This window comes from Hemiscyllium ocellatum, chromosome 12, assembly GCF_020745735.1.
Source record: "Hemiscyllium ocellatum isolate sHemOce1 chromosome 12, sHemOce1.pat.X.cur, whole genome shotgun sequence".
NCBI lineage: Eukaryota > Metazoa > Chordata > Chondrichthyes > Orectolobiformes > Hemiscylliidae > Hemiscyllium > Hemiscyllium ocellatum.
The window spans coordinates 81,082,761-81,226,939 of record NC_083412.1 but is presented as its reverse complement, the minus strand read 5'-3'; the positions used below and the strand labels follow the sequence as shown (position 1 = coordinate 81,226,939).

Below are 144,179 nucleotides of genomic sequence, written 5' to 3'. Positions count from 1 at the left end.
AGTTTCATTAAGCCTGAAGTGGATGAGAATAGCCATGGAATCAGCTCTCTCAGTTATTTCCCGGAATTTAATTTCCTCTCAAACAAACATCTTGGTCTGAAGCTTTTTTTTTGCCAAAGTCCAGGTTGTGTTGAGTTTTCAGAAAGGATTTCTGCCATATGACTTAACGTGTTTTCTCATCTTATCTGTCCAAACTTGCAGCATTAACTATTGATCCTACCCCTTATAGTGTCTCATAGAATCATAGAATCCCTATAGGGTGGAATCAAGCCATTCTGCCCATTGAGTCCATGCTGACCCTCCAAAAAACATCCTACCCATCCCCTACTCTAATCCTGTAATCTTGCATTCCCCATGGCCAATGCACCTAATCTGTACATCTTGGGATTGTCTGTCACATTAAATTCCCGCCCCATCTTACTACATGCTAGTCCCAGAACATGATCGGATATCCTTTGAAAGATCGCCCAATTTTGCTGCTGTGCCATCTTTAGGACTGGCATTTCAAAGTTGCCCTTTTTACTCAAGTACAGTTTGTGAACATACTGAAAAAGGGGGAAATGACACGGTGATTCTTCGAGAAGGAGGTGGAGGCCATGGTCAAAGGCATAGTGTAAAGGAGACCTTTGGAGGGCCAACAGAGGATGTCATACCTCCAGACCATGACAGTCTGATCTGTGATTGCCATCCAAGTCAGTGCCCTATCCACAGTCTAGAGGAATGGCATGCAGTGTCAAAGGAAGTTCAGACCTTCCCTGCTGTGCCAGGGTAAGTGCCATCATTTTCTCTCTGCTATGTCACACTCACTCTATCTCTGCTACTGTGCTGACCTCCCACTAGGGCTCACACTCTGCCACACTCACTATTGCCTATAACATTGTTCCTCACCCACCCCAGGCCTGAGACCAATAACTCTGCATGCTCTCTGGCCTGCTTCTTCACCACCTTTCAACCACTTGCTCCAGTTCTAATAGGCACGCTTCCCATTTTCATCTTGCTCCTGTTCTCTCCTTCCAGGAGAAGATAGCCCAGAACAGGGCAGAGTGTGGCAATAAGGGATGCCCAATATTAAAGGTCCTACCAACGATGAGGATAGACTCACTGTAGGGAATCTAATCTCTAATCTAATCATACAAAACCCTGGCCTTGACAAGGGATCACTTCTGGGATGATGTGCAGAGATATCCATGTCCTGCCAACCGGGTAAGTACCATTGTCCATTCCATACATCTCTCACATTAGCCCCATTGTCAGTTTCATTCATTACACACCACCTCTAAACATGGGCCACAGCTTTGTATCTATCTTGTGTCTGGCATGTACCACCAGGATCACCACCACACCTCAGTGAAACAGGCAGCCCCCAGGTGACACTTCCTTGATCACTGGAGGAACAGTGTACAGAGACCTTAGAGGAACTATCAGTAAGGTTGCTTCCTGAACCCCCACCAGTTCAGATGTTGACAGTTCAGTGGGAATGCTAGGCCTGGGAAGTATGGGACTGCAGTCCAGTGAGCACCTCCCAGTTATCAGCTTCCCCATGGCAGGAACAGCCCAGGCCATTGGCACTTGGAGGACTCCCAAAGCTCAGGATCCTGCTCAGGCTCAGGAAGGAGAGAATCCTGTTGAGCTGATAACCAGGGACTTGGTCCACATGCACAGGGAGCTACAGGAACTGCAGACAGGGATGTGGCCACAATGACCCTCATTGCCCACAGATTTCAGTAATGTGACCATCCATCTGCTTTCCTGGGCAGGTTGGTGGTTGCCATGGAGAGTTAAGTCCCCCGTTCTCAGCTGGAGTGGTGCACACTAGCACCCCTGCCATTCAGCCTCAGGCCTGAAGGCAAAAAGATGGGGACAGAAATCCATGAGCACACACCAGGTGCCCCTTCCTTATAAGGTGCCAGAGTAGTGCCAGCTAGAGGAGGGACCACATGTAGCTCCTTCACAACTGTCCTATCAGTGCAATGCAAAGGTGGCTGAGCCCTCCATCTCCACCCTGCCCATCCGCCCCAACTCTTGGGAGTTCGCGACGAGGAGAGTCGAGACCTGCACATGTCTCTAGTGTCTGGACACAAACATGCCCTAGGGTCATTGCCCAAACTTCCAGGCCAATGAGCTTCACTGCTGAGCACACTACCTCCATCTGACTGTAGAACCAGTGAGAGGGAGTCCAAGGAGTAGACCTAAAAGGACAGTTTTGAGGCAGGGGTAACAGTGGATTTGTATCGATGTCATTGATTTCACTCTACATTTGCTAGTCTTCTCTGTCCTGCACTGGGTTACATTGTTATAACAGCTGGCATTAGCTAATGGTCACAGCTGGAATTCCATAGATGGAGGTCTGTGCTGAGAGCCAGCATTTGTATGCGGCATTGAATCACGTTGGCATCTTCTACCATCCTCATACAACATCCATATTCTTTTGTGGCCTCTGTATCCAAAAGGTGTAGCTCTCAACAGGCTCTTCAGCAATACCTGCAGCAGTGAGATGCCAGGTGCTGAGGGAGACAATGCTTTCAGATATCGAGGGAGCAGGGACCCTGCAGGTCAGTGTCCTGTTCAGTATGGATTATGCATGGTTTTTTGCTGCATGGTTTTCCATTAAAAAACAGAATATTGACTGCTGCAGGCCCCCTCCCTCACAGGCTCAGTCACTGACCCTGCCCATCTAATCCTCACTGCACATTTTCAATTTGCAGTTCCTATCAGCCCTTCCTGTATCCCCCACTAGAGAGGTTCAGATCCCCACCCAATCTGTTCACATGAGGCTGAACCTGCCTAACTTCCAGAAATAAAAACATAAATTGCTGGAAAAGCTCAGCAAGTCTGGTAGCATCGGGGAGAGAAATCAGAGTTAACATCTTGGATAAAGTGACCCTTCCTCAGAACTGCCTAACTTCCCTCTGTCCCTGGCAAATAAGATGACCATGACAAATGTAGTCATATACTGTCCTACTTGAAGCCAGTACTCATCATAGATAAAGCTTCCCCCTCCTCTACGACCCATATCCCAGTTAAACATTGTCGTGTCTCATTCCTCTGGCATTACCAACTTTACAACCTCCCTCCATATCCCCAAACTCCCTTTCCTCTTAGTTTCTGTGGATGGAGGTGACTGTAGCCCATCTCCTTGAGTACCTCAAATGGACAGCTCCGATTAAGAATTGTTCAGACCCCTGATTGGTGGTTGTACATTTTTCTGTCCAGGTTAACCCTAGCCACCAGACTGGCTGTTATAGAGCCACAGAACTGACTGAAACCCACTCTCAGACTGCCGAGGCATGGACCCCTGAACAGATTCACCCCTGGTGGATGCCTGACCATGGCCCGTCTCCTGCACTGATATCAGAAGCTGCCATGACTTACTGTGCTGGGAGCCCCTGACTGACAGGTGTCTCCGTGGACTACAGGGTGGACTACTCCTGTTAGAGTTGGAGACACGACATTTGTTTGAAGCACATGGCATCAGTGTGAGATTGGCATAGCATGGTGCTGTATTGGAAGCCCCCTTGACTAGGAACTGCAGATCAATAAGACAAGTTGCCTGACTGTGTGACTGTTTTAACTGGTACAGCAGTGATCCCAACACTGAAATGGACCTCACTGCACTTCTCATCCAATCCTGCGTCAAATCTTACCATAGTCCATGTCACTCAGATCCATTTATAAGATTGCACCCATTGTTTTGGCTCTGAGGTTTGACTTGCCTTGTGATCCACACTGCTTCTTCAAGAATCACATTCTCTTCGGTTTATAAAAAATCATCTGAAACTCTGACCATGGTTCTGTCCTGAAATAGTTCTTCCATCCTCATCTGCCCAATATTTTGCTGGAGATCACTTATGACTGAGTCCAGGCTTTCCCCAGGCCTCTTTTACTCTAATTAAACTTTGCACAATCTACCATTAAATTTCTTCTGAAGTGTGATCCAGGAATGTGCTCAATATGTCTTTATATATTGCAGTATTTTGATCAATGCCCTTTTGTGCAGTTTTGTTGTTCACATTGGTCCTGCCATATACAATCAAGCACTAGCATGGTCCTTTTGCCCTTTCTTGACCAAGTCTGATGCTATCCCTTGCCTATATTTTGTTGAAAACTTTCTCCCATTCCCACTGCCTCTCGGAATGGTAGTTCCATACCTGTTTCTGAACCTTCTGCTGTGCTTTTAATGTTCCCTGGTGTCTTGGATGAGTCTTTAAAAAGATTTTTTTGACCTGAATGCTCACTTCAACAGCTGCATTCAATTTTTCTGGTTTATTTTTCTCTGCTTTTTCTGATATTACTGTGCTTTACTATATGAATAGGATCTATCTTCAATTAGTGTCCCAAATAGTGCTTCTTGAGTTCTTGCTACTTTCCATTAAAGCTCTCTATTTGCAGAATACTGGCTACAGTAAGACTTGAGTAGAGTTTCTCCTCTCCTACAGTTCTCACCACACAATTATGTCACATTATCATTACACCATTATACATTCTACTCAGATCCCATTCATCCATATCACCAGTCTTCACAAGGTAACTCGATGTAACAGCAGGTGGTGATGGGCACTGAGTTGGGCAGCTGCACCAATTGAATGGACTCTCCCTGGGAGCCAATCCATTTTGGGGGAAAGGAGGACTCACGAGTAGAAGGAATAGAAAGACAACGGTCTTCCTTAACCAGATATAAACCACAGTCTTAATTCGATCTACACGCTGTGTCTTCCATGTTCAACCTTAATTTCCTTCACTGTTTGTAATGACCTGATGCTAATGGAATAAGAATCACAGCTTCATGATCTTTGTGTGTTCAAATCTCATGTTACATATGAATGGGTAATAGGGGCTAACAATACGCACAGCCCATGAATGAATACAAACAAACAAATAACACCTTTTGGTGCCTTTTTTAATTTCAGGACTTTAATGTGTTCTTTTTTTAATTGAATATATCTAATTGGTAAAAGATTAAATAAATACTTGTTGTCAGCCTAGAAAAGCTAAGAAATGATGCAGAGAAACATATGAAATATACAGAAATGCATCGAATCTTGAAAGAACTAATTGGTTTAACAATCATGTCCTCCTTATTGTCTTCAATCACATGGGGTAATGCGTTCTTCTCTCTATCATCTATTTAAAATGTAGACAGCAGCGAACAATTTCTCCCCTGTACGTTGTGCACTGATCCAAAGATAATTCATAATGTGCAAATGACAGCGATACCCAGCCAACCACCAGTTACTGCGTGACAGGAGAATATTCTAAATCAAGTTGTAGCACAATGACTGTTTGGCATTTGTAGTTCAGAACAAGTAGAGTGGAAAAAATATTGCTATTGTACATACTTTTATTCATTTCGATTGACCCTTATGCCTTTCGGGCAGCTTAAAATTGTGAGTAACTGCTGCTGTTGACAAAGCAATCTTTTCATAGTCGGTTAGTCCATACTTTATATCTGGTGTAATAATTAGCCAGCTCCCTGTAGCAGACCACAGTTTTTAATGTAAATAAAGGTAAGTGGAGGTTGTTGCTTTGAATGCTGTGTCATAATTAGATATATGTAAGAAAGGCAAATTTTCTGTCAATGTTGCTCTGATGCTAAATAATTAGTCAACTTTTGTGACTTTAAAGCTCTAAAATGTTTTCAATTTGGGATTTTAATTTCTCCAGTATTTTAAATATGATTGACAGGTCAATTGCTTCAACCTGTGGTTGTGGCTACAGAGGTTACATCCAGCAAGTAGTTGTGGAACTGAGTTTATTCTGGAAGTGAGGTGGACCTGAAAACTCTGGAGAAGCAAGCTTTGCATTGATTGCAAATCGTTCCATCTCAGATAATTCTGCCTTGGTTTGCGGTTTTCATTCAAAAGAAAAGAGCATCATGAAGTAATGTGATCTCCAAAGTTCCAGCAAAAATCACAAGATCCAATGTAATAAAAATCGAATCTGACAAGTGTGAAATCTGAGCGTGAAGTCTTTCCCAAGAAGGCGACGTGCTTCAGATTTTGTGCATAAGCCTAGTTTCTCAATGTTGTCCCAGTTGGTAAGGCTCACTGTGTGCTTGTATTAAGTGACTCCTGTTCAGACACTATAATCTAGTGGAGTTAGGTAGTGCAATATAATCACCAAAATTTCCAAATCCTAAGTAATACAAACTGACTTATTTGATGTTCAGCACTGGTATTGCCAGTCAGCCGGGTGAAATTCGAGAGCTGGGTGGATAAAGTGGGGAACTGGAAAAAGTGCATCACAGGAGAAAGGGACTCGATGTCTCAGATTGGCACCTTTCATCAGGAGTGGGGGAGGAGAGGGAGGGGATGGTGCTGGGCAAAACTGGGTGGTAGAGCGATAGGTGGATGCAGGTCGGAGGTGGCTGTGATTGGTCAGTAGGAGGGGTGGAGCAGTTAGGTGGGAAGGAAGATGGACGGGTAGGATCAGGTAATTGGGGGGTCGGGTGGAGAGGGAGGCCTGGGCCTGGAATGAGCTGGGGGTGTTGGGGAGATTTGGAATTCATTGAGTTCTATGTTAAGGCCATATGGTTGTAAACTTCTGAGGTGGAAGATGAGGTGTTCTTCTTCTAGCTTGTGTGAGATAGAAAACTTGCTTATTCAGGTGTGGTCATGGAACTGAACAGCCAATCAAAGTGGTGTGTGCGACATGTGAATTTCAACCAGCACAAGACAGAACATGTAGCTCACACACACAGTCTACTGCATTGGCTGTTCACAATGTGGTCTCCTCGGCATTGAGGAAATTAAGCATAGACTGGGAAACCGTTTCGCAGGACACCATTTCGCAGTGCATTCTGCCCGCAAAAAAGATCCCAACTTTCCAGCTGCCTGCCACTTCCATACACCGACCTGTTCCCTGGCCAGGTTGTCTGTCTCTGTCTCAGGCTTGCTGTAGTGCTCCAGTGAAGGTCAGCTCGAGCTGGAAAAACAACACCTCATTTTCCGCTGGGGAACTTCACAGCCTTTGGACCCCATATCGAATTCAACAACTTTAGGGCTTGTGCTTTTCCCATTTCCTCACCCTAATCCCCACACACCAGGCCTTGTCATCACATAGTCCGCTATTACACACAACCCATTGTTAACCAATAACAGTCCCCATTAATAGCTATTCAAGCTCCTAGGCTGACCGTTATCCACTCCTTTGTTTAGATCAGAGTAGTGCTGGAAAAGCACAGCAGATCAGGCAGCATCCGAGGAGCAGGAAAATCAACGTTTCGGGCAAAAGCCTTTCATCATTAGGGCTTTTGCCTGAAACGTTGATTTTCCTGCTCCTCGGATGCTGCCTGACCTGCTGTGCTTTTCCAGCAGCACTCTGATCTAAACTCTGGTTTCCAGCATTTACAGTCCTCACTTTTGCCTGTTATCCACTCTTTTGTCTGTCCAACTGTTCTTCTCTCTCTACCTATCGTTGACTCTTTAAACCCTCCCCCACTCTATTTTCTGCATAAAAACCAACATTTTTCTAGCTGCCATCAATTTTGAGGAAGGGTCACTGGACTCAAAACGTTAACTCTGATTTCTCTCAACAGATGCTGCTAGACCTGCTGAGTTTTTCCAGCAATTTCTGTTTCTGATTTCCAACATCAGCAGTTCTTTAAGTTTTTACAGAACATTGAATGGATGCCACACCTGAAGGTCAGGTTTGTGTGAGAGTAGCACCACTTAATGTTCTGCTATTTGACTTAAAGTTGGATGGCATCAGCGTGATCACATTCTGGATACAGCAGTGGCTGAAATTCCTTGGGCATAGCATTCCCTCTAAGCTACATGGCTGCGAGTCCCCATTGTGGCAAGGACATTTGATCCCAGAGTATCCTGTCATGTATGGGCCTCAGATGCCTGTGTAGTCGGTCAGAAAATGAGAGGGAATGCTGATGTTGGACAGCATTTGAAGATCTTCAAGAAGCATATAAAGTGAGGCAATAGTTAGGAGAGGGCGTCTGCAGGTTTCCAGGTTCTTGAATTGCTGGAACAGGAGGTCCTCTTCCCTTAGGGCCAGAAAGCTCTACAGACTCAAGCACAGAACATGAGAGGGCTCAGAAAAGGTTTGCAAGGATGTTACCAGGACGGGAGGATTTGAAATATAGGGAGAGACATTATTTTTTCCCTGGAGCATCAGAGGCTGACCTTGTAGAGGTTTTTAAAATCATAAGGAGCATGGATACAGTGAACAGTTCAGGTCTTTTTCTGAGAAAGAAGGAGTCAAAAACTAGAGAGCATAGGTGAGAAGGGAAAGATTTTAAAAGGACCTGAAGAGCAAATTTTTAATGGAGTTCTACAGCATTGAGACAGGGTGTTTGGTCTAAACTAGCCCATGCCGACCAAAATGTCTGCCCACACTAACCCCATTTCCCTATACTGGGCCCATATCCTTCTAATCCTTTCCTATCCATGTATTTTAATGCCTTTGAAATGTTATTAATGTACCAGCTTCAGCCACTTCCACTGGCAGCTCATTCCATATCCCTATCAAACTCTGTGTAAAAATCTTGTCCCTCAGGTTCTTTTTTATTCTTTCCCATCCAATCTTAAGTTGATGCCCTGTAGTCCTTGATTCCCCAATCCTGGAAAAAAGACTGAGTGCCTTCACTCTATCCATGATCTTATGCACCTCTATATACCTGTATAAGAATGAGGAAGTGGTAGAGGTAGGTCCAATTTCAACATTTAAAAGGCCTATGAATAGAAAGGATTAAGAGGGATATGAGCCAAATGTTGGCAAATGGGACTAGGTTGGGACATCTGGTCAGCGTGGCCAAGGTGGATCAAAGGGTCTGTTTTGTGCTGTATAACTGTGACTCTAAGGTATGTGATAGCAGATGCATATGGCTGCCAATGCCACTTGTTTGATACCAAGGTCATCGATACAGTCCCACAAAGAACTTAATGCCCTCACATGGATGGTCAAGTTCAGTGATGCGTCCTTCTATTCCATAGGCTGTCAATTCGATCACTAACCTCATTTGCTGCTTCAATCTCCACACTCCATTCCTCCATTAACCAACAATGGATATCAAACACATCCTATGCTTCTTGTTTATATGCTTCACTTTATTACTTAACACACTTGCTAGTTATGCACTCATATCTCACAGCAAAGTTCAACAGCAAGGTGTTAATACCTAATGCTTGAAAGCCAATCTTCTTTGATTCTAGTCCCCATTCACAGACAGACAGACTGTCACAGTTAAGGGATAAATTAGAGTAGAGGCGATGTAACTGACCAGTTAAGCTGCTTCCAGAATGCACAGTAACCTCGGGCAAATGGGATAGTTCCTTATGTCTTGCTTGATTTCTGAAGACACTGGTCAATGCAAATAGTTTCTGTCAGCTCCAAGGAGTATTCATTTAATTCTTATAACTGAGATTCTATACTCTGAACTTTCAATAAGTTGAGGAAACCAAGGAGCTATCAAATTTCTGTCCCGCAGTTTCTGCAGCCACAATCCTTCTGACAAAACATACAGTTTAATTCAAGTTCAAACTTCCTGTGATGTTCAACCTTTGCTTTGTTAGATTAGTTAGCATCAGCCATTTTGGGATGGCCCCTATTATCATTTAAACATTTGCCAACACTTGAGCACACGACACCACAAAACAGAAACATCTACAGTGTTAGAGTCATAGAGTCATAGAGATGTACAGCATAGAAACAGACCCTTCGGTCCAACCTGTCCATGCCGATCAGATATCCCAATGCAATCTAGTCCCACCTGCCAGCACCTGGCCCATATCACTCCAAACCCTTCCTATTCATATACCCATCCAAATGCCTCTTAAATGTTGCAATTGTACCAGCCTCCACCACTTCCTCTGGCAGCTCATTCCATACATGTACCACCCTCTGCGTGAAAAAGTTGCCCCTCCGGTCTCTTTTATATCTTTCCCCTCTCACCCTAAATCTATGACCTCTAGTTCTGGACTCCCCAACGCCAGGGAAAAGACTTTGCTTATTTACCATATCCATGCCCCTCATAATTTTGTAAACCTCTCTAAGATCACCCCTCAACCTCCGACGCTCCAGAAAAAACAGCCCCAGCCTATTCAGCCTCACCCTATAGCTTAAATCCTCCAACCCTGGCAACATCCTTGTAAATCTTTTCTGAACCCTTTCATAACATCTTTCTTATAGGAAGATCAGAATTGCACACAATATTCCAACAGTGGCCTAACCAATGTCCTATACAGCTGCAACATGACCTCCCAACCCCTGTACTCAATACTCTGACCAATAAAAGAAAGCATACTAAATGCCTTCTTCACTATCCTATCTACCTGCGACTCCACTTTCAAGGAGCTATGAACCTGCACTCCAAGGTCTCTTTGTTCAGCAACACTCCCTTGGACCTTACCATTGTGTTCTTTGAACTAGAACCAACCCACAATTAACTTCCAGGCCGTGGCAAAGAGAAGATGGCCTTTTAAATGTTACAGCTGGAGCTGTTTAAAAAATCTTTAAAAACCAGTTCTTGAGGCTGTAATGTTAATGTGCTAAGGTGTCCACATTTGATGTTGATGATTTTGTAGAGCAAGATGAGGGTGACTTATGAAAATTTAAAGTTACCAACTTTAGAAGAATTAAATGGTGCAGTTAAGAACTTGGGGTGCATTTCTGCTCAAAAGCCAGGAAAACAGAGATTGCAAATTAGCACTAGAATATCTAGAGGTGAAAAGTGAAGCAGATAGGTTAAAATTGGAGCCGTTGGGACTAGAACTAGAACTCCAACATAAAAAAAATGGGAAGAGAATTCCAGGAATTGGAAAAAGCAAGTGGCAGAAATGTAAAGAAGAGAAAAAGTTCCAGAAATGGGAAAGAGAAAGGGAGTTTTAATTAAAACAGCTCAAACTGAAAGGGGGGATCCAATATAACCATTGAATGCACCTCTGATGAGGGAACTATATCTAATTCAAATCTAGCAGTTAATTTCTTGCATTTAATCCTAAAAGTTGATGAAGAAAAGGTGAATGCCTGTTTGAACAATTACAATCAGGATTAAAGTGACCAATCCAATGATGGACAGTGCTGTTGCAGAGTAGGCTGATTGGGAAAGCTCCAAACTTTATTCCCTTTTGCCTAAGAAGTGAGGAACCAGTTAAGAGGCAGTGAAAGAGCTTATTTTGATTACATGCTAGTTAGTGCCAGAGGCTTATGGTACAAAGTCCATACCTCCAGGAAATGGCTTGACCACACTTACCTGAAAAGGCTTAAGAGCTTGCTTTAGATCACTGTGTGGGCACTAAAAGTTGAGGTCACTTATGAAAACCTTTGTGAGCGTACTCTGCTCAAGGTATTCAAAGATTCCATGCTTTCTAAATCCAGACCCATCTCGATGAGCAGAGGGCATCGTGGCCTAGACAACCATTCTGCCTTAACAACTAAAACAAATGAACTTTCAGTGGTTAGTTCTGCTGCTTCACAGAGCCAGGGACTCAAGTTTGATTCCACCCTTAGGTGTGGAGTTTGCGTGTTCTCCCCATGTCTGCATGGGTTTCCTCCAGTTGCTCTGACATCTTCCTACTGTCCAATGATATACAGGTTCATTGAAATTGACCAGGCTAACTGCCCCACAGTGTGCAGGCTAGGTGCATCACCTATGGTAAATGCAGTGTTATGGTGATAGTATGGGAGGCTGCACCTGGGTGGGATGCTCTTCAGCAGATGAATACAGACTCAATGGGCTGAATGGCCTCCTTCTGCGCTGTAGGGATTCTATGATTCTAACTATCAGATAGCCGGCACAGACTTGGCTAGACTGGATGTGAAAAATTCCACAGACTGGAAAGAGTTAGAGGAGAAGTAAATTCGCCTGAGTCAAGCTCGAGAGAAAAGCAGAGAGAGCAGAGCTGTTCCCTATTGTTTAAAGAAGAGGCCTAAACGGGGGAAAGATGTAATACTGCCCCAAGTCAAATTTAGCAAGAATAGCTTTGACTCTTGATTCCAAGTTATTTATAGGAATAATAAATAGTTAAAGCCCAAGCACTGATCCCTGTAGGACATCACTTGTTACATCTTGTAACTTGAAAAAAAAATCCATGTATGCTCTTTGGTTCCAGTTAGCCAACCAATCTCTGACCATGCTAATGGCTACTTACCACAAAATAAACTTTTATTTTCTGGGATGATCTTTGATGTGGGACTTCATTGATTGTCTTTTGGAAATCTAAGTACAATGCATCTATCTGTTCCCCTTTATTCTCAACACTTGTTAACTCCTCAAAGAACTTGTATAAATTGGTTAAAAAGGATATCCCTTCCATAAGAGGATTTAAACCTTGATGGGATTTCTCACCTATTGGAGATGGAACTTTGCCCACAAACTAACAAGCCTTACAAGACATAACTTCTGACAATAACAAGCTTTGTATTTCAAGAAGTTGCTAATGGCAAAGGAGGAGAGATGGATTTTTGCAGAATTGGAACCAGATGGATGAAGTCTTCTCTTAGCGTCTCAAGAAGGAAAAATGCCCAGTGACAATACTGATTAAAACGAAACACCAGAACACAAAGAACTCAAAGGAAAATGAAATATTCACTACTTTGGATGATTTAAGACATAACCATGATCTCAGAGACATGCACGCAAGGGGACCCTCTGAACTTTAAACTGCATAGTCCATGAATCTTTTTGTACTAGATGTGTGTGTGTGTGTGTGTTTATTTGTTCTCATTCTCGATCCCTGAGCACACTGACCATACATGGCCTTAACGTCATTGCATTCCAATAGAGAATCTTTGCAATAGTAACTTACAGAATACCACAAATTTCTTTCTGAAAAATTGGATTGCTAAAGACATTGAACAACGCGTTTATCAATAGTCTTTAAAATGTGTAGATGTGTAGGTTGTTATAAAAATGTTGGAACCTTGTATTACTAAGGCCAGTGAATTAAGCAGGAAATGGAGCGGGGAAGCAGTGTGATCAGCAGAGCAACATGGGAGAAGCAAATGGAGTGGCGAGTAGGTTGGCAGAGGGTCTGGAGAACAGGGTGGCAAGATAGAGGCAGCATTTCTTCCAGTTCTAATTCCAACTTCCAGTACCATTATGGAGTGTATGCACAATGATGGTGTCAGTGACACCAATTTCACATGCATAGGCAGGAAGTACACCGAGTATGCATGTCTGATGTTGTGAATGTATTGTTTTTTCTCAGGGATAACAGAAGACAAAATTATTGTTTCACTCAAGAAAACCTTATAATCCTTACTGAAACCATAGAATTTGTTGAACGACATTTTAATTGGAGAAAGTTATAATCTTTTGCTCATAGATCCTAAAACTGTGTTGTGACCAACCAGGGAGTTAAAAAGGGAGGAGTCAATTCACTCTGCTCACTTGGTCATAGCAACACTAAGATCTAAAATCAACATGAGGTAAATCTGAATTAACAAACAATGCCTAACTTAGTTTTGAACATCAACATAAGGCGAACATGAAGTAATCAGCAAAATGTGGTTAAGCTCAATATCTTGCACATGAAACAACAGGTACAGCCCAGACAGGTCCCATGAATTTGTTAGCAATTCCCACCACCCCTCTCCCCGACAAACGTCATGATTACTGTCAGTCACAAAGGGTCTGGCTAATGCATTCTGCAGAGGAATTCCGTTCTTCAATCCTGAAAATCCTACATCTTAATGCCACTTTGACTGCAATGCTCGAACATTTTCTCACCTTTTGGTCATTTCCACCCAGAGATTTCTTCTTTAGACCAGATTCCTGTTAATCTTCAGTTTCTTACTTTGTCTGATGTCTCTGCTACTTTTTCCAAAATTCTGATATTCCGTCAACTGCCTTGAACCGCCTTCCATGTTTTTCTCCACTCTGGTTTCTGTAGGCTCTCCTTTTCATTGGGCCCAGATTCGGTTTTGTGACTCTTAGTTTTCCTGAAAGATTGGTGCACTTGCAGTGACCCAGATTGCAGGGCCCTGTGAATATTTAAAATGACTGAAAAGAGGCTCTGAACAGAACACATGTGGCCCAAAGAGTGGCTACACATGGACTCATAGGTCTATTGAAACTGGAATCACAAATGGGAATGCAAAATGTTATGCAAAAATAAAACAAAGAACTGCGGATGCTGGAAATCTGCAACAAAAACAGAAACTGCTAATACAACTCAGCAGGTCGAGCAGCATCTGTAGAGAGAAAGCAGAATTAAAGTTTCGAGGCTAGTGACACTTATTCAGAACTGGACCCGAAATGTTAACTCTTTTCCCTCCACAGATGCTGCCAGACCTGCTGAGTTTCTCCAGCACTTCCTGTTTTTGTTTCACATTTTATAAAAAGAGGTCCAAAACACAAGAGGTAGAGGAAAAGCATCGTTATAGCTCACAATTGTATCATCATGATGCCTTAAGCAACAGGTTTACTATATTTCTATCAGATGGTAAGAATGAAAGTAAAATGTATTTCTATGAAATGAACTGGTTCATTATTAACAATTAATTATTGAAAAAGATAATTAGTGAATTCATCCCAATTACAAAGGAACCTCTTTATTCTGTTACCATGTTGTCTATATTTTAACAGCTGCTGGTTGCTATCGGTTACAGACAAAAAGAACTGCAGACACTGGAATCTAAAGTAGACAGGCAGGAGGCAGGAAGAACACTGCTGGATCCAAATCTTTTTGTCATTTATATAAATGATTTGGATGTGAGCATAAGAAGTATAGTTAGTAAGTTTGCAGATGACATCAAAATTGGAGGTGTAGTGGACAACGAAGAAGGTTACCTCAGATTACAGGCTCTTGATGGAGTGGCAGATCGAATTTAATTCAGGTAAATGCGAGGTGCTGCATTTTGGGAAAGCAAATCTTCACAGGACTTATACACTTAATTGGTAAGGTCCTAGGGAGTGTTGCTGAACAAACTTGGAGTGCAGGTTCATAGCTCCTTGAAAGTGGAGTTTTATGTAGATACGATAGTAAAGAATGTGTTTGGTATGCTTTCCTTTATTGGTCAGAGTATTGAATCCAGGGGTTGGGAGGTCATGTTGCGGCTGTACAGGACATTGGTTAGGCCACTGTTGGAATATTGCGTGCAATTCTGCTCTCCTTCCTATCAGAAAGATGTTATGAAACTTGAAAGAGTTCAGAAAAACTTTACAAGGATGTTGTCAGGGTTGGAGGATATGAGCTATAGGGTGAGGCTGAATAGGCTGGGGCTGTTTTCTCTGGAGTGTCGGAGGCTGAGGGGTGACCTTAGAGAGGGTTACAAAATTGTGAGGAACATGGATACGGTAAATAAGCAAAGTCTTTTCTCTGGGGTTGGGGAGTTCAGAACTAAAGGGGATAGGGTTAGGATGAGAGGGGAAAGATATAAAAGAGACCTAAGGGGCAACTTTTTCACGCAGAGGGTGGTGCATGTATGGCATGAGCTGCCAGAGGAAGTGGTGGAGGCTGGTACAATTGCAACATTTAAAAGGCATTTGGATGGGTATATGAATAGGAAGGGTTTGGAGGGATATGGGCTGGGTGCTGGCAGGTGGGACCAAATTGGGTTGGGATATCTGGTCAGTATGGACAAATTGGACTGAAGGGTCTGTTTCTATGCTGTACATCTCTATGACTCTCTGACTCTATAACACAGCAAACAAGGCAGTTAAACAAAAGTCTTCTTGCAAATCAAGAAAATTTCCTTTTGTCAGTTACCCATGTTTTTTCTGAAACAAAATGTAATGCTGTTCTGCTGGAGCATCAACAACTGCTGATAGTTTATTCCAATACATTGGATTTCACTTCCGTTCCAGAGTGAGACAGAGACCTTGATGATCAGGCACTAATATGTTAGCAGTTCTGAAGAGTATGATTAGATTCCCTACAGTGTGGAAACAGGCCCTTCGGCCCAACAAGTCCACACCGACCCGCCGAAGCGCAACCCACCCATACCCCTACATATACCCCTTACCTAACACTATGGGCAATTTAGCATGGCCAATTCACCTGACCCGCACATCTTTGGACTGTGGGAGGAAACCGGAGCACCCGGAGGAAACCCACGCACACACGGGGAGAACGTGCAAACTCCACACAGTCAGTCGCCTGAGGCGGGAATTGAACCCAGGTCTCTGGCGCTGTGAGGCAGCAGTGCTAACCACTGTGCCACCGTGCCGCCCCGTATGAGGCATTGTAAGTGACCTTATTATAACATGGTCTTTCGTATGAAACTCTCATGTGTATTTGAGCTCCATGCTGAGTTTTGATGTGAAAACAAAACTAATTCTTTCCTTAGTTGCCCTTCTTGCACATTTACTCCACATTTATGAATAGTCAGTGGACCTTTCCTTCTCCGTGCTGTTATATTGACTTACCTCCTTGTTTCACCTTCCCATTCAATTCTAGAAAATTCACTAGCTCTCACACCTCTTTCAACATGAGTCCCATTGTCCAATCACACTGCTGTTTCTTTTCACCATCAGCTGGGGAGATATTGCGTGACTTTATGAACACAACTAACGTGTCCTTTAATATTGCTCAATCTATTTCTGTTTTCCTCATGTTTGCTCTCTCTCTTCTTGCCTATTCAAACTAAAGCATTTGATTCAGTAAACCATCACACTCTGTGGATTGTTCTCCAGAGATTTAAATGAGCAAGAAACTTCAGTACAGTCTTGCAATAAAGTCATGATACTATGACTGCAAATATCTAGAGTGGGATCAGAAACTAATGTAATTAAAATCTGCATTATTGTAAAACAAGGCCATGTGATAGCCCAATACTTTAAAAATGAGTGGTTATTCATATCCCCAAAGATCACTGCCCAAGGTGTGAGTATTAAACACCATCCAAATAGAAATTTATTTCCCCTGAGTTGCTGCCGTAGCAAAGCTCAATTGACCCCCACAGACATAAATGACCATAAATATGTGGATACCTTGCTCTAGATTTGCAACCCCACCCCCACTTCAATCTCATCAATTCTGCATGCACAACACTTGGCCCATCCTTGAACATTGCCCAATCAAAACCTATATGTCAACCCAATTCAGACAGATATTCCACCTCCAATGTATATTGAAGAAAAGCCTATGGAATATGTATTGTAGAAGACTTCCATATCTTGTCAATTCTCTCAACGGGTCACTGTTGATGAGAAAATACAACACCAAATCAGCTGTGTCAGTTCCATCTTTCTCCAATTACAGTAGTGAATGTCAACAACAAAGATCCCAATGAGCCACCAGGAATTATCAGCACACTCTGCAATGCAACAAGGCCTGGAGCGACAAGTAAGAGTGTTAAGGAAATGCCATCACCAATGCCTCCACTGCATTGTTCACATTCAATGCTTGGATCATCAAACCAACACTTGGGGCCTTCTTGAAGACAGCTCTACAAATACTCAGGCAAACCTCCTGTGAAACCCACTGGACCCTGGATATCTCTCCACCGTGTCCTACCTTCTCAACTCTCAAATAGCCAGTATTGCAGTGGAGGAGAAAGAAACAAACCTACAAAGACACTCTGAGGCTGGATTTAGAGTGTGATTGCATTAATATTAATGAGTAGGTGGAGCTTGCAATTAATTATGCAAAATGGTCACAACTTGTCCATCAGGTTTTTAGTCCAAATGCCTTCGTGATGAGACAGAACAACTGCAGAGAAGGAAGGAAATAGAAGCAATTCTGCACTCTGAGTCCAATTTCTTTATCTAACATTCTGCCCATGTGCCCAAAGATCTGTGGGACAAGAATCACTCTCCTCAGTCACAGGAAGTCCCAGAGCGAAATCCCTTAATGCTGAGTAGACATCATTCTCAAATTGAGGGATAGATCGTGACCACTCTCCTGTTGGCATTAAGAAAGATCAGAAGCATAGCAGAATAGTAGTCTGTCTGTCAAACAGCTCAAATATTCAGTGTGCTGTCTGCTGAAGATTTTTTGTCATTGTGCAAGTTTCCACCCGAAGTAACAATTTGAGAAGTGATCCTTGCATTTTCATGCAATCCTATGACTATATACATCACCAATAAATATTAATAGGAGATGCTGTAAAGAACAGCCAGGCTCATGTTTCCAGTGTAGATACTTATTCTGGCCATTGGTCTGGGCCTGAACGCCTTTTTTTTACATTCATTCACAGGAAGTCTTTGTCACTGAAAAGGCCAATGCAATTATTACTGCTTAGTAATTGCCCATGAGGAGGTGGTGGTGAGCTGCTTTCTTGAAACATTGCAGTCCAAGTGATGTAGTCAATGTAAATTTGGTCAAAATCCTGTAACTCCTTCCTAACAGTATTGTGGGTCAATCTACAGCAGTTGAACTGCAACAGTTCAAGAAGGCAGCTCGCCACCATCTTCTTGAGAGCAACTAGAAATGGGCAACAATTGCTGGCAACCAGCCATACCCATATCCCACGAATGAATAAAAAATACAGGTATATCCATAGTCCAGTTAGAAATGTTCCATTCAGGGTTTTGACCTCGAAACAATGAAGGAACAACAAAATAGTTCCAAGTCATGGAGGAGGATTTGCAAGTAGTGATGTTTCCATACATCTGCAGCCCTTGCCCATCTAGCGATTTAGAGATTATGTGGTTTGAAGATGCTATCGAAAGAGTCTTGGTGAATAACTACAGGCTTTTTGATGTTAGACCCTACTCCCACTCAGTGTTTGTTGGTGAAGGGAGTGAATGGTGTGGGTGGTGATTAGAGTGCCAATCAATTGGGCTGCTTTGTCCTGGATGGTATTACGTTTCTCAAGTGGTGGTGAAGCTGTGGTCAGCCAAGTGAATATTATAATGTGAACAACTTCCAATCTGTAGGAGTCATTCTGGAATCTGTAGAATCTTTAAAGTGGTTGAAGAGGTTACCTCAGTACGACCTTCTCAAGGGCAACTAGGGATGGCCAATAAATGTCGAGCCAGCCAGCACACCCAGATCCATAAGCGAATAATAAATAAATACATTAATAAATATGATTAACAATGCACCTACTATTTCTGTAGCCATCTCCTTTAATGTTGGGATAGGGACCATCAAGTCATGTAGGTGTATATACATTCAGCCCCATTAATTTCTTCATTACAATCTCCTTACTAACACTAACTTTCTTCATCTGCCGACCAGATATCCCAACCCATTCTAGTCCCACCTGCCAGTACCTGGCCCATATCCCTCCAAACCCTTCCTATTCATATACCCATCCAGATGCCTCTTAAATGCTGCAATTGTACCAGCCTCCACCACATCCTCTGGCAGCTCATTCCATTCACGTACCACCCTCTGCGTGAAAATTTCCCTTTTGATCTCTTTTATATCTTTCCCCTCTCACCCTAAACCTATGTCCTCTAGTTCTGGACTCCCCAACCCCAGGGAAAAGACTTTGTCTATTTATTCTATCCATGCCCCTCATAATTTTGTAAACCTCTATAATGTCACCCCTCAGCCTCCGACGCTCCAGGGAAAACAGCCCCAGCCTGTTCAGCCTCTCCCTGTAGGTCAGATCCTCCATCCCTGGCAACATCCTTGTAAATCTTTTCTGAATCCTTTCAAGTTTCACAACATTTTTCCGATAGGAAGGAAACCAGAATTGCATGCCATATTCCAACAGTGGCCTAACCAATGTCCTGTACAGCCGCAACATGACCTCCCAACTCTTGTACTCAATACTCTGACCAATAAAGGAAAGCATACCAAACACCTTCTTCACTATGCTATCTACCTGCGACTCCACTTTCAAGGAGCTATGAACCTGCACTCTAAGGTCTCTTTGTTCAGCAACACACCCTTGGACCTTACCATTAAGTGTATAAGTTCTGTTAAGATTTGCTTTCCCATAATGCATCTAAATTAAACTCCATCTGCCACTTCTCAGCCCATTGGCCCATCTGGTCCAGATCCTGTTGTAATCTGAGATAACCCTCTTCGCTGTGCACTACACCTGCATTTTGGTGTCATCTGCAAACTTACTGACTGTACCTTGGTTGGTAAGTCTTTTTTAATTGAGGCTGAACCAGCAGTTCCAGAGATTAGTGAGTTGACACAATCAGCCCAACTCTGAAGCTGAAACTAATGGAGTTCCAGAGGGTTATTATACACACTCACAGAGCTGCAGATGATAAATAAACAGTTGTTTGTCCTTTAATAGAAGCACCCATGTATCATACAGAGATATTGTGGTTCTCATATAAAATTCCCATGGCAGGATATGCAGGAATATGAAAAACTCGAGTATTCAAAAATACACATTTTTCCTGGCCAAGGCTTCATCAGGATGTAGTGCAGTCCTGTATAATATGCCATACATGTCAGACAATGGGAAAAGCTCAGCATGAAATTAAACATTTGCCATTAATGCCCATACCAGTTTTTGAACGACCATTCTGTAAAATGTGAGTAAACTGTGTAAGGTTATTGCTGATAGTGCAACATTGAAAAGTACGTCTTTACAATTATGGATATGACAACACAATTTCCATAAGGTATTTCTTTGAGAACAATTACAGCTAAAGTAAAGATGGATAAATTAACTTCATGTTTTACTAATTATAGATTACAAATAGGAATAGTCAGACTGAAGTTCCAGTGTTACGTCTAGAAGTTTTCAAGATATCATGAGTAACTTGGGTATTAAACAGCTGAAGTCAAAAACACAGGGAGCTTTAAAAAGATTCCATCTGAGTCTGAAGACAATGATGAAAGCATATTGTCATGAATATCTTCAGGATTGGGATAAAAGTTTGGATTTCCCATTATTTATCAGCAGAGAGCTGCTGGATTTAGTCCATCGGTAATTATATATGGTTGCCATGTAAGAAGAGTTTCATTAGAACTGGTCAAGGCAATATTTTTCAAGCAGAAATCTGAATCCTCAATATTGAATTGCTTGTCTCTAGAGAGACCCCAGGGGCATGCAGATGGCACAGGAACATTTAAAGAATCGGCAGAGATGCTGAAAGTCAAATACTTCGAACAGAAGGGGAAGTGTTACTGCTATTGCTCCACCCACCAGAGTCACAATAGCAAATATTCTAGTTGTCCCTAATCATTCCTTCATTATCAACTTCAGCTCTACTTATAATATATAAAAGTTCATAAGTTACAGTTGGAAAGGAAGAAGATCATTCAACCTATTGAGTTTGCTCCATCTTTCAATGAGATCATGGTTATTCCGATAATCCTCAACTCTGCTTTCCTGCCTTTTCCCCATATCCTTGATTCCCTTACTGATTGAAAACCTGTTGATCTCAGCCTTAAAAATACTTAATAAGCCAGTCTCTGCAGTACAGTGAGGAACTCCACAGAATCACTACTCTTTGAGAAAAAAGGTGGTGGCACACTCACTGTTCCTCTCTGTCTTAAATGTGTAACCCCTGATTCTGAGATAATATTCTCTCATCCTGGTCTCTCTCGCAAGGAAAAAAAAGAATCTTTCTGTATTGGACAGTTTCCTGTCTAGTCCCTTAGGTATCTTATATGTTTCAATGAGGTCACCTCCCATTCTTTAAACTCTGATGAGTACAGATCCAACCTACTCAACCTCTCCTCATAAGACAGTGCCTCTGTACTGGGTTTAAAGCTAGACTGGCAGGATGCTGGGAGAACACAGCACGCCAGGCTGCCTGGTGCTGTGGCTGAGTGGTCTAAGCCGTTGGATTCAGGTTGCTGACTCCACAGAGGCGTGGGTTCCACTCCCACACCTGCCTAACGCTCCTGTTACTGTGCTGTGTGTTAAAACTGAATGTTAAGCACTGTTGTTACAGTGGGTGGCGTGGTGGCTCAGTGGTTAGCACTGCTGCCTCACAGCACCAGGGACCCGGATTTGATTCCAGCCTCGGACAACTGCCTGCGTGGAATTTGCATGTTCTCCCTGTGTCTGTGTGGGTTTGCTCCGGTTTCCTCCCACAGTCCAAAGATGTGCAGATTAGGTGAATTGGTCATGCTAAATTGCCCGTAGTGTTAGGTGCATTAGTCAGAGGGAAATGGGTCTGGGTGGGTTACTCTTTGGAGAATCGGTGTGGACTTGTTGGGCCGGAGAGCCTGTTTCCACACTGTAGGGAATCTAATCGATACAGGAGGTGGAGAAGTCGATGTTTCAGTCCTAAAGAAGGGTTACCCCGAAATGTTGCTTTACATACCTGGCTGATGCTACTTGGCTTGCTGTGTCCTTCCAGCCTCCTGCCTGTCTACCTTGGATTCCAGCATCTGTAGTTTCTTTTTGTCTCTGTACTGGGAATCAGCCTAGTGAGCCTTCTGTGGACTGCCTCCAATGCCAACATATCTTTCCTTCAATAAAGTTTTTCTTTAAAGCTTGGCAATGTCTGTTCTATCTGGCTTCACTCTTCACCAAGCTATGTCAAAAAAAGATAATCAATACATTGATTGGTATTCTGTCAGCCCTTTGTAGCTGGTATGCACTGGAATAAAACAATGCAGATCCTGATAATTTGGTGATGCCTTTCTGTCTGTGAACAAGGCATAAAAGCTACAGCCATGTTTACAGCCATTAATAGGTCCTCAGCAGCACTTCCTTCATCGTTAATATTCAGAATAGTAAATAAAGTGAAGATTAAAACATTAATTTACCTCTGAGTGTTAAAAATCTGGAACAAAAGCAGTTTTGGAATGATAGAGTCATACAGCTTGGTAATGGGCCGATCTTTCCACATAATCAAGCAGTTCTGACTGTTCAACATTTTATTTTGAATCAAAATTAAAACCTGAAAAAATTAATTAGCACTCAAAAGAGCAGTAATAACTGACCAAAGCTCTAAACTAAAAGCTGCCATCCTTCCCTAGTCTGGTCTACACATGACTTCAGACCCATAGCAATGTGGTTGTGGGCCAAGGCGAATTATATCAAAATTAGGCAGGAGCTGGGAAATGTGGATTGGACACAGCTATTTGAAGGGAAGTCGACATTTGATATGTGGAAGGCTTTCAAAGATAAGTTAAAGATAGTGCAGGATAGGCATGTCCCGTTGAAGGCAAAGGATAGGAAAGGCAAGATTTGTGAACCGTGGATGACAGGAGAAATTGTACGACTAGCTAAGAGGAAGAGGGAAGCGTACATAAGGTCCAGGCAGCTAAGAACAGAACGGGCCCTGGAGGAATATCGGAAGAGTAGGACAAGCGAGGAATCAAGCCGGCTAAAAGGGGTCATGAAATAGATTTAGCAAGAAGAACTAAGGAGAATCCCAAAGCAGTTTATTCTTATATAAGAAACAAGTGGGTAACTAGAATAAGGATTGGTCCATTAAAGGATAATGAAGGAAGTCTGTCTGTCAAACCTGAGAGAATGGGTGGGACTCTGAATGATTACGGTGCATCAGAGCTCACTGAGGAGAGGAACACCTTGAGATTAGAGATAGAAGTTTGGTTAGTCTGGATCACGTTGACATAAGTAGGGAAAATATGTTGGGTAGGCTAGAGGTTATTAAGGTGGACAAGTCCCCAGGAGCAGATGGGATCTATCCCAGGTTGCTGGGGGAGGTGAGAGAGAAAATAGCTGGGACCCTCACAGATATCTTTGTGGCATCCTTAAATACAGGTGAGGTGCTGGAGGACTGGAGGGTTGCTTATGTTGACCCCCTGTACAAGAAGGGAAGTAAGGATATTCTGGGTAACTACAGACCAATGAGCCTGACGTCAGTGGTGAGAAAGTTGCTGGAGAAAGTATTGAGGGATAGGATCTATTTATATTTAGAAAAGAATGGGCTTATCAGGCAGCATGGTTTTGTGCGGGGGAGATCGTGTCTTACTAATCTAACAGAGTTCTTCGAGGAAGTGACCAAGTTGATAGATGAAGGAAGGGCTGATGATGTCCTACATATAGACTTGAGTAAAGCGCTTGGTAAGGTTCCCCGTGGAGAAGGTGAAGTCATATGGTGTGCAGGGTGTTCTAGCTCGGTGGATAAAGAACTGGTTGAGCAACAGGAGACAGAGAGTAGTAGTTGAAGGGTGCTTCTCGAAATGGAGAAAGGTGACCAGTGGTGTTCCACAGGGGTCAGTGTTGGGGTCACTGTTTTTTGTGATTTACATAAATGATCTGGAAGATCTTGGTATGATCAGCAAGTTTGCAGATTGCACGAAGATTGGTGGAGTAGCAGAAAGCATAGGGGACTGTCAAAAGAATACAGGAGAATATAGATAGACTGGAGAGTTGGGTGGAAAAGTGGCAGATGGATTTCAATCCAGACAAATGTGAGGTGATGTATTTAGACAAGACTAATTCAAGAGCGAATTATACAATGAACGGAAGAGCCTTGGGAAAAGTTGATGGGCAGAGAGATCTGGGAGTGCAGGTCCATTGTACCCTGAAGTTACTGCACAGGTGGATAGAGTGGTCAAGAAGGCATACAGTATGCTTGCTGTCATTGGACAGGATATTGTGTATAAGAGCTGGCAAGTCATGTTAAAATTGCACAAGACATTGGTTCGCCTGCATTTAGATTATTGTGTACAGTTCTGGTCACCACATTAGCAAAAAGATGTGGACGTTTTGGAGAGGGTGCAGAGAAGGTTTACAAGGATGTTGCCCGGTATGGAAGGTGCTAGCTCTGAAGAGAGTTTGAGTAGGTTAGGTTTATTTTCACGAGAAAAAAGAAGATTGAGGGGGGACCTGATTGAGATTTACAAAATCATGAAGGGTATAGATAGGGTAGATAGAGATAAGTTTTTTCCTCAGGGTGAAGTATTCAATAACAAGAGGTCACACTTTCAAGGTGAGAGGTGGAAAGTTTAAGAGGGATACATGTGGCAAGTACTTCACACAGAGAGTGGTGGGCGTCTGGAACGCATTGCTAACAGAGGTGGTAGAGGCAAGCACGGTAGATTCATTTAAGATGCGTCTGGATAGTTGCATGAGTAGGTGGGGAGCAGAGGGATACAGATTCTTAGGAATTGGGTGACAGGTTTAGACAGTAGATTTGGATCAGCTCAGGCTTGAAGGGCCGAAGGGCCTGTTCCTGGGCTGTAAATGTTCTTTGTTCTTTGTTCTTTGATTTCGAACTGTCCTCCGAAATGACCAAGCACTTGATTTTTTTTTGTAACAACACAAAATCAGAACTTGCTGCACAAACTCAGCAAGTCTGGTAGCATCTCTGGAGAGAAAACAAATTCAATATTTCAAATTCAATGAATTAGTCATCAGACTTCAAGACACCAAGAGTACAGAAATTGATCAAGACCGGTAGTCTGTAAGTGCTGGTTTTAAATTGCTCACAATATATAAATAGCTCATGTAGTTCTGTCTAAAAATAAATTGCAATGAGTACTAACACACATTAAGCAGCTCCTAGGTTCAGTTCTTATGGATAATGTACTGCGACAAAGGTATGTCTTTTACACACTTTTGCTCTCTGCTTTGATCTGCAACTAACCTTAAATTGTAACCTTGCTCTGATTCCAAAGCACAGTGACGAGACTTCCTAGGAATCTGTGACAGAACCATCCTAAAACTGCCCCTGCTAATTTGTTACAACATGCTCGCAGTGTCTTCATCAGTCTTTCCTGGTAAGGGAGCTTACGACTTGGGAACAAACCTTAAAATCACCCCAGGAGAGGTGTTCGGAAACATTTCACACAAAGGGTGGTCAAAATGCCACACTGTCTCTGGCATAAAGCTCATCTGATCACTTTAACTGTGAGATCAGTAGATTTGTGCTGCCCAAGGGAATTGAGCCATGATAGGTGGGTGGAGTTGAGGTAGAGCTCTGCCACAATCTCACTGGAAGTCAGCAGCGTTCGATGAGCTGAATGGTCTGCTCTTGTACCTATGCTAACTTATTCATTTGTTTACTGCCACTGGGTGGAATAAGAGAGTATAATTCTGGTGCAGTTGTAAAGTTCGCTGCTAATTCAAGTGCTGTAAGTTTATTACTCAGTAATTGTAGTAAAGGAGTATAGCTACACAGGGAGAAGTTTAGTGATCTCACTGGGGTGGCCAAATCAAATCAAGGCTGTGGTGCTAATCTATACCACCAACCGTATTCACCATTTGCCTCATTCATTTTGTTTCCTAGCAACAGTGTCAAGGAAACTCATTTCCACAAGGAGCAGCGTGTTCAAGCACTATAGCTTTGTTACTCAAAATAACTCTCACAGCTCACTGATCTTGAGGATTCTGTTGGTTTACAAAGGTGTTTGATTTAAAGAGACCATAAACATTCACCCCTCATCCTCATGGCTTGGCTAGCCTCAAACAGGGCATTTCTCCATCATTGAAAAACATGATGCTGGAAAAACACAGCAGGCCAGGCAGCATCCGAGAAGCAAGAGAATCGACGTTTCGGGCATAGGCCCATCTTCAGGGCTTATGTCTTCATAATCCCCACTGGCCTATAATATAATCTTCTCTGCCTGAGGGACACCTCAGTGTCAAAAAAGGATCACCATGAAACTTCAGAGTCTGCAGGATGTGTAGATGTAAGATTCAATAGGCAGACAGACAAAAGAGCTTGTTAAGGAAATTGGTTACTCAAACTAGTAAAATAAACCTGGTAAAGGCTGAACAAGATTCATTAGATGCAGCTTCTTGTCCCTTCTTAAAACATTACAATGAATTGACAGTCATTTTCCTATTCTTCAGAAACAAATAATATTGCGTTCACAGCTAAATAACCTCTTCTATCATTGGACAGATTCTTTTTTTATTTGACTATGTCTGAGTTGCGTTGAGTATGTTAGAAGGATTTTGGCCACGGTGTTTCTTGCCATACCTTACCATACTCACTTTATTAACCACCTACCTTTGATGTCAGCCATGTCAGATTTCAGCCCTGTTTTATTATGTGCCATTGCTGTAACATTCATTGCTCATAGGTATCTGCAGAAAGACTGGCATCCTTTGTAAAGTGTCATCTTTGAAATGGCCACCTTGTGCCTGGACAAGCATTGACAGTATTGCATTTATCCTCACTAGCTGCCTCATGGTAAAGCAGCCATGATGTCACACTGCCCATGGCATAAAGCTGACATGGCTGACACTCCCCGGGGCATATAATCTCTTACCCTCATCACTGTTTCCCCACCAGACACAATGTTTGCTTCTTCTGTGCTACATCCTGTCAAACCCCACTAAGCCAGCTCCATACTGTCCCAATGCCAACTGTAGGCCCTCAACTTGTCATTTAAAAGTTGGGAAATACCACATACAGGCAAACAATTGTGGTTCACATGTGGAATGAACTTCCTGAGGAAGTGGTGGATGTAGGTGCAATTGCAACATTTAAAAGATATTTGGATGGATACATGAAAGGAAAGTTTGGAGGGATATGGGCCAGGAGTAGTAGGTAGGACTAGCTTAGTTTGGGATTATGGTTGGCATGGTTTGGTTGGACCAAAGGGTTTGTTTCCATTTGGCATGACTTTATGACTCTCTGACCTTCAGCTTTTATGTACAGACCAGAATAAAGAACAAAAGCAAAACCAACAGAAATTGAGGTTCACTTAATAATGCAAGCCAGATTTCAGCATCATGAGCAAAGACCATATTACAGTCAACAATGCACTCAGTCCTCTTCTTGAGGAAGCAGGTATCAATGAGGTTTATTCTGACTTGTAACATCCAAAACAGCTGAGCTTTTTCATGGACAACTACAGCTTCCTTAACCTCAGTGTCATCAGTCTCCTCCTCAGGACACTGCTCCTATTCCCCATATCTTCAGCATCCAGTATGTTGCCTCAGTCCAAGTAGCAGAACCACATCTCCAACATCTCTATATTCTGCTCCACAATGGTCTTGGTCAAGGCATGTAGCATTACATCTGAGTCCCACATTAGACAGAGGGTTGTATAGTGATGCCATGCACCATAGTTGCAGTGGTTATGCTCATAGTTTTGTATCTGTCAGACTACAGTCCAGGGATAGTAATGGTTTGTCCTGTAGAGTCAGGGAATCATGTATTGTCAACCAGGGAGCTGCAAAGGTATCTGCTCCATCATGTCTAGTGGCTGCTCACTGATGTTGGTCAGAGTTCTTGGCAAATACATACTCCATCATTCAATGGGGTGTAAGGGAGGGCTATAGGGATAGCAGGGGTGATCAGTGCCAAAGGGTGTCAGGGTTATGAGGGAGGAAACAGGCATTTGCAGAGTACAAGGGGACAATGGGGAGTATGCGGAACAGCAAGGGAGGCCATAGGAGGATATGGTAATGGTGGTGAGCATCACCATGTGCTCCACTGAATGAGCATGGAAGGACAAGGTGGGGATCATTAGGGCAAGATGCAATGTTCATTATGGTGGGTCTCCACCTGGGGGACAGATGGAAATAGCCTGTCAAGATAGGGCAAGGTAAAAGAGGGCTGGGGGAGAGTATTTGTTGGCCAGGAGGGGTCTGGTGCTAATAGTGCCTACTGCAGGCTGTGTTCCCCACCATCATTTTCCATTCTCTGCATGTGAAAGTGGTGGGGACACCATTTGGGTGGGTGGGGTCAGTGCCAGTTTGCCGGGTGAAATGCAGGATCCATGTTTGCTGGATACACTGAAGGAACAAATAAATGAAGCAGTTGCTTGCAAACTCCAGCATCATTTAATCTTTTCATCTTCACTTTGCTATGTGTGCAGAGTGAAGGTGCCTCGGGGTCAGTTGCTGGTTAAAAGTGATAGCTCACTAATTGAACATGAACGTCTTAATGATATTGACAGCAATGATGTTTAAAAAAAGATCAGTATTAGCCAAAGGTGAACCATTACTCATGCAACATCTAAGAGTGCCATGGGAACTGCATGTCACCTGTCATGTTGCTGAGACAGTGATTAGCACTGACTGTGGGGTGAGTTTGAGTTTTTCACATGGATCTGGAATAGGAGGGTGCTGGAGCAATAGGGGCACTCCATTCTTGATGTCACGTAGTGTCATTCACCAAGTTCCTGCACAAGCTGATTGTAAGTGGAGAATGGAAACATGTCCCTCATTTTCAGGGTGCAGCAGGTCACACTCAATTCCAGTGAGGAAAGAATCTTGGACCTTGCAGGAGAAGACCAGGACTATCCTGTGGGGAAACTGAGACATCTGTGTCCTGCCAACCAAGGAATTTCCATTTTTCATTCCATTACAACTCTCCCCTTAATGACACTGTCAGAGCCATTCATCGCATACATCTTTAAACCATGTTGCCTTCTCACTCCTTTCCTTGTAGGTTCTAGTGGAAGTCCACTGTCATCACTGTCAAGAGAGCAGGCCTGTTAAGAAGGCCCTTCACTTCCTCTGAGGAGGAGAGTTCCATGGCCTCAGAGGATGACCCAGTATGAAGAGCAGCCCCCTGCCGCATGCACCAATTCAAAATACTGAAACTTTGGTGGGAATGTTAGCAAGACTAGAGACAATCTGGGGAGGACATCACTGCAACATCTCCACAGCTGATGGAGAAAGAAATGCCGCAGGTCAGTTGCACTCTGAGAAATGCTAGAAATCAGGTACCTGCTGAGCCCCTTGCAGGAGAGAACCATGTAGGCATTTTATATACATGCACAAGCAGACACAGGAGCCAAGGGCAGGAATGTGGGAGGCAATGGTCCCCATTGTGCAGAGGCTACTGGGCTGCAGCTACAGTGTGGGGGTGCAGTTGTCTTGCTGCCTCCATGGACAAGTTGGCCATTGCCATGTTGTTGATAATGATTTGATTTACTGTCACGTGTACCTAAGTACAGTGAAAAGCTTTGTTTGTGAGCAGTCTAGGCAGATCATAGTAAACAATGACATACAGATCATAGGGTGAGAATACTTGGAGAGAGTGAGACTTAGAGGTGACACTGTGCAATACAAGAAAAACATTAACAAGATCAACATTATTTGAAGTTAGAGAGTCCATTCATCAGTCTAATAACAGCAGGGATGAAGCTGTTCTTGAACCTGCTGGTGCATGTGTTCGGGCTTCAGTATCTTCTGCCTGATGGAAGAGGTAGTAGGAGAGCATTGCCGGGTGAGATTGGGCTTTGCTGATGTTGACAGCCTTTCCATGGCAACAAGAGGAGTAAATGGAATCCTTGGATAGGAGGTTGGCTTCTACGATAGTCTGGACTGTGCACACCACCTTCTGTAGTTTCTTATAGTCCTGTGCAGAGCTGTTACCATACCAGGCTGATATGCACCTCCCAATAGTGTATCTGTAAAAGTTGGTGATAGTCATTATGGACGTGCTGAATTTCCTGAGCTGCCTGAGGAAGAAGAGGTGCTGTTGTGCCTTCTTGACAGTCGCATCTATGTGGGAAGTCCAGGACAGGCTGGTGGTTATCATCACTCCGAGGAACTTGACACTCTTGATCCTCTCACCTCCACCCTGTTGATATAGATGGGGGTATGTCCGCCTCCTTTCTTTCTGAAGTCAGTGATCAGTTCTTTAGTTTTGCCGACATTGAGCGAGAGGTTGTTATCATTGGACAACATCATTAAGCCCACTATCACCTTTCTATGTTCTGACTCAGCATTGTTTGCAATCCATCCCACCACAGTGGTGTCAAGTGCAAACTTGTAGATGCCATCTGTTTAGAATTAGGCAACACAGTTGTGGGTATACAGGGAGTACAGTAGGGGGCTGAGGAAGCATCCTTGAGGGGCTCCAGTGTTAACTGTCATTGTGGAGGAGGTGTAGTTGTCTATCTTCACTGATTGCTGTCTGTGGGTCAGGAAGCTGAGGGCTCAGTTGCAGAGGTACCAAACCAAGTCCTAGGTCTTGGAGTTTTGAGATCAGCCGAGAGGGGATTATGGTGCTGAAGGCAGAGCAGTAGTCGATGAGCAGGAGCATGGAGAGCCACAACCAGCAATCTCCAGGTCATAGATATGCCCTTCATTGCCCTTGACATTGGTCCTCAGCAGGAGTGGGCAGGCCACCTTGACCTCATATCAGAGGCCCTTTCCTCACAAGCAGACACCAGAGGGAGGAGGAACCTTACACAGCCCCTCAGAAATCACCTCTCGGAAGGCCGCTGAGGTAGCAGGGCCTTCACCCTACCTGTGACTCTCGAGGCTGTGGGAGTTAAGCAGAGAAGGGTACTGTTGCCTCACACAAGAATGCACTCATCATGTCTGGGCCTCTAGATACAAAAAGCAGAGTCCAGTTTTAAGGCAGGCTCCCTCCACTGCACCTGGGACAACACTTACACACAGTGGGAAGGAAAGATTCTCAAAAAATCCTTGAGGGTATGTTGGCGATACTGGTGATGTCTCACTGTGAATAAAGCCTCGCGTTTATTGAAATGTGCTCACAATGCCACGAAATCTGTTTGCTCATGTCTCTGTGTAGCCTTTGCTCTAACTGTTACACTCTGAGGTCAGACAACAGTTCATGTGCATGATAGTCCCTGGAGCAATGCCTGACCTGAGAGATTTTGCTGCACCGGGTGCAGACGCTATGAACGTTACGTTTGGAAGGAACTCAGGCAGCTGGCTACCATTGCACGAAGCGCGCAGAAGTTGCTTTGGCACCACTGGCCTCAGTGCATAAAATGGTCAGCAGGTTTTGTAGCACACAGTGAGACTTGGTGTTAGGATCATCATGGAATTGAGAGGTGTGTGTCCTCTGTAATGAATGGGTCTATCTGTAGGGCCTCGCATTGCTGGGGTTTACAGCTCTCTCCCTGCAGTGCGATACACTTTGCTCATACACTCCAGATGTAGTGAAGGCTATTTCCTTTGTCATTGCACAGTTGTAGTTTCTAGGACGATGGAAGGCGACAGCACCTCGAGTGCACCTCGACAATAACTTCCAGGTTATCCTGTTATGTATGAGGACCCCAGTCATTTACATCCCTTTTCTGGCAGTCTCCATGTCAACCCCATAGATGTCTCAGGTAGCTACCCAACTTATCTACATGAGCATGCACTCACTGTCACATTCACCACCCTTTCCCGGGCATAATGAGGTGACCATGCCAAGTGTAACCATACACTGTATTAACCTGGAAGCCTGTCCTGAACATGTTCAACTTCTGTTGCCCTCTGGGAAAGCAAATTCCAAAGTGTCACACCCTCTGAGTCAAGAAATTCCCTTTCAGTTTGCTCTTAAATGTATTTTAAATGATTTTGAAATTACATCCTTGTTCTCAATTCACTAGCCAGGCAAAACATCTTAGCCACATCCACTCTGTCATTCCCTGTACAAATTTTGTACATTTTAATGAGATCATCTTTCATTCTTTGAAACTTTAAGGAATACATACAGCAGCAAAATGTCTCTAATTTACAGAAACAACATAAAGCATCTTATTGTACATCTATATGAGTGTTATAAAATAAGTTATGGCACTAGGGCACATAATGAGATATTAGTTTAGATGATCAAGTGCTTGGTTAAGAAAACAAGATGGGTTTAAAGGCATCTCTCAAAGGAGAAAAGATAATTAGAAAGACAGGGGAGATCTAGGGAGAATAGTCCACAGCTAAGCCGCTAAAGGTACAGCCATCAATAATGGGGCAGTTAAAATCGGGAATCTTTAAGAAGTCAGAATTCAAACAGCACATGTACCTTAGGGTGTTGTGGAACTGGAGGAGGATGTAGGGATAGGACAGGCAGAGTTCACCATGGGATTAAAAATGAAGATGGCAAAAGTGAGGATTGCAGATGCTGGAAATCAGAGTCTAGATTAGAGTGACAGCAGGTCAGGCAGCATCCAAGGAGCAAAAGGAACACAGTACAGGCATGGCCATACTGGAAAGTTTTGAAAGTGGATTAAACGGAAAACAGTTAACTTTTGATGTGCAATTTACTACTGTTCACAAAGCCACTGTCAACAAATTGTTCCTAAAACAATGCGTGATTTCAGATGTAATGTTTCCTTGCTGACCAACTTACAAATTATTAAGCAATTAAGCAATTTGCACTTGCATAAATCTTGATAGGCTACATTTGGTAACTTATACTATTTCATTATTGTTAATAGGTTTTGCTTATACGAAAACAAAAGTACATTCTCGGGAAAGCTGGTGTTGCTGCTCTATCTAATAACTATAGCCAAAGAAGCAAGAGGCAAAATGGCTCACATGGGAATTCAGATCATTGGGTTTTCTCTTGGCCTTCTTGGCCTATTTGGAACATTGATCACCACTATCCTACCACATTGGCACAGAAGAGCACATTTGGGTGCAGATATCATCACGGCGATTGAGTTCATGAAGGGATTGTGGATGGAGTGTGTCTGGCAAAGTACTGGCATCTACCAATGTCAAGTCCATCGTTCACAGCTGGCATTGCCTCCAGACCTGCAGGCAGCTCGTGCCATGATGGTAATTTCCTGTTTGCTTTCTGTTTTAGCCACTTGCATTTCTGTCATGGGTATGAAATGCACCATGTGCTTCAAGGAATCTTCATTCAAAAATAACATTGCCATAGCTGGAGGAATATGTTATATCCTTGCTGGCATCATGTGTCTTATTCCAGTGTCATGGTCAACAAATGACTTAATTCGAGAATTCTACGACCCAATGATACCACCCGCAATCAAGTATGAAATGGGAGAGGCTTTATACATTGGCTTTGTGTCAATGAGCATGACACTCATTGGAGGGGCTCTCTTTTGTCTGTCCTGTCCTCAGCAAAGGCATAGTAGACCCTATGAACCACAGGCTTCATCTGAACAGAGTGCGCCTGAGTATAGGCTACCGTTCGCTTATAAGGGCAACCCAACTTCACAAACATCAGCCTCACATGGCAATTACCGCTTACACAATTATGTCTGATTGTAGCAAAGAGGGACCTGAATTTAAAACACATACAGGAGGATTCTCACTCAATAAAAGAACCAAGTCACTCAGCAGTGAGTTTTGTGAAGAATTTATTCTGTGTTAAAAAATACACATTTCGGTATATCCATGTCGTTACTATATGCAATAAATTACTATGTTTGTGGACAATGTGCTCATTTGGATCTTTGCATTTAAAAGCTCAAAATGGACTCTAAATTAGAGGGAATGATGTCTTAGTTATTCCAGGCTACTGGGAAATGTGATTCGTTTTCAAAATCTGTATGTAAAAGTAAGTAAATGCTAATATGTAATTAATTATTAACTTGAGGTTTTAGAGTCCCTGTATTTGTTATTAATGTAAAAATAAGCTTTGTGTACAATCTGTCAACAGTCTCTAATAGATGTTAAAAGTGCAACCCTTGGTGTTTAGTTTTTAAAAATCAGATTTGGAAGATAATATTTTAAATACAATTTTTTATGAAACTGGACTGGTATTAAAAAGTTATATAATGGCCTTAGGGTGTTAATTTTGTCAGGTAGCTTTTCATAGGTTACAATTTCTGATCTTGCTTTTATGGTATTTAACTTTCCAAGCAAGTCGTCTAGAACTGCAATAGTTTTTGTCAATAATTTCATTTAACAATTAATAATAATACTTTGTGAATTTGCCAATATTTATATTTCATTTCTCTGGATTCACAAACACATGCGAGCATCCAAGCAAGAACCAAGTTAACTGTGACTTTTTGAGCTGAGGATTAAGAGAGGTTTTGTGGCTGATTTAAAGGGAAAATTCAAATAAATGTGAAACAATTTGTGTTTAGTTTCCGTCAAGATCACTAAATTGATATCAGGGAGGCCTTTCAATCCATCGCTTAACCATCTAGTAAGACCCTATAATCACAAAACAGCTTCAACGGGTTTTTTCAATGACTCCAGAATTTTTCTCAAACTACATTACATAGAATTTCATCACTTGCCATAGTAGGATTTGAACTCAAGTCCCCATAACATAAGTCAAGTGTTTTGTATTACTGGTCTCTCTAGTCCAGTAACCTCACCATTGGACTACTGCTTCCTACTAAGAAGAGGGGAAATCAGATGTCCTTAAGATTATTAACATGGAAGAGATTGTGCACAAATGGTGCATGAATCCTTTGGAACTGTACAAATCATCAAGATATGTCAAGATCTGACAACATACATCAAAATTTGTTTTTATGAATGAGAGTCCTTATCCCAATAGAATAATCTGTCATTCAGAATTTTAAGTAACATCACTTTATTTTTTCTCCTGTGTGCATTAGTGTACGTGGATATTAGGTGAGTTGGCATGGTAGGTAAAAGGGAGAAACAAGGGAGAAAGGTGGGTCAAAGTAGATTGAAAGTTGATAAAGGCAGATGAGGGGTCATGGGGACTGGGTGAAGATACTTTGGTGGCATAGGTTGGAATTGATGGGGATAGGTGGAGGTGAGGGGGAATGAGCGAAGGATGATGAAATGTGAAGGAAGGATGAGGTGAAGTGAGGAAAGCGTGAGGGCAGGAGGATTGGTTTTACTGTTATTATTTAATTTTTGGCAACAATGCTGAAGCACACAGGTAGGCTTTCAACCAAATCTTCCTCAGAAACTGGAAACCTCCTCATCTCTTCCCGAGTTACCTCTACATTGATCCTTGAAACCCAACCGCATTCCTCATTCCCAGTGTTGTCAAGGTGTTAACTTGTTGTGTCAAGTCTTGTCAAGGATCATTTCTCAAGTTATTCTGAAAGTTTCAGTAAACATCAGGTGAAATGCACTGTCTTCCCTCTCTGCGGCCCTTATTTTTGTATCTGGAAATTTAAGATTGAAAAATGAAATACGGCAGTTTGTTTCGCTGTGGACTAAGTTTGCATTTGACATCGTTGTTACATTTTGGGTTTAACCTTGTCAAATTTAAAAGCTAAGAAAAGTATTAAGTCACCATGAACCACAATGGGGCACACCAGCTCCTGCATCGAGCAGGCGTAATACACTGTGGCCCTGCATCTCTATTTAATTTTCTTGTTTCTTAAAGAAATTTTTTAGTTTGTAACCTGTAACTTTTTTCCCTGTTTCTCTTCAATCTGAAAGTAACCAGAAGGTATTTGATTCAGTGCCACATGGCAGGTTGGTTAGCTCATTAGAAATGTTTGAGATTGATGGGTCCTTAGCAGCATGAATTAGAAATTGGACAAAGGATCAGAAATAGAGCATAGGTACAGATGGGCATTTCTCAGATTGGAGATGAGTTCAAAGTACTTTTCCCCAGGCTTTGGGACCTTTGCATTCTCTGTTTTATATAAATGATTTGGAGATGGGTGTTGAGAGTAAAATCTCTACATTTGCAGATGATATTAAGCAAGGGAGAGTAGTGATTTGTGAGGATGATGCTAAGTGACTTCAAAGGGACATTGACAAGTTGGCCAAATGGACAGACACCTTGTAGATGAATTTCAATGCAGAGAAATATGAGTTAATGCATTTTGTAGGAGAAACATGGGAGACAATACAGACTCAATGGTACAACTTTGAAGGAAATACAGGAACAAAGGGATCTCGGGGTTCACATACATTATTCTCTGAAGGTGGCCAGACAAGTTGAAACAGTTGTTGAGAAAGCTTATAGAATCCTTGGGTTATAAACAGAGGCATAGAGTATAAAAGCAAGGAAGTGATGCTACACCTCTACAAATCATTGCTAAGACCACAGTTGCAGTATTCTGTTTAGTTCTGGCGACCTTATTTAAGGAAGGATGCTAAAAGGTTGGATAGAGTTTAAAGGACATTTACTAGACTGATACCAGGAATGAAGGCTTTTAGATGCAAGGAATGATTAGAGAGATTAGACTTGTTCTCAGAACAGAGATGATTAAGAGATGGCCTGACTGAGGTGTTCAAAATTATTCATAATTTTGACAGGGTAAAGTAGGATATTTTATTTTCACAAGTTGGTTTGTCTGTAACTGGGGGTCACAATTTCAAGATTGCCAGCAAATGAACTATGAGTGAAGTGAGAAAAAACTTCTTTACTCAGAGATTTGGCATGTGCTGTCTGGGAGAATGGTGGAAGTGGATTTCATAGGGGGTTTCAAAGAGAGCTGAAAGTGATGAAGTTAGAGGACTACGGAGATGAGGCTGGAGAGTGGGACTAGCTGGATAGCTCTTTGGTAGCCAGTACAGACACAATCGGTCAAATGGCCTCCTTCTGTACTGAAAAATTCGATGAATGGATAGTCAACTTAGTAACTATCACAACCAAGGAACTTAGTTTGCCTGTGATGTCACTCATTTGAGCTCAGCCCTTGTCCATGGCTTTAAGTTATTCTGTTTTAAATAAAAACTTGATGAATTTAGAGCCAGAAGAAAGCAAGCAGAAAACACCTGAATTGGCACGTTGCCTCCAAATTCCCTGAGTGATATACTCACTCAGGCTGTGTCTTAGTTCAGTTGTGATCTCCGTGTATTCTCTATTTCAAAATTATAACTGGTAACTACAATTGAGTTCCAGAGTCCTGAGGTCATATTGCAGTTATATAAGACTCTGGTGTGGCCGCATCTGGAGTATTGTGTGCAGTTTTGGTCGCCATACTATAGGAAGGATGTGGAGGCACTGGAACGGGTGCAGAGGAGGTTTACCAGGATGTTGCCTAGTATGGTAGGAAGATTGTATGAGGAAAGGCTGAGGCACTTGGGGCTGTTTTCATTGGAGAAAGAAGGTTTAGGGGTGACTTGATAGAAGTGTATAAGATGATTAGGGGTTTAGATAGGGTTGACCGTGAGAACCTTTTTCCACGTCTGGAGTCAGCTATTATGAGGGGGCATAGCTTTAAATTAAGGGGTGGTAGGTATAGGACAGATGTTAGGGGTAGATTCTTTACTCAGCGAGTCATGAGTTCATGGAATGCCCTGCCAGTAGCAGTGGTGAACTCTCCCTCTTTATGGGCATTTAAACAGGCATTGGATAGGTATATGGAGGATAGTGGGCTAGTGTAGGTTAGGTGGGCTTGGATCAGCGCAACATCGAAGGCCAAAGGGCCTGTACTACGCTGTATTTTTCTATGTTCTATGTTCTATGAGGGAGGGTTTCAGGAGGGACTGGGGGAGGTTGGACCTGTGCAAGTTGAAGAAGTTACATCTGAACAGAAACAGCATCACTATTGTCACAGGGAGGTTTACGAATTCTGTTGTAATGGATTTAAACTGGATTGGTTGGTGGTTGGGATCATAACAAATAGTTCAGAGGGAAGAGAGGCCAAGATGGAAATGCAAACATAAGAGTCTGGGATGTAGTGGAAACATAGGCTAGATAAAAAAGATGAGCATTTAGCATGGCCCAATAGTAGGGAATCTTAACTACCCAAATTATAACTGGAATAGTTTTAGTGTGCAAGGTACAATATTCTTGAATTGCACCCAGGAGAAACTTAATAAGTGAGTAAGTAGAAAATCTAACAAAGGCGTGTGCAAATTTGGATCTAATATTTGAAAATAAGTCCAGGTAATTGGGAGGCATATTGGTAGGAAAGCATTTTGGAGGTAGTGATCACAACACAGCTAGACTTAGGATGGTTATGGAAACAGATAAGGATGGGCTAGAAATGAAAGTTCTAAACTGGGGAAAAGCTAATTTTACTAAAATGACACATGATTTGGCACTAATGGAATAGGAGCAGTTTCTTGCAGTTAAACCTGTCTCAAACTATGGGGAAACAGTCATGGCAAAAGTAGTGAGAGTACTGGGTGAATATGCTCCTGTAAAGACAAGGCATGGGAGCAGGACTGGAGAATCCTGGGGACATAAACTTTAGGATTAGGAAAAGAAAGATGTTTATGGCAGATACTGAAGGCTCAATATGGCAGAGTGCCCAGAGGAAAATTAAAACATGAGAGGGTCAACTTAAAAAACAAAGAGAGTGTATGAGAAAACATTGGCAGATAAAATAAAGGAATAAAATGTCTTTTTTAATGTATATAAAGAGCAAGAAAATAACTAGGGAAAGAATAGGGCCCATTAGGGACCATAGAGATAAATCTGCATGTGGACATGCAAGACATGGGCATATATAGGGTGGATAGGAAGACACTGCTTTCATTCATAGTGGGATAAATAACCTGTAGGAATGGATTTAAGGTTATAAAAAGAGGCTAAGAGGAGAGTTGAGAATATTTTACACTCAGAGGGTGGGGATGTCTGCAATTCACTGCCTGAAAGGATGACAAAATCAAAATCACACATAACATTTAAGCAGTATTTAGATATTCATTTCTGTTGCCATAGTATCCATAGCTAAGGGCTAAAAGATGGAAAATGAGATTATTGTCGTCAGAAAATTATTGACTGACACAGACATCATGTGCCAAATGGCCTCCTTCTGGGTTATTGACATTCCTGATTCGATAAAGTTATCGGATTCTTAAGATGGAGATTTGAAGCCAGAATTAAATTAAGCACATCAAGATGACAGTGAAGGAGATTCTCTCTGGCGTGAGTTATGGAAACAGGTTATCTTGGGATCCAAAAAGGAGTGTTTTGGGGTTCATAGAATTATATTTTTACCATTCAAAATCTTTAAACTTATGTTATATGTAAATAGTTCAGTTTATTCCACTTTATCTTAATTTTCTTTGTACCATAAACTGTTAAAACAAAATTTGCAGCACTGTGTGCTTATGTTTCAATGAAAGACCACCTTATTAAAACTAAAAAGAATCCATCAAACCAGATTTCAGTCTGAATTTGATTTATCCAGTAATAACATCAGCTGGGATCATAATGACATACATACACAATTTACAATCACAGGCACTTACTTCAGTATCTGGGCTAATGTTAAGCTATTCAGTTACAAACAGTAGCAGGCTCCCATCATCATGGCATGCTTGAAGTGACCCCAGTTAAGATGGAATCTGAGACCTTTATACCATCAGGTCACATGCTATGATACAGTATGATACATATCATGAGCCTGTCTCTTAAAAGGTATATTGTATTCTAGCTGTGAGACATGTAACAACACAATGCCAGTCTAATCTATAGTTGTCCATTTTACAAAAGAAATGTTGTCAGCAACAAAAAGTTGCCCCTCCAAACACTGGAACCAAGCTCTCAGGAAATCAAGAAGAACAATTACAACAATAGAGGACTTAACAATTGTTTATTCAAATTTGACCCATTTGCATTGCCTTTGGATGTTTTTTCAATAGAACAGTCCCAAACCTCTGTTTAGGACTGAACTGCACAATATGTCAGCTGTACTATCACCTGCCCAATACATTCTGCAGTTTTTTCAAGGAAGTTGTTTTTATAAATTGAATAATATTGAATACTAGATGGAACGGTTGATTTATTTATAGATTTGTATAGAAAGGTAAACTTACATATAATAATAATGGAAGATAATAGAAAATTGCATTGCATCTAAGCTTAGTCTGGATGTAGTACTGGATAGAAATGTAGGTGCGTGCTTTATTTCACACAAGGTTGAAGAGTAGATAGTTACATAAAACTGGATTAAACAGTGGACATATTAATTGTAATGATCAATAGTATTCAGCAATGTGCTCTGAACTTTATTTCAACTTCACTACTCTAAAAGAGATTAGCGGAATTGATTGCAAAGTATTTCAGATTAACCGATCAGTATGTTGAGAGCAATAATAAAGCACTCAGAAATTAAAATGCTCTTCAGTTCAAATCGTGACAAGCAATGTTGTTAGCAGCTACTAATCAATACCAGCACTTAACTACAATTAAAAAAGAATAAATTGACTGCATTTTTTAAATCAATTGTGCATATTTTGTAAAAATATTGCAAATAAATGAAATTGACTAAAACTGTGCAATAGGCAAAGTTGTCATCCTTGCAAGCATGAATAAGGATCATTTCAGGTCATAATTTGTTAGCTATCTTGGTATCGCTACACATTCCTCTTCACAAGTTCTTTTCTCTGCCTTGTGTTCATACTGGATATTTTAGGATATTTGTTGAAATCTGCAGTTGCCTATAACCATAGTTGAATAGGGCGTTTCCATGTTGCTAGGGTAATCACTAATGATAGAACAAGTAGCAATGTTGAATTTTAAGGAAAGCATCTGAATATTTTGGCAATTAGTTGCTTGTTGGCAGATGTGACATTATTTGAGATTATTTAATGTGACACAATAACTATAAGCTGCTGAATATTGAACCAGACAGATTCTGTCATGAGGATGGAGAAAAAATTGATATATTCAGTGTATGTTCTGAAGCATCATAAAATGACTTTTCTGGATATAGGTTTGCTTGTTGAGCTGGAAGGTTCATTTTCAAATGTTTCGTCACCACACTAGGTAACATCTTCAGTGAGCCTCCGGGCAAAGCACTGCTGGTGTTTCCTGCTTTCTATTTAAATGTATATTTATATTTGTACCCAAGGAAACCCAAACATATAAATAGAAAGAAGGAAACACCAGCAGTCCTTCGTCCGGAGGCTCACTGAGGACGTTACCCCATAACGGTGACAAAACATCTGAAAATTAAGCTTCCAGCTCAGCAGGCAACCCTACATCCAGAACCTCAACATGATTTTTCTCTTCTGGTATCTGATTGACTTGTGTCTTTCCAGAGTTTGCTCTTCTTTCAAATTTACAGCAATTTCAGTTTTTCCTTTAAAATCGTACATGTGGCAGGAGCATTTTTTGGGGATGCATTTTCTTTTCTGCGTGAGGTAATATGTGGTTGTTTCCTTGTCTGCATGTAACTCTTGCAGCTTTTTCAGACATGAGCACCAGTAAGTCAATAAGTGACTTAAAGATCATGTAACACCACGAGAATGCATGATGCGTGACCATAAGTTGTGAAACATTTTCACAATAACCTGACGGCAAAATTGCCCTTGTGCACTTGTTGCTTGTTTTGTCATTCTGGGATATTTTGCAAACTCCGTGCATGTCAGCAATGCATTTTCGGCAATCAGTACAACTTCAGCTCTAGACTGATTCAGGATTTGAGCAAAGTGTCTCTTTCTGTCTCTTTATTAAACCACCCACCTCAATGGCTCCCTAAACATAAGAATTTCTACAACCAAAGTTTGTAATCTTCAAGCCATGGGTACTGAATGAATCTCTGTCTCTTCATCCACATAGACACACATCAGGGAATGAGGTTGAAACATACCCTTCGTGTTCAAGGTTAGAGACATACGCATTTTAACTTAAATTTCTTGCAGAAACAGTCCACAACTATAGCTAAAATTAAGTTGAGGACTTTTTGCCAGTGTGGCTCTGCCATCGTATTAACCGCTAACTCATGTCGGACATATTATTTCAACAGGGTCAGGAGCCTCATCAATCAATGTTAATCAAAGTCCTATGATCAAATAAGTCAGCGTCTATTAATATGAACCTAAAGCAAACTACCCATCTTTACTTCAATATGGCGTAGTGATAGACTGCACAAACATCAGCATGGCAATCACAGACAGCAATAGCCTGAATAAATGCCTGGGCAAAATCCATCCCCGGTAGTTTTTGACTGCCTGAATAACAACTCCAGAAACACAGAGGAATCTCAGGACTACAGTATATACTGTAAATAAAAATCATTATGCTGATTCCAGATACTGAAAAAGATTAGGTTTAAAATTCAATGCAAGAGTCAAATGACTGAGCAACAACGTGATTTTAGATACCAGTGGATGAGTTAGAAGACATTGAAACTGCAGGTAGTGCCATAAAACTATAAAGAGTGTTTTGCAGAAGATTATGGCTGTGAAGGATGCATTTTTGTTATGGCAAGTATTTAAAATTTTATTTATCTTTTTGTTTGAAGTATCTCTTGTATATTTAATTTGCGTAGGTTTTGATTCATGCAAAATTAAAGATTTCAAAAAAGTTGGTAATTTCTTCAATGTGGGGTTGTTTGATAAATCATTATATATTATTGCCAATTTTGCTTTCTGGATTGCAACAACAGCTATAAATAGAAATTTGTAAAACAAAGAATGATTTTACATTATAGAATAACTTAATATAAATAATATAAAATATAAAATAAAATATATAATATAATACAAAATCAGATTACACAACCAAATGCTGATTTCGTCAACAGTGGGGTTTTTTTATGTCTGTGCATTGATGAATGACAACATTCTGTGAAGCTTCCAATGTAAACTAGTCACGTGCACTGGCAATTAAATAAAATTGAGCATGTTTAACATATGACACTTTTAGATCTGAATCTCATAGGTTCTATTTGCTCGATTTAGAGACAGACATACATCAAGACATTGATATCTTATGAACACCAGTTTCAAATTTTGGTTTTCATGTCAATTGATATCTAAATCTGAAGGTTGACATTGTTTGACCTAATTTTTGACCTGAATTTTCTGGTTCAAATACTGCTATTCAATCAACTTCATCTGACAATGCAGCATTTATCATTTAAAACTAAAACATTTAAGTGCTGGAAGTACACAGCGTGGGTGATGGTTTCCGTGGAGGAAGAAAAAGAGTTAATATTTCAGATCAGATTTCCTCAGAATTTGCCAAAGATAGAGATGTAACAGTTTGTAAGTTCAGAAGCATGCAGTGCATAACAAAACGTTGAGGTGTTATTCCTTGTGCTTATGTTGAGCTTTATTGAGCAAGATAGAAAACTGCGCAGAAAGGTCAAAGTGGGAATCACAAGGGAATTAAAATGATATCTGGCCCGAAGCTCCAGGTCACATTTTCAAGCTAAATAAAGGGGCTGTGCAACACTGTCACCCAAATGACATTTGAACACCTCAGTTTAGAGCTGATTACATTGTCAGCAGTAGATACAGTCGACTAAATTGAAAGAAGTACAAATAGATCTTTGCTTCATTTCAAACGATCCAGGCCAGAATGGCAGGTCCTTTCCTGTATGACATTAGTGAACCTGTTGAGTTTTATTTAGAACAGTCCAGGAGCTATCATGATTGTGTTTGCATTTGGCTGTCCCCCAAGTTAGCAGACTTCACCAGGGCGCTGTTCCACATCAAATATCAAGTTTTTGTATAAGGCAGCTCCTATTCCAAGGTACCTGACCAACCAACCATATCTGAAGTATACATGAGAATTAGATATTCATATGCCCAGATTTGCAGTGAAGTTATAACTGAGTTGAGTCACTTGTTGCAGAAGGGAATCATATGGTAAGTCAGCCATATTGCAACTGTAGTGACAATGAAGGTGATAGCTGTAGAGTCTTTGCAGAGACCAACAAGGATATTGATAGCATCAGGCATTCTGCAGGACATTCAACAACAATGCAATCTGCATGCCCACGCCATTAACAGCATCATTACTGACAGCAATAGATTTTTGATGAATAGTTTAAGGATATCAATCGAAGAGGCAAAGGGTTTGGTGGATACAGCACTTTTGTCATCTGAAACAAGCATTTAACAAATTTTAGCAGGAGGTGCCTTCTGTTTAATAGCCCCCATACCAACTCCTACGCGCATCTATCCCTTTGCCCCTGACAGATGCCATCTTCTCTAACTACAAAGTGAAATGGTCTTCTTAGTGTGCACATGTTGAACATAAAGCTAACTGAGGGGAATACTATCAGATGGTCAGCGATTGAGTTTCTGTGATTCTCAAGTTCAGGATTCAGATGGTTTTTGATTTCCTTACGAATGGAGTACAACAACATACATCCTTTACCACCATAAGAATCTGCATCACTCTCTACAATTGTCTAGTGTCGGTTTCAAGGCTTTCTAACTCATCCACTAGCGCATAGAACCTTTCACTTTCTTACTCAACTGATTCAATTCTTGCCTTAGCCTAATTTGTATCGGCTGTGACAGTCTAGCCCTGGCCACTTGCTGACATGTAGGAAGTCACTAGAAATGGAACTTGGAATATTGTAGATGTGGTGCCACTGTGAATGTTCATGAGGATGCAGAGTGCCATCACCTCTGACACTGATCACATGCAGGGTTTACTGGCCATTCGCATGGATGTGGGGGAGCTGCTGGCAGTAGTTTTTATCCTTGTTGGCACTGGGCACCAATGCAACTATGTCTGCAACCAATCCTGATCATCAGACAAAACGTCTCACCAGCATCTTCATTTTGGAGACCCCATGGGAGGCCCCAGTGGGGTACAGCCATTGTCTGGCAGCGATCTTTGCTCAGGACAATCATTCTTGCTCCCTAGAACAATGAAGATGGCACACCAGGGACTTGGGTTCAATTCCACTTTCAGGTGACTGTCTTTGTGGAGTTTGCACGCTCTCCCTGTGCCTGCATGAGTTTCTTCTGGATGCTCCGGTTTCCTCACACAGCCCAAAGATGTGCAGGTTGGATGGATTGGTCATGGGAAGTGTAGTGCCACAAGGATAAGGGAATGGGTCTGGGGGGGACACTATTTGGAGGGTCGTGTGGACTTGATGGGCTGAATGGCCTGTTTCCACATTGTAGGAATTCAATGATGAAGGGTGTGGCAGGTGGGGCAACTGCCAGTGGTTGTAAAGTAGGGTTTACAAGCTTATCTAGAAGGTATCTTATAATCTCAGGGCCCCAAATTTGGGAAAGGGTGATTTACTCAATAAGTAATTGTGAATGTACAAGGAAAAAGTTGAGTGGGGGTGGGGGCAGATGGGGTTGGGTCTCAGTGGGATGCTCTTTGAAGGGTTGGTGTGGACTAGATGGGTCAAATGGCCTGCTTCCACACTGGCCTTCTATGATTAAGCAGGTGCCACTGGCAGTGCTATTTCTTTCCACAGTGGATGCAGAGTATTAATGCCATACTGGCAAATCCCATACTTGTTAGTATGTGGGTTCTCTATCACAAGGTGAAAGGTCATGGAAAATGTTTCAATGACTGGAGCAAATTTTTTTGCCCTGAGAACACTCTGTTTTGACTCTGGAGTCATGATTGTTGCTCTCATCAGCTGAGAGTGGATGTGATTGGCGCCTCCAACAGTTTTTGCTGCTGCTTTTGTTCACCCTCCATTTGCACCTGCCATATGCTTCACACACTCAAATTGCTAAACTGTCCAAAGTGAAGCTATGCAGCTTACTCAGGTGACAGACTGAGTGGCGAAGTGAGATGTCATGTGTCTGTGTAACACTAAGCTCTAGCTCTGGTTCTTCTCCTACACAAGACAGTCCTTCCAGGTGCACAACACACATATGCAAATTATGTAGGTGGAGTCAGGTGATTGGGGTGTTCAAAAATACCATATGTCAGATGCTGTAGTAATCAAGAAGCAATCCTCTTGAGGCCCTGTGGTTACACTGAAATGGAACCAAATGTGATCTATGCAACTCACAGTAGCAATGAGACATAACACCCTCAGTTGCTCCCTAGCTTCCCAAAGTCAGCTGGAAATGTAAAACAAGTTCATCAAAGAAAGCTGCATCAATGTATTAACAATGGCCCTTAATCAGAATTTACTCCAATGTCAAAGGATTTCATTGTAGTTCAACAACCAATCCTGTAATTATTCATTATTAACATTGAGAATACAATTACAGGATCGAAAATGTCACCTTCTTGTTTAGGAGTTAAAGTTTGTCCATACTGAAGTTATGTTCATGGGATTGAGTTGATAAAAGTGGTTTTCAGTTATCTGAAGTAGTGGAGGGTCCTGGTACTGAAGGTGTAATACGGAGTGTGTCACTGATAAAAGAGTGGGATTAGTTAAATAATCATTGTCCGGTGATTGTGACTATTTTGAAAAAGTGCAAGGTTAATTAGTAATTGCACGGTTTAAATAGCTGACTGTGTTTCAAGTCACACTAACGTAAAATGACAGCTACAGTCATAAGGTTACACAAGTTCACAGCTCTGGCAATTAGAAGGTCCAAATTCATTGAGCAAAACTTAGGGCACGTCTGCATGGTCTCTGACTGCAAGACAGAAATTCACTAGGGGCCAAGTTGTCAGTCTATCAGCTTATGGTTCAAGTTAGCAAGCTTTCAATCAGACCTCTATGAAGTTTTATTACAACATTTTACACCGAAGCATGCCTGCAACCACTTTGAGTCCAGAGAGCACCGAATGATGTTAATTGAACACTGATGACATTGGTATGCAGCAAACAAGGTCATTCCTTCTCACAGCCTCTGAAAGCTGGATTCTACTACTTTATTTCTCACTTCTGTCAAAAATTTCTTGTTCTTATTTTCACATGATTAAATAACTCATGAACACATTTAAATAACAATGCAAAACAGTTCACTTTTAGAAAAAGCATATCCAAGAACGCTTCTATTTTCCTTTTAATCTTGATTAAAATGCAAATGCTCCTTCTTGTAAGGCACTGGACAGAGATCATGTCATGAGACTATTTGCACATTAATGCTATTTCAGTCTATTACTGGAAATTTCCTAGTGGAATTGCTTTACTCTATTTACTAAATTGTTCCATTAAGCAAACGTATTCAAGTAGCCGAAAGTAGTAATAAAAACATGTTACATAAGTGAAAATAATAATATGTTGGCTTTACAATTTGCAGAGAAATAACTAGTTAGAGAAATACTATCAGTTGTTCTGTATATTTTGGGGTCATTTAATACATATTTTGGTGAATACTTATATGGAAAATTTGACATGGAATTATGAAACGTGCATCTGGACTATGTGTTTACAAAGTTACGTTCTTCCAGCACTAACCATCAGTTCTTTGTTCATTCACTTTAGATGATAGCAAATGTAGGTATTGTAATCTCTTGGCAGAATGAGACCATTGGATGATCGAATTTTAGGGGAAGTGAGGCCTAGTCGAATTTCACTATAATATTATCTGAGCAATTACATAATGCCAACTTTAAGGTGCAAATACCTGTATCTCTGCATCTGTAAGATTTTTTCAATTTGCAGATAAATCATATAATAATTGTGACAAATGTAAAATTTATAGTTGCTTTTTCTAATTGCTGTTCATGACCTTTTATTTTATTCATTCATGAGATGCTGACTAAATCAGCATTTATTGCCTGTCCCTAATTGCCTAGAGGGCAGTTAAGATTTAACCACATTGCTGTGGGTCTGGAGTCAGATGTAGGGGAGACCAGGCAAGGATGGCAGTTTCCTTTCCAAAGGGGCATTGGTGAACCAGATGGATTTTTTCCGACAATCAACAATAGCTCCAATGTCATTATGAAATTCTTAATTCCCAATTTTTATTAAATTCAAATTTTGCCGTGGTAGGATTCAAACAGAGGCTCTCAGGACGTTACCTGAATCTCTGGATTAACAATCTAGCAATAAGATCAATGGCCATTGCCTCCCCACATTTCTCTAGCGACTACTTTCTTGGATTTGATACACCAAGGCCTGACTTCTTCTATTCTCTGTGAAGTGACAGTCAGAATGTGCAGGCCATTGGTTTGGGCCTGCAGACATTCAGTAACCTGTCACTCCATTCAGCAGCTCACTCTTTCAATGGCGGTGGATGTCACCACAAGTACCTGGGTCATCATAACTCTCCCACAAGAGATGTACTCCTCAATCAATCTCCAAGACTGCGCCATGTCTTTGGAACCTCTGATTAGATTAGATGACTTTGATTAGATGTGTTAGAACCTCACACATTTCTTGTTGATGCTCCACAAAGTTTCTTTTCAAGGATGGCCCTTGAGGTTCAGTGTCTGTATCCAGCTGTGTTTGGGACTGTCCTGCACCTTTTGATGGGGGAGCTGTCCATTACTATCCAGTAAATATTCCAATCTGGCTGCATCAATGTAGAACCCACTGAGTTGTGAATTGTTCAAAGTGCCTAGGACTGGTTTGGATGGATTGTCTTTTTGCACCTTTCTTCCAGAATCTAACTGTTTGAATTCTTCCCTTAAGATTGAGGGCCTTCACTGGCATATTCACCGGCTGCTGCTCTGGTGGAATTCAAACTCCGGGCCTCTGGATTATTAAATTCAATAACATGACCACTACACCGCTGTCTCTGCAAATAAATTGTCATAGCCCTCTACCAAATTTGCAATCTATAGAACCCAGCCCAGTTGTTGTGCAGATTTTAATCAGTAAGCCACAAATTAGCCCCCAGAGAAATTGAAAAGCCAACACTGAAGTCACCTGGCAATTTCTCAGACTGAAATAATTGAACTGTTTTTATACATAATATATTGTACTCTAGAGTATTAAATATTACATTTATTTTAGAGGACATTTGGGAGTGATTAATTTACATTTAACCTGTAGTTTCCTGAGAAATATTTGAGTTTTGATACCAATTCTTAAACAAACGTCCTCTTAAATAGAAGGCAAATTATGTACTTAAAAAGAATGATTACATCTAATAATGTTAATTACTGAAAATAAATATAAAGTTTTAAAAGTTTCAAAACCTCACTGATTTATTGCGCAACTATGTTGGGACTATAAAACTGAACTATAAATGACTGGTGAGCAACAATACATTTCAGAAGGATGCAAAGTAAGCTTATGCTAATTTGCAAAAAAAAGAACAAGTATTGAAGATCATAAGGAAAGTGTTAATGCATTTGAAGTTTGCCATATCTTCGATAATGGACTGGAGAGAGAACAGCAAGGAAATGTAATGCTGTTTGGATTTCAGAACTTAATTGACAATAAAAGAATATTAGCATGACATTATCATTTAATATATAACCTGTAGAGATTTTTTCTCAGTCACATTAATATAATTTTATATTAAATTTGAGTGATTCACTTATTATTGTTCAGAGAGCATTTCAATTCATTCAGACTGAGAATCTTTAGCTTATCATTCACAGGATGAAAAATATGGATTTGAAATTTATTGCAATTAGTATTAGAGAGCCTTATAACAAAATCAGAAACTTGCAACATTCAACAGGTCAGCCAGCATCTATGGAGAGAAAAACAGAATGAACAATTAACCTCATATCAGGACTGGGACATGATAGCAATGCAATAAATTCTATACAACTGAAAAGGGGAGATTGGAAAAAGAGAGAAGTTTTGATGGAAGACAGGATTAACTAGCAATATGTTTCATGTTGCAAGGCCAAAATGAATGATGATAGAAAAGGCAAGGGAACAGAAGACCTGCTCAATAGAGTCATGGCTCATAGAATGATGAAAAATTGTTAAGTACAAGTAAAAAACAAGGGGAAAAATGAGACAAAAGGGAATTTAATGGATAGTCTGTCACCAGGATATAATCACATCCTTAGACATGGAAAATATGAGTTGTACCCTCATGTACCCTCGCTCAGAAGAAGTTTTTGTGGAATGAGAAGATCTCTTGACTGTTGACGTTGATGGACTCTCACATGCCAATCGCTTGTCTTTTGCTGTGCCATATGATGTATGTGTATATAGTCAATCGTATATCTATGTAAATTTGTAGAAGAATCATTTGTTTGCCCTTGAAAATTGCAATCCTACAGAGTCCTAATTCATCTTTGAATGACTAGAAAAACCATACTTGCTCAGGTACCTGTTGAATGATCAGGACATTGTTAGATGCTGAATCGTTGAATCAATTCTGCAACACGTTGTATCAGTTTCCTGATACCTTGTGTAAGATGGATAAAGGGATATGATTTGCAGGTGCAATAATCTCAATCCTGGCATGTAGCACATGTTGTTCATTCCTTTTGCGATATATTACTAGGATGGAGGAGTTTTAATGGTCATTATGATGTGTCAAGCTGAATACATGCACTTCTGACTGGGATCTGTAAGCTGTCACACTGCCATTTCATCTTTGAGTTCATTGATTACCTGCCAGAGATGGCAGTTTGGAAGTGGCTTTGATATTCATCCTTGGTTTGATCTTTTTTACGTGCTGCTGTACAGAGCTATGTTGCACTTTGGGACTGTCTATGCACTGAGATGTTTTTGTGCAATTTAGCCCTCTGAACATTTCTTGCACATCACAAAATGCTGAGGACTATTTTGGTGAATGAGACCATCTATATCTCAAATATAACTTAGATGTTTTGATGTTCTTGTTGATGGCTACAAAACTAGTCCTGAGGTGGAGAAGTCTGTGTTGGACTGGGGTGTACAAAGTTAAAAATGACACAACACCAGGTTATAGTCCAACAGATTTATTTGGAAGCTTTTGAAGGGCTCCTCCTTCATCAAGTAGTGGTGAAGCAGGACTATAAGACACAGAATTTATAGCAAAAGATTTTGGAAGCACTAGCTTGCAATCATAGTGGGCGAAAGTGAAGCCTGCAGATGCTGGAGATTAGAGTCAAGATTAGAGTGCTGCTGGAAATGCAGAGCAGGTCAGGCAGCATCCAAGGAGCAGGAAAATCGACGTTTCAGGCAGGAGCCTTTCATCATGAATAATAGTGGCAGAGTCAAGCACCTGTGGATGATGCTGTCCCACAATTGCCTTAAACTTATAACTTTCTTCCAGCAGTGTGTTAATGTTGTAGTCATCCATTTTTTTTGATAGATGTAGATAATCAGATTCATCAGCGATTCAGCTAAATTACCTTCAACAAAATTACTTTTGTGTTTTCATCTGCCTGTGAATTGTTCCATATTTTCTGCTGGCTGTTGCTGATATGACATGAGTTCCTGTCAACGAATCTTGAAATTAACTCTGATCATAAGTCAATCTTCAAAGATTTGTCAAATCTTGCCAAGAGTTTTGCAGTCACCACTCTTGCAGAATACATGGAGAGTAAGATGGAGACCTCTTAAAGCAGCATACCACTTTTCACGATATAATGAAACTAACTTTAGGAAGAAGAGTTACTGGACCCAAAAAGTGTTTCTCTCTCCACAGATGCTGCCATACCTGCTGAGTTTCTCCAACAACTTCTGTTTTACTTTCAGATTTTGAGTATCTGCAGTTGTTTTTTGTTTACCTTTAGGTTAATTGCTTTGCTGAGATCTGTGCAATCATAGAACAATGCCTACAGGCTAGACCCATCTCTGTGCTAGTAACTCACTGTTCTAACTCATATCTGTAGGTGTCCAGCCCTGTTTCCCTGCAGCATCGCCCATCCCGTGCTCATATTCCTTACAAATATGTCTGCTTACTTCTCCTAAGCATACCGTCAATAGACTGGTTTTCATCTTGGAGTTGGGAATTGCAGATGAGACTAACCTCAGCATATTGCCTGCCTCCATTCATTGGGTAAATGGGATCTTCCAGGAGTCCAGATCTTCACTAGTCTGATGTTCAGGTCAGGAATAGATGTGGACTAAGTTCAGAGCTGGAAGTTGAAAGCCTACATTTGATCACAAATAAATCCTCAAGACAGTTCTAAATTCCAATCAGAATCTTATCTATATATGGGAAAACTGTCTAAACACTTTAAACCTATCTCCTCCATAATCCTCACCCCTCTCCACGCCTTACCATCATCAGCTCATATGCCTCACTCTCACTTGTTCATTCTCATTTCTTACCTTCAGCCAACATCATCATTCCCATTCACAGTTATTCTCCACATCCTCACTCCTCGATCTCTACTCTATTTGTGAAAAATACCCACAAATCCTTTAATAAAAGTCAGAAACTACAGACTTTAGAACTGTTAACTCAATAAATGTCTAGACTGAATATTGAAGGCAATGGGAAAAGACTAAAAATGTACACTTCATCAATATTATTTTATTCACTCTCTAGAGTTGGGGGTCAATGGCTGGCCTAGCTCTTATTGTCCATCTTAAGTTGCCATTGAGAAGGTGCTATGAGCTACCTTCTTGAAGTGAAGCAGTTTATTTGGTGTAGGTAGTTACACAATGTTGTTTTGGAGGGAGTTACAGGATTTTACCGCAATGAAGTCTGGGTGGTGAGTGTCTTCAAGGTGAACTTGGAGGTATTTTAGGTTACCATTCAATAGAGTGAAATGTACTCTAACTTTTATAAATTCAGTAGACTTTTAAATGCACATGAAGACTTTTCTAATATTTTTCAATGTTGTTAGTTCACATTGACAGCCATCCAATTGGCAGAAGGAACAATCCTTGGGGTAGTTACATCTTACATTCACACCAGTACTGTCATAACCTACCTCACTGAACACAGGAACATGCATTGCTTCCCATCACCAATCTACTGTTTCCCACTCCTCATAGCTGGTATAACATACTGGCTGACTTGTCCAGTATACCTCAAAGTGGAGCTCCAGTTCGACTAGTGCACTCAGTTCTATGTATTACTGCTTTCTTATTAATTTCTTCCTTTTGATCGTCAGATTTTTTTTGTCTGGTGGAATTTCCATTTGCTCCCGATTGGGGACCAGAAAATCCAACTTAAGGCTTCTTAAGAAAAGAGTTTTGTTTTTGCTAATCAATCTGTTCAGAAATGTTATTACACACGTGGAAGCAGGTGGGACTTGAACCTGGGCTTCTTGATCCAGAGGTAGGGAGACCACCACTGAGCCACAAGACAGCCCCATACTGAAAAGTTCTATCAACATAGCACGTAAACAGGCAAGCATATTAGTAAAAGAATGAATAAATTCAATATCTCCAGCATTCATTTAAGTCTAATGAATCACTGAGATGCTTTAATATCAAAGTAACACTGACAATGAAAGTTACTGAAAACACTGATTGGAACCAGCAAGAGAATATGCATTAGGTTCCACACTTCTGGAAATTTCTTGAAATAGACATTCCCGGGCATGAAATGGTAAAATGCTTGCTCCATATGGGAAATTTTGAGGCTAACTCAAAATAAAGCCTTGCAGCCCACTGTATGTTTGGAATGAATTCGGGTTAGGGTTAGGTCTAGCTTACCGATCACCACTTGAAGATCGTGAGCCTTCTGTGGAGCTGGGAGAAAGAGTCTACCTCCACCTCCTGAGGCTGAATCGAATTTACAAGATGAACTTATCCTCTGTGATCACACTTGGGAGGAGCTGAGCAAAGTAGGTCTGATAAGTAGCCCTGCACTGTGTCACAAAAGGCTCAGGTAATAAACTTATTGTTTCTGAGCCGAAAGGTTTGGGGTTCAAGTCGGACTCAGGCTGACGCTCCTGTGCAGCATTGCGTACAGAGTGTTACATTGTCATAGATGCCATTTTCTGCTGAGGCATTAAACTGAGGCCATGTCTGTCCAGCTGAATGCATGGAGACGGTTCTACAGTGCTTATTTTTGAAGAAGGGCAAGAGAGTTCTGTCCCACTGACTGACCAACATTTATATCTCTATCAACATTACAACCACAGATTATCTGGTCATTCTCACATTGCTCTTAGTGGGCGTTTGCTGTGAGTTTGCTATATTGGATCAGCAAAAATAATTCAACAAGTAATTAATTGGCAGGGAATTAGTTTGAGGTGTCTGTTGGTCTTGCAAAGTGCTGTAGAAGTTCAATTTTTTTTCTACACATGCAGGCTTTTCAATGCTTGTGCCATGCAACAGCCCCAGACACTACTTATTTAGCTGTCTTAGGGTGCAGGACATTGTTCCTTGAAACTGACACTAGCCACTTTTCAATCAAGAAATGTGGGAAGGTTTAGCAAAGAAGATTATGCCTGCAGCAAAAAGCAGTACCCGAAGTCTTTCAGAATAAAGCTTTTAGCAAGATTGCCATCAAGTGGCTAGTTATAAGTAAAATGTTCAGCATTGCTTTCAAAAAGATTGCTTACTTCATTTTACTTCATAGTGAGGTCCAAAAAGGCACATCATTAAAAATTTGAAACTGTCCTTCTCTGTTTGTAATGTTAAATAACTACAAAATTAAACAAAGACTGATAATCTCTCGTCTAAAGTAACGAGAAAGAAAAATATGCATGCTCTATTGTCTGCTGATATTGTGACTTCAAACAAATGCAGAGTGTAAATATCAGTTCTAAATTAATAGAATTATATCAAATATTGTACAGAAGACCAGAAACTAATGAGGAATAGGGAAAAAGATGTCAAGATTTAAAGAAAGCTCATAAATATGTGCTGACAACTTTACCCATGTGAGATAGAAGACTTGTATTTTGGCCTTCAGTGCAACTATATCAAAAGGGTGTCTTTGAAGACATATCAGCAACAAAGAGAAAATGGGGAGCTACAGCTGTATAGAATTACAGAACCATGCAGCCTATGAGGGAAAACCATGTATTTGGAGATCGAAACAGATGCTCTCCTGACTTTCATAAATTCTATTTGCACCCCTAATTTAAAAAATACATAGATCCATTTCTGGGTCACCTTCCCTACATTCTTCCACAATAAACACCATCTGCAAACTGAAAGGAAAAGCAGACAGACCCCCCCATCTCAATTAGCGTCCACCTTTTTCAGAACTTTATGCATAAATCTCTCCTATCAGCTTTCCATCCTTGCTACAATGCCAAAATGGCTTTCATCAATGTAAGCAATGACATCCTGGGTAACTGTGATAAATTTTCCTTCCTTGTGCTCTCAACACATCAGCAGCTTTAATGTGATCTGGTTGACTGCACCCTTCTCCTGTAATGTCTCTCCACTATTGTGCAGATCGGGTAGACTACTCTTGTCTGTTTCCATTGTTGCCTATCTGAGTGTAGTGAAAGTACTACTCGCAATGGCTTTTCTTACATCTAATGTCTCTCCCATGGTTCTATCTTCGGTGCTCCCTTGTTTCTCATCTACATGCTGCCCCTTGACAACATCATTCAAAATTATAAATTCAGTTTCCACGTGCATTTTGACAACCAATTCTAACACAACCATCTAAACTGCTTCACTGTTGCTAAATTATAAGGCTGCCTTATCAGTCCTGGATGAACAGAAACTGTTTCCAATAAATATAGTTGTCTGATCCATTCTTAGCTACCAACTCTATCCCTCTCCCTGGGCTGTGAGCAGTTCATTCATTGTTTTGGTGTCAAATCTGATCTGAGCTTCATACCACTTATTCATGTCATCACTGAAATCATTACGTTTAATTTTGCCTGACTTCATCTTTGCCTCCTCCCATCTGCTGCTGAAGCCCTTTTCTTACCTTTGTTAACCCTAGACTTGATATTTCAATTGCAATGCTAGTTGGAGTCCCACATTCTACTGCCCATGAATTTGAGATCATCCAATATTCTGCCTGAACTTGCAACAGATACCATTCATTCCTGTATTCACTGACCTACACTGGCTTCCATTTAGGCAATACCTTGACTTTAAAATCCTTGCTTTTGAATCTCTCCATGGTTTTACTCCTCGCCATCTTTTGTCATCTGCATCCATGTAAACATTATCTGATTCTGCTCTCTTGAGTTTTCCCGATTTGAATTGCTCTAACATTAATGGCCATGCCTTCTATTGTCAAGGCCATCAGTTGTGGAATTCCATCCTTAGACCTCTTCATATCACTGAGGAGAAAGTGAGGACTGCAGATGGTGGAGATCAGAGCTGAAAATGTGTTGCTGGAAAAGCGCAGCAGTCAGGCAGCATCCAAAGTGCAGGAGAATCGACATTTCGGGCATGATTCCTGAAGAAGGGCTCATGCATGAAACATCGATTCTCCTGCTCTTTGGATGCTGCCTGACCTGCTGCGATTTTCCATCAACACATTTTCAGCTCTTCATATCACTGCCTTGCTTTTCTCTTTTAAATTATTCCTTAAATTCTCTCTTTGACCAAGCTTTTCTCCTACATTCTCCATTAATAGCTCTGTGATGTATTGTGTTTTATCATGTTCCTGGGAAGAATCCTGCAATAGTGTGTTTACATTAAAGGCATTCATGAATGTAAATTGTTTGTAGTAGCTGTTTCTGCCAGGATTGTTCTCAAATAGAGTCTACAAGATGTGCCAGAAGTGATCCGTTTCACTCTAGAAAGTCACTTACCAGCAACTTTATGAGGCATGAATTAGTTCAAGTAATCTTGTTGTGAATGATTGGTGTAAATCAAATTCTATCCCTTCATAATATCCCAGTTAACTGTATTTTTATGGCAGTAGTCCTTTACAATACCATAATGAAATAAAATGAAGTAAAACATTTTAAAAAGTGAAATATGTTTTCTTTTGCACCAAAGTTCCAAAGTGAAAAACTGCAATTGAAATGAAAGATTGTCAGTTTTGTTTTTAAATACATAAACTAGAGGACAGTTAAACTAGGGTTGCCAGCTGTTTAGAATGCTTGATCTCTGCTTACCACATTGCAACAGCTGCTTACAACTCTTAAAATTGCATGTCAGGGGATTCTCCAGACTTCAGGTTTGATACTGACCTTATGTTCCTCCAGGGCACTTTGGATGTCGGCACACATGTGCCAGATCTTTCAGATAACCCCTAAGGACGAACTAACATGAACTGAGATCAGGTGATTAAGAAACCAATATGTGCTTTACACTTCAAGAGAGTAATGGTGGTATTCCCCGGGGAGATTTTCTGGAATCCACCCAAGCAGTAAGCACAACATTGTTGATGTGGACTACAGTCCCATCATCTTGACAGACAATAGTGTCAAAACGTAGCTCCTCCCAACTTCCTTTGAAACAGCATAAGGTATAGTTTATAGCTTTCAACACTCATCATGGTTTGAGGCAACCGGTGAATATGATGCAGGTTTTCTTCCCTTCATATGGAATTTAGATAAGTACTTTGGCCTTGGTGACCATGTCTGTTCCTTCCCAAGTGCTGTACTTAATTGTCAAAAGTGTGAATAATATACTTCTATGGCACGCACACCTCTCAGCCAGAAATCTATGAGTTTAAGTGTTTCTCAAAAGATTTAAACACTAGGCTAATGCTGAGGGAGTGCAGTGTTGTCAGAGGTCCTGACCTGTAATTGAGAAGTATACCGAAGGCCATGCCTGCCTATTTAGGTGATTATTAAAGATTCCAACAACAACTTTCATCAACATAGCACCTCGAACATAACAAAATATCTTAAGATATTATCCCACTGTATAGCTCCAAAGCATTATTCAGAAAATAACATGGACTTTGCTCATTGGTTGGCTAACATTCCTGCTATAACTTCCCTTTGACTATCCATGATAATTTTGCATCCAGGTTGTAGAGAATTACTGACTCTCCTTTAAAACAGTACCTCCTTCTTCAGCTTTTATTATTACAATTCAGTATGATTTTTTCTCTTTTCTGATAGTCGCTCTTTTTCTTTTCAGTCGCTGGGCTAGCTAAAGTTTGAAAGGCTTATTTTTCAATTTAATGTTGAAGGCTAGATTTGAAACCAAGCATCTCCTACTGAAATTTGGAAATTTAGGTATCAATTTGAAGAGGATATGCCTTTTCAGATGGAATATTATTTCAACATAACTTGAAATGAATCATAAGTTCTTGAACAATACCTTTTAAATATTAATGTGCTAATGAGTACAAATGGCCAGATACGAAAGTAACTTCTACCAATTTAACTTGAAGTGAAAATCGAAGTGCATGCTTATTGTAAATCAGAAGGCAAGTAAGTTGTTTTACAAATTGTTTTACAAAAACGATGCTATAATTTTTATTATTTCGGTAAAAGGGAGCTGGTTTATAATTCGAGGTTATTCATTTGCCTACAGAGATGGCAAAATCATTCCCCGTGGATCATCCAGTGTGAAAATTCTCTCTTACAAGTAGAACTGGAATTCACCAGGATTTTTCCCTGTCTGAGCTACTAAACTCCTCATCCATAACTATGCCATCTCCAGCTTCAGCTATTCCAATGCTCTTTTGCTCTGTCTCTTATTTCCCATCCTCTGTAAACTTGTAGCTTGTCCAAAGATCTGCTTTCATACCCTATCCTACATCAAGCTCATTTTTAATCTATTTCCTCATTGATCCAAATTTACTTCCAATCCCGAATAACTAATTCAAGATTATTATCTTCACATTTAATTCCTTTTGTGTCCTTGTGGAACCCAATAACGTTTTTCAGCCTTAATTTCTGTTCTTCTGAGTTCCCTTTTCCACAACTTCACTTCCCTTACAGTTGACCTTCAGACTTCTATAATTCAAAAAATGAAACGGCCCAGCCATATAAATACTATGTAAGAAAGCACCATCTTTTTTTCTTTTCGGTTATAAACTGGAAAATGGAAGTTGGAATGCTATCCAGCTAAAAAGTACTGTGAGAGCTTTTTGTTCTGCAACTAGGAGGTGTGATATAGACTTCAGTTAGACAAGACTGTTACAATTCAGAGCAGTGTCTTGGTACTTTATGAGATGACATGACATCAGTAGTCTTTGATATCAGGAAACATTACCTCACAACAGACTTTCAATGCCATCACACCCTTTTATACATAGTCCAAGATTGCTCACAATATTCCAAATGCAGTCTGACCATAGCCTTATATAGCCTCAGTATTACATTTCTGCTCTTGCATTCTAGCCCTCATGAAATGAATGCTAACATGACACTTGTGTTCATAACTGCCAACTGAACCTGCATGTCAACCTTAAGAGATCCCTGAACTAGACCTCCAAGTCTTTTTGTGCTTCAGATTTCCAAAGCCTTTCCCCATTTATAAAGTTAAAAATCACACACCAGGTTATAGTCCAGCAGGTTTAGTCGGAGGCACTATTTTTCGAAGTGCTGCTTCTTCACCAGGTGGTTGTGGAGCAGAATCATACAACACAGAATATCTAGCAACAGATTTCGGTGTCAAGGAATGTAATATTAAACAAATTTAGCTTGAATCTTACATCTTTTAGAATGATCATATTAGTTTTGGTTTCTTCATATGTAAATCCCAGAATATTTTAAAAGTTACATTCTCAAGATAGCTTTTAACAATAGGTGCCATCTCAGCTCAGATAATGCATTGAAGGTGCAAAGTTAAAGTCAGTCTGTGTCCCAATGTTAGATCAGATGGATTTTGTTACAAAAGTGGGATTTACAGAATTTTACATGGATGTATGCAGTTTTTGAGCAAAATAAAACGTAATTCTGCAAGTATAAATTCACCCCAGAAACTTATATGTGTGTGTTTTTGTGCAGGGGAGACCGGGCGAGTATGTGCATGTGGGTATGTGTGTGGGGGTGTGAGTGTCTGTGAGAGAGCATATGTGAGTGTAATGGAGTATAATCCTGTGAGAGGGTACATGTGTGGGTGTGAGTGTGGGGGGTGTATGTGTGAGAATATGAGAGAGAGCTTGTGTATGAGAGGGGCTCTGTGTGGGTATGTTGGTCTGAAGGAGTTTGTGTGTGGGTGTGTGAGAGCATATAGTGCACTGGGGTTACCTGTAGTGCGACATGAATCCAAGATCCCATTGAAACCATCCATGGGTTTCAAACTTGGCTATCAGCTTATGCTCGGTCACTTTGCATTGTTGCCTGTCCCAAAGTCCACTTTGGAGGATGGTTACCTGAAGGTCCAAGGCTGAATGCCCTGGAGTGCTGAAGTATTCCCCGACTGAGAGGGGACACTCCTGCCTGGTGAGTGTTATGCAGTGTCCATTCATCTGTTGTCGTAGCATCTGCTCGATCTTGCCAACATTGCCTGCAGCGTATGAGATAGACAACATTGCCTGAGCCACATGAGTACCTGCTGCATACATAGTGGGTGGTGTTCCCATGTGTAACGGCGGTACCCGTGTTGACACTCTGGCACGCCTTGCAGCGTCTGCCATGACAAGGTTGTATGGTGTTGTCCTGAAAGCTGGGCAGTTCACTGCAAACAATTATTTTGGTGGTTTGAGGCTTGGTGGTTGTTTAAAGGCAAGAAGTGGAGGCATGGGGAAAGTTTTTGTGAGGTGCTCATCCTCATCAACAATGTTTTGCAGGCAGCGAAGAACAATGCATAGTTTTTCAGCTCCTGGAAGGCAGCTCACATCTGTCTCCTGAGGAGGTCATTACGGTTTCTTGCTGAGGCACATCAGAACTGGTGGTTGATGAGTTGAGCAATGTACTCCATTCTTATGAGGGCATCCTTGAATAAGTCCAAGTATCTGTCATGTTCCTCCTCATCTGAACATATCCTGTGTATGCGTAGGGCTTGTCCGTAGGGGATGGATGTGTTAATATGTTTAGGGTGGAAGCTAGAAAAGTATAACATCGTGAGGCTATCTGTGTAGAAAATAGTTATACCTCTACTCTTCTTACCAAAGTGCATTACCTCACACTTCCTCCACATTGTATTCCATCTGCTACTTCTTTGCCCAACTCTCCTAACCTGTCCAAGTCATTCTGCAGCCTTCCTGTTTCCTCATCACTACCTGTCTCTCCACCTATCTTTGTTTCATCTGTAAATTTAACAACAATACCCTCTGTCCCTTCATCAAGATCATTAATGGTTAATATGAATAGCTGTAGTCCCAATACTGACCGCTATGGAGCTCCACTAGCCACAGGCTGCCATCCTGAAAAAGACCGCTTGAGCCCTACTCTCTGCCTTCTGCCAGTCAGCCAATCTTCTACCCATGCCACTTGGCAATAGCTTAATGATATTATTACTAGTCTATTAATCCAGAAATACTGTTAATAGTCTGGGTGCTTCGGTTTGAATCTCACTCTGCAGATGGTGGAATTTGGATTCAATTCAAAATCTGGAATTAAGAGTCTAATGATGGCTATGAGACCAGTGTCGATTATCAGGAAAAACTCATCTGGTTCACTAATGTCCTTTAGGGAAGGAAATCTGCCATCCAATTCTGGTCTGGCCTACACCTGACTCCAGACCCATAGCAATGTGGTTGACTCTTAGCTACCCTCTGGAGAAATAAATGCTGACCTAGACAGTGACAGCCATCTCCTGTGGATGATTTTTTTTTACAAAAAGGACCTTGCCACCAATGTCATGGCTTTTTGTCTCATTTGGCAGCCTCCTGTGTGCACTTTGTCATAGGCCATCTAAAAATCCAAATGGATCATGTTCCTTGAAAATGGGGTCACAAGTAGATAGGATAGTGAAGAAGGTGTTTGGTATAGTTTCCTTCATTCGTCAGAGTATTGAGTACAGAAGTTGGGAGGTTTTGTTGTGGCTGTACAGGACACTGGTTAGGCCACTGTTGGAATATTGCACGCAATTCTGGTCTCCTTCCTATTGGAAAGATGTTATGAAACTTGAAAGAGTTCGGAAAAGATTTACAAGGATGTTGCCAGGGATAGAGGATTTGAGCTATGGGGAGAGGTTGAATAGGCTGGGGCTGTTTCCCCTGGAGTGTCGGAGGCTGAGGGGTGACCTTACAGAGGTTTACAAAATTATGAGAGGCATGGATAAGGTAAATAGGCAATGTATTTTCCCTGGGGTCAGGGAGTCCAGAACTAGAGGGCATAGGTTTAGGGTGAGAGGGGAAAGATATAAAAGAGACCTAAGGGGCAACTTTTTCACACAGAGAGAAATGTGAATGGAATAAGCTGCCAGAGGATGTGGTGGAGGCTGGTACAATTGCAACATTTAAAAGGCATCTGGATGGGTATATGAATAGGAAGGCTTTGGAGGGATATGGGCCGGGTGCTGGCAGGTGGGACTAGATTGGGTTGGGATATCTGGTCGACATGGACAAGTTGGCCCGAGGGGTCTGTTTCTGTGCTGTACCTCCACTGGCTCTCCTTTGTCTAACTTTCTCATTACATCCTCATGACCTCCTCTGACAAAGCCGTTTTGCCTCAGCGCTATTTTATCATGCACCTTCAAGTACCTCACAATCTCATCATTATAAATGGACTCAAAAACCTTACCAACAACAGAGGTCAGGCCAACCAGCCTCTGACTTCCCATTTTCTGCCTCCCTCCCTTCTTAAACATTCATGTTAGGTTGGCCATTTTCCTGTCCTCCCTGACTCTAGTGATTCCTGAAAGATTGTCTCCATACTCCCCTCAGCTATTTCCTTCAGAACTCTAGGATGTTGTCTGTTTGATCTGGGTGATTTATCAACCTTCACACTTTTCGGCTTCCCAGCAACTTTTCCTTAGTGATGGCAATGACACTCACCTCTGCCCCCTGACTCTCTTCAAGTTCTGATATGCTACTGGTGTGTTCCACTAAGAAGTAGCCATTTAATCCCTCTGCCATTTCTTTACTCCCCCTTACTACTTCTTCATCCTCATTTTCCAGCAGTCCAATATCTACTCTTCTGTCTTACTTTTTATATATTGGAAAAAAACTCTTGAAATCTGTTATATTACTAACAAGATTACTCATTTCATCTTCTCCCACTTATTATTTATTTTAGTTATCCTCTGCTGGCTTTTGAAGGCTTCTAACTTTCCCTCACCAGATTGTATGCTTTTCCTTTTGCTCTTATGTTTTCCCTGGTCAGCCACGGTTGCCTCATCCTCTCCTTAGTATGTTTCTTCCTTCCTGAGATGAATTTCTGCCGTGCCTCCCAAATTATCCCCAGAAACACCTGCATTGCTGCTCCATCGTCTTCCATGCTAGACTTCTCTTCCAATCAACTCCAGCCAGCTCCAACCTCATGTCTTTGTAGTTACCTCTACTCAATTGTAACACTGTTATATCTGATTTCAGCTTCTCCCTCTCAAATTGTAGGATGAATTCTATCATATTATGGTCACTGGCCCCAAGGGGTTCCTTCATCTTAAGCTCTCTAATCAAGTCTACCACATTACACATCACCAAATCCAGAATTGCCTGTTCCAAAGTGGGCTCTGCCACAAGCTATTGCAAAAGAAAACATTCATACATCCCACAGATTTTTTTACTTGAGGTCTGCTGCCAACCTGACCTTCCTGTTCTATCTGCATATTGAAGCCTGCCATGATGATTGTAATAGTGTCTTTCTTACATGCCTTTTCTTTCTCCTGATTTATTTTCTGCCCTACATTGTAACTTCTGCTAGGAGGGCCTGAACGTAATTCTCATCAGGGTCTTTCTCTTTGTTAATTCCTCAATTCTACCCACACAAAATCCACACCTTCCATCTCCATATGACTTTTGCTATTGATTTAATTTCATTTCTTACTAGCAAGGTAATCCTTCCCCCCTGGCCTGTCTTTTTGATTGGAGACATATCCCTGAACATTTAGTTCCCAGCTGTCTTTGTGAAACCCAATCATACCTGACAATTTCAATCTATACTACAAACTCATTTACCTTGTTTCACATACAGTGTGCATTTAAATACTACACCCTCACTCCTATGTTGATTGCTCCCCTCATCATAACTGTCCCCTTACCTGCTGTGCTTGAATATAGATGCCTAAGTATTTCTATGTCCTACAGCCAGTTTTTTTGGTAATGCAGTTGAGTTATTGTGCAAACCCACATTAAAGAAAAATCACGCTTTAGAAACAGTGCTTAAAACATTGAACTATAATTGCATTACAGCCAACATGTTTTAAAAGTTCACGCTTTAGAAACTGCGTCCCCAATTCAATAATCACATGACAGTGAATTAGTATCGACGAACCATGCGTTATAACCAAACAATCTGCATTGCTTGTTCTGGCAAGTTGAATAACCTCTGCTGAGCCCTCTGCCTCCTTAAGTTTTTCCATAAATTTTCCAATAACTGGACCTCCACCCTCACTGCACCCCTCCGCGCCCCCCCCCCCAAATAAAATCCCAGCATGACTCAGTTGGTATCCATCACATCAAAACTGCTCCTTCCTTCCCCAGTACTGGCATCAATGTCCCATGAATTTGAATCCATTTCTCCGACACCAATCTTTGAGTCACACATTTACCTCGTTACAACACAGGGTAAACTCTCCTGCTCAATTTAAACCGACAACACAGAAAAGATTTATCCCATGCAGTAATCTGTGAAAATTTGAGTCCAAGATCCAGTTCAAGTGAAAGTAATAACAATATTTCTTAATATAACAGAGATTAATTAACTATTTACAACTCCTTCCTCTAATTTTCCCTTCTGTAACACCATTCTGATAAACGCTCCAATTAAGATTTCCCAAAATTCAACTTTTCAAAAACCAGCCAGATGTCGAATCTTCTTTTCTTCTTAGAGATTTCTGCTTCACAGGTTACTGATTGATAAAGGTACCTTTAAGAGAGCTATTCTCTGGGCAGTCTGCAAATGTCATTTGCTGAGCAGTTCTCCTTCCAACTGTTCAATTTTCCCTGATCTTTTCCCCTAGAGCTTCGGATTATGTCATTGCCTTTTAAGATTGTCAATATGTTCAATTCAAACTTGATCAGAGTTTGGTATTTTTCAGTGTATAATTTAAACTTATTGGCCTAATTCAAATGCGTTTCATGGGTCTCCAGGCAATCAGCTAATCGATTTGTTCGACCAAATGTTACATTATACCTTTTTCAGAACACTTGCTGCGGGGTCATGTAGTTCTGCCAGCTTTTAACTCCCTAAGGTACAGAATACCTTCATCTTCATAACACACTAATCTCATTGATCCTGTGCCAGTTGGCGAGTAGCTCAAGTTGTATTCCAAAGATTACTACCTTTTTGGTTCTGCTAATTAAATTTAGCTCCTAGCTGTCATATTCCCTCAGCAGAACATCTTTCTACCTGTATCGTTGACACTCGTGGACCACAGCAACTGGATCATTCCCCTCCAACTCCAAGTTTTTTTGCAATCCAAATGAGATATCCTGAATGTGGGCACTAGGTGAGCAACACACAGTCTTTGGGATTCTCAATTCTGGCCTTGGCCAAAAGTGTCCAATGTCTCAAATTTACTATCCCTGATTACATTTCTCTTTTCTTCCCCTGTAACACAGTGCTATGGACAACTTGCTCATCCTTTCCTACCACCCCACTCTCATTCACACAGGGAACAAGAATTTCATACCTGTTAGACAAGCTCAAGGGCTGAGGCTCCTTCAGCACTATTTCCTGGATCCCTTTACTGGCCTCACTTAGAAGCGCACTCTCCTCTCCATGACCACTGACCAAAGTAGAGGTAATTAATCTATGGCAAAGTAGGGCCCTCCAAAAACAGTTTTGCTCCCGCCCTGGTGTCACAGTGATCAAAAGTCAGGTTCAGCTCATCAACTCTGAGCCGGAGTTCCTCAAGCAACCAACACTTGCTACAGATGCAATCACTATGAACCACAAATGGGGTCCACTAACTACCACAACATGTAAGTACAATATATTGCCTGGCCCTGCATCTCTACTTTATTTACTTACTGCTTAATTTGATTTTTAAATTGCAAATTGTCACATATTGCAACGTTGTCAAAAATAAAAATTGATAAAATGGAAACTAAGTTCAGCATGCATTGCAAATACAGAGCATAGGTTTAGGGTGACAGGGGAAAGATAAGAGAGACCTCAGGGGCAACTTTTTCACACAGAGGGTGGTACATGTATGGAACGAGCTGCCAGAGGAAGTGGTGGAGGCTAGTACAATTGCGACATTTAAAAGACATCTGGATGGATATATGAATATGGTTAGAAGGGATATGGGCTGGTTGCTGGCAGGTGGGATTAGATTGGATTGGATATCTGGTTGGCATGGATACGTTGGACCAAAGGTCTGTTTCCTTCCAGTACATCTCTATGACTCTGCAACCAAAAAAGTGTATTATATTTAAACATCCACAAATACAACTATTTACAGGCCTTGCAAGCAATACTCATGAAATATTACTCACAATATGACACAAAGCCTCAAAACCTCGTTTAGGAGTTACAAACAAGCTTTTCTTTAATTGAATAATAAAGCAGCAAATTTATCACATTGAAAAGTTCACAAATCATATTTTAATAGTGCTGTTAGCATTTAACTCATTGCTTAACATTTATGTATAAAGGAAATATGATAACCTTTTGTGTTTGGATATTAAACAAAAATGTTCATGGTACATGCATAGCCTACCTTATAATTTTTGCAGCAACTGATTAAAGCTTATGCAATAAGTTACAGAAATAAAGTATTCAGGAAGTTGTATGCAGATAAGAATTAAACAATGGCTGTGGTGCCACAAAAAACATACTTAGCTATTTATCCAGTGGGCAATTTCTATTGTAAGATCTCATGCCAACAATGACCTAGCTGCAGTGTTGGACTGGGGTGGACAAAGTTAAAAATCACACACCAAATTATAGCCCAACAGGTTTATTTATCTAGGAAGCACTAGCTTTCTAGGTGCTGCCTCTTCATTAGGTGGTTGTGGAACATGACCATACGACACAATTTATAGCAAAAGGGTTAGTGTCATAGAGTTATAATGATATATTAAACAACTTTTAATATATTTAATGACACTATGACACTGTAACCCTTTTGCTATAAATTGTGTCATATGGTCATGTTCCACAACCACCTGAAGAGGCAGTGCCTCGAAAGGTAGTGCTTCCAAACAAACCTGTTGGACTATAACCTAGCTGCAATAAACATACAAAATCAGAAAGGGCAAAGGATTCAATAGTACTGGATTTTTCAGTGCAGTACCTTAATTAACATATAGTATTAATTTGGAAGTCAGTCGTTTGAGTTTGAGAAATGAACACAAGGTATATGTATTAAAAAAAAGAGGGTGGTCACTGAGACTCAACTTACAGCTGGACTAGAACCAGAGACAGATTACGTCATGTAAATGTTTATTGGCTCTGTACATGTGACATGAAAGGAGCAAAGTGAACAACTAAACAAGGATCATCTTCTATCCTGAAACTTAAGTTCACAAATAAGTCAAAATATATTGTTAAAATATGGCAACTTTCACTTCACTAAAACTGTAGCCACAGAAATCATGCAGATATTAAATCTTACTTTATTTTTGTGGATACCTTCACATTATGGTTGTATTTACAATGTGCTTTATTCTACAGAGCAAATGTAAAGCAAAACTATAAAATTTACATCCTGTTTTAATCTTATTACAGCTATTATATAATTGCTTAAGTATACCAGAGATGTAGTGGAAGAAAAAATAAATTCCTACATGTTTTAATGAAAAGCAGCATACAGCATTTTCAACAGTGCGCGCAACAGGCACATACAGCGTTATATATACCTTTATTAAAAATGGTGAAAATCACATACATAAATCTGTGAAACATACATAGTAACAAGTACCTTATTAGATCAAAAGGTTTCATTACTTAAAAATCTATTTTGATTCTACCTGCCAGAAGTTAAATTACAAAATAGTAAAATAAAAACCATCTCATTCATCTTTCATTGGGGTTTTCAAATCTATATTCTAAAAACCTCAACTCCGTAAAACTCCCTATGTACAAAATTTTAGGTGCTAATGTTGATACAAAATTTACATTCTTAGAAAGTTTAAAATATTTGGAATGGGAACCAAATTCAATCTCCAACAGTAAATATTTAACAGTTCAAGGGAGGGCATTTTTCCCCTAAGGAAATATAGTTGCATATCTCTACATATGAGAATAATGAACTCATTACTTTTGGAAAAACATCTGTAAAAAGCAAGTAGTGTGCACAATGAACCACACTAGTTACATGAAGAACATTTATAATATAAATTGTGGCTTAAGTTTAAGTAGTTTAGTTTAGTATATAAAGCCCTGTGACAGAATATACTGAACCTGAGACTAAAGGAGAAAAAAAACATGATAAACTGAGGATTATCATGTTAAAAAGCATGTCAAATTGTTCAGCAATTGTGCTTTACGTATTCGGGTATCTTTCCCTTCAAATAAAATTTTGCCTAAATCATCATTAAACAAAATTATAAGCAACAAATTACACATCAGTAGGGTTTAAATATACTAACTCTTGCCACAAATTTTTTTTTTGCTCAATTAACTGGCAAATTAGATTTAAAACTTAAAAACCATCATATCCTCTTGAACAGTCTACACAGTTACTAAAAGCTTGCCAAAGTAACACATTTCATTATAAGCGAATTATAGGGACATAAAGCAATTTTGATATAACTTCAACAGTGGCAATTTTTAAACAGACGGTTAATACAATTTCAATTGATACAAGACTCGTCACTTCCACGTTCATAAAACTGCACGTTGCATAAATAAAGGAAAACAGATTGAGACTTTAGAGGGGGTCCAATTTGAAACTCGACCAATTCACACAGTGAATGGTTCAAAAGAATATAACTAATCGGAAACTAGACCATTAGACAGCAACGGTGTAATGACTTTAGTACAAATGCAAAATACTGCAGGAAGTGGAAATATAAAATAAAAACAAAAACACTTGAAAAGTCTCAGCAAGTCAGCCAGCATCTGTAGAAACAGTTGGCATTTAATGTCATGATGACATCAGAGTTCAAGAGCTGAAATGTCAATTCTGTTTCTCTCTAAAGATGTTGCTTGATCTGCTGAGAATTTTCAGCATCTAGTTATTATATGGTACAAGACTTTACTTAGAATTCCATAGTAAAAATGGCTCAAGTTTCCTAGCTCATTTTAAAGTTAAGATGACACTGAGATGAAAGAATTGTTCCAGTCTTTTCAGACAAGCAATGATTATTAAACAATTAAAATATTAAAAATTGCAAGAAACTTAAAATTTAGTAAGTAGAACAAAAATGTTATCTTGCATGTTGTTTCTCTCTAAAACCCATCCAGCTGAACAAAACCTGAGTGGATGAGAAGGTGGGTGGGAGTGTGCACACATGTGCATAGATGCAGAGTGCTGGTAACATACTTTCAAAATACTTAAATTAGAATATCATTAGACTGGCTAGATTGGACAAAAAAAACTTCCTGAAACATGAACTGGCCTTTTCTGTTTAAAATGTCTCTTCAAGGCTTAAAACAGTAAGCACCCTTTTGCAAAAATTCAAAAAGTCTGCTTCTTAAAAATAGTTGGTACACTTCTATTTGAGATAAAACATGCTACAGTTTCACATACATTTAAGAACATGTCTTAAAAATATTCAAGTAGTGAAAACTACAGTTATACATTTAGATTCATAAATATAAATTTATAGCATGAATGAAATAAGATTGTTCACTAGTAAGGAACTAAGTGTAGACAGTTGATTGGGTAACCACGTTCTTTTAAATATAGACCGAACATACATTTTTCTGTAATATTTACAACAGTAATTATCTCCAGTTATCTACAAAACATTACAGTGTTTTGCACAATTGCTTCATAATAGCAGTAATGGTCACATCAGCAAGTACATGACTGTAACCACAGATCAACACCAAATAAAATTTCTAACTATCAAGTTACAAGTTTCCAAGCTCCAGTGCATAGGTATCATTTATGCTTTTGTTTTATGCCCACTGAGGGGCTTTAGTAACCACCATATCTTTATATTGTACACAATTCATTTCAAAGGCACAGTTTTTATTCATCCCAGATTATTTTTACCCTGCAGTCTAGTTACAGTGTTTGCAGTTAAGGTATTCGGTCAATCAAATGAGATTTCTATTTTGGGACAAAAATCGGTAATGCTAATTTCAAAAGATACCACTTTTTTTTAAAAGAGTTGGGTACATAATTTTAAAATGGCTTGAATTTTTCTAGGGATGGGTGTATTTAGCTTCACATTGAGAAATGATTAAGTTGATAAGAGATTCAACAGATGGAATTGTAAGCACCAGAGTACATAAGAATTTTAGCCCATCCTCTCATAATTCCTGTTTTCTCAAATTTTGGAATGAACTCAATTGAGTACATGCAAATGCAGCAGTCTCTAGCTCTCAAATTTCACCATTTCGTCCTCATACAGTGGTCCAATAATTCTCAGCGCCTGGAAGAAATAGGAAACAAATTACACTTAGTACATTGCAGTTATACACATATTTGATTTCAGTTTAACCAGTGCACGATTTTTCCAGGTGCAACTTACACCTGGAAAATAGTTTTATATGATCACAATTCCATGCTTATTCAACTTCTAATAAATACTGCACACTTTTCACTGCACTCATTGTAAATTATCAAAGCACTGATTGACAGAAAATGTATTAGCCCATTATTCTCATGTATTAAAATTATTTTCTTCCTTACTCCTTGATGCTAATCAATTTTAACTGAAACAAACCCCTTTCATGAAACACTTTAAAATATCCTTGGAAAACAAGATTTCAGATTTCCACAGTGCTTAAATCATTTAATTTGGAGGAAATTAGTTGAGGGCACAATGAATTTTTGAAATGATAGCACCATCTACCAGTGATACTTGGAAATACAAAGTTTCCTTGGCACTTTTCCAGTCATAATGTAAATGGAGCAATTTATTTAACATGAAAATACAATTCTTCATCACCAGTTAATCGTGATATCAGCAATTAGTTTCTTGATAACAGGATGAAGTAATCAAATGATCCATCCTCACATTTTCTAACTTTCAAAGTAGAGGAACATCAGTCTCATATAACCAGGTAACCTAGTTGATAGTGAGAAGTCATATTTTGCTCACTAAATAAAAGTAAAGTCACTATAGTCTTACCAGACCATAGAGCTGCTTTCTCAGGAGTGCATTAGGACATGGGGTAAATGCTCCTAAATTTAAAATCAGCAACACAGAAAAGATTTATCCCATGCAAGAATCTGTAAAGATTCGAGTGGCCAAGAAGTATGTAAAGTAAAAATTAACAACTTTATTTCTTAAATGTAACAGAGAATAATTAACTAATCACTATTTACAATTTCTTCCTCTAACCTATCTTTTACCTTCCATTCTATAATACTAATCCGATAAAACTCCCAATTAAGATTTACAAAACCACCCTTATCTCAAAACTAGGCAGCTTTCGTTCTTCTATTTGGATCTTCCTGTGTTGTCTTTTTTTCTTAGGAATTTCTGCATTACAGGTTACTAATTGCAAAGGTACCTTTTTAAGAGAGCTATTTTTCAGGCAGTCTGTTTACATGCTGGGCTTGTCAGTTCTCCTCTCAACTGTACATCCCTATGGCTCTATGTTCAAGTTTCCCCAGTCTTATACCTCCAAAGCATCGGATTGGGTCATTGACTTTTAAGATTGTCAATATACACAATTCAAATTGGATTGGAGTTTGATATAAGTTAAACTGATTGGCTGAATTCGAATTTGTGTTTATGTCTCATAACAACTCAGTGAATGCTATTTGTTCTGAATCAAATGTTACTTTGTAAATTCTCCAGCACTCTGTGTACTTGCTAAGTCCTTCACTCTCTTGAAGGTACAGAACATTTCTACACCTTCATAACACTTCCCCCTTAAGAAAAAAATGAAATATCGTAATGAAAAGATGGCTTCATTTTTTCAAACATTTTAACACATTACTCTAACATACAGATAAGTTTCATAAAAGTTCACCTTGTGGGCAGCACGGTGACACAGTGGTTAGCACTGCTGCCTCACAGCGCCAGAGACCTGGGTTCAATTCTGTGTGGAGTTTGCACGTTCTCCCTGTGTCTACGTGGGTTTCCTCCGGGTGCTCCAGTTTCCTCCCACAGTCCAAAGATGTGCGGGTCAGGTGAATTGGCCGTGCTAAATTGCCCGTAGTGTGAGGTAAATGTAGGGGTATGGGTGGGTTGCGCTTCGGCAGGTCGTGTGGACTTATTGGGCCTAAGGGCCTGTTTTCACATTGTAAGTAATCTAATCTAAACTTCTTTCCATATACCTATACATAACAATATATTCCATATATAACAAATCTCATCTAAACGGAGTTAAATCTGCTATAACACATCTATAACACATTCTTCCGACCTGCAACAAGTATGATTTTTAAATTAAAGCCTGTAACATAAGACTCCTAACGAAATAGTCTCATGTTTGTATCTTTAAAATGTTCTAAGAATGTAAGCGGATTGTGGTCAGCGTACACAACTGCCTCAGACACATTGTTCTTGACATACACGTTAAAATGCTGTAAAGCCAGTACCAAACTCAATAGTTTCTTTTCATTTGTGGAGTATTTCCTCTGGTAGATGTTGATCTTCTTTGAAAAGTAGCCAACTAGCAATTCAATCCTATCCTCATCTTCCTGTTGCAGTATAGCTCCAACTCCAATATCATTAGCGTCAATGATGACTTTAAAAGGTTTTGAAAGGTTTGGTGTAGTTAAAACTGGTTTGGTGGTTAATATCGATTTCAAATGGTCTAATGCCTCCTGGCATGGTTCTATCCACTGTGGTGTTCTTCAGCAAATCAGTTAATGGTGCCACTATATTGCTCAAGTTTGGGACAGACCTCTGATAGAATCCGCTTAGACCTAAGAATTGAAGCACCTCTTCCTTCAAGGTTGGTCCTGGAAATTCCTCGATGGCCTTCGTCTTTGTGTTCCATGGGGTCAACCTTCCATGACCAATGTTATGTCCCAAGAACGTCACCTCTGCTTTCATGAATTCCATTTTAAGTTTACCACCAGTTTTGCATCTTGTAGTTGTTCAAAGAGCTCTTTTAACTGTACCATGTGATATTTCCAGGACTTACTAAATATCACTACATTGCCCAAATAGATTGCAGTTTGTTAACCCAGTCACAACTCTGTTCATGAGTCTTTGGAATGTGGGAGGCATGTTCTTCATTCCAAAGGGCATCATTTCCAACTGATATAGCCCATTTTGGGTTACAAACACAGAAATTTCATTCACCACCTCTGATAAAGGTGCCTGCCAGTAACCAAGCATTAAGTCCACCTTGGTAACTGACTGACTTTCTCAGTACAGAATACAAAATCTAGCAATTGGATAAGAATCAGATTTTGTGATGGTGTTGACCTTCCAATAATCCTCAGAGAATCACTGAGTCCTGTCCGGTTTGGGAACAAAGATGATTGGTGAACTCTACTCACTCTGGCTTGGTTCGATGATGTTCTCATCGAGCACAGTTTTCACCTCTATCTGCACCTGTCTGGCTTTGAAAGGATTAAGCCGATGGGGGCGATATTTTATCGGAGCAGTATTCCCTTCGTCTACTTCCTGTGCAATTGTATTCGTCCGCCCCATCTGATTCTTACATATGTCTTGTAAAGTAGTAAACAACCTTTCAACTCTATTCTATGCTCCTGAGACAAATAGCTTATTAATCTATCCCATCCCTCAAGGGTGACTTCATTTTTTAATCTATTTTGAGGCACCTCAAAATCCATAACACCTGGATTTGATTCCTCACCCTGCGAGGCAGTCACTAACACCTGTTTCCCCAGTTCTTTCTCCCTAGTATAATGTGGTTTCACCAAGTTCACATGCCATACTCAATAAATTTTTCCTATCTGGCATCTTTACTAAATAGTTCACTCGACTCAACTTTTTCTCAAATTTGATACGGGCCACTAAACCTAGTTACTTATCATTAGTAACAGTACCAACACGTTATCCCCTTGGGAAAATGTCCGAGCCTCAGCTTTTATACGCCACCTGCTTCATTCTACACAGTGTAGAAAGTGAGGACTGCAGATGCTGGAGATCAGAGCTCAAAAATGTGTTGCTGGAAAAGCGCAGCAGGTCAGGCAGCATCAAAGGAACAGGAGAGTCGATGTTTCGAGCATAAGCCCTTCTTCATTCTACACAGTGCCCTTTTTAGGTGCTGTTTAGCTAACTCACCTACGTGACTTAATCTCTTCCCCCATCTCTGATAAATAATTGAAGTGTGAGATCTCCGACTTTGGACCTGTCAATTTTTCTTTAATTAATTTCAAAGGGTCTCTCACTTCATGGCCAAATATTAACTCAAAGGGAGCGAACTGAGGAGATTCATTTGGGACATCTCTAATGGTAAACAATATGAATGGGATACCTTTATCCAAATCATTTGGGTAATCCAGTCAGTATGCTCCCAACATGGTATTCAAGGTCTGATGCCACCTTTCTGAAGCTCCCTGGGATTCAGGATGATATGCACTGGAATTAAAGTGCTGTATACCTGAACTATCCATAACCTCCTTAAACAGCCTAGCAGTAAAATTTAACCCTTGGTCCGACTGAATCTCTCTGCGTAGCCCATATTGTGTGAAGAAAGCTACTAACTCCTCTACTAGCCTTTGTGTCTTGATATTTCGTAATGGAATTGCCTCCGGAAATCTGGTAGACACATCCATTATCGTTAACAAGTACTGGTTTGCACTTTTCGTTCTCGGGAGGGGACCTGCACAATCAATTATAATCTCCATGAAAGGTTCTTCAAATGCAGGACTTGGCAACAAAGATTATATTATAGTAGATCAGATTAGATTAGATTCCCTACAGTGTGGAAACAGGCCCTTCAGCCCAACTAGTCCACACCGAACCTCCGAAGAGTAACCCACCCAGACCCATTTCCCTCTGACTAATGCACCTAACACTATGGGCAATTTAGCATGGCCAATTCACCTGATCTGCACATCTTTGGACTGTGGGAGGAAACCGGAGCGCCTGGAGGAAACCCACGCAGACACGGGGATGCTGGTTTTATTACCACCTGAGGCCTACAGACCATTTAACCACATCCTTGTGCATTCCAGGCCAATAAAAATGCTTTTGGACCTTAGCCTGAGTCTTTTGTATCCCGAGGTGACCTCCTACAGGTAGTTCATGTGCAACACGTAACACCTCCTGTCTGTCTGCTACTGGCCATACAATATAGTGTACTTCAGTCTATTTCTCCTCTGCACTAACCTGCCGTGGTCTCCACTGCCATCTGACGGTTCTATCTTTCAGATAATAATGCTCCGGAATGTGCTCTGCCTCCTTTTCACAGTATGCATCCACATATATCTTTTATTGTCTTGTCTTGCTGTTGCAAGTCTCTTAGCCTTTCAGGACTAAACACCTCATGACCCTTGTCTGTTCAAGTTTTTCCTGCAGCATTACGTCAAACAGGGTATCCGCAAATTGAACCTCAACTCTTTCATCTTTCTCTTCACTTTGTGCTGTGATTTATGATAGTGGAATCTGGTTATCCCTGGGAAAATACTAGGATATTTCTGTTTTAACTCCTCAGTTTCTTGGACTTCCTTGGGCTTCTCCATAACAAGGGGTATCACTCCCACCTTGGATCCTGCCAGGTCATTCCCAAGAAGAAACCATATTCCTGAAACTGACACACCGTCAATCACTTCAACTGTAACTTGCTCAGTCTTAAGCTGGCACTCCAACCTGATATTACAGTGGGGAACGCTAAATTTCTGTCCAGTTATCCCACAAACTCTCAGGTAACAGATCAGAAAGGGTGCGTATTTGCTCATCCCTTACTATCAGTGACTGGTTAGATCCTGTACCTCAAAATTATAACTTATCCTTCCCCCCTGTTCTTTCTGAATAAACTTTACCTATAGAGGTGAGTGCTTTATAGAGGTCAGGTACTAACTCCATACCCAGCCCCTGCCTAGGCCGTGCACTCTCCTACAGCTCCTCAGTTCTTCTTGGGGTCTCCTTTACTACCTTCAGTAATGTCACTGGCTTAGCTTCTTTTACCACATCTTTTCCCACAGTGCCTTTCTTTAACGACCAGCATGGAGTCTTTACGTGTCCCACCTTCTGAAACAAGCAGCACTAATTTTCCATGTCCTATTCCATTACAGTGAAAATACATAGAACAGCCCTTGATGTTGCGCCGCCCTGTCATACTAATCTGAAGCCCATCCCACCTACACTATTCCACGTACGTCCATATGCCTGTCCAATGATTACTTAAATGCACTTAAACTTAGCGAATCTACTACCGTTGCAGGCAAAGCATTCCATACCCTTACTACACTGAGTAAAGAAACTACCTCTGACATCTGTTTTATGCCTACCTCCCCTCACTTTAAAGTTATGTCCCCTCGTGTTTGCCGTTCCCATACTTGGAAAAAGGGCTCTCCTGGTCCACCCTATCTAACCCTCTGATTGTCTTGTATGTCTCTATTAAGTCACCTTACAACCTTCTTCTCTCTAACGAGAACAGCCTCAAGGCCCTCAGGCTTTCCTTGTAAGACATTCCTTCCATACCAGGCAACACCCTAGTACATCTCCTCTGCACCCTTTCCAAAGCTTCCATATCCTTCTTATAATGCGGTGACCAGAGCTGCACACAATACTCCAGTGTGCCCGTACCTGAGCTTTGTACAGCTGCAGCATAACCTCCTGGTTCCAGAACTCAATCCCTCCATTAATAAAGGCCAAAACACTGTATGCCTTCTTAACAACCCTGTCAATCTGGGTGGCAACTTTCACCTGAGGCCTTTCACCTCCTGGGCTTCTTTTTTATCATGTGCTAACTTCTTACCAGTGCTCTCTACCAATGGTTTTGTAGCCTAGGATCTCCCCTTCTCCCAACTTCTCCCCGTCACAGGAAGAAATTCTGGCCGGAAGCTTGTCTTATGCACCAACATGCTCTCATTTGCTAATTCTACTGTCCTTCTCACTTCCTGAACTTTCTGTCCCTCCGTGTGAATTCTTAGCATCTCTGGAAGTGAGTTTTTAAACTGCTCCAGAGCCTCAAATGTTTTATGTCTTTTCAAAGCATAGAACATAGAACAATACAGCACAGAACAGGACCTTCGGCCCTCGATGTTGTGCCTACCTATGAACTATTCTCAGCTTTCCCCCCTACACTATCCCAAAGTCATCCATGTGCTTATCTAAGGATTGTTTAAATCTCCCTAATGTGGCTGAGTTGACTATATTAGCAGGTAGGGCATTCCACGCCCTTACCACTCTCTGCGTAAAGAACTCGCCTCTGACATCAGGCTTAAATCTATTACCCCTCAATTTGTAGTTATGGACCCATCCATCAAAATGACTATGTTTATTTCTTTTGAACTATCAGAGAAATTTGCCCAATAGGTTAGAGATCACAAAACACAGCTCGAAGTGAAATTGACACAGTTTATTGCAAGCGATATTGCTGGAAGAGAAATTGACTAGATTGACAGAACTGACAGGAGCTAAGGATGAGACCAGGTTTATAATAATGCTGCACAATGACACTGATTAAGAAATGGGAAACATTTCTGGAAATGGAGTAATTTAGTTGCAAGGATGCTAATTGGAAAACAGTTTATCGGAGGAGTGTCCTGTTCCTTCACACAATGCAACATCCTGACAGTATCATGGTTCCATTCATCTTCCCAGGTAGGTCTCTTCTGAAGTGGTGAGGTGCTTTCATTGTCCTGTCTGTCTGTCCTGCTGTGTGGCTTGGGTATTGCTGGGTTGTGAAACTGCCCTTAGAACTTTGAGATATCTGTGGTGCTCTGTCATGTCCATGGGAGCTTAAAGAGTATTGCCTTATACTGCTGGGGAATTCTGGGTGTTTTGGTACAGTTGGGCCAATATTGCTTTTGTTGGCCTATCATGGATTAGCAAATCTTTTCCCACACAAACTCAACATAGGTCGGACCTGATTCCTCCTTTGTGTTTCTGAACCGCTGTCTATGCACTTCTGGTACCAATTCATAAGCACTTAAAATAGTCTGTTTAACCTCTTAATAATCCCTTGACACCTGATCTGACAGTGCTGCAAATACCTCACTAGCTCTACCTACCAGTTTGGTCTGAACTAGCATTATCCATGAATCCTCCGACCACTCCATTTGCCTAGCCAATTTTTCAAATGAAATAAAGCAAGCTTCAACACCTTTCTCATCAATATGTGGCAGTTTTGATTTATATATATCACTACCTTCTCTTTTAATCTCCATCGTGTTAACTTGATTTTGCTGACTAAGTTGCAACTCAAGCTCAAATTCTCTTTCTTCTCTCTCTTTGCTCTGTCAAGAACCTTCTCTCTCTCTCTCCCTTTGTTTATCTTCTAACTCCATTTTCCTCAATTGTAATTTAAGTTTTTCTACCTCTACTGCACTTGTCTGTTTCTCTGACACACTTAAGCGTTTGAGTTATTCCCTTACAATTTCAGCTTTACTTTTGTCCTTGGTTAAACCCAAATGTAACTCGTTTGCTAATTCTAAAAGTATGGCCTTTTTCTTTCTTTCTAAACTTTCTTGCAAATTTGAGAATCGTCTTCAAATCCCAGAACCTCTTTAGCAATTTTAAGAGCCATTTCTCTCTTCTTAATTTAATCAATCAAGTTACCGAAATTAAACAAATGATCTCATCCACGCTTTATTTAGAGATCTAGGACACTAACCTGATAGTGTGTAAATCTGCTGGGACTCTTTGTACCCCCAAATCTATTCAAATCAGTCTAAACCAGTACAAATCACTGACCCCAGCCCCCAAACTGTTACAACACGGGGTAAACCCTGCTGCTAAATTTAAAACCAGCAACACAGAAATGATTTACCCATGCAGTAAAATCTATACATATTCGAGTGGCCAAGAACTATTTAAAGTAAAAATTAACAACTTTATTTCTTAAAGTATAAGACAGAATAAGTAACTAACCACTATTTACAATTTTTTTCCCCTAACCTATCTTTTACCTTCCCTTCTATAATACTAGTCCGATAAAACTCCCAATTAAGATTTACAAAACCACACTTCCTATCTCAAAACTAGGCAGCTTTCATTCTTCTAGTCTGATTTTCCTGTGTCTTCTTTTCTTCTTCTTAGGAGTTTCTGTGTCACAGGTTACTGTTCAAGAAGGTACCTTTTTGAGAGAGTTATTTTTCAGGCAATCTGTTCACATGCTGGGCTTGTTAGTTCTTCTCTTAACTGTTCAAATTTCCCCAGACTTATATCCCCAAAGCATCGGTGTCACTGGCTTTTAAGATTGTCAATATTCTCAATTCAACTTGATTAGAATTTGGTATTTTCGGGGTATAATTTAAACTGATTGGCAGAATTCAAATTTATGTTTTTGTCTCATAGCAACTCAGCAAGTGCCGTTTGTTCTGAATCAAATATTACTTGTAAATTCTCCAGCACTTGCCACGTCATTCACTCTCTTAAAGGTACAGTACATTTCTACATTGCCATAACATTAGACAGAGACAACTAGTAGTAGTTTAACTTTAGGATCACCACACCTCAGGTCGTGAGAGGGGCCATGGTAACAGCCAGTGCGGGAATTGAATCCACTCTGTTGAGATCAATTTGCATCACAAACCAGCCATCAAGACAACTACACTAACCAACTTCAAACACTAAGTAGAAGTTGCGTAGACAATGGATTAGGTAACCACACTCTTAAATGTAGACCAAGTGTTAATTTTGCAATAATCATCACCAAATCTTTACAAAACATTAGCATGTTGTACATTTGGTTCATTATAGCAGTAAAGATTAAATTAGCAAGTATATGCCTGAAATCACTGAAAACCACTCAATAATGTTATTTCAACAAATTTCTAGTTTTCAAACTCCAGTGCAGAATCCAGTTGTACTTACACAAAGTTTTGTGTTGGATGTGGATGCAATTGTGAATCAGGTGAGGAGGGCAAGATTGTGTTTGGCATCAGAAAAGACAAATAGAAAGAAAGAATTTCTAACTGTAGATGATTGTATAAATATTTGAGGGGATGGGGCAGAACAGATAGAAGCAGGCTGACGGAATAGAGGAAGAGAAGCAGAGTGTCAGAAGTCAGGGTAATGTGTAGCTTGGGGGTTTATGAGCTATGTATGGGGTCAGTTGAATAGTTATTTAGGAGTCAGAATATGTATATTGTTTAATTAAAACCCTCTAAATTCTCAGATTTAATTTTTGTTTTGAGGGTGCCAAGTGTAGAGGATTTGCCCAGCAGAACAACTACCCAGTCTATTTCTTTGGCATCTAAGATTGGGATAATGCAGAGTCACCATGCATAACTCACATCTAGGTTCTGGATTAGTGATGCTGGAAGAGCACAGCAGTTCAGGCAGCATCCAAAGTGCAGCGAAATCGACGTTTCAGGCAACAGCTACACTAGAATGATGACTGTTTGGCCATCAGAGAATACACCCTGAGTTTTTTTACAACTTGAGAATTAACACTTTTTTTTTGGAAACAAAAGGTGCATGCAGCTATGATTTACACATTACTGCACTTAACACACTGCCACGACACCTGTGCTTCCAAGTCCAAATGTAAGAAAAATGTATAATTTCTTAACTCTAAGTTCAAAAAGAAGTTAAGAGTTTGAATCCATTGCAAAAAAATCAATTATAACTTTCTTGAATAAGAAACACTTTTTATCCATTTATTCTGGCAAGCTGTAAACATAATCAACAGGAAGAAAATTAACAAAGAAGCCATGTGGTGGAAAACACAATGGAAAGCTGTAGCCAAAGAATAGTACAAACAGAGGAGCTGGATAGTGAGAAGTCAACTATCAGAAAGAAGTCACTCTGAGGAAGCTGTCAGCATTCCAGCTGTGCAGAAAAGGGAAAAACAACTGTTGGATCTACAGTGCGAGCTGGATATTTTCCCCAAAGGTGGCCAAACCATGAGCTACTTGAAAAGGAATACGCTGAAAAACAACATTGGAAAGCCACACAGATAAGATTGTTGTGACCAGACAGGAATCTGAGAATGTGCCTTGCTGAATATAATCATAATCACAAAACTCATAAGGTAAAACCATTGTTGGGTGGACTCTTGACCTACTGTCTGTGAATAAAGAACAGTGTATTGTGGAACTGTGTAGTTACACAAGGGCGACATTTCTGTTGGAAGTGATGAGAATACTGATGGGTTGGATAAGATGTAACTCACCTCCAGATCCCCATCTGTCTACCACCTACAATGCACAAGTTAGGAAAGTGATGGAATATTCCTGGATGATTGCAGATCCAACAACACTCAAGCAGCTCAACTCCATTCTGCTTGACTGGCACTCCTTACAGCACCTTCAACATTCACTTCCTCCATCAGCAGTGTGTCATCTGTAAGATACACTGCTAAAACTCAACATAGCTTTCTCAAAAACATCTTCTAAACCAAGACTTTAATCATACAGAAGGACAAGGACAGCAGATATTTGAGAACGCCATAGCCTGCAAGTTCCTTCTGATCTAACAAGGAGATTAGACCAGGGAAACCCACTGGATATCGTCTGTCTAGACTTCCAAAAGGCCTTTGATAAGGTGCCACACGGGAGGCTGCTGAGTAAGGTGAGGGCCCATGGTGTTCGAGGTGAGCTACTGGTATGGATTGAAGATTGGCTGTCTGACAGAAGGCAGAGTGTTAGGATAAAAGGTTCTTTTTCAGAATGGCAGCCGGTGACAAGCAGTGTCCCGCAGAGTTCAGTGTTGGGGCCGCAGCTGTTTACGTTATATATTAATGATCTGGATGAAGGGACTGGAGGCATTCTAGCGAAGTTTGCCAATGATACGAAGTTAGATGGACAGGCAGGTAGTACTGAGGAAGTGGGGAGGCTATAGAAGGATCTAGACAGTTTGGGAGAGTGGTCCAGGAAATGGCTGATGGAATTCAATGTGAGCAAATGCGAGGTCTTGCACTTTGGAAAAAAGAATAAAGCATGGACTACTTTCTAAACGGTGAGAAAATTCGTAAAGCCAAAGTACAAAGGGATCTGGGAGTGCTAGTCAAAGATTCTCTAAAGGTAAACATGCAGGTTGAGTTTGTGATTAAGAAAGCAAATGTAATGTTGTCATTTATCTCAAGAGGGTTGGAATATAAAAGCACCGTTGTGCTACTGAGACTTTATAAAGCTCTGGTTAGGCCCCATTTGGAGTACTGTGTCCAGTTTTGGTCCCCACACCTCAGGAAGAACATACTGGCACTGGAGCGTGTCCAGCGGAGATTCACATGGATGATCCCTGGAGTGGTAGGTCTAACATACAAGGATCGGCTGAGGATCCTGGGATTGTATTCATTGGAGTTTAGAAGATTAAGGGGAGATCTAATAGAAACTTACAAGATAATACATGGCTTGCAAAGGGTGGACGCTAGGAAATTGTTTCCGTTAGGTGAGGAGACCAGGACCCGTGGACCATCCTTAGAATTAGAGGGGGTAAATTCAGAACAGAAATGCAGAGACATTTCTTCAGCCAGAGAGTGGTGGACCAGTGGAATTCATTGCCGCAGAGTGCAGTGGAGACCGGGACGCTAAATGTCTTCAAAGCAGATATTGATAAATTCTTGATGTCACAAGGAATTAAGGGCTACAGGGAGAAATGCGGGTAAGTGGAGTTGAAATGCCCATCAGCCATGATTGAATGGCAGAGTGGACTCGATGGGCCGAATGGCCTTACTTCCACTCCTATGTTTTATGGTCTTATGATCATCTACCATCTTCAGCATAGTAATTCCTTCACTTTTGCCAGATTAAAATTCTGAAACCAATTTTTGACTAGCAGAATGGGTGTATGAATCCAGCCTGGACTGAAGTGTTTTGAAGTGGCAATACATCACTATCTCACAGGCGATAAACACTGGCCTAACTAGTAACAGTCACACTTCATGAATGAACAAAAAAAACACAGCTTTGTTATACTGACTATTTAAAGTGAAATTTACCTCTTATTCATGTTAATTCATGAATTCATTTTGATTCATGTTAGAGTTGAAACGACAGGAAGTGAAATCATGTTTGCTATTTTTTCAAGTGGAAATCTTAAAACAGCTCTAATTACCATGCACATGTAAACATAGTTAACTAACTTTATTGAGTTTTATTGGATGAAGTAACAGCAAGGGGTGTGAGGTGTAGTGCAACAGATACAGAAAATATGGACTTTATAATGACCTTTGATATAATGCCATATAAGAGACACCAGCAAGTCTAAGCCCATAGAATAAAAGAAAAATTGGCAGCACAGATACAACCAGTGGTTGGAAGAAGAGAGTAATGATCTGGATTTAGGTGGAGTTCCTTAGGGATTAATACTAGAAGCATTGCTTTTCTTAGCATACAATCAACATATAATCGCAGATGTGGCACAAATTCAAAATTTGGCCCAGAGACATACAACATGGAAACAGAACCTTCGGTCCAACCAGTCCATGCCGAACATAATCCCAAACTAAACTATTTCCACCTGCCTGCTTCTGGCCCATATCCCTCCAAACCTTTCCTATTCATGTAATTATCCAAATATCTTAAATGCTGCAATTGTATCCATATCCACCGCCTTCTCAGGACGCTCATTCCACACATGAATGACACGGTGGAAAGCACAAGAGGTCAGGCAGCATCTGGGAAGCAGGATCTTTCAGGCATAAGCCCTTCATCAGGAATGAGGCTTGTGTGTCGGGGCTGGAAGATAAATGGGAGGGAGGCGGGGTTGAGGGAAGGTAGCTAGGAGCGCGATAGGTAGATAAAGGCGAGGGAGGTGATAATAGGTCAGAGGGGGCAGTGATGGATGGGTCTGGAGGGCAGTGTAGAGTTGGAGGCTTGGGACTGGGTTAATGTGGGGGGAGAGGAAATGAGGAAGCTGTTGAAATCCACATTTATCCCGTGTGGCTGCAGAGTTCCAAGGCAGAATATGAGGTGTTCCTCCTCCAGGCATTGGTTGGTAACAGTTTCCCGGTGGAGGCGGCCCAGGAACTGCATGTCCTTGACGGAGTGGGAGGGGGGAGTTGAAGTGTTCAGCCACGGGGCAGTGGGATTGGTGGATGCGGGAGTCCCAGAGATCTTTGAAACGATCCACAAGAATGCGTCCTGTCTCCCTGATGTAGAGGAGACCACACCGGTTGAAACGGATGCAGTAGACCTGCTCTTCACTGCCCCTCAGACCTATCTCCTTCTCCCTCGCCTTTGCGCACCAATCACTTTCCCAGCTACCGCACCCCCCAACCCTACCTCCCTCCCATTTATCTCTCAACCCCTACCCACAAACCTCATTCCTGATGAGAGGTTTATGCCCGAAACATCAATTTTCCTGCTCCTCGGATGCTGCTTGACCTGCTGTGCTTTTCCAACACCACATTCTCAACTCTGATCACCAGCATCTGCAGTCCTCACCTTCTTCTATCTCTTAGTATGTCCAGTACCACTTGTAGAACAGACTGAGCAGAGATGGCAGCACATTGATCCCAGGAGGGAAGGCATACCCAGGCAGTCCTCAACATTGACTCCAGACCCCACAGTCCCATAGCATAAAGGACAGATGTCTGCAAGGAAACCTCCTGCTGATTACCATCAATGTGTTGCTCAGTACATGTATCAGTACTCTCCATGCTGACGAACTTTGGAGGAAATATGAAGGGTGGAAAAAGATCAGAATGTTTGGATGGTTGGGGACCTTAAGATTCTTTACCACAAGTGGCTCGACAGCTGAAGGTAACGGAGCCTAGAAAACTGCCATAACCAACTTCAGCAGTGATCAGCTTGGACTGAAAATTTGACCATCAATAATCATAATCATTTTCCTTTGCGCTAGGTTTGACTCCAGCTAGCAGAGATTATTTCCCTTATTCCCAATGAGTTAAATTTTGCTAGTGTTCCATGATGCCAAGAACAATCACTCACAACCCATCTCTGAAATTCAGTTATTGCATCCATGTTTGGATCTACGTGGTAATGAATTCAGTGGCTTGGGAGAATTCAAACTGAGCATCAGTGAGCAGGTTACTGTGGAAGTACTGCTCAATTGCACTATTACTTACCTCTTTCATCGCTGCTAATAATCAAGAGAAGGTTGACTGAGCAGTAATTTGCTTGACTGGATTCGTCCTATATTTTGGGGAGGACTTATTTGGGCAATTATCCACATTGACAGCTAGATACCCATATATAGCTATGCTAGAACAACTTGACTAGGGTTGCAACTAGTTCCAAAGCACTATTACTAGGGCTTTATGAGGAACCATACCATTTATAGTATTTGGTGCCTTCAGCTATATCTTGATATCATGCAGAATAAACTGAAGTGGCTGGAAACAAGCATCATTGATTCTGGGGACTTCAGAAGATCAAGATGGATCAGCTACTCTTCTCTTCTGTCTGAATATGGTAACAAATCAACCTTGTTTTTTTGCACTGATGTGCTAGGCTTCCCCTCAACTGTGGGCAGGTTTATTTGTAAGTTCTTTCCCTCCTGTTGGTTGTTAATTGTCCATCATTCACAAATGTGCTCAAACTGGTTGTGGCATCACTTACCTTTGTCTATCGCACACTGCAAGCCCTCCTGTTACTCCTATATGAACTAGTCTGCGTTTGGAAGTAGTAGATTTTGACAAATTACTCCATTAGTAGAAAAATCGAGTACTAGGAGATTGAAGATCATTAGTGGGTGAACCAATAGTGACATGAGAAAGAACTGTTTTATGCAGTAGCAGTTCGGATTTGGAGTGTAGTCCCCGAGTATGTAGTGGAGGCAGAAGTCCACTGTCATTTTTAAAAGGCAACTTCACAAGCATAAGAAAGTTTGCAAGGAAAGGGCAGAGAAGTTGAACAGGCTCATTTGAGTCTGGCATGTATATAGAGTTAAATTGACTTTTGTGCTGCAAGCATTTTATGATTCTAATTTTTTTGTTAACTGGAATTAATGCAAATTATTCAGCTTCATTTCACTGATAAGCAGAGAACTTGGAATGCTCTGACAATTATTCAAATAAAGGTGGAGATGTTTTGGGGGTTGTTTATTACAGGAAGCTAAAAGAAAATACAGTGTCTAACATGTTAGTAAAAGATTAGTTAGAAAACCTTGTAACTTATCAAGTTACATCTTTGTATTACATATTATTCACTAGCACTGTCCTTTTGTGGATAAACTTCGTTGTGACTTAATCTGACATAATGCAACTGTAGTCAGGAAAATGGTGAGAAATACTAATGAGAGCACTTACTTGGCCTGAAATGACTTTGATTTCTTTGAATCTGTCATACATTGTCTACATCTGTACAGCTTCTCATTATGACAGCGAAGATGAATTTGGACATTCTTCTGGCGAAAGAACGATTTATCACATAACTAAAAACAAACATTTTCCACATGTTACCATTTCAGAAATTGTAGGAGTAATTGACAAAACAAGACTTATGCTCCGATGTGATTTAAGATAATCAGGGCTGCTGGTCGACAGTAAGTGATAAAGCCCAAGTCTATTATAAAGGTATCTATGTTATAACAGAGAGCAATAACATATAATTTGATCAGCCCATGGAAAACAGCATGACAGAACCATATCAATTTGAATGATCTAGGTATTCATCTGATTGGAAAAATTAGTGACACTTGTTCAGGATAAGAGCTGAAGGCAAAATAAGTTCTAAAGAAACAAGAAAACGAGGATACGACTGCATATTTAAAAATGGACAATTTTTTTTAAATAAACGTGTTTAAAATAAAATACTATTTATCATGGTTTTAATACTTTAATTATCAGCTTAAAATTACAAAGCCATCCCATTGTTATGTAAAGTAGCACTTTTTAAAACATTGTGCGCATTCACTCATATTAATGCCCCTTCCTCATTTCCAAAACCTCCAAACTTTTGAACAGCTTCTTTACTATTTTTAAATTATACTGGGAATAACATTGAAATTGAGTCCTGCAAGTTGAGTTTCCCTTGAGTCATAGAGTCCTTCAGCACGGAGACAGACCCTTTGGTGCAAAATGGCCCATGATGACCAAAATATCCACCCTGCTAACCCCATGTCCCTACACTTGGCCCATATCCTTCTAATCCTTTCCGATCCATGTATTTGCCCAAACAGAGTCATAGATGCCTTTAAATGTTGTTAATGTACTTGCCTCAACCACTTCCACTGGTAGCTTATTCCATATGTGTACCACCCACTGTGTAAAAAAAGTTGCCCCTCAGGTTCCATTTTATTCTTTCCCCTTTAACCTTAAAGTGATGCCCTCTAGTCCTTGATTCCCCAACTCGAGGAAAAAGAGCGAACACATTCACCTTATCTGTGCCTCTCATGACCTTATACACCTCTGTAAAGGTCGCCCCTCAGTCTTCTACTCTCTAAAGAAAAAAATCCTAGCTTGTCCAACCTCTCCCTGTAACTCAGACCTTGAGTCCTTTCAGACGTCCTGAACAACCACAACAGAACTTGCCCAAATTCTATACTCAATACCTTGACTGATGAAGGCCAGTGTGCCAAAACCTTTCTTCACTGCCCTACCTGTGACTCCACTTTTAGAGAACTGTGAACCTGAACTCCAAGGTCCCTCTGTTCCACTACACTCCTTAATGCCCTATCATTCACCATGAATCTCCCACCTTGATTTGACTTTCCAAAATGCAAGATGTCACACTTATCTAAATTAAGCTCCATTTGCCATTTCTCAGCCCACTTCCCCAGCTGATCAAGGTCCTGCTGCAATTTCTGATAATCTTCCTCACTGTCCATGATATCACCTATTTTAGTGTCATCTGCAAAGTTATTAACCGCACTTTGTACATTTTCAACCAAATCATTGATATAGATAACAAATAGTAATGGGCCCAACACCAACCCAAGGCACTTCACAGGCTGATAAGCATCCTTCCACTATTATCCTCTGCTTCTTACCATCAAACCAAGTTTGTATCCAACTTGCCAGCCTGCCTCAGATCAGTGCGATCTAACCTTTCAGAGCAGCCTACCATGTGGAACCTTATTAAAGGCCTTACTGAGATCCGTATAGACTACATCTATTGTCATGCTCTCATCAACCTTTCTGGTCATCTCAAAGAACTAAAACTTGCGAGGCATGATCTCCCACTCTCAAAGCCATGCTGACTACTCCTAGTGAAACCGTTTTTCCAAATGTATGTATATCTTATCTCTCAGAATCTTCTTAAGCAACTTATCCACCACAAATGTTAAGCTTACTGGTCTATAGTTCCCAGGTTTTTCTTTGAAGCCCTTCTTGAATAATGGTACAACATTTGCTACCCTCCAGTCTTCCAGGACTTCAGCCATGGCTAATGATGATGCAAATCTATCAGCTCGGGCCCCGTACAATTTCTTCCCTAGCTTCTTGCAGTGTTCTTGGATATATCTGGTCAGGACCAAGAGATTTATCCACCTTCATACATTCTAATGCATCCAACACCACCTCTACTGTGATATAGACTATCTCCACGATATGACCACTAACTTCCCCAAGTTCTCAAGTATTTCTCCATGGTAAACACAGAGGAGAAATATTTATTGAGAACCTCACCTATCTCCTGCAGTTCTACACATACATGTCCACTTTGGTCCTTGAGGGGCCCTTCTTCATTGGCTGCTCTAGATGTGAGAATATTTCTATGTCACACCAAAGTGAATTGTAATAATAGAGTAAGGTGGAATTTTAACACTTTGTGGATAAGTGCGAGTTCCATTGAGTTTTTTGGAGGGACTCAGGTCCAACTAGATTTATTCTCCTGATTTTATCAACATGAACAGCCTATCCCATTTGTTATCCCCAATTCTCTATTTTACCACATGCCATTCCCTGAACAATTGGCTCCTCAGCAAATATCAGTGGAAAGACCAGCATCCCTTGTGCCCAGATCATTTTTAAAATCCCGTTATGCAGCCAGACAAGCACCGTCAACTGTTAGCTGCCCTGCACAGTTCCTAACATTTGCCTGACATGGTAGGCAGGTGTCCAGCTTTGTAGGCTGGGACCTGGGCAGATTACAAACCAGCAGTGGAGGCCACAGCACCAGACTATGCCAGCTTGATCTAATGTTGCCATCCAGGTTAGAGCAGTCTTAGCCACCTGGAGGAAGGCCCAGCGCTGTAGGGAAGCTCAATGTCCTTCATCATTCTGCCAGCATAAATGTTGCCAGCTTCTTGCCAATACCTTACTTTTTATTAATTCACAGAATGTAGCCAATACTAGCATCTACTGACTATCCCTTACTGCCCTTGAAAAGATGGTAGTGAGCTATCTTCTTGAACCACTGCAATCCATTCAGCATAGGTAAATCCACAATGCCATTAGGAAGTGATATATTTCAGAGTCTGGATGTTGAGTGTCTTGGAGGGTACTTGCAGGTGGTGGTGTTCCCATACATACCTTCACCTTCTGAATGGTAGTAGTTATGGATTTGGAAGGTCATGTCTTAGCAGCCTTGGTGAGTTTCTGCAGTTAATCTTTCAAATGATGCACATTGCCGTTCCTGAGTGTCAGTGGTGGAAGCATGGGATCATGGTATCAATTAAGTTGGCTGCTCTGTTATAGATGGTATCAAGTTTGTTGGACCCACACACAGCCTGGCATGTGGGGTGTGTGATGACACTTGTCCTTTAACAAGATCATGTTGTCCTTGTTTTTTTTCCAGAGTGGTCGTAAATACAAAAGATTCCAAAATGTCTGGGTTTATCTTCTTGAAGAAGCTTTTAAACAAACATTTGTACAATGAAAGAGGAGTGGCCATTTCTCCCAGCTCAGCTTTTGTTTGGTTTGGTTTTAGCAAGCAGTCGGTTTTTTGAGGCTGCTGGTCAAAGAAACAGTTCCGTGGAAGTGTGTGTTCCAGGCTGAATCCTCTGGCATCTCCCTCTCTTGTAAGACCATGTTGGATTTTAACTTTTTTTGCTAAGGGTGTTTATGGAAATTGTTGCTGGAATTTGGACCAACATCATTAAGTTGGAAAGTCTGTTGGGTTTAAGTTATTCTGTATTGTGCTCTCTTTTGATTGTGTTTCATTTGGTACTCTGTTAAAAAAAATTCTGTTCTGTTTAAAATGGAGGGATTTTGACCAGCTGCATCACTCCTGGAATATCCACAGTACACCTGGTCAAAACAACAAAAGTTAGGGTCCAAGCTACCTACTTGAAATGTTTTGAGGGGGGTTTGGCCTGGTCCATAACCGTATTCTATCACATTCCTCACTTGTGCTTGTAGATGGAGTTACTCCTAGATGGTGGACAGACGTTTGGGGAGTCAGGAGGAGAGATCCTTGCTGCAAAACTCAGACTCTGATCTGCTCTTGTTCCACTGTATTTATATGGCTAGTCTAGTTCATCTGGTGAATGATCATCCCCCATTTGGGGTGGCACGGTGGCTCAGCAGTTAGCACTGCTGCCTCACAGCGCCAGGGTCACAGGTTCGATTCCAGGTTGGGCGACTGTCTGCATGGAGTTTGCACATTCTCCCGTGTCTGCGTGGATTTCCTCTGGGTGCTCCGGTTTCCTCCCACAGTCCAAACATGTGCAAGTCAGGTGAATTGGCTTTGCTAAATTGCCCATAGTGTCAGGTACATTAGTGGGAGGGAAATGGGTCTGGTTGGGTTACTCTTCAGAGGGTCGGTATGGACTGGTTGGGCTGAAGGGCCTGTTTCCACACTGTAGGGAATCTAATCTAACCCCCAAGGCGTTACTAGTGTGAAATTCAATGATGGTGATAAAATTGAATTGAGGAATTGCTAATGCTGCTGAACTTTACGCAGTCATCAGCAAACATTTCCACTTCTGGACTGTATGCTGGACGGAAAGTCATTGAAGTCCTCGTTGGGATGAGGACAGTATGCTGAGGAACTTCTGCAGAGATGTCCTGCAGCTGAGGTGACTGATGTCTGACCACCAGATATCAGTGCAATCAGCGGAGAATTTTCCCCAATTCTATTTGACTCTGGATTTGCTAGAATTTCTTGATGCCACACTTGGTCAAATGTGACCCTGACGTTAAGGGCAATCATTCTCACCTCACCATCTGGTACCGTACCCTCCTCCCACCAAGGTTTTATCACTCACACAACAACATTTTCTCTCACTCACTCCAACGACCTCAACCATGATAACATTAACCCTGCATGCTCTCTGCCCAAGACACCTTCCCACTGCAGCAAAAGTAACAGTTGTTTCATTCACTATCATTCTCTGTAATACCTGCCTCGGTCTCTGATTGCAGGAGGTAAACAGCCCACAAAAGGACAAGCAGACTCAAGATGGGTGTTGAGCTGCTTGACATTAGGCTCCTCATCCCTTTGGTGGAGCACATCCTGAATGTGTGCTCCAGTGGCTAACAGACCATGCTGAAGCTCCTGGGCTGGTACCAGAGACTGTCATCAACTTACTGTGCCAAGATCTCCTGAACAAAGTCTATGCCTTGACCAAGGTCTGCTGACAAACATGATAAGCTTCTTGCCTAAGTGTCTGTGCAAAGCAAGACAGAAATATGTGACAAAACAAAGAACTGTGATGCTGAAGACACAAAACAAAAATGATGTTGAATAAATTAAGTTGGGCTGGCAGCATCTGTGGAAAGAGAAACATGACTTGGAGGTGTGGGGGTGGGTAACAAACAGAGGAAGGTGTTTGTGCACTGAGATTGGGTAACCTTAATATCGAGTCCTAAGGGCTGCAAGGTACTGAGGCAGAAGATAAGGTATCTCCCTCCAGCTGGCATTGAGCTTTAGTGGAACACTGCAGCAGGCCCAAAACAGAAAGGTGGCACAGAAACATGAAGAAGCATTCAAGTGGAAGGAAGCTGGAAGCTAAGGGTCATTTTTATGCACCAAGTAGAGATATTCTGCAAAACAATCATGTAGACCAGGTTTCATCGCCCCACGGTAGAGGAATCCCCATTGTGAGCAGAGAGTATAGTGGACTAGGTGGAATGAACTGCAAATAATACCTTGCTTCACCTGTAAGGTGTTTTTGGGCCTGGGATAGTAAGGAGGGAGTTGGTAAAAAGGCATGTGCTACACTTCTGGTGATTGCCTAGGAAGGTGACAATGGCAGTGTAGGGTGGTGTTGGAGTGGAAGAGTGGAGGATCAGGGTGTCCCAGAAGGAATTGCTTCTGTGGAATGTTGACAGGAGAGGCAAGGCCAATGTGTCTCTGGTGATGGCATCCAAGTGAAGGTGGCAGAAATGGTAGTTTATGATCTTTAAGATGTGGAGTGGGAAGTAAGAACAAGGAAGACCCTATCACTGTTGTGGAAGGAAAGGGAAGGGAAGGAATGAGGGCAGAAGTGCAGGAAATGGTCAGGCACACAGAGTTCTGTTAACAACAGTAGCAGAGAATTCTAGGTTGAGGAAAAAGGTGGACATGTCTGAGGACCCTTGTGGAAGGTGACAGCATCAGAACTATTGATGGAGAAACTTGGAGTGTGGAATGGAATCTTTATAGAAAGCAAGGTGAGCAAATATAGTCTAGGTAACTGTAGGAGTTAACTGGTTTGTAATGGATGTTGGTGGCCAACCTATCCCCATAAATGGAAACAGGCATATCAAGGAAGGGAAGGGTGGAGTCAGAGATGGACTGGAGAAGGTGAGAGAAAGGTGAAAATTGGGAGCAGAATTGATGAATTTGCTTTCAATTTCAGACAAGAGAGAGATGACATTGATCAATGAAAGAAAGTTGTTGATAGGGACCCAAGTCAGAGTAACAAGGAATGTTCCACATATTCCAATAAAGAGAGGGAATTAACTGGTGCTCATTTGGGTACCCATAGCCACATTTTTGACCTGAGGGAAGTGAGAGAAGTCAAAGGAGAAATTGTTCAAAGTGATGAAAAGCTCAATCAGGCAGAGGAAGGTGGTGTGGATGTAGAGTTTTAAGGTCTCTTTTCAAAGAAGCACCTAGTCCTTCCTGATGAGAGAGAGGTGCATAGAGGGATTGTATGTCCATGGTGAAGAGGAGGCAGCTGCTGCCAATAAACTAGATTTTTTGGAACCAACGCACTTCTGATCAAGGATCGCTGGACTTGAAGTGATAAGCTGGTTTTTCTCTCTCCAGATGCTACCAAACCTGCTCAGTTTCTCCAGCACTTTATGCTTTTGTTTCAGAGTAACGAGTTGGGTATCTCTGGCTGAAAGGTAAAATACACAAAGGCAAAGCAGGGATGCTGAGAGCATCCAGGTAGGTCCAGAGTGAGTGCTTGACATCAAATAAAATCAAGTGCAGCATGGTACAGTCCAAAAGCTGGGTGCATTTCCTTGAGAGCACAGCATCCTTTCCTTACAAAGACAGTTGCTAGTGCAGCCCACAAACAGCAGTGAAGTGCAAAGGCATCCTGTAAATGGATCAGAGATTTGCCAAGAGGGATCCTAAGATGTTCATGCTTGTTAAATGCCAATGTCCATGGATGTAGACTGATGCATGGCTAATGCCTATGGAGCACACCCAGTGTCCGCCATACAGGCACTTTGGAACAAACAGGAAGATGAAGTCACCAGATGCCCACTCTGATTTCCACTCCGAGGTTTCTTGACATCTTGCTTTTTTGGTACGTTTGGTAAGAGAGGAAGCTGACTGTTAAATTAGGTGAATTGGACCATAAGCAAGGCATTTAACAGGCCATAATCCACCTTGTTAAGTTTCAAGTGACCAGCAAGAAACTCCCCTGCTCATTGAAAGCATAAAAGATACTCTTTCAGGATGTCTCATCCGAGTCAGCCACAAATCTCATTATTGCTCAAGTCACTCAGTCCCTTATAAGATTCTACTCTTGGCCACCAGCTGTGATGCAGATTTCCATGGCAACCATATTATCACTCTTTTAAAAAGTGAGAGAGTGGTGTATGCAAATGTTCTGCATTCATGTGTTTGAATCCCACCATGGCTGGTGGAATTCAATAAAATCTGGAATGAAAAGTCAATGGTGATCATGTAACCACTGTTGATGTCAAAAAAAAATCCATCTGGTTCACTCATGTCATTTAGGGGTGGAAACCTGCTGTCCTTATCTGGTCTGACCTACCTGTGACTCCAAACCCACAGTAATGTGGTGATCTTTAAGTGGCTCTGGGAAATTAGAGAAAAGAAATAAACGATCACCTTTATGGGGAGTCAGGATTTGGTAAGACTGGTCCAAAGTCCCATAACAGAACAACTTCAAGATAACCCAATGAATAACTTCAGTGTAGCCTATGGCCTAGTAGTATTATCACTAAACTATTAGCCCTGTGAGCCAGATAACATATTTTTGTCCATATTAAAGAGGAGGAAGTGCTGGGTGTCTTGAGGTAAAGGTGGATAAATCCCCAGAAACTGACCAGGTGTACCAGAGAACACTCTGGGAAGCTAGAGAAATGATTGCTGGGCCTCTTGCTGAGATAATTGTATCATCAAAAGTCACAGGTGAGGTGCCGGAAGACTGGAGAGGTTGGCTAACGTGGTGCCACTGTTTAAGAAGGGTGGTAAGGACAAACCAAAAAACTATAGACCAGTGAGCCTGACGTCGGGCAAGTTGTTGGAGGGAATCCTGAGGGACAGGATGTACATGTATTTGGAAAGGCAAGGACTGATTAGGGATAGTCAACATGGCTTTGTGCGTGGAAAATCATGTCTCACAAACTTGACTGAGTTTTTTGAAGAAGTAACAAAGAGGATTGATGAGGGCAGAGCAGTAGATAAGATCTATATGGACTTCAGTAAGACATTTGACAAGGTCCCTCGTGGGAGACTGATTAGTAAGGTTAGATCTCATGGAATACAGGGAGAACTAGCCATTTGGATACAGAACTGGCACAAAGACAGAGGGTGGTGGTGGAGGAGGGTTGTTCTTCAGACTGGTGGCCTGTGACCAGTGGAGTGCCACAAGGATTGGTGCTGGGTCCTCTACTTTTTGTTATTTACATAAATGATTTGGATGCGAGCATAAGAGGTACAGTTGGTAAGTTTGTAGATGACACCAAAATTGGAGGTGTAGTGGACAGCGAAGAAAGTTACCTCAGATTACACCAGGATCTTGACCAGAGGGGCCAATACGCTGAGAAGTGGCAGATGGAGTTTAATTTAGTTAATTGCGAGATGCTGCGTTTTGGGAAAGCAAATCTTAGCAGGACTTATACACTTAATGGTAAGATCCTAGGGAATGTTGCTGAACAAAGACCTTGGAATGCAGGTTCATAACTCCTTGAACGTAGAGTCGCAGGTAGATAGGATAGTGAAGAAGGCGTTTGGTATGCTTTCCTTTTTGGTCAGAGTATTGAGTACAGAAGTTGGGAGGTCATGTTGCAGCTGTACAGGACATTGGTTAGGCCACTGTTAGAATATAGCGTGCAATTCCCATCTTATCAGAAAGATGTTGTGAAACTTGAAAGGGTTCAGAAAAGATTTACAAGGATGTTGCCAGGGTTGGAGGTTTTGAGCTATAGGAAGAGGCTGAACAGGCTAGAGCTGTTTTCCCTGGAGTGTCGGAGGCTGAGGGGTGACCTTATAGAGGTTTACAAAATTATGAGGGGCATGGATAGGGTAAATAGGCAATGTCTTTTCCCTGGGGTCAGGGAGTCCAGAACTAGAGGGTATAGGTTTAGGGTGAGAGGGGAAAGATATAAAAGAGACCCACGGGGCAATGTTTTCACACAGAGGGTGGTACGTGTATGGAATGAGCTGCCAGAGGATGTGGTGGAGACTGGTACAATTGCAACATTTAAGAGGCATTTGGATGGGTATATGAATAGGAAGGGTTTGGAGGGATATAGGCTGGGTACTAGGTGGGACTAGATTGGGATGGGATATCTGATCAGCATGGACGAGTTGGACCGAAGGGTCTCTTTCCATGCTGTACATCTCTATGACCTCTAAAACATAGTGCAAGTGTTCATATGATCAAAAATTTTCCTGAGGCCTCACTTCTTGCATTCGGGGAAATGCTTGCGATTCAAATGCTTCCACGTTGCCCACCCTTAAAAAAGCAAACATGTTTACTAATCACATTTAAACAAATACAGACAGCAGCTTCTGTACTTACCAGACACTGCCAGCTCTTGCCCTTAATATGTTTCATTCTGTGCACAAACAGCGAGTCACAATTTATAAACGTTGTGCTACATTCATAGCAGGTATGAGATTCTGAAACTTTGGTCTTTTTAACTTTTTCTCCAGTTACTGATTTTCTTCTTCTTGTTAGTTTTAATGTTGCATTAATTTTTGGTTGCATTTTCTTCAGGATTTGTGCAGCTCCACGCAAGTTCTAAAGAATATAAAGCCATAGTGTTACATATGATTGCATGGGCTTAGTGTCCCCAGAGATTAAATTACGTAGCCATTCATCAATGTGCTATGTTACAAGATTCAACATTTCACTTTACAAGTAGCACTTCACAATGAAACTAAAGACACAAATTGTAAACTTTCAGAATCATACAGCGTAAAAATAGACCAATTGGTTCAAATTGTCCATGCTGACAATGTTTCCTAAATTGAACAAGTCCCATTTGCCGGTGTTTGGCCCATATCCCTCTAAACCATTACTATCCATGCACCTGCCCAAATGTACTTTAACTGTTACAATTGTACCTGCTTCCATTTCCTCTATCAGCTTAGTCCACACATGCATCACCTCTGTGCAAAAATGTTGCCCCTTAGGTCCCTTTTAAATCTTTCCCCTCTCTCCTTAAACCCCTATCCTCTAGTTTTGGACTCCCTTACCCTGGGGAAAAAAGAAAATCACCTTATCTATGCCCATCATGATTTTATATATCTCTACAAGGTCACCCTTCAACCTCCTACACTCAAGGGAGAATTATCTTAGCCTATCCAACTCTCCATATAACTCAAACTTGTAAATCCTTTTTGTACCCTTCCAGTTTAACAACATCCTTCCTATAGCTAGGTGACCAGAATTGTACACAGTACTCCAAACGTGGACTGACCAAAGTCGTGTACAGCATAACACGATGCCCCAGCTCAATGCTCTGACCAAAGACGGCAAGAGTGTCAAATGCCTTCTTCTCTGCCCCATCTACACGTGACGCCACTTTCAAGGAACCATGTACCTGTATCTAGGTTTTTCTGTTTGACAACATTCTCCAGTGCCCAACCCTTAACTGTACAAGGTGTGCCCTGGTTTGTCTTACCAAAATGCAACACCTTACATTAATTTAAATTAACTGCCATTCCTCAGCCCACAGACCCAGTTGACCAAAATCCCACTGTACTTCTAAATAATAATCTTCACTGTTCACTATACCACCAATTTCAGTGTCATTTGCAAACATATTGACCATTCCTCCTTTATTCTTATCTAAATTATTTATATAAATGACGGATCGTGGAGCCAACATCCATCCTTGTGGCACATCGTTGGTCACAGTTCTCCAGTCTGAATACCATCACCTTCTGCCTCCTATTGCCAAGCCAATTCTGCATCCAATTTGATAGCTCTCCCCGGATCCCATGTTATCCAACCCTACTAACCAGTTTACCTTGTCAAAGGCCTTGCTAAAGTCCATGTAGACAACATCTATCTATCTGCCTTCATCTATGTTCTTGGTCACTTCTTCAACTAACTGTTAGATTTTTGAGATGAATTCCCATGCACAAAGTCATGCTGACTATCCCTAACCCTTGCCTTTCAAATGTAAATAGATCCTGTCTCTCAGCATTCCCTCCAACAACTTACCCACCACAGTTATTAGGCTCGCTGATCTATAGTTCCCTGACTTTTATTTGCAGCATTTTATTAAATAATGGTATGACAAAATTATGTTGCCAGTTCCAGATTATGTATTTGCATACACAACACATTTTTCCATAATACCTCAGTACCAGCTTTATGCTGCTATTGGAGTGTACATTTGGGCTTCAGTATAAGTTATAATCTGCTAATCAGGTCACGTTGCCATTTTGCGCATCCAGCTAAAAAGAAATTTAAAAGAGTTTTATACAAGATTTGTATATTAATAGCAATCTAGGTTTGTTCAATATATTGCATCAGTTAATCTCACTATGATCTTTTGCTATATATTCGGGTCCTAAGATCTTACCTACTTGCTACCTGATGACGGAGCAGCACTCCGAAAGCTTGTACTTCCAAATAAACCTGTTGGATTATAGCCTGGTGTCATGTGATTTTTAACTTGATATAATCATAGCAATGGTTGAAGCCATGATTGCTTTACCTGGTGTTAAACATATTCCCTGAGTGGTTTAACTCTGCATGAATGGTCAGCTATATTGCACATACATGATGGCAGAATCTAAATTCCAGCTAAGCCCTATACATGGGCCAAGACAGCTGCTTACAGTATTCAAATTCAACAAGTAGCACACCTGCCATTAAGAAGCATAAAAGATAAGTAGTGCTACATGCTAGAAAGATGCACAGTAATTGGCTGCAATTATTTTCCAGGAAGTTCTTCATATAGACCATTGCATATTTACTTTAGGATTTAATATCCTCAAGGCAGTAATAAATATGAAAGGAACAAAACCAAACTCCCTGCTCTGCTTTTGCTGGTTTTCTATTAGAATTTAGGGTGGTCAAGAACAATTTTACAATGTCCACATCTGATTAGCATTGCATCAGAGGTTATTATAATGCTGGGGAGTTGAACCTAATATTTCTCACCTGCCGCCAAGCAGGCTCAAGGTCTAAAGGATTGGACTAGATCATCAACTTTGATGTTTTTGACTAGGGAGTTCAAAAGTATATTATTGAGGACACACTAGCTAATTTAGCACATAACAGCTAAAATCATTATGGCCCTCATCATCAGCTGGACTGCCAATTTCCAATAACATCACAACATTAACCCTGCATCAGCTACTCTGCTGAGGAACATTCCTTCATTGATCTCCCACATTCTATCCTCCATAGACTTTGTCACTGAGAACTCAGCTGTCTGTATCTTTGCAAGGGACTGCCACTCTTATATTTGCTGACCTACATCGGTTCCTGGTTAATTAACACCTCAATTTTAAAACTCTCATTCTTCTTTTCAGAACCCTACTTGGTGTCATTGTTCCTTTCTTTGTAATCTCTTTCCAGTCCATAGATCATATTGGTGTGGCAGGTTGAATCTGGATCTCTAATTGCGCTATCCCCTGTAAAGTATACTTTTAGCTAGCTTAAGTTCTAAAATTCCCTCCCAAAACTTTCCAACCTCTACTCTCCTTGAAAGCATTCTATGAAAATTACCTCATCTACACTAATATATTATAATGCCTGGTATCAAATTTTGCTTCATAATGCTCTTGTAAGCCACCTTGAAATGTTTTATGGTAAAGGTGCAAGACAAACAAGTTGGTTTTTTTTATTAAGTCACTGGTGGCAAGTGGCTGTTACTGGCCAGGACAGCCTTTACTGCCCATCTCAGGCTGCCCTTGAGAAGGTCTTCTTCAACTGCTGTAGTTTGACTCTCAATCCCAGCCAATTACTGTGAGTTTGACCTAGCAACAGTGAAGGAACACCAAAATAATTTCCAAGTCAGGATGGTGAGTGGCTTGAAGGGGAACTTGCCTATGGGTGTTCACACGTACCTTCCATCTTTGTTCTTCTAGAAAGAAGTGGTTCTGGGTTTAGAAGTGGCTGGCTAAGGATCTTTGGTGAATTCCTGCAGTGCATCATGTAGATAGTATAGATTGTTGCTACAGTGTGTCAGTGATGGAGGAAATGTATGTTATGCTTGTGGTACCAAACAAGCAGGCTGTTTTGTCCTGGATGGTGTCAAACCTGAGTGTTCTTGGAACTACACCCATCCAGGAAAATTGGGAGTATTCCATCACACTCTTGACTTATGCCTTGTAAACAGTGATCAGGCTTTGGGGAGTCAGGTGGTAAGTATTCACCACTATATTCCTAGACTCTGACTTGCCCTTATAGCCACTGTGTGTATGTAGTGAGTCCAGTTCAATCTCTGGTCAATAGTAATTACCAGAATGTTAATCGTAGGAATGCAGTGATGCCAACACCATTGAATATCAAGGGGTTGTAGTTAGATGATCTCTTACTGGAGATAGCCAATACCTGGCATTTGTATGCTGCAAATGTTACTTGCCACTTGTCAGCCTTCATAAAGCCTAATTAAGGTATGTCATTTGAATCATAAGATTAGCAAGTTTGCAATAAGTTTAAACATAGCATTTTATAAATTCATATTGAAACTACATAGGAACAATACCTTTCACACTGTCTATTTTGAAAGTGTGAAGTGGTAACCCATCCAGACAACTTTAAATGCATAAAAGGCTGCTTTTTATTGATATCAAAATAGCAGCACCACTGAACCATGTTTTCGTATATTTGATTTTATCAACTTTCAACCAGATATTTATCAATTCTGACACAAGTTGCTAAGAGAATGGTATTTGCCTTCACTATCTTATTACAAAACATCAAAATCATGGGAACCTTAAAGCACAGGCGGTCATTCAGCTGTCAGATTTGATCTGGTGTTTTTACTCATGATCTAGGTAATTCCAAACGCTGAACTGCAGAAGGCTAGGATGCAGGTTCAACAAGTATAACCAGGAAAACAAATAGACAGTTACGTTTTATTATGAGGGAAATTAAACATAAGAATGGGTGATTGTGCTTCAAGTATACAGGGTATTGATGAGAATGCTCTGGAGTACTGTATAAAGTGATCGTCACCATTCTTACAGAAGAATTTTACTATAATAGAAGCAGTTCAGACAAGGTTTAAGACACTAACATCTGGAATAAGCAGTATTTCTTTATAAGGAAAGGCCTGGTTGGATATGTCTATCTTTTAGAGTTTAGAAGCATTAGAGGTGGTTTAATTGAAACACAAGATCCTGAGGGGTCTCAATTGGGTGGATGCAAAAAGGATGTTTCCTCTTGGGAGAATCATGGTTTAAAAATAAACAAACAGTCACCCATTTACAATAGAGATAAAGTTCTTAGAAAATCCAATGTCTTGGGAATTCCCTTCCTCAAAAGGCAATGAATGCAGAAACTTTAAATACCTTACAGCAGAGGTAGATAGATGCTGGATTGTCAAGGCGATGGAAGGTTATCAGAAGTATACAGGAATGTACAGTTGAAATTTAAATCAGATCAGCCATGACCTTATTGAATGATGGAGCAGGCTTGAATGGCCAAGTTGCCCATTCATTATTCGTCTGCAGCTTTAAAAAGGCTATCCAATTGTACCCACATGCTTGCACCCAAACTCTAGCAAATTTATCCCCATTAAATATTGATCAGTTTTGATTATTATTATAGTCTTAGAGTCTTTGAAATTGCTTGACAGTGTAGTAAAGCAATGTACATCAGGTCATAGATTGCTGTGTTATGAAAATTCTCAATTTTCTTCTTACTCTTGTCAATTATCTCAAACATATATCCCCCAGTTACCCCTTCAGCTAGTGGAAACTTTTCACAATATTAAACATCTTTATTAAGTTTTTCCTGAATTATCTCTGCTCCAAAGACAGCATGGCCAGCTCCTCTAGGCTCTTCATTTAATTATGCCCTTCAATTCTGATATCATTCTCGTAAATCTTGTCTGTATCGTTTGTGAGGCTTTAAGAGCCTTCCCTAAGGCATGACAGCCAGAATTAAACACATTTCAGCAAGGCCTAAACATATTAAAAAGAATTTGCAATACTTCCTTGATCTTTGAACACTCTACCTCTACTTATAAATCAACTACTATCCATGTCAATTTCAGTAAAAAATGATGAGAGTCAATTTTCATTTCCATGGCTTATCTTGTCACTTAGTCCTCAGATCAAACATACTGCCAGTACTTCCCTAAAATGTAAGGAGCATACCTTTGGTGGGTCCTTGGAACCTATGAGCTTCGAACTAGCTCTGGCTACTCTTTGCAACTTTATTGCCTTCTGCGAGGTAGATAGTTGTTCATCTTTCATTATCGTGTTAGGATGCTTTGCCCTTTTATCCAACAGTGCATTTTTAATGTTCAGATTTATTAGCTTCTTCCCATACAAGCCAACTAGCTTCACTTTTTCATTTTTTGCTGGTACACTTTTTGTCCTTTTTGAAATTTCTGAGCATGATGGGTTTCGTCCAATGCCACGTTCAGTTTTGCAACAGTTCTGCTTTATGTTAACCAGTGTTTGTTTGACAGAAATGGTGTGCTTAGAATTTTCTTGCACATCCACCTTTGCTTTAGTTACATGGTTGCTCTTCAGTGTACAACTAGGAGACAACTCAAATGGTTTACTATTGGTTCGGTTGGGTAGCTTGGGCATGTCAGTTTTTTTCTTCCGTTCAGACATAAAAAATCCAAAAGAAAATCCAGATTCAATCAGTTTTTGTGTTGGTATGTGTTTCCTTTTACCTAGTATTGGAATACTTCCATCAGTTTGAATATTGTGCAAAGAAGTACCTGAATTTTGGTTTTCAGCACCTAAAGATTGGCACCTTGTGTTTTTTACTTTCCTTCTAGATTGCATTTTCTCACATGAAGCAGTTCCAGTCTGCTTTCCTGGGTCCTTATAAACAGGTTTTAACTGTTCTGGTTTCTTTGTCTCCTGTTTAGACCTCAATTGTGATATAGGCTGATCATTTCCAATTGGCTTCCCAGCTAGTCGAGTCATCCTCTTCTGCTCACTTCCTACTGCACAAGTGTTTTGGTGAATATTAGGAACTAATTTATTCCCTTCATATTTCCCTTTAAACCTTTGAACGTTACCTACCCCTGCTTTTGCAGACAGTTGATGTGAAGAATTCTCATCTAGAACTTGCCTCTCATTAGTTTTGGATGACATGGTCGAACAGGTGTCATCAGAAAGTGACTCCATTAGGTTTGGAGTCTGATCCAATGATCTAAAACGAGTTGGCAGCATTCTTATAGATGCACATCTTCTCAGTGCAACACTTTGTGGGCAACTTTGTATTTTATTGTCCAAGTTTAAATTACAATTGCTATAATTCATCGATGAATTATATGACTGCCTTGTCTTCCGTCTGCCACTATGTATGTCATCCATCAGGCAAGGTGAGACCTTAGATGTTGTGTTGCCTCGCATAGTAGAAGTTTTTACAGACATATAATTGGCACATCTACTTTTTCTAGTTAATGAACTGCCTTCTGTCTCCTTGCTATCACTTGCCTGAGATTTTGCTAACACTGTGTTTTGTTTTCTGTCATCCCTGCAGAACTTCTTCCTATTCCTCAACACATTTGGCGAAATACTGGAATCTACTTTGCAGCGTTGTGATTTTTTTGTTAAAGGTCTATTCCTCTGGCTACTGCCCTTACTATATTTATTCACTCGTTGGATTTTCTTGTCAAGACAACTGCTTCGGCCTTTAGTTTTAGCTTTAGGATTATTTATTTGTGTTTTAGTTGGAATGCAAACCATTTCCTTTTTGGTGGGACCCTGAGAGACATTATTTTTATAACTTAAAGATTTTGATTTGTTTAGTGCAAGCATTGCTTTGTTTAATTTTTGATTGTCGACCTTTTGTTTCTGTACTGGTGGTAGAATCTTTTCAATGACAACAAAGCAATTGGCAAGTGCTTTTGCTCTAATATGGTCATCTTGCAACTGAGTTTTTGCAATGTCTATTTTTCTTCTCTTTGTCCCAGTCAGCAATGAATAATTTTTTACTTTAGGCTGTCTAAGTCTCCTTTTTTGTTTCCAACCAGCCTGCTCTTCATCTATAACAGAAGTTTTTCTCCTTAGTCCTAAAACACTAAGCAGTTTGTATTTCTCTGTTGTGTTAGGAGAATAAAGTTCGTCTTCAGTGGTCATTTGTCTAACAGGTGATCGGAGAAGTGCGTTCATTCCTTTACAACCAGAGTTGTCCTGAGTGCTCACAATGTTACGATCCAAATGTTTTGACATTCTTGTACGTGGTTTGGATTTTATGGGAGTTTTCTCAAAGCTACATTTTCTTTGATGACTAGCATTTCTTGACATGCCAGCTAATTTAAAATCCGGTGAATTAGGGATGCTACTCAATGCTGTATTTACAGATGGATGTCTTTGTGGGGAGAGGGATTTAACGTTTGGGAAGAACTTTGATGGAGTTTTATCATAAAAGTCAAATAATTTAAATCGTCGACTTGAACTTTCCAATCCCTCCACTTCAATGTTATTAAGAGAAGATTCGCAATGTACTGGTGTCACTTTGTCTTTGAAAAGTCCTGATTGCATTTCTTGAAACTTAACAGTAAAATCTGAGACTTTTGTTTCTCCTTGAATCATTGCTGAATGTGCTCTTGCACTAAATACATTTCTATCCACTTTGTGCTGAGTTGTGCCATCTTCTAACTGACCTAACTTTGAACAGATGTCTGAAACATGCTGTCTAGCTCCAGTAAAAGATTGATCAATAAAAGCTTCAAATGAAGAAAATTCCTTTTTCTCTTCTTTGCCTTCTTCCTTATGTGCTTTACTGTTCCCTGCTCCATGGAATTTATGCAATGCTGAACACATCTCAACCACTTCCCAAATCCGCAGGTGTCTTGCTAAAGCAGATGTCTCAGCAAAATAATCCGGTTTCAGCGACAAAGAAGATGTGTATGAAAATTCCAACAGTGGAAGGAAACTCTTGCTGCTGAAACCTAGAAGGCAAAAAAAAATTGCGTTTTATGTCATTACAACTGCGAAACCTTTGGTACTTTGCTCGACAAATAATGGTTTGACAAGCAATGCTTTTTCCATTTTGTTTTGAATGTTAATTAAGAAGAGGTTTACAGAACCTAAAAATAATTCCTTTTTTCCAGATAACAAATAACAAAAATGACTTCATCCAATAATGGGACAAGTATTTAAACATACACAGGTTAGCTGAAAACAGTTTTAGGATCACTATCACTATGTACTTCAAAGGATTCCTGAACACTGGAAATGTAACTCTTCAATGAAAAGTTGGACTGATTCTCCCAAACTTTGTAACTGAGGGACATTTCAAGCATTTCTGTGACGTCATTTATGCTTTCTTCCAGTTCACATTCAGTGTTCAGTGGAATCAAACTTATGCCATTTGATGATTATATTGCAAAATACATTTTCTATTTCCTCAAGTTTGGTTTACATCTGAGGCAATATCTAGACTTTCACAGTTACTTTTAAAATCAAGAGTTTAAATAATGAGCACCTAAACTATTTTATCACAGGGTGATAAAAGTAAAGTTGCAGTGGTCCAACTGGACCATAGAGTTGCTCTTTCATTACAGAGAGAGATGATTATGGTGTTTAATGGGAGGCTCATTACACCTCAGGCAAGGGAAGGAGTTGCAAAGGAGTGCGCTCTTTGGTAACTCAGCTGGTGCAGGAATTGAACCTATACAGTACTGTTAGCATTATTCTGCATCACAAACAAGCCATCCAGCTAATTGAGCTAACAGTGATTCAATAACTATTAAAGTTTAAGGCAAACAATTCATCTTAGAAAATATAATGGAAGTAATTTCACGTATTATAAATTGAGAACGTTAACTCTATGAAATTTGCACAGTGACACTTCAGTCATGAAAATAAATTCTTCATGTTGGACATTAAATGAATTTTTAAAACTAAGGTTTTCTGCAGTTTTGTTTAATCTAAAGCTTCTGAATTAGAGTCACCCACTATAATCATCTTGATGTAGCAACGGTGCAAATAATACAAATCCAATTGCTGGCCTTAAATAAATAGCATTCTAAATGCAATGAAAAAATAACTTGGCTTATACAGAAAAGTCATAAAGGTACACACCATGGTGCCCTGGGCCACACAACGTTCAAACTGGCACATTCAATAATTTGCATTTTACTCAATTGATAATATCAACAGATCTTGTTAATGTTTTCCTTCAGGTTCACTTATGAGTCAATAGTGCTCAAAACCATGAAAACAAAAAGTATCAGTTAAGTAAAAAGTAATGGAATTATGTATGCATCATGGTTTACAATACAAAGGCAGACCATTCAGCCAACAGGATATGCCAGTGTTTATATTTCACACAAGCTTCCTTCTAAATTACTTGTATCACTATATTTTCTATTCTCTTCTCCCATAAATGTTTAACTTCTCAAAGTGGATCACTTATTTGCCTCAACCATTATTTTCTGTACTGCATTTCACATTTTAACAACATAAGGAAAGTTCATGAATTTCCAATTAAGATTATTAATCAAATTATTAGTATGTGAGAATTGAGTTGAATGCCCTTCAATGGTCAAACTGGCTGATGTCAGGGTCAATAAGCCAAAGGTTGAACATTTCTAGCAAACAGCAGACGGATTAAATACTCAAAAAAGCAAAATACTGGAGGATACTGGAACAATGAAATAAAAATAGTCATGGAGAAATTTAGCTGGTCTGACAGCATCTAACAAACAGTTAACATTTTGAATCTTAAATGAGTGTTCTTCAGAACAAAGGAACTCTGAAGTATCATACTAAATTTGAAATATCAACTGTTTTGTTCTTCACAGATCCTACCAGAGTTGCCATGCTTCTAAAGCATTTTTTTTGTTTCAGCGAAAGTATTAAGGCTTTTACAACCATAAAGAGTAAAATCCTCAAAATCTAAAAGCCGTGTCAAACTTAGTTGACCATTACAACATAAATACTAAAAGCAGACTATCCTACTGCCAGTTCAATAAGTCCCCTCAACATAACCGGGGAGAGCCTAAAACATTTAGGAAGCAGCTAAAGGATATGCACTGGCACAGATTGGAAATCCTCTGGTCGAAAATCTGGGGGCCAACTGACTTTCAGACAAAGGATATGTTTGGCTCGCAGATATATTAGTATTCGAAATGTTATCCTTTCAAGTCCATTTGAATCTGTTCAGATCCATTCCGAACCTTTGGAAAAAATCTTTGCTTTTAAAGCAAAGTTCATTTCCAAAGGCCCATCCTCAGCATGTCTACTGGTCTGTTTAAATCCACTTTCAAAAGACCTTTGGTTTTTCAGCCTTTGTAGTTTTTTGATGTACAGATTATGATACATGACCTATAGTAGTCTGCCAAGAATCCTTAAATTTTAGGAAACGTTCAGAGTTGGAAAGCTGCCAATATAAATACTCTTATTCAAAAAGGGAGGGTTAAAAAAAACAAAATAGATCAGTTCACTCAACACACAAGAACAGAAATTACTGGAGAAGTTCAGCAGGTCTGACTTGAATGTTAAGTCTGTTTTCTCTCCACAGATGCTAGCAGATGTACTTAGTTTCTCCAGCAATTTCTGTTGTGTTGTTTCAAATCTTTAGTATCTGCAATTCTCTGCTTATCTTGCCAGTTATTTTAACAATCAACACTCTGAAAAATGAGTGTATTATAAAGGATGAAACAGCACAGCATTTTAAACTGCATAATCAAGCACAGTAGGCATTTCGTAATTAAGGAGAAATTATGCATGATGAATTTATTAGAATTCTGAGGTAGGAAGATGCCGGACGGATAAAGGGGAAGCTAAAGATATAAGACATTTCCAAAAGGCATTTGATAAGATATAAGACTGAGACAGGAGTCCATAGTGTCATGTATTCTGCGAGCATCAATAGAGGGATGGCTAACAAAAGAGTTGGGATTAGGTTGGGAGGAATGGCAGAATAGCAATCTGCAACTCATGGGATACCACAGGGATCAGTGCTGGGTCACAATTGTTTACAATAGATAGAAAGCAAGTATACTACTATCAAATTTGCAGGTGAAACAAATATAGGTTGGAAGGCAACTTGTGAAGAAGACAGGATACAGAGAAGTGAATGGGCAAAGCAGTAGCAGATGGAATATAATGCGGGGAAATGTGAGATTATACACTTGGCAGGAAGAATAGAGGGGCTGAATACTATTTAAATGGAGAAATGTGGAAAACTACAGTACAATAAGATTGGGGATCCTCTTACACACACCACAAAAAGCTAGCATACAAGTTCAATAGGTAACAGAGAAGCAAATTAACTTTTTTTTTAAAATGAGTAGACATTGAGTAGATAGGGTCTGTAGTTATTGGAGTTAAGAAGAATGAGGGTAACTAGTGAATAAGATTCTTCAGGACCTGAAAAGAATGGATGCTGAGGGGTTACCTCCCATTGTGGAAAGTCTAGAACTTAATCGCAGAAAAAGGGATCGCCATTTAAGACAGAAGTCAAGGAGGACTTTCTTCTGAGGGTAGAGAAGCTATACATTCTTTATCATAGTGAACTATACAGGCTGGGTCATTAAGTATACTCAAAGCCGAGATAGGCATTTTTTAAATCAGTAAGTAAATCAAGGACTATGGGGAAAGCCAGGATAGTGGATTTGAGGATTATCAGATCAGCCATGGTCTCATCGAATGGCAGAGCAGGCTTGATGGCCGAAAGGTCGACTTGGGCTTGGGTACCTTATGATCTAGAGCTATACAACAGCAATTGTGTCCTGTTGCCACAGTCTGCTAAAGATTCATTATAACATTTGCAACAATACCAGAAAGAACAAACTTGTATCTACTTGGCATCCTTCATGTGCTCAGCAAGTTCCAAAATGATTCATAAACTGATTTTTTGAAATGTGGTCATCTTTTTCTTCAGTAATTATAACAGCCAAATTGCATATACTGAATTATCTCAAAAGGCAATGAAATAAATGACTGGTTAATTGATTTATTTTTGAAAGGGCTCATTGAAGGCCAAATGTAAGAAGAATACAGGAGGAATGCCCTGCTCTTTGTCAAATAATGCAAAGCAATCTTTTATGTCCAACTTTTGTCAGAGATACAGTTTAAAGTCTTCTTTTAAGGAATTCACCTTTGACAGTGTAGTTTAGTGTTGAAAGGACTGAAATGTCAGCCTATATAACATGCTCAACTCTGTAGCATGGACTTGAATCTATGTCCTCCAAACTCATTACTTCACTAGGTTAAGCTGACATTAGAAATAAAACAAGCTTAAATAATCTTTTCAAAATTCTTCACCTTTCAAATCCACAATTTTATTAGAAGTAGATCCTTTCTCTGAAAACAGATCCTGGAAGTATTCACTAACAGCTGCTAACACAGCACGGTGAGCTGGATATGATGTTTTCTCCACTATCAAAGTTACATCACAAAAAAGGCCTTTAGAACGTTGACTGTTCAGTCTCTCAAGCACTTTGGTGCAGTGTGTAGGCAATTCACGAGTTATATTCTTTTCTTCTGAAATCTGCCAAAGAAAGTACACAAATGTAACTTTCAACAACATTTATTTCACTCCTTCCGTCTGGGAAATCACATTCCTTTAGTACCCTTCCCAGATAGGCTCAAAACACAATTAAAACATCACAACCACAAACAAACCTCATGCCACTTTATCATGAAGTGTAGCAGTACTTCAAGACACAAATGGAACCAGTAGACAAAGATTTGGGCAACATGATGGCACAGTGGTTAGCACTGCTGCCTCACAGCGCCAGGGACCTGGGTTCAATTCCCGCCTCAGGCGACTGACTGTGTGGAGTTTGCACGTTCTCCCCGTGTCTGCGTGGGTTTCCTCCGGGTGCTCCGGTTTCCTCCCACAGTCCAAAGATGTGCGGGACAGGTGAATTGGCCATGCTAAATTGCCCGTAGTGTTAGGTAAGGGGTATATGTAGGGGTATGGGTGGGTTGCGTTTCGACAGGTCAGTGTGGACTTGTTGGGCCGAAGGGCCTGTTTCCACACTAAGTAATCTAATTACACAGGCAGCAAGCATCCATGATTTACGATAGGTGCAATTGACACTGTTTTGAATTTTAATTTGTAATGGTAAGGTCACCATAATCCCACTGGTTGCTCTCTCATTAGAGAGGCACAACTAGTGGTGTTTTAACCTGAGGATCACCATACCTCAGGCAAGGAGAGAGGTCAAGAAGGGAGGATCTTCATAGTAATTTTACAGTGGATATGGAAACAGTGCATGCAGTTGGCATTGCAAATCAGCCATCAAGCCAACTTATCCCCTTTTCATTTGTACTAAGCTATAATCAATATAAACACTGCATATATTAAAACAAACAAAAAAAAAATCACTGCTTGCATCATCAATATAACTACAGCAACACAGGAAAAAGAAACACTCAACAAGGGGTGACACAATGGTTAGCACTGCTGCCTCATGGTGCCAGAGACCTGGGTTCAATTCCCGCCTCAGGTGACTGCCTGTGTGGAGTTTGCACATCCTCTCCGTGTCTGCGTGGGTCGGTTTCCTCCCACAGTCCAAAAATGTGCAGGTTAGGTGAATTGGCCATGCTAAATTACACCGTAGTGTTAGGTGAAGGGGTAGATGTAGGGGAATGGATCTGGGTGGGTTGCGCTTCAGCAGGTCAGTGTGGACTTGTTGGGCCGAAGGGCCTGTTTCCACACTAAGTAATCTAATCTAAAAAAAGTAACAACAAACCTGTAGGACAGTTAATAGTCGGCCTTTTAATGTGACCCATTTGATTAATATATTCCTAACAGCAATGCTGATAAGAACTGATATTTTAGCTGATAAATTAATATGTTCCTAGAATCTTACTAACCTGAGGCTTCAAATCCTCTGAATTAATTTTACTTTAGCTTCAACATTAACAATAAAAATGCAATTCTGTTTTCAACAATGGGAGTCCTTAATACTATGTAAATTAACTTTTGAAAGTTCTCTAGTAGACTGAAAAAGTATAATACAATTTTGGTGACATATGACAAAGTCCCTTTCATTCATTATGCCTGAGCTTGCTAACTTAATGTCCAGTTAAGAAACATCAGTAATTTTAAAATTCGCCTCCTTGATTTCATACCTATGGCTTTGAGCCATAACTTTCACACCCCGCTACCCTTCAAGATCTCTGTGCTAATCAAATTCCGGCTTCAAGTACCTCAAATTTTATTGGAAGAGCATTTATGGCTTTTTTCGATTACCTAAGCCCATGAGCTTTTTCCCTTTCAAAGCATTCCTCGTCCAACTTCTACAGCCCTGCAATCTTTTGAAATTCCTCCAGTTCTGGCCTTGCTAGCATCCTTGATATTAAACCATCCATCACAAGTGGTCATGTTTTCAATTGACTCAACACTGAGTTGTGGAATTTCATCCCCAAACCATCTCTCCACGGCTCTCCCTTGTTCCTTAATGTTCACCTTGAAGACCAAGCCCTGGCCACTTATCCTAGCATCTCCCTATGTGAATTAGTGTCAAATTTTGTTTGACAATACTCCTGTGAAGCATTTCAAGATATTTTCTTTTATTAAGAGGCACTATATAAATCAGCTATAATCTAGAATGACACAACAGACTTGCAGGGTTGAATGCCTACTCCTGTTCCTCTGCTATTACATGAATCGAAGTTATTGCTGGTCATTAGAAATAGATTGCTTCACCATTCACTGTAATTTTTGAAAATATCATATTGCAACCCCAAAATCACACATTCCCACATATTTATGATAACCTTTCACCCTCTTGTTTGAGTAGAATCTATATCACACTGCCTTTAAAAAAACTTATGATTTGAAACAGAATTGGATACAGATTTGAAAGAAAAGGAAAACAGCAGGAAATGCAATTAAAAGCCCCTGGCTGCAAATGGAGTTTGAACACGAACAGACATGATAGTCTAAAGAGCCCAAGAATCTATTCAGGAGAAAATGTATAATTAGTTAAACAAAACAAACTTATAGAATTTACATGATCACATTGATTTTCGCCTTTCTATTCCTTCACTATTAGCTTATTTCCCCAACACTCACCAGAAGATTATCTTTCCCATTTTTACATTGATTGCATCCCTGGACGTAGTCTCTGATGTCTGGAAACATTCCTGAAATAGAGAAAGTTGCATCTGAAAATATAAACTGTTAATCAATTTACACCAGTTGCATTAGTCACATTTGTTATTACACCACATTTTTAGGTCTTGTTGTCAAACATCCATATAAAAATACATGCAGCTTCTGATGGTATTATAGAGAAAATAAAAATCACACAACAAAAGCTTTCCAGAAACTTCTGAACCTACATGATATTCTTTCACTGTCGCAGGGTCTGTCTAGGGAGCTTTTCATCCACCAACCCACAATGATTTAGGTTACTTTGAATTGATAGTGAGAAGACAATTCAAAACTAGAATTCTAATATTCTTATACAAACAAAATAAATATTGGAGAGTCATTTTTCTGGAGCTGAATAGCAAAATTTAAATGACCACAATAATTTGGACAAGAGAAAGGGTGCTGACTGATTGAAAAGTTGACTCATTGGTTGAGATGTTATTCCTTTAATTAGTCAATCCTTTAGGAGACACCTTTAAATTTCACACAAAATGCTCTTTTGAAGTAAAGAGTTCTCAGAATATGGTCAAAAGATGACATTATCTTAGTTAAACACTTGGAATTTGAGCCATACAATACTTCACTCCTTCCTAGATACCTGCTGACAGATGAAAGACTCCTAGTTTAAAAAAAACACCAAATCTACAGCTCTCAAAATATAGCAGTGAACATATCATATTGGACAGTCTTAATTTTCCAACAGTTGCTGCACACTTGATTTCTAGTGCTTTAGGGAAGATTACATATTTCACAATCAATGGATTCCAGAGGTAAGGCAAAAATGTAGTTGCACAAAATATACTTTTGCCAAAGAGAAGTATCTGCTCAAAATAAAAACAGACCCTTAACTGATTTTAAAAGTGCGAATAACCTGTGCATGATGCTATCTGTAAATTCTTAAAGCATCCTTTTATATTATCTAAAATTGAATTGGTTTTGAAATGGAACTTGCACAAACTTATGAAATTCCTCAAGCCATGACTTTGCTTCAAATACATGAAAGATAGCCTCCAGATTGAACTGGTGTAGCTCACATGATATAGGTACATCTGTAGTGATGTTAGGAAGAGATCGCCATGTTTTTGGTGCAGTGATACAATAGGAATAGCAATGCGGTTCCAAGTTAGATGATATGCAGCTTAGAGAAGAACTTGCAGGTGGTGGCAAGGCCACATCTGCTGCCTTTGTCCTTTTTGGTAGCAGAAGTCATAAATTTGAAAGGCGCTGAAAAAAACCTCTCAAGTTGAAGTATACCCTGTAAATGGTACACAGTACACCAGTGATGCAGGAAGCAAATGTTTAAGATGGTGGGTAAGATGATGGCCAAAAAGGCTGCTTTATCGCATCTAATGCCCAGTTCCAGAGTGTTGTTGGAACAAAATTGCCGATGCTCAGTAGTAACAGTACATACCATCCACAAAGGGCTCTTCTGGTTTATCGGTAGTATCTCTACCAGGAGGCCCAGGTACAAGTCTTAGCTGTTCCAAAGGTGTGCAATAACATCTCTGATTATGTTGATTAGAAAATAGTTGCGGTACCATCTACAAGATGCACTGCAGAAATTCACCAAAGATCCTTGGAAAGCACCTTCCAAACCTATAATCCCTGCTATCTAGAAGCAGGGGGGCAACAGATACATGAGAAATCCATCATCTGCAAGCTCCTCTCCAAGCCACTCTGACTTGGAAATAGATCATCGTTCCTTCACAATATCCTAGAATTCCCTCAAAAAGCATTGCAATCTACCTACAACATATGGACTGCAGAAGTTCAAGGCAGCTCTTCACCAACTTCTCAAGGGCAAGTAGGGATGGGCAACAAATGCTGGCCTAGGCAGCAATGTCCACATCTCAAGAGTGGATTTTTAAAAATATATATATTTATTGAGCCAAGTGGAGAATATTTCATTGCAGTCCTAACTTAAATCTTGTAGATTTTGGACAGACTTTAGGGTGTCAGGAGTTGAAGTTCAATCTTTGACCTGTTCTTGGAGTTACATAGCTAGTTCAGTTAAGTTTCAAGTCAAAGATAACACCTCCCAAGATGCGGACTGTTGGTGAATCAACAATGATAAAGGCCTTGTGCAAACGATCATTGCCTAGCACTTATGTCACTTATCAGCCCAAACCTGAATGTGGAATAGGCCTGCTTCAGTGATACAACTTGTTCCACTCCATCTAAAACAAGCGTAAATCTCTAACTTCTTCACCCATTTGATAAGGAATGCATTTATGGATCTTTTATAAACAAACTTCTCCATTCCAAAGTAAAAATTACTTCACTGCATCAAACCAATACTAGATCACTGATGCAATTTGGGATCATAATTAAACTTTGCCAGGTTTCGAATGCAGAATTCCAGACTTTGTGCCTCTTACCAGTATTTATAGTGATCATTTTTATTATTCCATAAGTGATGGGGAGGTAACCCAAGGATAGTGAGAAAAGAGATCAATCTGAGACTGGTACAGTTGAGAAGAGTCAAGCAGTCAGGGCAGGAAGGGACAAAGCAGAGAACAAGGTAGCACTGATAAATTAAACTGCAATTATTTCAATGCAAGAGGCCTAACAAGAAAGGTAGATGAACTCAGGATATGGTTAGGAACATGGGGCTGGGAGATCATAGCAATTATAGAAACATGGCTCAGAGATGGACAGGACTGGCAGCTTAATGTTCCAGGATGCAAATGACACAGGAAGGACAGAAAGGGAGGCAAGAGAGGTGGGGGTGTGGTGTTTCGATAAGGGATCGCATTACAGCTGTACTGAGGGAGGATATTCTCGAAAATACATCCAGGGAAGTTATTTGGCTAGAACGGAGAAATAAGAAAGTGATGATCACCTTACTGGGATTGTATTAGTCAGGGGGAAATTATCTGGAAGACTAATAGGGTGGTTATGGTAGGGTATTTTAACTTTCCAAACAGACTGGGACTGCCATAATGTTGAGGGTTTAGATGGAGGAATTTGTTAATTCTGTACAAGAAACTTTTCTGATTCAATATGTGGATGTACCTATTACAGAAAACTTGACCTACTCTTGGGAAATAAAGCAGGGCAGATGATTGAGGTGTCAGTGGCAGAGCATTTTTGGGCCATCGACCATAATTCTATTCGTTTTAAAATAATGATGGAAAAGAATAGAGCAGATCTAAAAGTTGATGTTCTAACTTGGAGAAGGGCCAATTTTAATGGTATTAGGCAAGAACTTTCAAAAGCTGATTCAGGGCTGATGTTTGCAGGTAAAGGGACGGCTGAAAAATGGAAACCTTCAGAAATAAGATAACGAGTGTCCAGAGACAGTACAGTCCTGTTAAGGTGAAAGGAAAGGCTGGTAGGGAACGTTGGATGACTAAAGAAATTGAGGGCTTTGTGAAGGAAAAGAAGGAAGCATATGTCAGATATGGACAGGATAGATCGAGTGAATCCTTACAGTATAAAGGCAGAAGGAGTATACTTGAGGGAACTCAGCTTTGGCAAATAGGGTTAAGGAGAATCCAAAGAGATTTTGCTATTACAGTAAGGACAAAAGGGTAACTAGGGAGAGAATAAGGCCCCTCAAAGATCAGTAAGACAGCCTTTGTGTGGAGCCGCAGGAGATGAGAGAAGATACCAAGTATTTTGCATCAGCATTTACTGTGGAAAAGGACATGGAAGACATAGAATATGGGGAATTAGATGGTGACCATTTTGAAAAATGTCCATATTACAGTAGAGGAAAGAGAAATGCCTTGAAATGCAAAAAAATGGATATATCCCCAGGACCTGATCAGATGTACTAGAGAACTCTGTGGGAAGCTAGGGAAGTGATCACAGGGCCTCTTGCTGACATATTTATATCGTCAATAGTCACAGGTGAGGTGCCAGAAAACTGGAAGTTGGCTAATGTGGTGCCACTGTTTAAGAAGGGTGATAAGGACAAGCTGGGGAACTATAGATTGGTGAGTCTGACGTCAGAGGTGGGCAAGTTGTTGGAAGGAATCCTGAGGGACAGGATATACATGTATTTGGAAAGGCAAGGACTGATTAGGGATAGTCAACATGGCTTTGTGCGTGGGAAATCATGTCTCACAAACTTGATTGAGTATTTTGAAGTAACAAAGAGGATTGATGAGGACAGAGCTGTAGACGTGATCTATGTGGACTTCAAGAAGGCATTCGACAAGATTCCCCATAGGACTCTGGTTAGCAAGGTTAGATCTCACTGAATACAGGGGAGAACTAGCCATTTGTATACAGAATTGGCTCAAAGGTAGAAGACAGAGGGTGATGGTGGAGGGTTTTTCAGACTGGAGGCCTGTGACCAGTGGAGTCCCACAGGATCGGTGCTGGATCCACTGTTTTTCATCATTTACATAAATGATTTAGATGTGAGCATAAAAGATATAGTTAGTAAGTTTGCAGATGAAACCAAAATTGGAGGTGTAGTGGACAGCGAAGAAGGTTACCTCAGATTGCAACAGGATCTTGATCAGATGGTAAATGGCCTGAGGATTGACAGATGAAGTTTAATTTAGATAAATGCAAGGTGCTGCATTTTGGGAAAGCAAATCGTAGCAGGACCTATACGCTTAATGGTAAGGTCCTAGGGAGTGTTGCTGAACAAAGAGGCCTTGGAGTGCAGGTTCATAGCTCCTTGATAGTCGCAGATAGATAGGATAACGAAGGCAGTGTTTGGTATGCTTACCTTTATTGGTCAGAGTATTGAATACAGGAGTTGGGAGGTTATGTTGCAGCTGTACAGGACATTGGTTAGGCCACTTTTGAAATATTGTGCGCAATTCTGGTCTCCTTCCAACCCGAAGGATGTTGTAAAACTTGAAAGGGTTCAAAAACGATTTACAAGGATGTTGCCAGGGTTGGAGGATTTGAGCATTAGGGATAGGTTGAACAGTCTAGGGTTGTTTTCCCTGGAGCATCGGATGCTGAGGGGTGACCTTACAGAGTTTTATAAAATCATGAGGGGCATGGATTGGGTAAATAGACATGGTATTTTTCTTGGGGTGGGGGAACCCAAAGCTGGAGGGCATAGGTTTAGGGTGAGAGAGGAAAGGTATAAAAGAGACCTAAGGGGCAACGTTTTCACACAGAGTGTGGTATTTGCATGGAAGGAGGTGCCAGAGATAGTGGTGGAGGCTGGTACAGTCGCAACATTTAAAAGGCAGCTAGATGGTTATACGAATAGGAAAGGGTTTGGAGGGCTGGGTGCTGGCAGGTGAGACAAGATTGGTTTGGGATATCTGGTCGGCATAGACGAGTTGGACCAAAGGGTCTGTTTCCGTGCTGTACATCTCTATGACCCGTTAGGTTTGCCTCACATGCCTTAGGTGGTCAGAACTTCAGGACAACTCAGGCCTTTGAACTAATTACAACCTTCCTCACAGCCTTCAGTTAGTACTTCTTCAGTTTCCTCTTTTTACATAAATAATTCTAATTCTCTTTTGTATTCAATGGCAACTGTGAAATTGTCTTGTCTGAAAAAAATGCCTCTTTCTTCATCTTCACATGATAAAGTGCGATAAATTTTCAATGGTAACACATAGATAAAAAGAAAAACTGTAAAGCAGCTTTGGTTACAAAGATACTTGTTCTTTACTTTCATAAGAAAATCGGAATAGAGGGCACGATATTTTCCCAAGGTGATAGTCAACTTCATATCGGTTCCTGATTCTTTATGCTTCGCTATCTTTCTCTCCCCCAACCCTCAAAAAAGTAGTAAAGTCCTCTACTCTACCTCTTCCTGCATAAAATAATTAAATCTAAACTTCCCCAAGTTGTCTCAATGTTCTTTATTGTAGGAGCATGCAGCAAACCAAAAAACATTATTCAACATGCTTAATAATCTTAAATAACCAAAACATCTCCTCCCCTCTACATTGCCAGAGAAAAGAATTTTAGATTCTTCACAAATGCCCGAGATCTGTATTATATTAGTTTTCACTTTGGCTGTCGTCTTGTGTTACCTTCGATATCAAAGGTATCATTAGATGGTCATTACAATATTATTTCAGATGTTAAACTAGCATCTTGACCTGATTCATCATATCCTCCAGGTTTCTGTGCTATATCCCTATGGCTGCAATTCTGAATATTGATTTAGATTCGTAGACAGCATCACCTTGCACAACTATTGGTTTCAGCAAGTTATCAACCAACACCCCTAAATCCCATGTCGTACTCTGTATCCTGTAATAACCTGGATTTTACCACTATTTTATTCTTTCCAAGTCTCATTACCTTACACTTGCCCATATCTAATATCAGTAGCCACTTATCAGCTCACCTCTCCGAAATGTTTTTTCCTGCAAATTTTTCCAACTTTAAGGTATTTTACTGTCACCATTTAAAATATTCCAAATGTCATGTGAAAATGGCTGCATGCAATTACTATGGTCAATTATTTGTTTTACCATGTACAGAAGTCAAAAGACATCAAGTTTAAATTGAAACCAATTGTTTGCCACTAACACAGCTTTGAATTTGAGTTTGAAAACGTTGTTATTAAATGCTAAAGTTTGGTAAGATCTATTCCTCCATACAAACAATGAACGTCAACTCATAGCCTAAACATTTGTTCTCAAGGTAGACTGGATGACTAACGCCATTCTCAGTAAATTTTGAAATTTGACAAGAAACCAACATTTACCATAATACTGCAATCATTATCTTCTACCACTAGAGGCTCTTAATGAGCTACCCAAGAGAGCCCGCTAGCAATGGAAAATACTGAAGTCGGCACCACAACTATGGACTTCTAAATAGTGTACTTGCACAATTTCCTAAACAATAAGCCAGCTACATCAAAAAAGGAACTGAAATTTCAAATAACTTTATAGTCATTGACAGTAAGAGCTGTAGCAATTGAACTAACTTGAAAAAAAAAAGCTGGGTTCAACTGGCATGATGAAATTGAGCAAAGCAAATGTGATTTGGACAGGACGTGGCTCAGATTACCAAACAAACATGACATCATGAACCTAGGTTATCCACGGAAAAGCAAGCTTCTTTACATCTTTTGTACCATTGGAAGCTCTACGTACACTTAAGAACATGAAATAACCCACTTTTTTTTTCCATGATTGAAAAATCAAGAGTTTTTTTAACTCGCTAGTTTACTACTGACACCAGTATATTCAACATACTACTCCATTAACCCTGATCATTCCATTGGGTTCTCCGGCCTTCAGGAGATGGTTCCAGTCTCCCAGAAACAAGGTGGGGACAGGGAGAGCCTTCAGGCCAAATCACACCAATACACTCTGTTGGTGAACAGATCATCCTGGCCCCTCACGGCCCGACTCTGAAAAAACAACTTTCAGGAAAACCAGAGAGAGAGAAAAAAACAAGGGGAAGGCAGCGATTTAACCGTGCGGATTAAAAGTCCAGCAAATTGGCGGATTTAAAGTTTATGGAAACATGTTTAGAAATCGCGCTACACAATCTTCAGTCGCATCCACATGTGAGAGCTAGGCTGTAATATCAGGGGAGGGGGGGGGAAAGAGAGTGAAAAGGAAACCTGGGTGTTGCCACAGCTCCCAGAAAGACATCAAAACAATTTCAGTAAACCTAACGAGTCGAGCAAAACAGTCACATGACAAAAACATCAGCGGAGGGTGCAGGAGTCAGAGAGATCCTTCTGAAAGAAAAGTTGCACAAAAAAGATACTGACTTTGCATTCCACCACAGATGCACGAATCGATGGGTCACACACTGAGCCCAGGCATTTTCTCCACTGCAATGTCTACACACTCCCTCTATCCCAACCCGAACCCCTCACCACAACCCATCCAGAGTAAGGGGGGGGGAGGGAGGGTAGAGAGAGAGGGGGGAGAGGCTGGCGGGGGTGAGTAAAGCCTGGGGTTAACCCACCTTCCCACCAGTAGTTCTCGGAAACATTTTTGTAGGTCTCCTCCATGGTGCAGTGGCGGTGCCCGGGGTCCGGCTCCTGGTGGAAGGCGGCGATGACAGCCCGCCGCTGCTCCTCGGCGGCCGCCACCAGCACCTCGGTGTAGCTGGTCGCCCCCCTCTCCAGCCTCTTGCGGTACAAGGTGCCGTCGATCAGCTCGTAGCCGGAGGCCGCCCAGGACGGATCGCCCGAGGAGCTGGAGGCGGCGCCGGCGACCTTCCTTCCAGAATATTCTTCCTCCTCCTCCTCATCCTCGTCGCCGCCGCCGCCTTCTTTGGCCAGCTCCCTGCCACCGCCGCCTCCTCCTCTCCCCGAGCCGGGGAAACACGGCTCATCCCTGTCCTTTAAATACCGGCTGGTCACCACCTCGTACGTGCCGCTGTCGCCGGCCATTTTCCAGGCCCCTATTTTCTTATTTTTTTTTAATAAATAAATGAGTTGATTCCGCCCCTTCTTTGGTATGTTTTATTTTGTTGTTGTTTTCAATTTTGTTGCTTGCCTTTTTTGGGGGAAAAAAAATCTTCTCTTTCTCCGCTTGAGTTTATTAACGTCTCCGGTCACTCCCTGAACACTCCCACTTCGCCTCTATCACTCTTTTTTTTAAAATGTTATACTCAATATCTCCCTCAGTGGCCAAACGTCGCGGAGACAACTCGGCCTCAACTACTCTAAAGCTTTTTTTTTCGCCTCTCTCCCCCCTTTCGCTCGCCCCGCCGCCCGGCGGCCGACTCCTTTATATAACCTCGGAATCAACCTAGCTTGATGGCCAGTGGCCAATTGCATTCTTCCGAGGAGGCTATTGGGCCACCCGTGGGGGTTACGTGTTTCGATTGGTGGAGATGGAGGGGCGGGGCCAATAATGACAAGAGGGGTGAAAAAAACCTCGATGTCTAACGTCACCCTGCTATTAAGGTAGGTTGGCCGAGCACTCGAGCCGGCTGTTGGAGCGCAAGGCGCCACGCGCCAGCTTGGAGTCAAGTATTGTAGACTTCATGGCAGTGTCAATACTGCATGTATCTTAAAAAGCTTTTAATACTCTCCTTCATCTTCCACCTTCATCACTATCTTTTCCTTCCCTATTTGAACATATAGAGTTTTTTTTAAAATTTCTTTTTGTGTTTTGGCAACAACTCTGGATACCAGGGATACACACACAAGTTATCAATTGTCTTGAACATATTGAACCCATTGCTTCTTTCTTTAATCTAATTGGAAAGGAGGAAATGTTTTCGCATCACTAGGACCGTTAACTGTTTGGATAGTTTGCAGCTACGTTCAAGAGAGGGAGCAATCCAACAGTGGGGGCAGAGGAGTGTTTCCAGGAAGGGGAGGTGGTTTTTGTTAGGCTGTCGTCTATTGCCAAATAAACTTTCCAACCTGAAGGGAAAATTTAGTGAAGGTAATCAATGGATATGTAAGTGGAACATGAAATAATCTTAAATTAATCGGGAACCGTCTTCTTGTGATTAAAAATGTTGAAATTTCACAGTAGGTCCTTCAGAAGGTAGTTGATAGAAGATTATGTAGCCTTTCCATAAAGACTCTTGTCAAGTAAACATAAGGGAAAATAAAGGGGTATCATACACTGAGTCTCAATCCTTCAGCTATTTGAGAAAGGAATGACCTGCACTTTTGTATTATCTTTTATGACCTTCAGGTGTCCTAAAGGACGTTTGAGTGAATGAAATATTTTTGAAATTTACTCGCTGCTATAATGTTGGAAATATGGCAACAAATTAGTGTTCAATGAGTTCTAGACACAGCAAAGTGATACCAACTAAGTAATCAGTTTCAAGATTTGGTTAAAGGTTGGTTGAGGGATTGATATTGGCCAGGGCAATTTTTTGGACAGAAGTTTCTGGAGCAAGACTTGAGTTCTTCCAATTAAGCCAAGGCTGACTGTTTAAAACAAATCTTTATTTATGTCATTCTTTTGAGATCGCTAGAAAGGCTAGCATTTATTTTCCATCCCTAATTGCTTTTGAAAAAGTGGTTGTGAGTGCGTTATTGAACCACTGCAATTTTGGGAGTGGGAGGTACCAGCACAATACTATTAGTAAGAGTGCTCCAGGATTTTGATCCAATGGCTGTGAAGAAGCATGGAAATGGTTCCAACTCAGATGGTTTGCAGGGGAATTGTAAATGGTAGTGGTCACAGATATCTTCTACCCTTATCCTTCCAGATCACAGATTTGGAAGGTGCTGTTGAAGGAATTTGGTGAGTTGCAGAGATACACCTTGTAAATTGTATACACTGCTGACAACGTACTTTGGTGATGCGACGTGTGAATGTTTAAGGTGGCAGATAGAGTGCCCAGCAAGTGAGATGTTTGGTATTGATTGTATTGAGTTTCTTGAATGCTGTTGGAGCTGCACTCACCAAGCAAGTGGAGAAAATTCCATTATCCTCCTAACTTGTGCCTTGTGGGTGTGGACAGGCTTTGGGAAGTCAGGAGCAGAGCTTCTTGCTATAGAATTGGGGAACATTAGAAATAAAATAAGATTTAAGTGAGTCAAGGGAAGAGGATGACTAAAGAACAAAGTTTTGAGGTCTCTGTTAGGTTGGAAGGCAGGAGGCTAGAGGACAGGTGATGCTGGGAGGTAGGAGGGGGTAAGGAAGGTTTGGGAAAAGGGTGGATTAGAAATCCAAAGAAAAATGTTGAGGCAATGGGACAGAATATTGATGTATGTAAAGACAGAGTCTAACATTAATAATGCATCGGTAAGGAATGTCCAAGGAATAGTAGTTACAAATAATGTTGAAGACTTTTTTTTATCTGAATATTTGAAACATCCTGAAGAAGTCAAACAAAGTAGTGGCTCAAATAGAAATGAATGGTTTAGATCTAAACACCACTATAGATACATGGTTACAAGGTGACCAAGCTTAGGAAATATATATCCAGGGCACTCAACCTTTTACAGAATGTAAAAAGAGAAGGAATAGTGCTGTTGGTGAAGGATGATAAGGACATTAATGAGAAATAATATTTTGCTTAGATACCCGTGAAAAAGAAGCAACAATCAGAAAATGCTGCTCTGAGTAGTTTATAGGCCACCTAACAAAATAATCATATAATCCTCACAGCGTGGAAGCAGGCCAGTTGGCCCAATGAGTCCGCACTGACCCATCTCATCCTTGTAACTGTGCATTTGCCATGGTTGATCTACCTAGCCTGCAAATCCTTGGATACTATGGGCAATTTAGCAAAGCCAATCCATCTAACCTGCACATCTTTAGACATGGGAGGAGTCCAGAGCACCTAGAGACAACCCATGCAGACAGAAGGAGAATGTGCAGACTTCACACACATACTCACCAAGGGTGGAATTGAACCCGTGTCCCTGGTACTGTGAGGCAACAATGTTAACTACTGAGCCGCTGTGCTGCCCCCTAGAATAGTTATTCCATTGGAAAGAGCATTAAATAATTTATTGGAGCATGTAACAAAGTGGTTTAGAAGATGCAGTTGTAAAATGTTTTAATGTTTTGTATTTTGAAACAATAAGCTATGGAACCAACCGCAAATAAGGCTATTTTAGATCTTCAGTAACAATGAATGCATAATTAGATCAAGTGGAACAAGGAATGTATAATTTCTAATCTCTCCATAAGGGATACTTTATGATTGAGTGATCATAGGATGAGTGAATTAAATGTGAAAGCAACATAATTGAGTCCCAAATAAGAATCTTAATTGAGACAGTTACATTGGCTCTATGTATGAGGGAGATACGGGTAAGGTTTAGTGCATAAATAAACTAAAAGATAAGGTGGTAAGTAAGCAGTAGTAAAAAGTAACATTTCCCAAGTATTTGACAAAAGTGCATTTCATTGAAGAAAACTAGGCAACAAAGATACATCTGTGTTTACTAAGGAGGTAAAGAATAGCATTATAGTTAAATAAGAGGTTTATGAGATTTTAAAGGTTAGTAGCAACAATGAATATTGGGAGTGTTTTGGAAACCAGCAAAGCGAAGAAATGGAATTAAAAAATAGCCTTTTAAGACAGATTTAAACAAAACATAAGGGCTTTTACCAGTTGACAGAAGAGGAAGAGAGTAACTAAAATAAACATTCATCCCACAGAGGGACAATCAGGAGAAATTATCACAAGGAATGAGGAAATGGCAGAGATGTTGAACAAATATTTTGTGTCTATCTTCACACTAGAAGGCAGGGACTTTTTTTTAGCAAGGACTTGTCCTGAGGTTTCTCTTGAGCTACATTTCAGGGGCTTTTTATTCTTACTAACTCCTTCATTAGCTAAGATGCAGTCAATAGTTTTGTATTTGCATTGACATTTGGGATATTGAACTCACAGAAACATAATTAGAAGAATTTGTCAATATTTTCCACTTTAAGCTTTCCTTGTGTGTTGTGACTTTAAGTTTCACAACATCAAAAGACAATAGCTATAAGGAAAACAATTGTTTTTGATAATCTGATGTATACTTCGTTAACAGATCCACATCAGATGCCATATCACTTGCCCTTCACTCCTCCCCTAGAATATCCTGACACCAAGAACAGCTCTGTAAGAAGCCTAGTCATTGACTACAGTTCAGCCTTCAACACTATTATCCCCTCGAGACTGATTAGTAAACTTAGAGGTCTCGGACTAAGCCCCACACTCTGCAACCGGATCCTCAGTTTCCTGATCCGCAGGCCACAATCAGTGAGGATTGGGGACAATATTTCATCCTCACTAACACTCAACGTTGGAGCCCCTCAGGGGTGCATACTCAGCCCCCTACATACACATGACTGCATCGCCAAATACCAGACTAATGCCATTGACAAATTTGCTGATGACACCACCGTAGTCAGTCGAATCTCAGATGGCGACAAAACAGACTATCAACGTGAGCTGGAAAATCTGGAAAAATAATGCACTGAGAACAACCTAGCTCTCATGACCGGCAAAACCAAGGAACTCATTTTGACTTTTGATGGGATGTTACTCATGCCCCCCTACATATTAACAGCATGGAGGTGGAACAAGTGGAGAGTGTCAAGCTCCTGGGAGTGGTCAACAACAACAAGCTTCCTTGGACTCTTCATGTGGATGCACTGGCTACAAATGCCCAACAACGTCTCTTCTTCCTCAGGCAGCTGAGAAAATTTGACATGACAGCGAATACCCTTGCCAACTTTTATAAGTATGCCATCGAGAGCATTCTGTCAGATGTATCACTACCTGGTGTGGCAACTGTACCATTCAAGATCGGAGATGGCTACAGCGAGTGGTGAATTCAGCCTGGAGAATCACAAAGGCCAAACTCCTATCTGTAGAATCCATCTTAGAGTGCAGGTTCATAGTTCCTTGAAAGTGGAGTCCCAGGTAGTTCGGATAATGAAGAAGGCATTTGGTCATCTTGCTTTTATTGGTCAATGCATTGAGTGTAGGTTTTGGGAGGTCATGTTGCGGCTGTATAGGACATTAAGTTAGGCCACTACTGGAAAACTGCGTGCAATTCTTGTCTCTCTCCTTTTGGAAGGATGTTGTGAAACTTGAAAGGGTTCAGAAAAGGTTTACAAGGGCTATAGAGATTATAAAGGTGAACCTTGTAGAGGTTTATAAAATCATGAGGGGCATGGCTAAGATAAGCAGGCCAGCTTTTTTTCCTGGGTGGGGGAGTCCAAAACTAGAGGGCACAGACTTAAGGTGAGAGAGGAAAGCTTTAAAAGGGACCTAAAGGGCAACTTTTTCACAGAGATGGTGGTGCATGGAATGTGCTGCCAGAGGAAGTGGTGGAGGCTGGTACAATTACAACATTTAAAAGAGATATTGGGCCAAATGCGGCAAATGGGATTAGATTATTTTAGGATATCTGGTCGGCATGGATGAGTTGGACTGAAGGGGCTGATTATGTGCTGTATATCTCTATGACACTATAACAAGATATAGGGTCATAAACTATATAAGCAAAGATAGACGATTAGTTAATGGCATGAAGCAAAACAGAGTATTTTCAAGTTGGCAAGATGTGCCTAGTGGATCAGTACAATGTTCAGTGCTGGGGCCTCAACTATTTACAACTATATTAATGACTTAGGCAAAGAGACAGGCGAAACGTATATACACGTTTGCTGATGTAATTCTGGATGTGAATGCAAGCTGTGAGGATGACGCAACAAGCTAGGAAAGAATGCATATAGTTAAATGAGTCAGCAACAAAGTGGAAAATAGTCTATACTGTGGGCTAGTGTGAAGTTATTAATTTTGGTCATAACAATGAATAAGCAGAATTTTTTAATGTAGGAAGTTTGTAATCATTGATGTTTCAAGAGATTTGGGTATTTGTACAAAGAATATACAAAACATAGAAGTGTATAAAACAATTAGAATTACCCTTTATTGCAATGGTGTTTCAGTACAAGATTAAACAATTCTTACCACAATTGTACAGGAAGATGGAGAGATAATACCCTTAATACTATGAGAAATTTGGTCAGATATTTAAGAAAGGCTACATTTAACTTGTAGGTAGTACAGCTAGATTGGTCCCTAAATAAATTGAGCCTATATTCTTCATATGTTTGGAAGGCAGAGAGGGAATTAAGAGGTATGCACTCTAAGGTTGTTCCCAATGGCTGAGGAATCTAGAATATGGGGGCATATTTCCAAGATGAGTGAGTGATCATTTAGGTCTAACATAAGAAGAAATTTTGTTGTCCAAAACATTGTAAATCTTTCAAATTCTCTGCCCCTCAAGGCTGTGGATTCTCTATCATTGAATAGATTTAAAACTTGTGAAAGAGTGATTTTTGCTGTCTCAGAAAATAAAGGAAACTGGGAAGAAGAGTGGAACATGACATGGAAACCTGAGGCTAGCCATGATGAAATCGATGGAGGAATAGGTCAACTCTTACTCCTATTTCTTATGTTTTTATGCTGTTCCTGAAACTTATGATTAAGTTAATTGGAAATATTCATGAGGTGAAGGCCAGAGAAGTCAACTTGACAAAAAGTTGAAGTTAACATGATAGTTATCCGGAAGTTCAGGATCATTCTTTTGAAAAGGACAGAGACATTTCACTAAGTGGCTCCCCAATTTGTGTTTAGTCTCGTTAGAGTGGAGCAGAACACAATGTTATAGAGTCATAGAGATGTACAGCATGAAAACAGACCCTTCAGTCCAAACCATCCATGCCAACCAGATACCTTAAATTAATCTAGTCCCATTTGCCAGTATGTAGCCTATATCCTTCTAAGCCCTTCCTTTTCATATACATATCCAGATGCCTTTTAAATATTGTAACTGTATCAGTCTCCATCACTTCCTCTGGCAGCTCAATTCCACACATGCATCACCCTTTGTGTAAAAAAAAGTTGCCCCTTCGGTCCCTTCTAAATCTTTCCCCTTTCAGCTTAAGACTATGCCCTCTAGTTTTGGACTGACCCATTCCAGCGAAAAGACTTTGTCTATATACCCTATCAATGCCCCTCATGATTTTATAAACCTCTGTAAGGTCACCCCTCAGCCTCAGACGCTCCAGGGAGAACATCTCCAGCCTATTCAGCCTCTCCCTATATAGCTCAAATCCTCCAACCCTGGCAACATCCTTGTAAATCTTTTCTGAATCCTTTTAAGTTTCACAACACGCTTCTTATAGCAGGGAGACCAGAATTGCAGACACTATTCCAGAAGTGGCTTAACCAATGTCCTGTACAGCTGCAACATAACCTTCCAACTACTATACTTGTCAACAGCAAATATAGTACACTAAACTGAAAAGCATACAAGTAAACCATCGCGTCATGTGGAAGAGTTAGGACCATAAAATTGTAAGAAAAAAGGAGTAGAGATAGGCCATTCACTCCATTGAGTCTGCTTCACCATTCAGTAAACTGATATGATCATGTTTATCTCACTTTCCTGCTTTTCCCCCACAACCCTTGATTCTCTTTCTGATGAAAAATGTGTCTGCCTAACTCATTAATAATCCAGCCTTTTGCAGTAGAGAATTGTACAAATTCACTATCATCTGATTGAAGTGATTCCTTCTCATCTGTTTTAAATGTACCACTCCTTAATTTTAGATTTTGCTCTCTAGTGCAAGACTCTCTCACAAGGGAAAACAACTTGGTCACATCTATCCAGTCAAGCCCCCTAAGAATCCATTCTGAAGAATGGACACTGGACTTGAAATGTTAAATCTGTTATCACTCCACAGATGGTGCCAAACCTACTGAGTTTCTCCAGCTATTTCTGTTTTTGTTTGTCTCAGTTTCCAGCATCCATAGTTCTTTGTTCTGTTTTATTATCCCCGAAGAATCTTGCATGTTTCATTGTCCTCTCATTATTCTAAGTTCCAATGCATACAGGCCCAACCTATTCATCATCTCATCATAAGGCAGTTGTTTAGGACCTTAGATTATGTGAAGGCAGGAATTAAAAGGGTGGGCGTTGCATCTTTTGTTCCTGAATGGAAAAGTGTCATGGGTAGGGGAAGGTGTGTTGGAAGAGTAATTGAGGAGTGGATCGAAATGTTGATCAAGGAGAAGAAGATATATTCAATTGTGAAATGATCCTGGAAGTGGTTCAAATAATGGAGGAATGGAAGTTGATTCTGGGAGGGAGGGAAGGAGATGAGAGGACTACATGCTTGCAATTAATGGAAAGGAAATAATTTTTTTATACTAATCTAATTTTGTTTGTGGTTTGCAGTTATCATTTAACCGAAAGCAAGGTTTTAACAATGTCTCCACTGGAACAGAGTTTTAGTTTAATTAAGAAAAGAAGCTGGCTAAACCAGTTCCTCTTTTAGTGGCCCAGCAAGACCTTTTGCAGGAGGGGCATATAAATGCAACAAGGAGACTCAGCTCCATCCAGGACTAAATTCTTCAGTTGATGGTAAGGAAATCTAATATTTTTGTAGAAATTTAATTTTGTACATAGTTTGTAGTCAGTATTTAACTGAGATCTACAGTGAAATTCTAAACTTCCCAGCCTTAACTGATTTTTTTAAACAAAGGCTCAATTAGAAGAGCTAGTTCCTCTATAAGCTTGCTATCTCGGCCTGTTGTGATAGGAGTATATAAACTAGCCAACTCAGTTTGACTTAACACTTGGGTGTGAATTACAAGAGCTTTACATTCAGCTAATTCAGGATGTTGGGGAAGGAAGGGAAGAAGATACACAATGGCTTTCCTTTTTCAAACTTTCTCAGCTTCCGTCGATTGGTTTTTACTCTGTTACAGAGGAAGAAGCTAATTATTCGTGAATATTTGATAAGCGAGGAAAGTGTATTCAATATCTAAGAGTCAACATTGCAAAGCAATTGTGGCAAGGTTAATAAAATATATAAAAATATATGTAAATATAAAAATGGATAAAATAATTAAGTAGTTAATGAGAGCACATTAAGAATGGCACGATGGGTGATGTGTCACAGCTGAGGCACATGGGGCTCCTAGTTTCCCAAGTAATCCAAAGGAAAGCTATCTGGAGTAAGTGAAGTTTGAAATGCAGAGGCTCAGAGTTTACCAGGTGGCAGCTGAACGACTGACACTGCAGTATATCAGAGAGAGAGAGAGTAAGTTACCTGGATTCTTTGTATCAGAGCAGTCACATCTTTTAGGATAGGATCTTCTGATCTGGCCACAGTTCAGGATCAGGAGAGAGTGACTGTGAGTGAGGCAGGTAAGGGGAATCCAGGGCCATAAATACAGGTGACTCAAACTTTGCAGTTGTCCAACAAGCGTGAGGATCTTTCACCTAGTCTAGATGAGACTGAGGGTTGACAGGGGATGAGCTAACTGATCATGGCAGCACTGAAGCAGGAAGTCATTCAAGTTGGAGGAATGAGAAGGAATGTACTGGTAATAAGGAACAGTGTAGTGAAATGGAATTGTCACTATTGTGTGCAGCAAAGAGCATGATTGTGTTGCCTACTTGGTGCCAGGATTCAGGGCACCTATTCAGAGATAGAGTCAAAAAGATGTACAACTTGGAAACAGACACTTCAGTCCAACTCGTCCATGCCAACCAGATATCCTAAATAAATCTAGCCCCATTTTCTAGCACTTGGCCCATATCCTTCTCAACCCTTCCTATTCGTATACCCATCCAGATGCCATTTAAATGTTGTAATTGTACCAGCAGCCACAACTTCCACTAGCATCTCATTTCATACATGCACCACCCTCTGCATGAAAAGATGACCCCTTTTAAATCTTTCTCCTCTCACCTTAAACCCATGTCCTCTAGTTCCTGATTCCCCCACCCCAGGGGAAAAAACCTTGTGTATTTACCCCATCCATGCCCCTCATGATTTTATAAACTTTTGTAAGGTCACCCCTTAGCATCCAATGCTCCAGGGGAAACAGCCCCAGCCTATTCAGCCTCTCCTTAAAGCTCAAATCCTCCAACCCTGGATTAAGAAAAACTTACAGGATGAGGAGGTGGATCCAGATATCATGGTCCATCCAGGTACCTATGACATAAACGGGCAGGATAAAGAAGGAGGTTCAGTTCTGTGCAGTCACCATGAGGAAGTAGATGCCAAGTTAAGAAGCAGAATCTCATGAGTTATAATCTCTGAATTAGGCATCAATAATCTCATCAGGAAGGCCTTTTGCCCGAAACATCAATTTTCCTGCTCCTTGAATGCTGCCTGACCTGCTGTGCTTTTCCAGCACCAGTCTGATCTAAACTCTGAATTATCAGCTGAGCCATGTGATAATTGAATATGACAAATCAGATTAGACTGATGAATATGTGTCTCAAAGACAGGAGATCTACACCATTATGATGGTCTCCATCTGAATCTTGGTGGGGCCAATATTCTTAGCAGCTGAATAACTAGGGAAGTATAAAGGATTTTGAACTAACTAGTGGAGCAACAAAATTAAATTTGGGAAGATGTGGTAAACCAAAAAGTAAGGTCAAGAGAAAGATATAAATGTAGAAATTAGCAAACAACTAGACCAGAGTGTGTAAAGCAATCAATAACACTGGAAGTTTACCAAAAAAAAATGAAAGACTGCTGAATCTCATTTTTTTTGGCTCAGTTTGAGTCCTGTCAAGTATGATGCAGTGGTTCATTGTAAGGCTGAGGGAATTCCCTCACCTCATCTCATCAAACTTAATGCGCTAATTGATATTTCAGACCTTGTCATGAATATCATGTAAAATTTCCAAACTATCTTACCAAGTGCCATTCCTGGGCATCTTTCCAATCACTGGACAGAAAAGATAATTGTGCACCCAAACAAACGCTGTCAGTCTGGTGCTGCCCTGCCTGGTTCTTGACATTTGCCCCAGATATGGCAAACAGGAACCCTGCTTTGTGGGCAAGGACCTGAAGCTCCTGCTGGTCAAAGTAGTGCACAGTTGAGTCTCTCTTTCTCCAGGAGCAGCAGTGCAGCCCGTGACACGAGACCAGGCCTGCCTGATCCAAGGTTACCACTCATGTTAGATCAGCTCAGTCATCTTGAGGAAGAAGGCCAATGTTCTTCTCCATGATACCACTTCTCTCCAATACCTCATATTCACTCTGTCTTGCTACCAGATCGATCTCCCACAAAAGTTTGTGTTCTACCACTCACACCGTGCATCCAACATTCTCCCTCACTCACCAGCACCCAACACCATTAACCTTGCACACCTGCTGTGCAGCCTTCTCGCTCAGGCATTCAGGTGCCATGAGGTTGAATAGAAAAATTAAACCATGTTGAATAGTTATGATATATGTTAATGAATTAGGTGAGGGAACCAAGTGTAATATCTTCAAGCTTGCAGATGACACAAAGCTATGGGGAAGTGTGAACTGTGAAGAGCATGCAGGATATTTCAGTGTGATATGGACAAATTGAGTGAGTGGGCAAATGCATGTCAGATGAAGTATAATGTCGGTAAGTGTGAGGTTATCCACTGGTAACAAAAACAGGAAGGCAGATTATTATCTGAATGGTGATCATTTGAGAAAGGGGACGATGGAACTAGACTTGGGGGTCCTTGTATGCTAGTTGTTGAAAGTAAGCACGCAGGTGCAGCAGGCAGTGAAGAAGGCTACTGGCATTTTGGTCTTCATAGTGATACAATGTAAGTTCAAGAGTAGGGGTGTTTTGCTTCAATTGTACAGGGCTTTGATGAGACCATACCTGGAGTACTGTGTGAAGTTTTGGTCTCCTTATCTGAGGAAGGGTATTCTGGCTATGGAGGGAGTGTTACAAAGGTTTATCAGACTTATTCCTGGGATGGCAGGATTGACATATGAGGAGAGATTGAGTCAGTTATGATTGTATACACTGGACTTCAGAAGAATTAAGGTTTCATAGAAATCTGTAAAATTCTAACCGCACCTGACAGGGTAAATACAGAAAGGATATTCCCCATGACCAGGGAATCCAGAACCGTAGTCATGGGTCGAAAGGATACTGTGTAGGCGATTTAGTGTTGAGATGAGAAATTTCTTCACCTAGAGAGCGGTGAGCCTGTGAAATTCTCTGCCTCAGAAAAGAGTTGAGGCCAAAACCTTGAATATTTTCAAGAAGGAATTAGATGTAATTCTTAGGGCTAAAGGATGTATGGGGCTGAAGAAGAAACAGAGTACTGAGTAGGATGAACAGCCATGATCACATTGAATGGTAGAGCAGGCTTGAAGGGGCAATATTTTCAATGTTTCTTTGCGAAGGAATCGAAGGTTATGGGTGAAAGGCAGGATAATGGACTTGAGGATTATCAGATCAGCCATGATCTGATTATCACATTATCCACCGGGGTGGCACAGTGGCTCAGTGGTTAGCACTGCTGCCTCACAGTGCCAGGGACCTGGATTCGATTCCCACCTCGGGCAACTGTCTGTGTGGAATTTGCACATTCTCCCTGTGTCTGCGTGGGCTTCCTCCGGATGCTCTGGTTTCCTCCATAGACAAAGATGTGCAGGTCAGGTAAATTGACCATGATAAATTGCCCGTTGTATTCAGGGATGTGTAGTTAGATGCATTAGTCAGGGGTAAATGTAGGAGAATGGGTCTGGGTGGGTTACTCTTCGGAGGGTCGGTGTGGACTTGTTGGGCTGAATGGCCTTTTTCCATTCTGTAGGGAATCTAATCTAATCTAATCTCATCATGATCTCACTGATGACAGAGCAGGCTCAATGAGCTTATTCGTCTGCTACATCTGCTTCCATGTCTTAAGGTATTACTATAACCCATTGTAGTAATAAAGAGTGCTAGAACAAAAATCAGAAGCACTAAAAAGAGACCCTTTGAATGTATTCCTTTCCAGTGACTTTGCTAGTGTAAAGGGGCAATCGATGATACTTCAGAAAACAGAGGACAGGATGTGAACATACTGAGAAAAATCATCTAAATACAGGACAGGGTGACAGTGATAACTACCAAAAGTGGATATGAAAGTCAAATATTTGCCAGAAGAGGCTAGTTCAATGAAGAAATGTTACTATTACAACTAAAGTGGAGTACTCCACTGGAAACTATAAGGGTTGTTTTAACATAGAGGATGAGTGGCTGTAGCTTAAGCCCATGAGTGAAAGATGGAAGGCAAGAAAACTCCATTAAGTGTAACTCAGTTCAAACTAAGAGTGGTTGCCATGCAGATCTTGTTCCACTCTGTATATGTGATGCATATATTGGTCTTTTGAACTGAAAAAGACAAGCATTATCTGAATGATCGGAGGTAATGTACTGGCATGGATTAATGATTAGTTAACAGTTAGAAAGTTGACAGTAGGAATAAATGGATCATTCTCACATTGGCAGGCTTTGACCATGTGAATTATGCTTGGGCCTGAGCTATTCACAATATACATCAATAATTTGGACGTACGGACCAAATGTAATATTTCAAAATACGTGGGAATAAAGTTGTGGAAATGTTTGTTATGAAGATGTAAAGCAGCTTCAGGAGGATACCCTAGTAAATGGGTAAGAACATGAAAAATGGAATTTATTGTATAAAAGGTGAGGTGACCTATTTTGGTAGAAGAAATAGATGTGCAGACTAATTCTTAAATGATAAAGGGTTGGAACGTGTAGAAAACTTTTAGGAAGACTAGTGGAATATTAATGCTTATTAACATTTGAGTACAGGAGTAGTGAAGTCTTGCTTCAATTCTGTAGGAGCTGGTTAGGCTGCAGATGAAGCAATTTTGATCTCCTTATGGAATATATAGCATAAAACAAAGAACAGTGCAGCACAGGAACAGGCCCTTTGGCCCACGACGTTGTGCCACATGTGATGCCAAATTAAACTAATCCTTTCCTCCTGCTCTTGGTTCGTATCCCTCCATTCCTTGCATATTTGTGTGCTTTTCTTAAACACCCCCATCGTATCTGCCTCCACCACCACCCCTGGCAGCACATTCCAGACTCCGACCACTCTCTGTGTTTATAAAAAAAAATTTGCCCCTCAGATCTCCTTTGAACTTTTCCCTCTGACCTGAAATGCATGTCCCCTATTATAGATATTTCAGTTCTGGGTAAAAGATTCTGACCATCAACCCTATCTATGAATCTCATAATTTTATAAATTTCTATCAAGTCCCTCCTCAGCCTCTGCTGCTCTAGAGAAGACACCCCCAGTTTTTCTAACCTCTCCTTATAGCTCATAACCACTAATCCAGGCAGCACCTTGGTAAACTTCTTCTGCATCCTTCCTGTAACGTGGCAACGAGAAGGTAATGCAATACTCTAGTTGTGGCCTGACAAAATCTTATGAAGCTGCAACATGATATCCTGATTCTTATACTCGGTTACCCCAACCAATAAAGGCAAGCATGCCATATGCCTCCTTTACCACTCTATCTACTTGTATAGTCACTTTCAGGGAGCTATGGACTTGAAACCCAAGATCCCTCTGTACAAAATACTGTTCAGGGTCCTGCCATTAACTGTATACATTTCCTTAACATTTGATCTCCCAAAGTGCAGCACCTCACACTTACTCAGATGAAACTCCATCAGCCATTTCTCTGCACATATCTGCAATGATCTATATCCAACTTTATCCTTTAACAATCTTTTACACTGTCCACAACTCCACTAACCTTTGTATTGTCTGCAAACTTACTAACCCGCTCATCTACATTTTCATCCATGTCATTTATATATGACAAACAGCGGATGTCCCAGTACGGATCCCAGCAGAACACCATTAGTCACGGACCTCCAGTCAGAAAAACACCCTTCCACCACTACCCTCTGCCTTCAATGGGCAAGCCAATTCTGAATCCAAGCTGCCAAGTCACCATGGATCCCATGCATCTTAATTTTCTGGATGAACCTATCTTGAGAAACCTTGTCAAAAGATTTATTAAAATCTATGTAGACAACATCCACTCCTCTACAGTCTTCGATCACCTTTGTCATCCTCGAAAAATTCAATCAAGTTAGTAAGACATGACCTTCCCTGCACAAAGCCTTATTGACTGTCCCTAATTAGGCCATGCTTTTCCAAATGCACGTAAATATTATCCCAAAGAATTCTCTCCAATAGGTTCCCTACCACCGATGTTTCTGGATTATCCCTAATTCCTTTCTTGATTAGAGGAAGAATATGAGCAACTCGCCTGTCCTCTGCCCCAGCAATCTCCTCTATTACCTCTCTCTCAATAACCTGGGTAGATACCATCATGTCTTGGGGACCTATCCACCTTAATACTCTTCAGAGATCCAACCCCACTTTTCTCCTGATCTCAAAATACCCAAGCACATTAGCATGCACCGCACTAATCTCACTATCTTCCGTACCCTTCTGGGTGAATACCAATGCAAAGTACTCATTTTGGATCTCACCTTTATCATCTGCTGCCAAGCACACATTTCGTTGTTTATCCTAGAGTGGTATTTCAAGTAAAATATGATTCCAATAAAAGGAGTGCAACAAAGGTTCACCATACCTGTTCCCAGGAAGGAAGGACAGTGCAATGCAAAGGGATTGGACAAACTGGGCTTGTATTCTCTAGACGTTTGAAGAAGAAGAAGTGATCTCATTGAAACTTGCAAAAATACTTAATAGATTAACAGGATATATGTAGTGAAGAAGTTCTCTCTGGTGGAGAGTCTAGAACCAGTGTCCACAATGTAAAATAAAGGGGACATCTGCTTATTTGGTGAAGATTTGTAGCTCAGGTTGAGGTTCCGGATGTAAGTGTGCTCACTGAGCTGGAAGGTTCGTTTTCAGATGTTTCGTCACCATACTAGATAACATCATCAATGAGCCTCTGGTGAAGCACTGGTGTTATGATCCACTTTCTATTTAATTGTTAAGGTTTCTTTGGATTGGTGATGACATTTCTTGTTCTTTTTCTCAGAGGGTGGTAAATGGGGTCCCAGTCGATGTGTCTGTTGATAGACTTCTGGTTGGAATGCCATGCTTCTAGGAATTCTCATGTGTGCCTCTTTTTGGCTTGTCCAAGGATGGCTGCATTGTCCCAGTCAAAATGATGTCCTTCCTCATCTGTATGTAAGGATTCTAGTGATAGTGGGTCATGTCTTTTTGTGGCTAGTTGATGCTCATGTATCCTAGTGGCTAGTTTTCTGCCAGTTTGTCCAACGTAGTATTTGTTACAGTTCTTGCAAGGTGTTTTGTAAATGATGTTCGTTTTGCTTGTCTGTGTAGAGTCTTTTAAGTTCACTAGCTGCTGTTTTAGTGTGTTGGTGGGTTTGTGGGCTACCATGATGCCAAGGGGTCTGAGTAGTCTGGCAGTCATTTCAGAGATGTCTTTGATGCAGGGGAGAGTGACTAGGGTTTCTGGAACTATAACAAACATGACATTGGGCAAACAGCCAGAAACCTAGCCACCAGGATACATGAACATCGACTAGCCACAAAAAAAATGACCCACTCTCAGTAGTATCCTTACATAGAAAGCAGGTCATAACACCAGAACTTCACCAGAGGCTCACTGATGATATTACCTATATGGTGATGAAACTTCTGAAAATGTACCTTCCAGCTTAGTGAGCAAACTTATATCCAAAGGGAATTTCACTTTGATCTGTAATGAGGATTGTGAACGTTTGGAATTCTCTACCTCAGAGAGTTGTATAAGCTCAGTTTCTAAACATGTTTAAGGTCGAGATTAATATATTTCTGATTACTCATGACAATGGGTTATGGGGATGGAGTGAGTAAAAGGAATTGAAGTGTTTGATCAGCCACTCCTATTCCCATGTTCCTAACAAGAACTTAGCAAAAACACTAATATAGAGGTTACCCATAGAATAGAAGGCCAAACTAGCCAGAAATATATAATACATCCTCCAGTGCCAGAAGACTAGAGGATAGCAGATGTTGTTCCCTTGTTCAAGAAGGGGAGTAGAGACAACCCTGGAAATTATAGACCTGTGAGCCTTACTTCGGATGTGGGTAAAGTGTTGGAAAAGGTTATAGAGATAGGATTTATAATCATCCAGAGATGAATTAGGGATAGTCAACACAGTTTTGTGAAGGGTAGGTCATGCCTCACAAATGTTATTGAGTTCTTTGAGAAGGTGACCAAACAGGTTGGTGAGGGTAAAGCAGTTGATGTGGTGTGTATATGGATTTCAGTAAGGCATTTGATAAGATTCCCCATGGTAGGCTATTGCACAAAATATGGAGGCATGGGATTGAGGGTGATTTAGTGGTTTGGATCAGAATTTGGCTATCTGAAAGAAGACAGTGGGTGGTGGTTGAATGGGAAATATTCATCCTGGAGTTCATTTACTAATAGGCTACCGCAGGGATCTGTTTTGGGCCCACTGTTGTTTGCCATTTATGTAAATGACCTGAATGAGGGCATAGAAGGGTGGGTTAGTAAATTTGTGAATGGCTCTCAGATTGATAGAGTTGTGGATAGTGACGAAGGATGTTGTAGGTTACCAAGGGACATAGATAAGCTGCAGAGTTGGTCTGAGAGGTGGCAAATGGAGTTTAATGCAGAAAAGTGTAAGGTGATTCCCTTTGCAAGGAGTAACAGGAATGCAGGGTGCTGGTCTAATGATAAGATACTTGGTCGTGTAGTTGAGCAGAGAGATCTCGGTGTCCGGATGCATAGATCCTTGAAAGTTGCCACCCAGGTTGATTGCGTTGTTAAGAATGCATACAGTGTGTAAGCTTTTATAGGTAGAGGGATTGAGTTTCAAAACCATGAGGTCATGCTGCAACTGTACAAAACTCTGGTGCAGCCACACTTGGATTATTGTGTACAGTTCTGGTCACAGCATTATAGGAAGGATGTGGAAGCTTTGGAAAGGGTGCAGAAGAGATTTACTGGGATGTTGCCTGCTACAGAGGGAAGGTCTTATGAGGAAAGTCTTTTCCCTGAGTTGAGGGAATCCAGAACTATAGGGCATAGGTTTAGGGTGAGAGGGGAAAGATATAAAAGAGACCTAAGGGGCAGCTTTTTCACTCAGAGGATGGTACGTGTATGGAATGAACTGCCAGAGGATGTGGTGGAGGCTGGTACAATTGCAGCATTTAAAAGGCATTTGAATTAAAAGGCATTCCTATATGAATAAGAAGGATTTGGAGGGATATGGGCCAGGTGCTAGCAGGTGGGACCTGATTGCGTTGGGATATCTGGTCGGCATGGACAAGTTGGACCGAAGGGTCTGTTTCCGTGCTGTACATCTCTATGACTCTATGAAAGGCTGAGGGACTTGAGGCTGCTTTCATTAGAGAGAAGAAGATTGAGAGGCGACTTAACTGAGACATATAATATAGGTTGGACAGTGAGAGCCTTTTTCCTTGGATGGCAATGGCTAGCATGAGGGGACATAGCTTTAAATTGAGGGATGATAGATTTGGACAGATGTCAGAGGTAGTTTCTTTACTCAGAGAGTAGTAGAGGCATGGAACACACTGCCTGCAACAGTAGTAGACTTGGCAAGTTTAAGGGCATTTAAATGATCATTGGATAGGCATATGGACGAGAATGGAATAGTGTAGGTTAGACGGGCTTCAGATTGATTTCACAGGTTGGTGCAACATCAAGGGCTGAAGCACCTATACTGTGCTATAATGTTCTGTGTTCCATGTTCTACATAGTAAGAGGTTCTAGAAAATGTATGATAAAATGTCTCTTTCAAGATTATTGCAAAACTAAAAAGTTATGATATTGGAGGTAGCATATTGGTATGGATCAAAGATTGGCTGCCGAACAGGAAGCAGTGAGTGGGCGTAAGTGGTCTTTTTCAGGTAGGACAAAATGAGTGCTACAGTTTAGAACAGTACAGCACAGGAACAGAACCTTCAGCTCACCAAGACCACACTGACACATGATGCCCATCTAAACTACAAACCTTTTTTCTCTACATAGTTTATAACCCTACATTCCCTGCCTATTCTTCTTCTTAATTCACTAATGGGAAGTGAGCATCGACAGCACGTATTGCCCAGCTCCAGGTGCCTTTGAGCTGAGTGGCTTCATAGACTATTTCAGAGAGCAAATGAGAGTCAGCCACAATGCTGGGGTTCTAGAGTCACATGTAGGCTAGGCCAGGCCAGGTGAGGATAGCAGATTTCCTTCCCTGAAGGATGTTAGTGGAGCAGATGGGGTTTTATGACAATCAACAATGGTTTCGTGGTCATCAGTAGATTCTTAATTCCAGATTATTATTGAATTCAAATTCCACCATCTGCTGTAGTAGGATTTGAACAAAGGTCCCCAGGACACTTCCTGAGTTTCTGGATTAATAGTCCAGTGATAATTCCACTAGGTCATCACCTCCCCCCCCAGTCATATATCTGTTAAGTTGCCTCTTATATGTTGCTATTTTATCTGCCTCCACCACCTCCTCTGGCAGCACATTTTGAGGTATTTACCACCCTCTATGAAAAAAAACTGCTTCACATTTTCTTTAAACTGACTTCCTTCTTTTTTCAACCTATACCCCATAGTAACTGACATTTCTACCTTGGGAAAAAAACTCCGAGTATTCATTCTCTCCATGCCTGTCATAATTTTGTAAACTTCTTTCAGGTTGTCCTTTATCCTTTGCTGTTCAAGTCAAAGCAAACTAAGTTTGTTCAATCTCTCCTCATAACTAACATCCTCCAACCAAGCAACATCCTGATTCTTCGAGGAGAAAGTGAGGTCTGCAGATGCTGGAGATCAGAGCTGAAAATGTGTTGCTGGAAAAGCGCAGCAGGTCAGGCAGCATCCAAGGAACAGGAAATTCGACGTTTCGGGCATAAGCCCTCAGGGCTTATGCCCGAAACGTCGAATTTCCTGTTCCTTGGATGCTGCCTGACCTGCTGCGCTTTTCCAGCAACACACTTTCAGCAACATCCTGATTCTGTACCCCTTCCAAAACTTTCACATTATTCTGGTCAAGTGGTGACCAGAACAATATTCCAAATGTGGCCTAACTAATGTTCTACACAGCTGCAACATGACTTGCTAATTTTTATACTCCATTCCTTTGATCGATGAAGGCAAGCATTCTATATGCCTTCTTGACCAGCTTATACACTTGTGTTGCCAATATGCTGATACCTCTAAGGGTACTGCTATTTATTGTATTCTTCCCTCTCAGATTGAATCTTCCAAAATACATTGTCTCGCATTTGTCCAGACTAAACTCCATCTGCCAATTCTCCACCCCAGTCTCGGGCCTATCTATATCCTGCTGTGTCCTCTGGCAATCCACCTCACTATCCTCAACTCCCCCCTTTGTATCATCCACAAACTTACTAATCAGGCCACTGACATTCACCTCAATCATTTATGCATATTACAAACAACAGGGATCCCAGCACTGATCCCTGTGGAACACTACTAATCACTGATTTCCAGTCTGAAAAATACTCTTCCACCACTACTCTCTGTCTTCCATGACTAAGCCAGTTCTGTAACTATCTTACCAGCTCACTGTGGATTCCATGTGACTTCATTTTTTGTATCAGCCTGCCATGAGGGACTTTGTCAAAGGCCTCACTAAGGTCCATATAGTCAACATCTACACCCTGATCTCATCAATCATCTTTGTCACTTGCTCAAAAAAACTCAATCAAATTTGTGAGACATGACCTTCCCCTTACAAAGTCATCCTATCTATCACGAATAAGTCCATATTTTTGCAAATGGGAGTAAGTCCTCTCCCCGTGACTTTTCTCCAATAATTTCCCTACCATTGATGTAAGATTCTGTAATTTCCTGTAATTTCCCAGTCATCCCTGTTGCCCTACTTAAACAAGGGAACAACATTGGCTGTTCTCAGTCCTCTGGGACCTTTCCTGTGACTAAAGGGGATATAATGATTTAGTACAATACCCCAGCAATTTCCTCACCTGCCTCTCTTAGCATTCTGCGTAGATCTCAACAGGTTAATCGACTATTTATAGAAGTGATTTTCATGGAGGGACAGAAGGTCCCTCTTTGCTGATGATACAAAGTTAGGTTGGAAAATAAATTGGTGAGAGACTTGAGATGTGGAAGAGCACTGAGATGTGGAAGAATCTGGGTGTTCATAGTGCATGAATCACAAAAGGTTAATATACAGATACAGCAAGTAAAATGAAAGCTTTTTTTATCATTTATTGTGAGTGTAATTAAATTCAAAAGTTGGAAGATTATGCTTTAATTATACAAGGCACTGATGAAACTACATTTGGAGCTACTGATCTTTTTAACTGATCTCTCCATTTGTACTGCCACTTTCAATGATCTGTGTATATATGAATCCAGGTAACATTGCTCTCTGGCATCTCCTTAAGAACTGTGCCTTTCTTTTATATTATCTGTACATGTTCTTCTGACCAAAATGCACCATTTCCACATTGTAGGAATTCTAATTCTAATTCTAATTCAAATTCTAATACTTCTCATTGAACTTATCTGCCATTTATATGCCCACTTCACTAACTTGCAACTCCTTTTTTCAAAAAGAGAGGGAGAAAAAATGTACAAACCAGTGTACTTCTTTTTAATTTCTCCTGCTTAAATGGTCGCCTTTATATTTTTCTCTCCACCTTTTCACTTCACCTGACGAAGGAGCTGCGCTCTGAAAGCTTGTGATTTTAAATAAACCTCTTGGACGAGAACCTGGTGTTGTGTGACTTCTGACAATTTTCTAGGTCATTGCCCACTCACTTAAAATCTTTTTGTAGTCTCCATATGTCCTGTCCACAATTTACTTGCCTCTCTATTTTTGTACCATCAGCAAATTTGGCAACCATATCTTCTGTTCTTTCATCCAAGTCATTGATGGAAAATTGCACAGTTGAGGTATCAGCAACACCTCTCATTCCATTTTGCCTACTAGATAAGGGCCTATTTATGACTACTTTCTGCTTCCTGTTAGCCAGCCAATCTTCCATCCATGCCAACATGATGCCCTCTACAAAGGAGCTTTAATTTTCCGCAATAAACATTGATGGCACAGCTTATGAAATGCCATCGAGAAATCAACACTGGTTCACATTCATACAAAATATATGTTACCCATCAGGGAAAGATACCAGGAGTAGTAGTCTCATTAGATGCGGAAAATGCATTCGATAGGTTTGAATGGTCATATTTGTTTTACACATTGGAAAGGCTTGGCGTTGGAAAGGTGTTTACCAAATGGGTCTCAACATTGTATAGTGATCCCAAAGCAGTTGTGGTTACCAATGGATTAGGTTCGGATAGCTTCAGTGTGGATAGGGGCTGCTGTCAGGGATGTCCTCTCTCGCCATTGTTATTTACGCTAATAATTGAACCACTAGCAGAAGCTATACGGACTGATCCTAATATAACGACCCCGAGGATTGGTACAGGTAAACATAAAATTACCCTTTATGCAGATGATGTTCTTCTATTCCTCAGTAATCCTCTGATGTCCATGCCTCGCTTAATCCAAGTTATTAATACATTTAGTGCATTCTCAGGCTATAAAATTAATTTCTCAAAATTGGAGGCGATGCCAATGGGTGGCCTTGCTATGATATCCCGCTTAGTGGACGGATCCCTTTCGGTGGTCCCTGGAGGGTTCCTTATATTTAGACATTTTTAATGCCCCAGTATTTGGTAAATTATACAAGGCTAACTTTGTGCATTTACTGGAAAGAATAAGGCGGTACCTCCAGCAATGGGGGGGGACCTTCCAATTTCCTGTCTGGGTAGAATAACACTAATTAAAATGAATGTCCTGCCCAGTCTCCTATTCCCTATGAGAATGCTTCCGGTGATGCTGCCGAGGCTGGCACTACGTAAATTATATGGCTGGTTGGGTTCCTTTATCTGGAATCATAGACGGCCCCTCATTAAGCTGAAGAAGCTACAGCTCCCACAGGCAAGGGGAGGATTGGACTTCCCAGATTTTAGGAAATATCAGTTAAGTTCCCTATTAAGTTACATAGCCGATTGGGTCTTGTCTGACCTGCAATCAATCTGGCTGGACATCGAGGCTTCTCAAGTAAAATGTCCACTTATTAACCTTTTATTTTCAGACAAGAGGAAAATCATTACGGATCACTGTAAAAACCCTATAATACTAAACACAATTAAAGCTTGGAATATAATGCAGCAAAATGAAGGCAACTCACATAAAACATCCCCCTATGCTCCGATAGTGGGAGCATGGAGATTTCAACTGGGGTTTACAGATGCCACTTTTAAACTCTGGAGATCCAGGGGTATCTCATGCCTAGGGGACCTATTTAAAGAAGGGGTCCTGATGTCTTTTGAACAGCTGCGTCAGAAATTCGCATTACCTAATGGAGACCTCTTTCGATACTTCCAAATTCGAGATTATATACAGAAGAAGACTATGTTATTAGATAGTCTTTATAAATCAGATAGAGAATGTAGAGTGCTACAACCAAAGGGGATATCTTCAGTCAGTACTATTTATCATTTACTACATGATAAAGTATCGGGAGATATGGACAATCTGCTTAAAACGTGGGATCAGGATTTGGGACTAGAAATCTCTATAGAAATGTGGAATGACATTTGGGAAAACGCCAGAAGAATCACCATCTGCAACAGAACTCAGGCCATTCAGCTGAAGATACTTCATAGGGCCCATATAGCACCGGATCAATTGGCAAAATGTAAGGCAGGAGCTTCTCCAATGTGTCCCAAATGTAAAATAGAGGTGGGCACTCTTGTACATTGCCTATGGACCTGTCACAAGTTCTGTAGATACTGGACTAAAGTAGCAAGTAACCTGACAGAAATGTTAGGAACGGAAATTAAAGTGGACCCTGTATCTCTCCTTTTGGGCTTTTCGAACTTACCCTCCCTGGCAATGCACGGGAAGAGATTATTTTCTATTCTCTCTTTCTGTGCAGGGAAAAATATTTTGGTAAACTGGATGGCTGAGGACCCCCCCCTAGACTTTCAATGTATGGCATGTATTCCCCTTGATATTCCTTACAAATAGGGTGCACCGAAAGACTGAATTATTTCATAAAATATGGCAGCCCTTCTTGAATTATATAAATACAAATATTTCGGCTATCCTAACAAGGGCTTTTATTTAATCGAGATTGCGAACCTGGCTGGTCCGGGGCCCCTTGGGAGAGGAATCCCGCATGAATACGGGTTTGGTTATATTTGATGTTAACACATTCCGAGCATGTATCCAATTTCTGAAATATCCGGGTTTTTTTCTTTCTCTTATTTGAATAATGTAAGAGACTTAATTATACACTCTGGTTAGTTGTAGGTTAGATTAGTAGTTAGTTGAGTTTTGTTTTTTTTCTCTCGGTATTTTTCTTTTGTTAAATTTTGATTATTATTTATTTAAGATTTAATTGTATATCAATGTTTGTACTTGAGAGTTTTGTTATTTTTGTAAACTTGTAAAAATGTTAAATTTCCAATAAAAATATCTATAAAAAAAAGTATGTTACATTGTCAAAAAATTCCAATATGTTGGCTAACCATGATTCTCTTTTGCAAAACAATGTTGACTCGACCTGA

General features: G+C 40.7%; 2 protein-coding genes across 5 annotated transcripts; one reads left to right on the top strand and one right to left on the bottom strand.

Annotated features, from left to right (window-relative positions):
* The first annotated feature begins 25,268 nt into the window (after positions 1–25,268).
* LOC132820857 (claudin-14-like) lies at positions 25,269–33,627 on the top strand. Its single transcript, XM_060833206.1, has 2 exons — positions 25,269–25,283; positions 32,832–33,627. Exon 2 carries the CDS (start codon positions 32,923–32,925, stop codon positions 33,625–33,627), a length of 705 nt encoding a protein of 234 aa, XP_060689189.1. The 5' UTR covers positions 25,269–25,283; positions 32,832–32,922.
* Positions 33,628–69,300: 35,673 nt separating this feature from the next.
* Positions 69,301–119,998, bottom strand: si:dkey-229b18.3 (uncharacterized). 4 transcript variants are annotated; one of them, XM_060833774.1, is made up of 7 exons: positions 119,269–119,998; positions 111,319–111,389; positions 108,555–108,780; positions 101,466–104,230; positions 95,695–95,916; positions 85,907–86,031; positions 69,301–70,074 (listed from the first exon to the last, which is right to left on the bottom strand). In XM_060833774.1, exons 1-7 carry the CDS (start codon positions 119,696–119,698, stop codon positions 70,068–70,070), a joined length of 3,846 nt encoding a protein of 1,281 aa, XP_060689757.1. In that variant the 5' UTR covers positions 119,699–119,998; the 3' UTR covers positions 69,301–70,067. The 4 variants fall into 4 exon arrangements, with proteins under 4 accessions (XP_060689757.1, XP_060689756.1, XP_060689758.1 ...); XM_060833773.1 differs by lacking the exon at positions 69,301–70,074 and adding an exon at positions 81,000–81,048; XM_060833775.1 differs by lacking the exon at positions 69,301–70,074 and adding an exon at positions 81,000–81,048 and having other exon boundaries at positions 85,907–86,004.
* Positions 119,999–144,179: the final 24,181 nt, after the last annotated feature.

Coding starts and splice junctions, on each gene's coding strand:
- LOC132820857 (XM_060833206.1), top strand. CDS start 32,923: ATGGCTCACATGGGAATTCAGATCATTGGGTTTTCTCTTGGCCTTCTT.
- si:dkey-229b18.3 (XM_060833773.1), bottom strand. CDS start 119,698: ATGGCCGGCGACAGCGGCACGTACGAGGTGGTGACCAGCCGGTATTTA. Junction 111,390..119,268: donor CGAGAACTACTGGTGGGAAG/GTGGGTTAACCC, acceptor TCTCTATTTCAG/GAATGTTTCCAGACATCAGA. Junction 104,231..108,554: donor TAAAATTGTGGATTTGAAAG/GTGAAGAATTTT, acceptor TTTGCCTTCTAG/GTTTCAGCAGCAAGAGTTTC.